Here is a 133354-nt window from a genome sequence, read left to right as displayed (position 1 = left end):
CTTCAGATGTAAATTCTTTACTTCTTGTGTCTTTGATTGCATCCGGTAAGTTCTCAGCAGTAGCTGCCTTAATGGGTTCAGGCACATACGGGAGCGACTCTGCAATATTTTGAGATGCCTGATCACTAGTTACAGTGGACACCGAGTTGGTAACATGTTCTTGGTTTTCAGTATTGCCTAAACTGTTGACAGGTTTTTCCTCTGTTGTTGTGCCAGCTGCTTTAGAAGCATCTACTAATGTAGGGTCTCCCATCTCTGCTTCACCTTCTTCTCCTTCCAAGACTAAAGTAAAATTACTCTGAGATAGAAAAAGCTCTCCATCTCCCTCAGCTGCATCACATTCACCATCTCTGTTATCAGGCAAATGACATGCAAACTGTTGCTCTGTACTATCATAGCTGTACTGAAGATTGCCTGAGGGATGTAGTTCACTACATGGTGATGTTTCAGGTGCTTCTTCTGAGGTTTGTGCCTTAACCGCACCATCTTCAAGAACCTAAAGTTAAAAAAGGTCTCTTAATGCAGTATCAGTTACCAAACAGACTAACTTCAGGCTGAGCTAGATGAAGCTGAGGACACTGAAATGCTGCTTTTCCTTTCCGATCACCACCAAATGTAAAGTTAGAAACATACCATGTACTCTCTACTACAGGTAAAAGTTTATGCGTTTAAGGGACAGAGAACAGAGTATCCCGTGTATGCAATCACATGCTCCATTTCTGATACTTCTGTTCATGACTAACGATTTGCCACCACCCGTGAACAAAGTGAGCAGTTTTACAATACAAGCTGTACACCCAGCTGGCAGTAATCATCACATTGCAGTACTTTCCGCACTGACTACAAATCCACACAGAGTGACCGACTCTGCATCTAACGGGGCAAAGTACAACGATGTCCCCCAAGCTTAAAGTTTCGCTCATCATAGGTGTCACCGCAACACTTAGTCAAACTGGCCAGGTATCACATCGCACAACTCAACACCGCACTTTAAGGAATCACTTGGATTGCAGGAGACAACACATAGATTCTAAATACCTCCATCGCAGCCTTTGTAGCTCCCCATACTGAGCAATTATTCTCTCCTGCTAGAGCCACATGAGACACTCAAGCTTTTATGCTGAGAGCAAAAGTAGTCTCTGTTATGTATTTCAAGTGACTCAGGTGGCCAAGGTAATTTAATCAACGCGTGAAGACCTTTGCCCAACCCTCTAAGTTATAGGGCTAGCCAAAGAGGGCAGAAGGAGGAAGCCACTCAGCGGGAGTCTCCATAAAATCTGCTTATTTTCTTGCCTCCTGCCTTGCCAAAAGTTGCTAAAGCATCATCTTTGATCGTATTCTTAAACAGTTGTTCAACCCTAAACAAGACCTGAACGACATGCAGGAGACCTCGCATAGGACCATGCTGGTTTCAGCAGCCCAAGGATATGCAAATTTTCAAAGTCCTCAAACACTATTGGAATTAGCCTGGCAGAGAAGGGGAAGATGCGGGAAGATTTCTCCTCCCTAGGCTGGCTCCCCAAGGAGAAAAGGTAAAAAGTGGAATCATTAACAGTCTCCAGGCGATGGCACCCGAAGGACGGAGATGCCCCCCATAGGCGGGCTCGCCGAGGAAAAAAGCTAAAAGCTGTAATTACTGATAGTTTCCGATGGATGGCTCCCGAAGTACGAAGGTGACGGCAATACCGAGTACAAATACCAGACTAGTTTCACGACCACCAGCAATTCTACCCTGTCATAAGCCGGCGTTACAAAGTGCAACGACAGGGTAACTCCAGCCCGGTTCCCACCGGCCATTAACAGCACGGCAGGGAGCACAGACTGCAAGCGAGGTATTAGCGCAAATTTGAGAACAAGTGCATGTAGTTGCGCAACACGCATCTAGCAACATGCCACGCTTCAAAGCTAAATTCGAGAAATACTAGTCATAGAATCATAGAATCGTAGAATCATTTAGGTTGGAAAAGACCTTCAAGATCATCGAGTCCAACCATTAACCATGCCCACTAAACCATGTCCTGAAGTACCCTGTCCACTCACTTTTTGAATATCTCCAGGGATGGTGACTCAACCACTTCCCTGGGCAGCACATGCCAATGTTTGACAACCCTCTCAGTCTGCATAAACTTTCCTTTTATGCTTACAAATCTACGACCGAGAAAGTAGTAAGCAGCTTGTCCTAAATTCAGTGAAGGTAGACAAGCCAAAAAGACACGTTTACGTATAACTCAGTAAGAACCAGTCATAATGAAAGCAGGAAAACCTTCACTCTACTGCTACAGGAATGACTGCAGCAGCTTTGTGACCGTCTCACGTACCGGCTCCCTTCTTCCCATCGCAAATTCTCCATTTACTCCCATAAGTGAGTGATTTATGTATTCCCAAGTCTATAATCATCTTCTCTAGAGCGTTGTCCTAAACCCCAAAGCCGAGACGAGCGACGTAAGCGACTGCCTATTCAACTTCATCTGAAATCTGCGATACCGAAAAGCATCTTCTGTTGCTTGAGACCAATCTATTTGTGCTACGCCTACCTTTCAGTTTGTATTTCACTCTAACTATTACTAATTCCCGTGAGTACAACCCTACAGGAAATCGACAGCATACTCTATGTGGTACTTAGAGGACATCCACAATGAATCCAAATCACTCATCGGCCCCAGCAGAAGTGAGAACAATGGGGAAAACCTGCCACAACTGAGGAATCTCTGGCTCTGATTTTCAGCCCTTGTGAACAACCTTTTAAAATTCATACTTTACAAAGTTGAGATGTTAAAACCCCCGCATTTTCACACGCACACAAAAAGAGTTTTAGGCAGCTGGAAATATCTTGACACTGAAATTAACTCATTACTGGGAATTCTCTTTATGTTAATAAGGAACAAATAGCAAAGGATCTAAGCACCCAAATCATTCTGAAAATGAGTTTGGTTCCCACGCCATTTTGTCATTTGGTAAACGGCCTCCGGTATTGAAAAGCTGCACTCCCCAGCTTTTCTTATTGTCTTTAACATTAAAACTATTTCTTTTTTTAAGTCAAATAAGAAACATTTACAGTCTAGCAAACCAAATGAAGGCATGGTGATTTTAAAAAATATTTAGGCGGGTTTTGGCACTCCTACAGCTCTCAAAGGCCCAAGTCTTGACAGGTTCTATTCTGTGTTATCGGTACAGCAAATGCGTAGGAGAAAAACCTATCTGCCCTTACCCAACGAGGTTTGGACTTGTGTTACCCAGCTAAAGAAACTGAGACGGTTTTGCGTGCCTTCTAATCGTCAGTTAGACAGGACTGTCCTCAATTTGCAAGGTGTTTTCTCTTTAGTAGAAAATGGGAAAATAGTTTACTTACATTAATTTCCTCAGTTTTAGGAAGATTGTTAGAAACAGTTACTTCTTCCTGTGGAAAAGGAACGTTTCCTTCATCTCCAGCTGCTTCTGGGTTACGTTCTTCAGGTAAATCCACACACTTCCCCTCAAGGCAATTTTCTGAATGAGTACTGACCACTTCCTCGCTGTCAAGGATACGTATCACAGCTGGAAGAGATTTATATCATTTTAACTTAACTGCTCTATAAATGAGATGCGTTTAAGCAACAGGAAGTAACAGAGGGAGCAGGAGCCAAGAATACAGTTCTCCATCCTGCCACATACATCGGGCTTTCCCCAAACGCTAGAAACCAGAACCATCTACCCGGCAGCTAGTTATTCTTCACAGCCTGAGTACTGAGGGATGCATCATCTTTCAAAATAGTAACTCAAGCAGCAGATCCCATAGCACACAAATTAGTAGTGGTGTACAACACCGAAATACATAATGATCTCTCCTTCTAATATTTGACATTCTACCCGTTTTCTCAGTACCTTTATCCAGAACAGGAACATTGGCTATGCATTTTCTACAAGGACTTTCTCTGAGGAAGGTATTCTTCTCTCTACAGTTTAATGAAAGGTAGCAGTAACATGCTAGTACTACTTCAGTCTGAGACACCTGTAGCGCTATGGCAAACTGCATGTTTTACCTGAGGCCTTCAGCTACCTTAACTCACATAACATCTCCCACATACTGTACGTACATTCACCCTCTGCCTGCAGGGATTCAGAAAGCTGTGGGTTTGTTGCAACTGGTATGGCTTTTTCTTCTGATGAAGAGGACATTTTGGACTCCTGCTGGTTTGCTTCACTGCATGAGCAGAAAGAGAGAAATCCATCACAAAGCTTCAAAACAAACCTTGAAGAGCTTTACAAATTACTTTCTCACTGTAAAGCCTTCCAGTTTCCAAACAGAAAAAAACTAAGGAAAATGAGAAATTCCTTTACCAACACATCGACATTCAATTCCCGACTCATCTTGTGCAACGAATCAAGTACTTAACATTCTTCCCAGCTATCTCACACTGGATAATAACATAACAACAGAGTTGTATTAAAGAATAATATATTCTTTGTCTTCTGTAGAAAGAGTGCAACTGCCATACTCGAGGTCTAGAACCAACTGAACAAAAGTTTGTGCCACTGTAAGTTACCACTTGAAATTAAGGGTTATTTCATCGCTAACGTCTCTCACTAAGCAGTTGCAGCTTTTAAAGTACCTGCTGAGAAAACTGCTTCCCTTTCCAGAAACAAACAGGTGCTAATTGACCACACACAGAAAATAGAAACTAAGTGTATAAATTACTGCCAGAAAGTATTCTGGCCCCACAATAAACCCACTAAAGTTACAGGAATCTCAGGTGTAATTTGCACCGACATAACATTCAGACAAAAGCAGGGCTTCTCTTCACAGTATCTGCTTAGTAACCCCCTCAAACTGTAAAAAGGTGCATATAGCCTGCTGAACAAAATCCTTATCCCGCTACTTTGGGGTCTGCAATGATTTGAGAAAAAAAGGCTCAAACTGACAGCTCGTCAATTTGACTTCTCTTCATGCCACATTAGTTCTGTCCACAGACAGAAAGGAACAGGAAACCTGTTGTATTTAAGAACACAGGAGAGAACCAATACCAGCTCAAAAATCATAGTTTTCAAACACAGGAAAGCCAGCAGTCACATGTTGTGTGAACCTAAAGGTGTATCTATATTTCATAAACTTACCCTTCACTTGCAGTCCCAGAAGTAGCAGCCTCAGCAGCTTTAAACAACCATTTACCATCCTCAGGAAGGGTAAGACGGTCAGCATTTGATTCTTCCACAAATCCTACAAAAACAGACAGATGGGTGACTTCCCTGTTGCACTTAACATCATTTCTTTCAAAATGCTCATATGATTTTCAAGAGAGCCGTAACGCATTTCACCTAGGATGGTGATCTAACAAAATAACGCTACCAAGACTTCAACTGCACAGAAGGTCTGAGTTCTTCTGTCCAGTAAAACCAGAAGTCTGATGCATAGTTTCCGTCAAGAAAACAACATGGCCATTGACATTCTGTTTACAAACTCAACTTGATATGTTACTGACCTAATACATAAAAACCTCAGGAAACATCCCTCCTTCTTAAAATTGGGTCAGAAGTTTTTCTTATTTCTCTTTGGATATTTAACTCATCCCAGCAATGCTTCTTTCCTTTCCTGATTTCGTTTCCCCTCTTCTACAAGAATGCATCTAAGGTCGTCTCCTGTTCTTTTCTCTAGCGGTTGACTGGTGGTGTTGAAACCCAACTGCTTGCTAGCCTGTTTTTCTCTCAACAGGCCAAATTCTAGAAACACCCTCCTCCTTTTCTTCTTTGTTTCTGCCATCTGCTTCCTCCAGATCCAACAATTACCTTTGCAGACAGTACGCAGGACTGGGATAATTTTGCTAGCTCAGCCCAAACAAGAGCTATACTGACTGCCCCCTAACGCTTCCAGAGGACCGAAATTGTACAGAACTGTTTGTACCATAGTCCGGCAATGACAAACTTTCTTCATAAGGTTATTCTTTAATGATTAGGACCTTATCATTGTTTTTAAGGAAAAGCACCCTTGATTTCTTGTCCAAACACAGGGCAGCTAAAAGCAGACAGGCAAATGTTTTGACCTATCTTACTAGAAACACTCAGACCTGGAGAACCCCTTTTACCCATGTACACGGAGTCCCTGTCTGGGCACTGCTCTTATTGAAAAAGAAAAGGAGCTGAGGAGCTTCAGGAGCAGCAGTCACTCTCCAGGATCCTCCGGAATCATCTCAGGCTTAGGACTGAATCAGGCTGCATATGATGCACTGATACCGGAGTACACGCTCCCCGCTACAAACTGTTTCGAGACCTCGGACGCAGAACTCCGACACTTGCATACCTCTCCCAGGAATAGCAAACTTTTGTTCTAAGGAGCTGAGCGGACTGAGCTCTGTTTGTCCAATCCTGACTGTAGCTGTGTTTACACATCTTCTCCCTGTTCCTGCACCACTGTCATTCCCAGCTCTTCATCACTGCTCACCAGCTAGTGAGCTACATCTCTTCTAATCTGCCAGCAGACCTGCTCATATGAACACATCCTCAGCAGCTGCACTGGCTTGAATGAGTTGAATTGAGCTGAATTACCAAAGACCAGCTGAAATAGGTTTGGAAAAGGCTGCAGAAGCTGTTGAGCCAGCAAAAGGAGCAAACATGGCTGTAATGAGAAGCAGATACACAAGCAGACTCACTTCCCAAAGAAAACTACTTAACTGAGCACTAACGAGGGGGGTAAAAAAACAAAACAACAAAAAATTACCTATCTAGTCAAAGCACGCCATAGGCTAAACGTGCTGTAAAAAAACCTGCAGCCTACAGAAGTCCCCCTAAAACAGAACCAGAAGCCTAAGTTTTCAGCTTGTACCCCTCTCAAAACTCCCACAAGTCGCTGCTGCCTCTCCGCTGCAATTACACACAAGAAATGCCAGCCAAAAGCAGTATACATGCAGAATGTCCACGAGACCTAAAAAAGGGCTCAAAACACAGTGGCAATTTTAAAAGCCTAGGACAAGGAAGTGCCTCGGACATTTGTGAATGCTCATCATGGACTGTTGCACCCGTCAGTAATTTAGCCTTTTGAAGACATTTGAAAAATGCAGAAGCTTAGGTTATCATAGCAGGAAACACACCAGCTGCTTTTCTCAGTTCTGATGAATCTGGTTGTCCCATCGGGAAGGGTTTCTCTTCAACTATTTCACTGTCTTCCTCCTTCTCCAGTTCTTCAAAATCGGCAGTTTCTTCAGCGGAAGAATTAGCTGGATTAGCAGCTATAAAGATGACTTCATCTTCAAAATCGCCAGGTGATTTTGCATCATGATACTCCAAAGCAGCTTGGTCTGACCTGGCAGAGAAGTTACTGTTTTCTTTGCTGACATCCGTTTTCTCCAAACCGTCTCCAGACTCTTCCACTTCAGCACCACCTTCCTCGGGATTGCTCAGAGGAAACAGAGCTGGTTTATCTCTACTTTCCGACCAAGCATCCTCCACCACTCCGTGATGATGCTCAGATGAAACTCCAGATGGTGCTTTGTTATCTTCCGTTACCTTTATTTTTTAAAAAGAAAGTTCACAATCAAGATCACACATATGCTTTTTGTCAAAGCAAGACAAAAAAAAAGAACATATATATATTGATATTTGTCAGTTTTGCAAGTGTCGCCTTAAGCAAGGCGCTACAAAATTAGTTCTCATGCTAGCACTATCTTAGCTTTTAAAGCAGAGTGTAAAAACCAATCCCACTGTTGACTGCTTATTGAGTTTCCACAACCTTGGAGAATTAAGATGAAGTGGGCCTTGTAAGTGCTTGCTTACCCTGTCATCTCAAGGCTGTTCATTGGGTTCACTACTGTGTTTTCAAGAAGAAGGAGCTTTGCATACCTAAAATCATAACTCCAAGATTTCTCTTTTTTTATGCTTGCCTTTTCAGCTTGTATGCACTACTAACATATTTTAGCGTTCACTATGCCTGTGGCGTGGAACAAGTAAATTAATCCGGCCACACTGCACTATTACTAAGAACTTCCTACAGGAGAGAGAGCCTCTTCTTACAGTTGAGTAGCTCTTTATAACAGGCAATAACAGGTACGATAAAAACAGGTTAAGACAATTTGTTAGTACAGGTACGGAAAGCTCCTCCAGGTAGATACTAGCTTTGGAACATTACTTTGGCAACTGCATGACGAGCTGAATCAGGGAAGCCACCTGACAGAACAAAAGGAGGAGCAGAAGGGGGCAACTTCCAGGTGGACAGACTTCATTTGACAACTACACGAATGCTATCGCTGGTGCAAGGCAAGAAGCAAAACCAAGAACTTTAGGGCTAGAGAAGAGACAGCCATACAGCTCTCTTCATCGGCAGTCTATTTTTACCATAACTTAAGGAAACCCAGGCCTTGCAAAAAGAGAGACTGAGAGTAAATGCAGCTCATGACTTTTGTTGCTTTCAGAGGTGTTTCATTCACAAAGCTTAACGAACCCAAACAACTGACTCAATCTGTATTCCTTACCCTCCTGCCATACCACCATTTCAAAAGGTATAGCGGGAAGCTGCACACATGCAATTTGGAACAATCACAGCGCCTAGTGATGCTGGAGTAAAAACCACCAAGGTGGCTGGTATTTGTTAAGAATATGTTCCTGCAGGCAGGTGATGTTACAGAAGGTCTAACATAACCTTTTTGGACCAAATTCAAGTCTGCCGTTCTGATTTGCTATTCCAGTTCTCAATATAAGGAGTATTGGAAAACTTGAAAAAAACTAAATCAAATCACAGTCTGTAAAGCCTTTAACTATAAAGATCACTAACTACAGGCCAGCTTACCCCAACAGTCCATTTTGCATTCAAGTTCTCTTCCCTGAAAGATACTCTACGCTCCTTTGCTCGTAGAGGAGGAGGTAGAGATCGTCCTGGAGATGCAGAAGGAGTTGCTAGGGGTGTAGTGCGAAGGCTGGATCTGAGAATAGACCAAGGAGTAAACACAGGAAAACCAGAAGCAGCTGTGGCCAAAACTTTTGTTACTGTTGATAACGGCTTTGGTCTTGCGCCTGTAAAGCAAGAGGGGAAAACATATCAGCCTTGTGTGATCAAAGTCGTGGTCAGTTGTCCATTGTATTTCCCTCCTCTAAAGAATTACCTTCTCTTGAGACTGATGAAGGCAAGTGGTAAGGCTTGGCTCTCTCTCTGGCCAGCTTCCTTTGAACTCTAGGAAGGATCTTGCCACATTGGTGCAATGTAGAATTCCTGGCAACTGCTCTCTCTCTCAAGCCAGGCTCACGATCATTCTGATGAACAAAAAGCATAAAGCAAGAAGGTAACTGATTACAAGAAGTTCACTGCACACAACTAAAGTATTAGTTCAAATTAAACTGAGTTTGTACCAGCAGAGAGGACAAAGTTTAGCCTCTGCACTGCTGTTTTTTCCAAAGGGACAAAAAACTTAATGGTATAAAAACCATGCATTTTATGTTTCTTATGAATCTACTGGCTTCTTTCTTCTTTTTTTTTTTTTATAATTAATGCAACATAAAATGTTAGCGTTCAAACTAACTTCCTGAAGAAACAAGGATATGGCATCTTCTTGTCACAAGCATCAATACGTAGAATCCCTGCAAAAAGCCATCACTGAATTTGACAGAGACTGACATCGCTTAACTGGCATCACTTACGTTGTCATTCCCTTAAGTGGATTAAGAAACTGAAGCATATACATTCTTGCTTGTCGGCATGCAAGTCAAACTCCACAGAGCTATCGAGCACTTAGACAATGAGATGGTTAAGCTACAAATTGCATCTCTAAGGATCTATGTGTACTCAGAAGTCCAATTTTTAACTTACACTCGTTTTTATTGCATGGAACAAAGTATTTCACAAAGCTATGGGACAATGTGCGTACGGCAGTTAACTTAGAACTAAACTTTCCCTCTTCAAGACTGTTCCCAACGTCCTGCTTCCAAAAGGATTCTACGTCCAATAACCACACGCATGCGGGAAATATTCCACAGCCTGAATCGAACAGGGTTTGTGTTAAATACTTCGGTGGTTTCATGTTAAACAAAGTTTACAGGCTTTTGCTTCGGTTGGTTGATCCTGTTTTGTAAAACACAAACCTTAACCACAAGAGGTGTCTCCAGTAAATTCAGCTCCGATGCTCTTGAAAAATTCTTTTGTGAGATGGAACCAAGCATATTTGATTTCAGTGGGCTGGATGCCATGAATGAAGTAGAAGCGCTGCATGGTGACTGCCAGCTACCACCCTGTGCTGCAGAACTTGAAGGAACAGGACGAACCACCAAATCCGGCAATCTGTGAAGATACACAATTGAAAATATGAACATAAATAAATACATGAAATAAAATCTTGAGCTGCACTCAAGACATCTGAGATGATACATAACAAAAACATTCAATGAACAAGAAATACAGGTGAACCCGCACTGCTGGGCTGATGGATCAGGCCCATGAACAAGTTACAGGCCTTCTCTTGTTTTTTCATGATTTCGTGACATGTCACACTTAATTTCCTAAATCCCTGCCATCTGAGGCAAGAGTAATGCAATTTTACGTTGCACCAGTGATGTAATTCTCATGTCAGAAGAAAATTCCTCTGCATTTCAATGCTGGGGCCACTTCAAATTCTCCACTTAGTTGTGTCCCCAAGCCGACCTTTTCTTTAACAGGTACAAAGCTAAATTTTGTTAACGGGTGTCCCAACAAATGCGTCGGGCAACTCTGCATCAGGGAGAGGACGTGTTATGACTGGTGGTTCTGTAGCTCTAGGCCTAGAATTAAAAGGAAAATGTAACTGACTTGCACTCCCCTCAAGTCCAAACGTACCAGAATTCAAGTTTCACCTTGAATATACTACCTCTAGGAAAATCATCTGACAACTGCTAGCTTCTTTTTTGCTCTTTATAATTCTGCCTGGTTTTGAGTGAAAAAAAAAAGAAAAAGGCAGAAACGAAGCAGAAGCTGGGCACAAAGTGGTAAAAGATTGCTATTTGATCACACAATCAAGTCTACCAAAACCTGTACACCAATAGCTTGTTGGCAATCATGGGTTTCGTTTCAGCTACCTTAAATTCTGTAAACACTTTTACTGTAATGTAAATAGATGTATTCGCATAAATGAGACTATCATAGCAGAAGAACTCTCGCTCCAAGTATTACTTAAGATGAATTGATTCTTAAATGCTATATCTTGTAGGTGCAAAAAAAGCCAAAGAAAGCTTTATTCAGGTGCCCCTTCCCTGAAGGGGCATTTTCCTGCAAGCAAAGAGAGTAGAAGCAAACTTTAGTGAGCTCACAGTCTCTCTGATACGTAAATGCCCAGTCCCAAAGCAATATCACGCTGACGAACAAACTTGCCTCCAGGTTAGCCTCTGTTTTCAAAGGCGTTTTTTACTAAAAGCATGGAGCTCTGAAAATTGAATCTGGGAAAGGTGTAGGAGGAAGAGGAGGAAAGATCCACGGTCTAACACATCTTGAATTTCTTTTAGGGTGCAGAGATGCTGGCCTGCCACAGCAGTAGGGGGAGGACAAACCAAACTCTCTGAAGGATTGAGATACAGGGACTCTGCACATTATCAGAGGTGTTTGCTGGTTACTTTCTCCCTCCGTTTCTCTCTTTCTCTCTCCGGAGAGAATGCCTTTGCTTCACTTGTTTTTTCATTCCCTTTCTTCCTGGTAATATCTGTGCTCCCTCACCCCTAACAATTTAGCAAGCTGGGGCTTTGCTGCAGAGACCATGACAGTGGTAACTGCTCCTATTTGCATAATATCCATCACCCCAGGGCATTTGAGAGCTTTGCAAAGCTTCCAAGCATCATTTGCATTTTTCCGTTGGAGATACTGACCTGTAAGAAGCAAAAGTTGACTTGTTAAAAAATCTGCGGCCTGCAGAGGTCACGCTTATACGCTCCTAACTTTTTTCTGGCCTTAAGATTTGTATTTCTGGCCTTGAGATTTATATTTCTATTTCTTTGCAGGCCAGGCAATGAATCAGCAGTAGAGCTAGCCTGCTTCTGCAGTCTTCCACTTTCCATGCTCTTCTTCGGCTGTGTTCACTTTTGGATGTTGGAAGTGATGGCAGTTTGGAAACGTGGTATTTTCTGTCAGGTCAGTGAGCCAAACCATTGCAAGGTTTCATCAGACAGCAGTACTGTGTTGCGTGTTCATATCTGGCAGCTCTTGTTTGTCCCCTTGCCTGTAAAGCATTGCTGTTTGCTGCAGAGACAGCCTATTACTCCTTTACCTCTCCAGCTCACCCAATGCTGCCAGCTGGTAGATGTTGAAAAATAGTAATTTGTCCACCTTGACTGAAGATCCTGCACTGGGGCCTCTGGGCACCATGGTGTGGGGCTCTAAGCAGCAGGTCAGATGCAAGACACCTCCTGTGTTTAGCAGTCGTGAGCCCATGGACACTTGGGCGCTCTAGGGATTTAAATCCCTTGGAGTTAGGTGATACCTTGTAGGTTAGGTGAATGGAGGTGGTGTGCTTTAACCCCAGCTGGCAACTAAGCACCACACAGCCGCTCACTCACCTCCCTCACAGTGGGATGGGGGAGAGAATCAGAAGGGTTAAAGTGAGAAAAACTTGTGAGCTGAGATAAAGACATTTTAATAGGTAAAGCAAAAGCTATGCACACAAGCAAAGCAAAACAAGGAATCCATACAACACTTCCCATCAGCAGGCAGGTATTCAGCCATCTCTAGGAAAGCAGGGCTCCATCACGTGTAACGGTTACTTGAGAAGACAAATGCCAGTACTCCAAACACCCCCCCCCCCCCTTCCTTCTTTATCGCCCAGCTTTATAGGGTGAGCACGACGTCATATGGTCTGGGATATCCCTCGGGTCAGCTGGGGTCAGCTGTCCCGGCTGTGTCCTCTCCCAACTCCTTGTGCCCCCCCAGCTCCTCGCTGGTGGGGTGGGCTGAGAAGCAGAAAAGGCCTTGGCTCTGGGTAAGCACTGCTCAGTGATAATGAAAACATCCCTGTGTTATCAACACCGTTTTCAGCACAAATCCAAAACATAGCCCCATACTAGCTACTGTGAAGAAAATTGACTCTATCCCAGCCAAAACCAGCACAGGAGGCTTTAAATATTTCAGTGATGCTTGAAGAGCAGACTTAGGCCCTGAACAAAACAGAGGTGCTTAGATACTGTAAAGACCAGGGAATAAATTCTAAGCGGTGGGAACTGTTGTATTTCAAGGTTCATACAGCACTAACAACAGTACTGGGACTTTAGTGGAATAGACATAAGAGTAGTAAAATGGACAATTAAGCTGGTCTCGTTAAAGGATATGCTCCTGTTTTTGCATGTCAGCCCTGCACCTCATGCTCCCAATGCTTGTTACTCATAATGAAAAATTTCAATACAGAACTCGGATCCCAGGTTGCAACTGAATGAAATTGCTTCATATCATTGAGAATTTCCCTGCCTGGTGATTACACAGGAACAGGACAGAGCCCTTAGGATGCTCACTTGGAGTTATCTTGGATTTATGCAGCTGTTTGTGGAAACCTGCTCTAGTCAGACTGCTTGGAGTTGGTTTGTGCCTTTACGAAAGATGTGTGGAACAGTATGCAGGGCCCTATCAGGAGAAAACTACTGGCCAGGGAACATATTTTAGTAGCCCTCTGGGATGGCTTCACACAGGAGTATGGGGTGGGAGACCGCTCTCCCTGAGGCAGCTGAGAGGAAGGCACTGAGGCAGACAAGCCTGGTATTTCTAAGGAAAATGCTTTTACAAGAAACCAGTGTGAACCAACAAACAGCTGGCCTAGCATTTCAAGACATGGGCCACTGGTTGGACTTAATTTGAGGATATATTAGTTCAAGGTGCTGATTGTGACTGCTTCTGTAGCCAAGCCTTGAGTGTTGGGCATTTAGAGCCTTTCCAAGAGTCCTTCATGGCAGAAATCCCACGTGCTGTGAAGACCTGCTCTCAGAAGAGATGGCAGCAGCTGATCAGTGCCTGCTTTTTCTAGCGCTAGGCCCCGCAGCTTTACTGCTGTCAGCTAATTTATGTTCATACGGCATTAGCAGCTGGAGGCCCCTCAGGGTGAGGACCTCTCTGCATGAGGTGCTCTGCAAACCCCTGCATGGCCTCAGCATCTCGCAGTTTCAGGGTCTTCTTCAAAGTGCCTCGATAAGGAGGGGAAATCTTTCAATGCTTTTGGTCCAGGCTGGGTTATGCTCAAGGCAAAGGTGTGTCAGTGTACTTGGCTTCTCCTCATCTCATTGTGTCTGGCAGTCACAGGAGCCCAGAGAGCAATCAATCACCCACCTTTGGGGAACAACCGCTCTGGGCCACAGCTCTAACAGAGACCGTCGCAGTGCTCAGTGGGAGCAAACTTGTGTACAGTACTCAAATAACCATGGTGTCCAGCACAACACCTCATTAGAGCTGGAATGAGGGCTTGTTCAAGTGCTTTTTGAAGGAGCTAATGAGGTTTGGCATTCAGATCAGCTTATTCTCAACTCTTCATTTGCTGCCCTGCGTAAGCTGCTGCTTGTGGTAACTCTTGTTTCATGGTTGAGCAGCCCTGCTCTGCTGAGAAGCAGCCATTGTAGGAGCTTTCGATAGGGACATTGAACTTTTAAGATCTTCCAAATGAATGCTGAGGGCACAACTTGTAAAAAGAGCATCACGTGGGCGATGCTTTTCACGTTACATCTTTTGTCTGTGCTTCTTGCCATGCACAGTAAATATATGAGGAAGCAAGTTTGCTGGTTCAGAAATTCCTCAAAATGGTAAGAGAAAACAGATTTTGGCTGTGTTATCTTGCTTGGATCATTGTGCAGAAAGATACAGGAGCACTTCTTGTGACCTGTGTGTCTAACCTAAGTGGCTTTGACACCAAGAACTTAGAAAAGTGGGGAGAGATGCAATTAGTAGCACAGGGACCTGCCTTGTGATTCTCCTGCAGGCCTGGGGAAACTGCCCAGGTCCACTGGGCGATGGCTTTTTACTCTACATAAAAACTTCATCCTACAGACGCGTTATGGCCCTGCAAGCTGAAATCCTCTGGCCAAAAACCCCCCAAACAACTGTCATCACTCCAATTCCATTTTATCCTCACAACTAGCCTCTGGCTGGTGAGATACTGGGTTCAACCTCCACAGTGGCTCCAGTCCTGACGGGCTCTGTAGGGTTGTTGGAATCAGCATGTTTCACATAACAATACTGTATGTTTGCTGTGCTGGGAAGCCACCAGAGAAATAGCTTGTTAATTGGGAAAGAAAGTAATGATAGCATTAAATAATCTCTGTTTTCATTTACTGGGTGCTAATGATCCAAAGAAGCTGAAAATCCCAAAGGATGCGTTTCCTTTTGATTAACCCAGCAGAAGGATGACAAGGAGTACAGTTACTGTCTATTGAAACATCACCAGGGCCTGGAGCTGTTCACATGCAGCTGCGTTCCATTTTTTCTTCTTCAGAAAGCCATTTTCTAACGCTTTTTTTCACTCAGCAGTGAACCACTGCTACTGTTCTCCTCTGTACAGAGAATGGCACCAGCTTGTTTTCCATGCTCCTGTCAACAGTGGCAAAAGATGAATCCTGCACACCCAGTGCTTCCCCCAGGCTGCAGGCAAACTGCTCTGCTATTATCATTTGGGTTACAGTGGTTTCAGTGCAAGGGAGAAAGGGGTGGCCCTATATAGCTGTACATTTGGGGCTTTCCATATCATGTAGCTGGCCTGAATTAGGTACTATGCCCTGAATTTAGGCAATCAAGTCTTTGGGGGCCATGGAGGTGCCATAAGTAATGCCCTTCCTAATTATGCTTTATAGCATGCTAGCATTTAGGTAGGACAGACTGGCAGAGGAACAAAACTGAGGCATGGAGAGCCTGACTTTGTGCAACAGGGTTAAGTCAGTGGTAGAGGCAGCCTCTGTTTTAGCTACAGGATAGATTAATTTCTGGTACTTACTGCTTTCTTTTGGGCATTTTTAATACCTTAAGCAATGGGACATGCTCAGCTTCATTTAGGAGGTGATCTTAACCAGGCAAAATTGCTGCTGGCATATTTCTTAGATATTCATCCTATGCAATGAGACCAAAGAAAATATACCTTAATCCCTGCTTTATGTCCTAGTCCCACTTGCAATGATACCTCTATGCCTTGTTTTAAAGTACAGTCCAAATAGACCTATATTTGTATTTTTAAGGGTGTTTAGTGCCTGCCTTTTGTTGAAAGTAATGGGAATTAGGCTCTAAAAGCTCTCCAAGCACCTTCATTCATTGACCTTAAGCTGTCTCTGTGAATTTATCTAGACTAACAAAAAGAGTGAAAGCCAGAAGTGGGTTAACTGTCTCCGCTAACTCCAGCCTTTCTGAAATCACTTGTTTTACTCCAGATGAATGCTTTGATAGCTTTTGAGCAGAGTTAAATCTTTTGGGCAGGGGGTGGAGCAGCACAGGGCCTTGCTGCAATACGAACAATTTCTACTAAAATTTGCTTGAGGATGCCATTTTATCTGATTGTAAGTTTGATTGATGGTAGGGTACCTCAAGTCCTTGTACAGCATTCCTTGTTATTTGTTTTAAGCTTACAGAACAAATGAATAGGGACCTGCCTTTGCTTCCACCGAGTACAGAGGCATTTTTCCTTCTGTAATACTTTAACTGAACTGTGTCTGTGATTGATCCTTCTGGCTGCACTGAGCTACCATGTGATAGTCGCTCTGTTTGCAGAGCTTTGGAGGCACCCATGAGTGGATTTTCAAAAGCGGTTCACACTGGCATCCTTCTGTACTTACTGACGTTTATAGGAATTTTACTGCTGGCTTACCATTCTGACCTCTGATCCTAAGGCACGCTCTGCAAAATCCCCTCTTACCTCTCACTTAGGCCATAAGAAATGGGCTGATATGTTTAAGGAAGCCCAAGTCCTGTATAGTGACTAAAGTCTGTCGGAAGGTGAAAAGAAATCTCTATAGAGAGTTTTGAAGTGAAAGAAATCAAACTGGTAAGGAAACAGACTGCAGGGACTGAAGCTGATGAGTGTCACGTTTTGCTATAGCACTAACCTGAAGGGCTAAGCCTAAACTTCCTTTACTCTCATATACCTGTGCCCTGTAACACCGTCTACAACTCCACTGGCCCTGTGGGATGTGCATTTGTTGATGTGAGCGTGGCATATAGTTTCTGGATAGCTGGCATCCCTAAATATGCGTTATGCCATAGCCTCAGGCTTTCTGAGGTGCTGCAAGTGCTATAGGTAACTCGGCAACACTATAAATGCAGGCAATTTAGCTACAAGGGCAGTTGTTTCAACCGCTTTTCTCCTTCCTTTCCCACTTGGTGGCAGATCTGGCAGTATTTGGCTTGTGTTTTAAATTGTGGCTCAGAATTACCCATGGATGTGTGATAAAATCTTACCTATCCCTTTCTATGGAAAAAATCTTGCAGATGGGTGGAAAGTGCTAGAGAATAGGGGTTACACACCAGTCTCCAGTATTGTTAGCCCAGTGCCGCCCCCCCCCCCCCCCCCCCTTAAATCCAGGTACATTTGTATTAAAAAGGAGCAAATGATTCTAACCCCCATTTTTTTGGTTGCTCTTGGGGCAAGTCCAATGTGGCCTTCAAACTCTTTGTTATCAAATGTGTGAAATGATGCTCCTGCTGCAGCGGCAGTGCCGACTTCAGTGGGAACAACTCCAGCATGCTGCACTGGGGCCAGCAGCAGTGGGTGCGGTGAGAGCCTTGCCTCGGCTGCCATGCTCATACAGCCATGGGGAGAACAGCTGCTGGGGCGGAGTTATGTCTCCCCCGTTATGCCGACAGCAGTCTTCCTCCAGCATTTGGAGTTTGTGGCCATGATTTTGACAGAATTTGGAAAATGCATAGCTTGAATATATTTCTATGCTGTTTTAACACCACCTGACTTGAGCAGTTTCATATGCAGGAACCCCTGTATGCGGGGCAATGCCAGGGATCGGTGGCTGTCACTTGCACTAGCAGTGTTATTTTTCCATATAGGCTCCTGATGCTGCTGGGAAACCCACCAGCAGTTGTATCAGGCCCAGCGACCAGCGGCACATCGAGTAGACTCTCATCTGCAAAGAGCCCCTTGCCTCCCCTGCCATGGAAACACAAGATGATTTCGCAGCAGGTGAAGGGCTGCAGCAGACCGGAGACTTCTTCATCCAGGGCTTGTTGCAATCCCGTTCCTGCAGCCTTTGCCTGGAAGATGTTCGCCTACAGCGGCCGTGCCACTGCCCAGGAATGCTGCTCGGCTCAGGGAGGCAGAGCGTGTACAAAACCTGCATTCAAAGCGCTGATCACGAGACCCTGGAGATGCTGGCAAGTGCAGCAGCTATTCTTCATGCTGTACAAGTGCATCTTCATGCTGAGAGCCCAGCCTCAGAGGCTGCGTAGTGGGGAGGATATTGGTCAGGACAAGGGGTAGGGAAACATGCTGTGTATAATTTTGAATTTTCAGGAACAGCCAAGATGAGAAATTCTTTTTTGAGGCAGGCCATGTTTATGTTGGTTTTGAGTGTCTCTGCAGTAAAGAAAGTAGGGAATAAACCTGTGTAATAATGAAGCAGAAAAAAGGAGTGTAGGGTTCAATTATATGGAACTTAGTTATCGGGCCTGAAGGTGGCTCATGGTCACAAGAGTGTTCCAGACGCCTTTAGAAGGCTTTGAACAGACTAAACAAGAAGATAGAAAAAGAAAGATCCCAGTTAGAAAAACACAGGTGCACATTCCACGATAAAGGGAACTTGGCACAACCAACCTCAGTTCAGGGGCTTATCTTGACCAATTGGACTAAGACAAGTCTTGCATGCTCTAATTAATACGGCCAATTATGTCCTATGTTTATGCGCGTGTACAGAGCGGGTATAACTAACTTTATCTTACGTTTGTGCGCGTGGACAGTACCGATGTAACCAATCACCGTTTATGCTTGTGCGCGTGGACACCAAATGCTTGCATGCAGCAACCAATCAGAGTTTCTAAACAACTTAGAGAAGTGTATAAGAATGATCAGCTAGGCTCAATAAAGGGGCGACTTTAATCATCATATTGGTGTTCTATCGTCCGGACCCCGCGGAAATAAACCCTAAACCCTGCATTTGGTGACCCCGACATGATCCGAAGAGGAACAAGAGGCAACGCTACTGAAAAGGCGGGGAATTGCTGCGGACCACGGTGGCTTGAAAGACAGCGCCGGACACTGCTCGAGAGAGGCAGGACAACACTGCTCGGGAGAAGCAGGACAACACTGCTCGGGAGAAGCAGGTAAATCGTAAGCTTACGTTGGTAAAAAGGGCGGCATGGGTATCGCAGCATCTGCGAAAGAAAAGGCAGCCGGAAAGATATTTACGAGGCTGGTTGAAAAAACAGAGACAGATATTAAAAAGGACAGAAACCTTTTAATTAGTGTTGGTACGGCTTTTGAACTTAGTACCTGGAAAGCTATCGGAACCTCCCTATGGGATGAAATTAGTGACGGGTCTAAAGAAGTTAAAGGTCTTGCAACTTTATGGAAATTGATTAAGACAACTCTGCAAGAAATGAAAGCAGATCGTAAAGCATCTGCGTCTGCTTTTGCTGCTCTCTCTCTCCAACCGCAAGCGAAAGGGAAAAGCGGGGAGAAAAACATAATGCAGCGAGAGAGACTTTTTGGAGCTTGTCCGCGTGCTCCTGTGCCCTTGACTTCTGCTCCACTCCCTGGGACTGCCGATATTAATCAGCAATCTGACAGTTTCCAAGCCTCCCTAACCGTACAATTAAAGGAAACCCTACAGAATCAGGGACTGAGTAAAAATCCACCTACAAGAAAACAGCCCCCAGGTACCACCGTTCAACATGAACAAATTATACCGAGCATATACCCTGATTCAAATAATGCAAACAAGGACTTGGCTACTCTAATAATAGAGCAAAAAGAGAAAATGTTAGAATTGCTGGAGGAAATGCGGAAAAGAGACGGGGGTAAAGGTGGGCAGCCGTTGACGAGAAAGAAATATGAGAAAGCAGTAACTGCGATCGTGGAAAGTATGGATTCTTTTGCTAAAATGGTGGGCAATGGGGAAGAAAAATCCCTCAAGGATAAAACGCAAGAACTGATTAACCTGTGTGTACAAAAAGGGGAATTAATGCCTGATGAGGGAAAAGGGTCTGAAGAGAGATACGAGGATAGATACAAAGGAATGTGACGGCTAACAGACCCGCCCTTACAAAACACGGAACCAGCCCGGGCAGGACCCCCACCACCACCACCCAGCGATCCGTCTTTTTCGCCGGGACAACGTTGGCGCGGAATTATTGAACAAGCCACTATAGAAGGAATAACACTGCCACCTACTATCGGATCATTTCCCGTGTTCACTGAACCAGGAGGAAAGCAACAATGAGCGCCTCTGGACTGGAAAACAGTTCGAGAACTGCAAAAAGCCATCATGCAATATGGAATAGACAATAAGTATGTACAACAAATGATACAACAATTTTTTAAGGCACAAACCTTAGTGCCAGCGGATATAAAGATTTTGGTGGAAATGTTCTTTGAACCAACTCAGAGGTTGCTGTTTCATGATCGGTGGAGACAGAAAGCAGAAGCAGCCCAGGTGAGAAATTTAGATGCTGGGGCACAAAATCCACTTGCATTTGTCAGTGTTGATATGTTACTTGGCATGGGACAGTTTGCTACTGGTCCCGTTCAGGCTGCATTAAGACCAGAGATTTTACAATTGGCACAACAACTAGCTCTGGAAGCTATTTCAGAGGTGCCCCAAGTGGGTAAACCAGTCCCACCATATTCTCAAATCATACAAGGGGAAGAGGAGCCGTACATGAAATTCCTTGACCGTTTAAAAACTGCTGTCGATGCGTCGCCCACCTTAACCCCCAAAGCGAAAGCTGCGGTCGGAAAGGACTTAGCTATTCAAAACGCGAATGCAAAATGCAGACAAATCATTGCATCGCTTCCATGTACAGCTACATTAGTGGATGTCATAGAGGCTTGTAATCGCTTACCTCTGATACAGGAACAAGAGAAAGCTAAAATACATGCTGAAGCTCACGCTGCAGCGCTTGCGGTAGCATTACGACCGATAGTGCAACAGGGAAAAGGAGACCGCGGCCCACACAAAGACCCCTTAGCGTGTTATCGGTGTGGTCAACCGGGGCATTTGAGACGTGCGTGCCCCCAACGCATAGCAACGCAGCCTCGATCTATGCCAGCACTAACTAACAGCAGTCAGTCAAACTCTCCTGGGGTCTGTAACAAGTGCGACAAGTTCGGACACAAAGCCAGTGACTGTCGATCAAGGTTTAAAAAAGATGGAACACCGTTAACACTATATTAGGGTTTGCAAGTTGCGGAAGCCTCTGTTTGTCCACAAAAGCTGTCGCTACACAAAGACATATGAAATATACATGATGTACAAAAACTTGTCGGAGACCTACAGTGGATTTGGCCTTATTGTGGTATCACAAATACAGACTTACAACCACTGCTGGACTTATTGCGGGGCAGCAATAGCTTAACTTCTGTACTACAACTAAATGCATCGGGACAGCAAGCCTTGACAGCAATTGAGCAAAAAATTACATCATCTATGTCTGGCAGATATATCCCTGATTTACCCATGAATTTATATGTATATAACTCAGATAAGGAAGTTGTGGGAATTTTGGGTCAGTGGGATGAGCGACAGAAACAAAACCCATTGGTAATACTAGAATGGATATTCTTGCCTGCTAGCATGTCAAAAACGGTAGTCACTAGAATTGAAGCTCTGGGAATGTGCATTCAAAAAGCAGGGGTGAGGGCAATACAAATTTCAGGGAGGCAAATGGACAAAATTATTTTACCTATGTCACTTGATATTGTGAATAATGCCATGATGAAAAATGACTGTCTTGCAGTAGCTCTGCTGGACTTCAAGGGGGAAGTGGATAATCACTACCCCCCTCACCCATTCTTTAAAACAATGTTAACAATGGAACCACGCTCTATTTGCAGCGAAAAGCCGCTGGAGGCCATTACCGTTTTTTACTGATGCTAGCAGCAGAACGGGTAAAGCGGGATTTGTGTATCTTCAGGACGGATCCTGGAAGTCCGAAGTCATTTTGCCAGAGGGGTCAGTACAGGTGCTTGAGCTATTAGCTGTATGCGCTGTTTTCAAAAGGTGGGATAAAACACCTGTCAACATTATTTTGGATTCTCAGTATGTCGTTGGGGTAGTCAAACATATGCATAGGTCCTTGCTAAAAACTGTAAATAATAAGCAGCTGTTTATGACATTTTTTGAAATTATGGATGCTATTAGAAAAACGGACAGACTTATTTTTTATCGATCATATTCGTAGTCATACAACGTTGCCAGGATTCATTGTGGAAGGTAATGCGTGCGCAGATCGACTGGTAGTAGCCAATGCAAACGTTCGTTCTAATACACCCAAGCCTGATTTGTTTGGGCAAGCGCTGCTATCCCATAAATTTTACCATCAGTTGGCAAAAGCGCTGAGTAGACAATTTAATCTTCCCTTACAACAAACCAGAGCTATTCTTGCTGCCTGCCCAAACTGTGTGAATATTCCAAGCTTACAACCACAAGGGGTGAACCCCCGGGGATTATCACCATTGCAAATTTGGCAAACAGATGTTACGGAGTATCCCAGTTTTGGGAGATAAAATTTCATTCATGTATCTATTGACACATATTCAAACCTTATGTGGGCTACTGTTCATGTATCAACCAATGCCAAGGCCGTAATTAAGCACCTATTGGCAGCATTTGCGGCCATGGGAGTACCAACAGAAATTAAAACAGACAATGGCCCGGGATATCACGCACAGTCATTAGAAACATTTTTACAGCTGTGGGGGGTAGCTCATAATTTTGGCATACCCCATAATTCTACTGGCCAAGCTATCGTTGAACGAGCACATCGGACATTAAAGACTCGTTTAAACATTTTAAAAACAGGGGAAGACATGCGGCATTGTACCCCTCAAGAATTAATAAGTAAAGCACTGTATGTTTTGAATTGGCTACAGCCACGTGGCACTGAGGATCAGATCCCAATTAATAGGCATATGTGTGAGAACAAAAATGTTGATAAATATCAGCCGCAGGTTTCAGTATTTGATCCAGTTTTAAAGCAATGGCAGGGACCTTGCAAATTATTTACTTGGGGAAGAGGGTATGCTTGTGTTTCCACAGGTAACGAACAGCCCCATTGGGTACCGGCAAAATGGGTCAAGCCGTGGATTGAGTGACCAGATGACACAAACAACTCAGAAGATCGAGAGCAAGAGGCAGCGGAGACATCAGCAGGTCCCGAAGCCCTAGACAGACCGACTAGACAAATCACGACGGAGACCGGCAGTCAATGTGGAAATTAAGAATGCGTGTGAAAAACGCGGAGTATGATACCGGCTTTAGATATGTATCTTAGTGCGAGTGGGTAGAAAGGAAAGTCAAAAAAAAAAAAAAAAAAATTTTTTTTTTGTGTGTGTAACCATTATAATAGACATTTAACTAACCAACTAACCTACTAACCTATACCTAATCGTATAGAGAATAAGCAGTTTAGAGTTCTTATAGCAGATATATATATATATGATTTAATATTGGCCAGCACTCGGTGAAACATTACTCTTAAGAACCGAGTGTGGAACTAGTTTTAAGATACCCTGATATGTAGTCATTTTAAAAAAAAAAAAAAAAAAAGTGAGTTAGTTAAAACTAAAATTAGAGGTAAGGTCATTGACTTAGTTAAGAATCTAGAAACAGAGCAATGGGGAAGTCCACTTTTTCATTAATAACCTGGGGCGAGATTATGCTTGTGTTTTCACAGGTGCAAGCCCACAATGGACTTCTGTTCAATTTACATGATCATCATCATCCGGAGCATCATAGATGGTGTGGCAATACGAATACCACCTCAGCCAAAAACTAATGCGTAGGTCATCTTGGCTAACATAACAGATCAAAATTCTCAGTGCATTGCAACCGCATCACAAAGCCCATGAACAAATAGACAAGATGGCTATGACTCATGCAGCGCGCCTGGCCAGCGAGCGCATGCGTCATAGGTTTCCAGATGAGGCGGATTTTGGCACCCGCTGGCCACGTGTGCTAAAATCCGTTCCTCTACAAATATATAAATACCGGGATTTTCCAAAGCGCATCAGGCTGGTGTACAGCAAGACCATAGCTGCCTCCGTGGGGACGCCTACATAAAGCTGACACCTACTGATTGCTGGGCTGAGTTTGCGGAGCAAGACGGCACAAGAATGTACAAGATGGTCCATCCTTGTATGTTGCAACGTGTTTAAAAATTAATTGATAGATCAAGTAAGGCTGTGTTAATTGAAACAAAAAAAAAAACAAAAAAAAAAAGGGGGGGGAGATGTAGGGTTCAATTATATGGAACTTAGTTATCGGGCCTGAAGGTGGCTCATGGTCACAAGAGTGTTCCAGACGCCTTTAGAAGGCTTTGAACAGACTAAACAAGAAGATAGAAAAAGAAAGATCCCAGTTAGAAAAACACAGGTGCACATTCCACGATAAAGGGAACTTGGCACAACCAACCTCAGTTCAGGGGCTTATCTTGACCAATTGGACTAAGACAAGTCTTGCATGCTCTAATTAATACGGCCAATTATGTCCTATGTTTATGCGCGTGTACAGAGCGGGTATAACTAACTTTATCTTACGTTTGTGCGCATGGACAGTACCGATGTAACCAATCACCGTTTATGCTTGTGCGCGTGGACACCAAATGCTTGCATGCAGCAACCAATCAGAGTTTCTAAACAACTTAGAGAAGTGTACAAGAATGATCAGCTAGGCTCAATAAAGGGGTGACTTTAATCATCATATTGGTGTTCTATCGTCCGGACCCCGCGGAAATAAACCCTAAACCCTACAAGGAGACTGTTTGGATGGACAATTTGCATCATACAAATACAGTAATCAAATAAGCCCACTGAATATTGGGGACATCTAATGCAGAGTGCAAACCTTCTTTTAGTGTAACACCTGGTGAGTCATTGTTTGTGTCTTCCTACTTTCTTTATTGTGATGAGAAATAAACAAACCAAGAAACCCCAACCCCAAATTGACTGGGAATTACAGAAACAAAGGACTTTCAAACTAGTTTTGGAAAGCTTCTACTTCCTAGACATTGCCAAATCCTAACGACTGTTGTGGGTTGCCTGCCCTTTGAAAGGAAAGGAAAGAGCTCTGTAAGTCCTGGCTGGGCCACCAACAGAAACGTATGCAAATTAGTAGAACGTTCCGTTGCCGTAGCGCTGGAACGGCCGTTCCACCCCAGGCAGACTAGGCTGCAGTCAAACAGACAGTTGTAGCGGTCAGGAGTGCGGGTCAGTGCTGGTATGTATCCTGGTTTGACTCCAGCTGGCAAATAAGAACCACACAGCCGCTTGCTTCCTCGCCCCTGGTGAGATGGGGGAGGGAATTGGAAGGGTAAAAGTGAGAGAATTCATGGGTTGAGCTATAGTTCAATAGGTAAAGCAAAAGCTGCATGTGCAAGCAAAGCAAAATAAGGAATTAATTCACCACTTCCCATCAGCAGGCAGGTGTTCAGCCATCTCCAGGAAAGCAGGGCTCTATCATACCTAGTGGTTACTTGGGAAGACAAAATACTATCACTCCAAACACCACTCCCCCCGCCCCCCCCCCCGCCCCCCTTCCTTCTTTATCGCCCAGCTTTATAGGGTGAGCATGACTTCATATGGTCTGGGATATCCCTCGGGTCAGTTGGGGTCAGCTGTCCCAGCTGTGTCCTCTCCCAACTCCTTGTGCCCCCCCAGCTCCTCGCTGGTGGGGTGGGCTGAGAAGCAGAAAAGGCCTTGGCTCTGGGTAAGCACTGCTCAGCAGTAACTAAAACATCCCTGTATTACTGAGGCTGTTTTCAGCACAAATCCAAAACATAGCCCCATACTAGCTACTATGAAGAAAATTAACTCTATCCCAGCCAAAACCAGCACAGTGTGTTAGTCTTCTATGGAGAAAGGGTGTCTGTTTTTACCTCTCTATATCAAATGCTGCAAATTTGAGTATTTGTACTGTCCTTATTTTAAGGCTAAGTACCACGCCTCTGTTGCTCTGTACTACGGGACCTTTCCCAGATTCAAACCCAGATACACAGCTCTGCGAGGTGGAAGCATTGATTCGAACTTGCAGTTTTGTGGCAGTAGTTGGATCACTGAAGAAGGTGAGAATGGAAAGGGGTTGAATATGCAATGGTGGCCTCAGCCAAATGGAATCCCCCCCCCCGATTTCAGGGAGAAATGGTCCTTGGAGGTCAGTCCTCATGTGCTGGCTCCGTGTCAGAATAGGTGGCTGGCAGAGCTCTGCAGATGATCCTGCCCTCCTCCAGTGGTATGCATGGCATCACATCTCTCTGTCACTAGTTCATTGTGCTTTCTCCTTTATCAACAGTAGCCAAATCACTACTACTGCCAGCCAGGACAGGGCCTGTGGCCCAACTGGCTATAAATTTGGCATGGGAATGAGATGTGAGTTCTGTTCCTAGCGTTGCTATCAATATGTGGTCTTGCAATAGGTAAATTCCCAGTTCTTCCTCTGCTTGCCCATCAGATCAGACCTTGGGGATGGGATGGTGCTGTAGAAACACTGGCAAGGTCTGCCTACTTGCTGACATGTCTTTATGCTTTCCAGAAATAACCAGTAGCACCGTGTGGGTCTATTGGTAGCTTTCACAGAAGCCAAGTCCTGAAATGGGAATCTTTTTTTCCCTCTTACCAGTGGGGCCTTCAACCTCTCTCTCCTGGCTTGCTAGCTCAATGCTGTTCAGAAGAATTAAACTGATGCTAGTTTATGAAAATTAAAACCAAACTGATCTTCTGAATGATTAAAAAAAAGTTGAATGCCTCACTCATTAGATGGGCTGATTGTAAATATGCGAGGTCAGCTAGCTCACTTGTTCCCTTTTACCTGATCTACAGCTTCTTTTCAGTCCATATTAACAACGCAGATGAAGAAGCAGCCCAGTTCACGGTATGGGGATGGAGTTAGGAAATTTGTGCACCCGAGGGCGATCTCTCCTGTGCCTGGCTGGTTCAGCAAGGCTAGCATGCTTGACCTCAGCACTGGGGCTGGAGGATGTCTCCCCCGCCTTTCTCACGAAGCCTTGACCCAGGACCCCCGAGAGAGGGATGTGAGCAGTGCTGCCCTGGAAAGCATTCAGATCAAGGACAAGCTGAAGACAAGGATGATGTCTGAGGACCTGTTAGCCTCACAGAGAGGTAAGGTGGGAGCCTGCATGCTCTCTTGTGGAAAGAAGGGTCTTTCCCCAGCCTACAGAGGTAGCGCACATTCCCAGTGAACATTTCTCCCCTGCACGTGCCCCCCTGCGATAACCTGCCCAGCTCTCGGTCCCCTGTGTAGCCCTCCTGTTGCTGTAAGGGTGTACAACTGTGGGGCAGGGAGAGGAGCAGAAGGGTGTACGTGCAGGAGAGGTATTCTGTGTAAGTACAGGTCCGTGGGCTCCCTGTTGCCTGACAAGAGCCTGGAGGACCAGGGTGTTCCTCTGGTGGCTCTGTGGAAGTGGGAAAGTATTGTCCACTGGCCTGCTTCAAGTGGCTGCCAGCATGAGCATGTTTCCCTGTGCAGTTATTTAGAAGTTTCCAAGAAATCTGTCCGATGAAATATCTAGCTTCAGGTGCTTTAAGTTTGTATTGCTGCTTCTATTACGCTTTGTGTCTCCACTTTGCAGGCCTGACTGACTGCAGTGACTGTGAGGGGGTTACCCTGAAGGCAGTAGTTTCTAGGTCACCTTCCCAGAGGCTCCTGGTAACCTCCAAGTCCACGTCTCCCATCCCAAACAGCCTTCCTTTCTCAGAGCCCAGCAGGATGAGCAACGGAGAGCAGGAGCATGGGGAAAACGACACAGGCTGTGATGACAGTGATGGGAATAACAAGGAGTTGATGTCAGAGGGAAAAGGACATAAAGTAAGGAAACCAAGCCATATCACATGTGATGGATCTTCAGTTTATTTCCTGTAGGCAGAGCTCTGAGATCTTCTTCTCCTGTGGTGTGAGCCCAGGGAAGCAGCTGAGCCAAGGAAGAGCTCAGCTGGACATCACGCTTCAGGCTGTCTTTGCAACACGTGTACTGCAGACTTCATGTCCTCAACATCTATCAGTGGGAGAAGAGGGCTTTAAATAGTTTCTATGCTCTTTAATGGCTCCCGCTGTGTTTTATGATTGAAAAAACACCAGCAACCAGTCGGAGCAGCTAAATGTGTCTAATCTGGTCAAGCATATCCTTCTACAGTTAGTGAAATACATGTACCTGTGAACCATCTGTACATTGCAGTTACTGTTGCAGACCCACCAGTGTCTTGGTGGCTTTTCATATCAGCTCTGTCTGCTTTAGATGGAAAAAGATGTTTGCTGGAGCAGGCAGTCCTCCAAACTAAAGTTTAGGTTGCCTCAGCTTTTGAGTTGTACAGCTATGTCCTTCTGCACAGTTATCTTGAATAATATTTCTGGAGTTCAGCAGCTTCTGTGTAGCTTCATCCTCTCCCATGGGTCTGCCCAGGGGTAAGTTATGGGAACTGGCAATTCTGGCCATGGGGAATGGAGTCCAGACCCCATCTACTCAATTGCCTTTGCAGGAGGGGCAGAAGCTGCAGTTGTTTTTGTTTTGCCATGGTGGGGAGGAGAAGGCAGATGAATAACGGCTTTTGTAAACAGGATACCTAATATAAGGCTAGCGTACTTTATTTCAGCCCTGCAGATAGAGGGCCAAATGTATCCCTCACGTTAACTCTGTTGGTTTCACTGGAGTTTGAACAGGTCCTGATTTGGCTCTTTAGCTGTAACAAGAATGATGGGATACTAAGGAAGGGTATGCGTTTGCCCCTGCTCCCTCCACCCCCCTTCCTAGCCATGGCATGGGGAGCCTGAAGTAATTTCAGCAGGCAGGGAGACCCTACACAGAGCAGCAGGGTAGGGAGCTCTGCTGAACTTCATAAATGACAGTGAGCTTGAGATGATGGATTGCGTGGAAGCTGGAGAGAACCACGCAACCTGAGAGCACATTAGCATCTGGGCCGAAAGGCTGGTTGGGGACTGTAGGAAGGGCAGGAGCAGAAAAAATTACGGGCTTGAAAAAAGCAAGTTTTGACAGCGTGTAAAATGACTTTGTGGGGACTTGGCTGGAGTTCAGCAATGGCTGGTAGGCGCTTTAGGGACAGCGAGAGGATAGTGATCTAAACCCATTCCCATACCATCAGAAAGGCTAATAGAGGCAATGGCACCCCAGAACATCCTTATGCCAAGCAGACGGATGTCAGGTGGGAATGCAGCCACTGCCAGAGAGGTGAGCGAAGGGAGAGACCTGGCAACAGTGTGGGACATGGTCTCTCCCTCACCACTTTTCTTCCCATTGCCCATCCTAGGCCAAGCTGCTCCACCAGCTTTACTTTTCTTCTCCTGCCAAGTCCTAGCTAAAAGCGTGGCTAAACTTTTTGAGACATCAAAGGGGGAAGGTTGGATGCTCAAGCTGAGTGCTGTGTTCTACTATTTCCAGGCTTCCCCGCTGCCCTTCCCTTGCAGTGGTGGAGATGGGAAGAAGTCAATGAGAGTGGCTTTGATTCCCCCTGTCTCCAAGCCAGCAAGACCATCTGATGGGGCTCCTGGCAGTGCTGCAGTGCCTCTTCCAAGCTCTCAGCACCTGGTTTTCCAAGAGGGTCTGGAGATGAGGTAAGCCAAGGTGACCGCCTCTCTAATATGCCATTCACCTCACACTTCTTGTCTCTTGAGGTTGTTTTTCACAGTCAGCTTTCCAATATGTTTATGCAAACTTCTGTGCATTCACAATTTTTTCTTATATATGATGATCCAGCACAATGTCAAAACCAACATCATACACTCTAAGGGCAGGGGTGGGGGGGGTGTGGAGGAAGCAGGACTTAAGAGGACCTTAAAAGCAGGTCCTCTGCCGGACTCTGATACTGATTCATTCTGTAATCTTTGTGGTGCCATTTGGGAACTGTATTCCATGGATCTGAATACAGCATCTGGTTTTGTGTGTGATCTTTGACTGCCAATTTCTGTACCTGCAAGAATATGTTAAGGCAAATATTGGCTATTGTATAGCTGCCTGCAAATTCAGATGCTGCTTCTGTAAATGTCAGTCGTAACTTCTCTGTGTCGTGTCTGGGCCTTCACTGTGAAATGAGAGCCCAGGTAAATCTCAGTTTATAGATGTATAATCCTATAGACGTTTAATATTTACATATGGTTTTAAGATCAAAGGGGGCAAGGTGCTAGAGAACAGTTACAGGGCTGTAACTGATGGAAAGATATTTGCTTGGATATGCACGGGGAAATCTAGCTGTCAACCTTATCCTAGTTATAACAATAAATAAGGAGTCATAGAAATATAGTTCCAATTTAAAAGCTTCAGCATGGCTTTTAAAGCGCAATCTGAATATCCTTACCTACCAGTTGAGTTGGAAAAACCCCTTTTTCTTCTTGAAAGAGCAGGGAGGTGTAATATTCTTCTCAGGAGACAGCAGTGGTATTACCATGTGTAACCAAGATACTCTCATCAGTTGAAGTCATGACCAGGCAAAGTTAGGCTTCTGCAGCAGTATAAAGGTAGCTGCCCACAATACAGACTTATGACTGGCTTAACATCTCTTGCTGATTCAGGAAGGATGTATGTAACAGTGAGCCACTTATCTCCAAAAGGAGAGACAGCAAAATTGGATATTTAAGGCCCAAATTGAAGAATGACTCCTGTGTTTCAGCTGGAGCTTGATGAGCTCTGTGTGACTCCAGCAACTGAAAGTTTAATGGCAATTAATCAACTTTGCATATTGTTGGTTTTATGGGTTGCATTTGCTCCTTCATTGGAACGACCATGCTAAGAAAGTTTGCCTCCTTTAATGCTATCCCCCCTTTCTTTTTCTATCTCTTCATATATTCTTTTATCCTCAATTCTCTTAAGGCCAAGATCAGGCAGAAGCAATGAAGAGAAGACCCTTGAATCTCTAGGTAGGTACAAGGCATGGCTGTCCTAAAATGACAATAGGAATCCTGACCCATGGGTGGCATTGTGAAAGTTTGGTTGAAAACCATCCTGTAACTTTTTTTAATTCCTTGGTGTGCTCAGACGGCTCCCCCAGAACCCAGTCACTGGGAAATGTGCTCTGGTGATCCAGTGAAAATGACTCCAGCATGGAGTTATGAATGACAGGAGCTGGAGGGGTACCTTGGGGCCCTGGAAATGCACAGTAGGAAAAGAAAACATTCCTCTACCTCATGCTCATACCTTTTGTCCCCCTGCACACTCTCTAATGTCATGAAGATTAGAGAAAGATGAGGCATTTCACATGAAATGAGAAATGTTCCCACTCCTTCCTCCTACACTTGAAGGAGAAAACCTTCCATTGGTGCAGTTTCTGAACCAAACCCTTTGAGATCTGAAGTAGATTCATCAATATTGCTTATTTTTTGCACTGGGAGAAATAGTGAAACCTTGTGTGATAGGAAGTCCTTGTGAATTTTCCATTTCCAGAGAAAGAGACTCAAAAAAGGATCCAGCCTATGCAGGATCTGAGCTTTCCATCCTCTTAAAGCACAAGCCTAAACTCAATCCTGAGTAATGAACTGAAGTTTCCTCTGTGCAACTCATTTACTTCAAACCACATATGCTAGCTTTATGATTACAAATCTTTTCCCCTACTCTATCTGCATATGTCAGTATTGCAAACGGAGGCTGGGGTAGGAGATGCCTACTGGCTTCTCCCCCTCCCCACCTTGCATTATTACTAGTAATAAGACTTCTGCGAGACAAAATGTGGTGTCTGGTGCATCTGTGTTAGCCAATACTTTTAAGTTGAAAACCTCACTGACACCATTGCTGTCCCTTTGCCATCTGTGGGTTTGTAGTGATAGGAGAGATAAGAATTTAACAAATAATTTTGCTGGTGCAGAAGAAGGCAGAAGATCCACTGGTCCCTTAGCTCAGTGTTAGTTCCGCCAAATAATCATTCCCAACGGGCTTATGGGAATGATTCCTTTATTACTGGTATGCAGCTAGTATGCTGAATGCAACTAGGGAGAAGTACTGCTGAGTTAAGTAAGGTGACAGTTTTGCTGGATACATTCTGGACTAGAAATGAGCTATATTGTTAAACCATCTCTCTCTTTTATTATTGATCTGACCATTCTGCAGGGAAAAAAATCCTGATGTAAGAAAGTTATTCCTTTTTTCCTGCTTGGCTATCACATGATTTTATCATCTGTGAAGCCATGTTAGGAATGATTAGTTCTCTGAGTTTTAACAGCTCTGTTTGGAGAGTATTTCAGAAGGAGCTGCACTGTGCTGTTCCCATTAAGAAAATCAGCCTTTAGTCAGGCTGCCCAGAAAGTGGGCTGATCTGCTGCAATTTGGAATGAAACTCCTTGGGGAGAATGAATTCTCTAACCTCAAGAACACAGTTCTGGTTTTGGTAACACTCTAGCAATCCTAAGCTTTTCTCTAAATGCCCTCTAAAATATTCCAGCGAAGAGGAGGAAATGTTGATTCTTACCTCTACAAAGGCATATAGCCATTAAAAAGCAGGAGTTCTTTTAGTAACTAGGAAGAAGAGGATGTTTACTAAAATCAGAATGGATAGGAACAGATAAGAACCTTTTTGGCAAGAGCAATCTCCATCTCTCTGCTCTTCTCTATCAAACACAGCTAGCTGTTCACCAGAAGCCAAGGGCTGAGGCCTTTATCATGCAGTAGGTTTGAGTCTGATGGCCAACAGAGTAATGTCATTTCTGCTGCCAGTGCAGTATGGTAGTACTCCATCTGTTTGGAGAGGTCATATGTACCTCGCTTTTCTCATACACAAGCTATATCCATGTCTTATTAGAGCTCCAGACTCTGGCACCCGTCTTGCCTGTTCTCAAGCATCAACCTGTTGGTGGCATGAAGTCTCCCAGACGTTTATGTGAACCCGTGCCCCAGTTAACTGGCCTCCCACCCAGCCAGGCCGAGAAGATGGATCATCTCATGAGCGCTCCCCTTCTGAGTGACGACGACTTGAAGGACAGCAATGGAAGGGTAAGGGCTAAGGACAGGGGTGAGCAGGCTTCCTTTTCAGTGAGTGTTCAGTGCTTAGCACAAAATGTCACTGAAAATCATAGTCTTCCTCTCTTGGGGAGTGGATTCTCTTGGGAATACATTTGAAAGCTGCAGAGCAACTGCTTGAGCATTTTCACTGGTACAGAAGTCACTGGTTGGGAGATGGCGCTAAGGTTATGCCAGAAGCATTCTTTATGTACGAAGGCCAATTTAGAGCACATCTGAATGGCAGAGCAAGTTACACATCAGCGAACATGTGCAAAGTGCATGCTTGGAAGCACAGAAGCAAAGATTATAATATTGAGTGTAAGCAAGGCTGCAAAATAAAATGGGAGAGCTTAATTTTCCTTGGTTACCTTTCTTGCTGTATCTCCCAGCCCTCTCATTCTCAATTTTTCTATTCATTAAGACCAATGTTTCTCCAACTTGTTTTCACATGACTCCTTTTTTGGACTCATGTGTTTTCAGAGAGCAGCTGAATCCTTCAGAAGCAAGGAAGTGAGAAGCAGCTGCAATTACTGGCCGTGAGTGTTAGGAAGCAGCAAATTACCTCTCATTGCTAGTTATTGCAGATAGTTTTTGTTCCCCCACCCTGGCCTGAGGGAACTGAACTGCCTGTTCGCTGGTCATGTGAGCTCTTCTTACATCTCGGAGCATTCCTGACTCTCTTAGATCGAGCAGGGCTTCCTGACATAGATTGAGAAACAGTGTCTTGGACCAGTGGAAAGTTACAGTAGTAAAGTGTTATACATAACTTGGTGTAATTGTATGCCACAGTGAGGAAAGGAGGAGTTCTTCTGAAACTATTGGGATGTATATGGAGCTGCATTAAAGACTATGACGCTATACCACTGTGTTCCTGAAGAGGTGTTGTGTATGCTTTGTGTATCTCTCTTTATGCCCCATGATGTATTTCCTTTGCGGCTAGATCCGTGTTACCTTGTCTAAGTCAGCTCAGAAGAAAATAGACCAGAAGCGAATGAAACAGCTGGAGCTATTGCGTAGAGAAAAGGAGAAAGAGAGAGAGAAGGAGAAAGAGAGAGAAAAGGAAAAGTCCCTGCAACTCCCTACACAGAGCGTTGACCCTGGGGATGCAGCTGAAGAAAGTAAGTGGTTGCTATAGTTGTAGGCCTTTTTGTTCACTTGCTTGCTATTTGCATAGTGGTGCAAGTGTCTATGAAATCAGACTGGAAGGCTGTTACACTTGCATCTAAGTGGAAATTAGAAGAGAATTTATTTCCATTTTCCAAAGGAAAATACAGAGGTATGAAGTGTCTTGCCTGTGGCCCACCCTGAGTCAGTCACGGATTATCACCTTCCCCCCTTCTACAAAGTCTTTCAGGCTAGATAATTCTGTCTTGCAAACTACATTGGGGCTGCAGACTCTCTAACTGAGAGTAGCCTCCAGGAAAAGGGAATGGATGAGTCCAAAAGAATGCTTTTCAACCAAGGTGCAACTTGGAAGAAACAAAATGAAACCATTTCTAATTAAAACACAAAAGATCCTGCTCACGTGATAGGACAGATTATCCTGGTCACAGCACTCCTTGCTGAGGAGCTTGCATTGCAGAGCCATGCTGGCGCCCTTAGCCAGTGCTTATGTTTTACCCACATGAGCAAGCAGTGTTACTGACTTAATTGCAGCTGACGGGCTCTGATTGTACTGCTGCATGCGCTACCACGAGTGCAGTGGCAGGGAACTTAAAAGTCAGCACTCAGCCCAAGGGCAATGACAAGGTTATCTGCTCTTTTTCTTGCTATTATTTTGTGAAGTGCTGATGAGGAGTGCTGAGGTGGGAGCCCCAGAAATGTAACTTCTCTATCCAGCCTCTGAAACAGGAAAGCGAAAGAAAAGCAGTACTGAGTTTTCCTCATTCTTAGGGAAAGCATCACTGCATTCAGTTTTAAACTAAAAGAGGGTAGATTTAGGTCAGATATAAGGAAGATGTTTTTTACAATCAGGATGGTGAAACACCGCAACAGGTTGCCCAGAGAAGTTGTCAATGCCCCATCATTGGAGGTGTTCAAGGTCAGGCTGGACGGGGCTCTGAGCAACCTGCTCTAGTTGAAGATGTCCCTGCTCATTGCAGGGGGGTTGGACTAGATGACCTTTAAAGGTCCCTTCCAACCCAAACTGTTTTATGATTCTGTGATCACTGTCCCACATTAGAAGGCAACTGTTATTTATGCTTGGAGTTGTCTGGGACAACAAAGGGATGTTACCCAGCTCCAGCAAGTTTTCTAGCCCTTTCCAAGCCTGTAGCCACCCTGTCCAGCACTCTTCACTTACAAGGTCCTTTTCAGCCTCTGCAGGTTTTGGGCCACCGCCTGTCAATGGGACAGAGTTCACTTCCCCCAGCATGAGCAATGCACGTAGAGAGCGCGTTGGTAGTGCCTTGAGGAAGCGGGTCAACAGGCCCTCACTGCCCAGCGTGCCTGTCATCAGAGAGCGTGGCAGCTTCCCACGCAAGTCCTCAGGTGAGCCCCCTCTGCTGAAGCCCCCACATCAGCTCTTTCCTTGCACAATGAGCACAAACTGCCTCATTCCTCAACCACAGGTAGGATCTTGGGTCCAAAGCCTGTCCTGAGGACTGAAAGCAGACTTGCTTTGGTTCCACTCCAGCTTGGCGATACTGGAACAATTAGTGCTGACAGATCCATTGGAAAGCTTAGCTGAATAAAGTAGTGGTAAAGCCTTAAGCTCTAGCTTTTGCCCATACCCATAGTCCAAAATATAACACTGGTGCTGGGAGGCAGCTGTAAGTGCAGGGCTGAGCGCCGGTGAATTCTGGCAGGGTGTGCTAACTGTACGCATATGCGTACCACCATCATCAATTAGCCACTCACCATCTTGGCCCTCTGCCTGTGCTGCTGCCTGGCTCTCCAGCCAGCTTTTCTGCTATCACAGCAAGGGTTGTCTCTGCATGCAAATTAGTGACTTGGTACAATCACGCTATTGCACCTAAAAGTGCTTAATGGTTTCTAGCCTCTCTCATTCCACCGCCTGCAATGCAAGCTGGGAACAAGCAGTGCCTCTTCTGTCACCCCACCCAAACACAGTGGCTGTGTGTAGCAGATGACATACAGGAGAGGCTGCCTGGTGCTCCCAGGCTGCTTGCTACCTGCAATAAATCTACAGCAGATAGCAAGTCCATAGTGATTCTCATCTCTCCTTTGTGGGTAGCCTACCTCGTGTTATGATCCTGAGTAGTGTGAGTTAAGAAAAAGGGAGCTAGGAATGATACTTTGAATGCTCTTTTCTAGTGATGCTACTCTGATTTTCAAAATTGACCAGAACTAGCCTGACATGGCTCTCCATTCATATTGAATGTAGATGTGTATATCTACATACTCATGCAGCGACATCACTGATGTCAGTGACAGTGATATTGGTGACATCCAAATTAGTCCCCATCTGAATAGTTTTTGATTTTACAGTTCCTCCATCCTCCATACTTTGTAGAACACGTGAGGTAGCATAAAACCCCTACAGAGTCCATAGCAGTTCATCTAGTTTCTGTGCAATATTTATACTCAGTACTTTTAGACAGCTCAGATGTTTTCATCTACACTTTAGAAAATGAGCTTTTGAGTGCAAGACATGAAATTTTTGACCTACAGTGCTTTTGATGACAAATAGGTTTCATAACAAATGCATTTGTCATCTGATTTTTTTTATACCTTGTATATTTATCATCAAGAGAGTGCGTTTGCCAACAATTTGCATCTATATTTACATATTTTTATTCTCGGTTCACATTTGGAAGGCTTTTTTGTCACAACTATCTGCACTAGAAATTGCTTTTTTCCACAAGAGAAAGCTTAGGCTTTGCACAGTTTGCAAACAAGTACATTTGATGACAAATAAATTTCACCTCAGCATCTTCAAAATACAGCCAGTGAGTACCTCTGAAATAGTAAATATTCATAACGCTTGGAAAATAGCAAAATCCATAAACTACTACTTTCCCAATAGTATGCTAAAATGTGTGTGCACTCAGCTGCCTGCTGTCTAGAATACTTGAAGTAAATGGAAACAGAGGCACTGTCAGATTTAGAGGGTCAGGTATCACTGTTCCCTGGTGGTTGCTCCTTGGGGATTCACCCGAGCCCAGTGGGACTCAGGCTTGGTGCTCACTGGGGGCAGCTGGAGGTGTTTCCTCAAAGTTACAGGGTGCCTCTGTCCCCAGTGCTCCAGGTAACAGGGAGGTGATACAGGGAGTTATGTGCATATTTCAGGAGCTCATTCCTGGGGTAGCAAGTCTCGCTGGGTGGCACTGGCTCCCAGTGTGTGAGCTCGGTGGCACTAGGAAACTGCAAGCTGGCTGTGGTACCTATAGGGACTCGGGAGCTGGCTCTGTGTGGGCAATTTTCAGGTTTACACAAGAAGCTGGTGCCCAGCTGGGGGTGACTCGGAGGTGTCTGGGTGCTGGGGAAAGCAATGAGCCAGATAGCAGGGAAGTCTGAACCAATGCCGGTTTGCACCCGTATGTAACCTTGGCTGGGAGATTAAGTTGCAATCTGCTTGGTGGCCGGGTGCCTTGCCCGGGGATATGCGAAGCTGGTGCCTGACCCTCTCCTTACAGCGATCTCGCTGCCAGCCATTGCTCTGGACGTCCTGGAGGAGGAAGATGAGCCAGAGGGTGGGATCGCGGAGGAAGCCAGACCCTTCCCTCACCCACAGCAGGGGCTGCTTGATGCGCTCACGTGGCTCAGCAGTGATGACTGGTAAGAAAGCCCCCTGTTCGGTCTTTCTCCCTCTAAATGTCAAGCTCAGTTAGAAGCAATTACTTCCAGTGCCTCTGGGCCCAGACAGCCCAGATGTCCAAAGGGAACTAGTGAAACCACTCCAAAGCAGTCACAATATAAAGATGTGAGAGCAGCCTTTTATTTGCCTTGGTCTGTAGCAGTGCTACAGCCGCAGCAGGTCCATGCTGTTTCCTAGCTTTGTCTTCTGGTCCATGTAGCTGCAAACAAAAATCTTCAGGGAAGAGAGAAAGTTGTGGCACAAGATTTGCTGGCTGAAGCCAGAAGCATGATGGAAGCTGTCTTGAGTTTAGAGATTGGGGGCCTCAGGTCACTGGCCCAGGTGGGACTGATTAAGGATTTATCTCTGCTCCCGCTGCTGGCAGCAGGAGACAGGGCGTCCCTGTGACCTGCTGCACCTACGTCCCAGGAGTGCCTACGGGGAGTTCCTATTTCTGAGAAACAGACTGAGACATGGTGCAGAGTTCCTCGGCCTGTCATTTCTCCTGAAGGGCTCGTGGCAAAAGATAAGGAAAAAAAAAAAAAAATCCTTCAGGAATCTTGCACTTTTAGAATTAAACTTTTTCCTCCTTGCTGCTTAATATGGGCCTAAGATGTTTTGTTGATAATCACAGTGTGTCCTGAAATTAGACGCAGACAGGAGGACACTACAAATTTCAGGTGATACTGGTTGTCTTTTTGATTTCTGGGTCAGCATACACTCACTAGGGCTCTGTTCATACTGGGATAACCATGAAAAATCTCCCATGATGCATCTCCTTGTGCGATTGCTTTGTTTTGCACCTCTCCCCTTTCTCTTCCCTGCTCCTGTCTGGTGCCCTGTGAGGTGCGGAAAGCTGCTGCAGGTGCGTGGGGTCCGGGTTACATTCAGGGACCCCAGTGGGGATGGGTCCCTAGTCATGCCCTGCAGCCCTGGTGAACCCATGATGCGTCATGTGCCTTCATGTAGCTCAGGTCCTTCACAAAGAAAGTGCTGAAAGAGACGTGGTTTTACTACTTTTAAATAACATGTTGCTGTTGTGGGTGTTATTTTAAGTAGTCTTTTTCTGGAAAATCCAGCGTTTTGGCTGTTCTTGCCCAGGTGTGGAATCTCTTAGGACATACTGCTTTTTTTGGCAGCAGGGGTGGAGTGGGGTGGTGGTGGACATGGCGACTAGACTGCAGAGTGCAAACTCAGCTATGGAGTGGCAGTGCAGACTCTCACTCCTGAACTGCCCTCTGGGGATGGCAAAGAGGGAAAATGCCCAGTGACAGCCAGGCAGGACTGTGTCTCAGAGACAGGGTACAGAGAGGGTGCAAGAAACGGAAACATGGCACAATGTCCCAGCTTCTAGGAAGCAGTGACATAGGGCCTTTGTGTGCCAGGGATTTCAGAAAGGCTGTCTTGTTGAATGGCCACAAATTAACCCATCCCCTCTGAAACCATCTATTTGCCTTTTGGATTTATGTATGCTTTTGGCTGCCACAGCATCCTGTGGCAACGAGTTCCGTGATTTAAGTAAGTCCTGTATGAGAAGCACCTGCCTTTGTTTGTTTGAGCTGACTCCCTGGTAATTTCAGAGGGTGCTGCCTAGTTCTTGGGTGGTGAGAAAAATCAATCTTTTTGGTAATTGCCTTTCAGGGAGCAGAAGATGAAGGGACTCTTCAGCGTCAGACGCCTGGCTATCTGCCACTCAGAAGTCCTTCTCTGTAGACTTCATGATGTTTCCTTGGCAGTTACCAAGGAGGTAAGAACATTATGTTTAATTGTGTCCCATGTACCTTGTACATGGGGTGTAAAGTAGATATGTGCTTATTCATTTACATGTGTGCTCAGTGTCTGCCTTCATTACTATTTTTAGACCTCATTTTTCTAATAGCTACGTCACCTATCTATACGATCTGTCTGTACATATAGCTATATTTACTGGTATGTAGGACATCTCTTCTCTTTGAGCTAGGTGTCATTATAATGCAATATACAAATGCAGAAGCTGAGACGCTAATCAGGTGATTTGCCACAGCCCAACTCTCTGCCCAAGCTGTAATTAAACACTGCAGCTTTTGCCTCCCAGCTTCCTCCCACTTCCTCCTCCTCCCCAGCATCCTGGGGGATTGACTGCAGGTTTTTATTTTCCAGTGTTTCCTGATGATGGCTTCTCCTTCTTCCTTTCTGTGTGCGTTTTGGTAATTTGCCCATTGGTCTGTTGCCTCCGTGCACCGATGGAATTTTGCACTGCAGCCACTGGGTGCTTGGAGTGGCCTGGCTGTGGGGTTTGCAGGGCAGTCGCACACAGCTTCACTATCTCATCTCTCAGTTAACAGAGAGGTCTCAACCTCAGCTCCTTAACATCTGTGGCTATATTTCTGACTTGGCACTTGTCTCTGGCCTGAACCAGCTGCCTTGTACTCTTATTACATGATTGCCAAATACATTGAATTTTCCTTTGCTGGCAGAAGACAGTAAGACTTAGTTAATTTCCATGAAAATCAGTCCCCCTATCTAATATTTAATGACGCTGGAGGCTTGAATGCCCCTTGGGTTGTTGGACTCTTCAAACCTTTCTGTTTAGATATGCAGGACTCGGATTCTCCCACTCTGATATCTGGGTTAGGAGAAGCCCCTTCAGCTTAGCTCATCTGATTCTTATATCACTTTTGTATTTCTGAGGAAATTTCCTCCTCTCTGTCATGTGCAGAGACATCTTTCAGCTTTCATTTCATTCCAGTCCCAGATTTTGCTTTCACAAGCACTTCTAGCATTTACATGGTTCGTTTTTATTAACAGGCACAACTAAGTCCAGCAGAAAGAATCACTGGTCTGTCCTTCAAAGTATCTTTCAAATGAAGCACATGACTCTGAGATGCTTCTTCCTTACCCTTGTGGGGAGAACGTTTTGGAAGCAGGGATCACTCCAGAGCAGCACTGAATGCTGTAAAACCCCACCGATTGCAGCTGTAATTACATGTGATTTCCAGGATCCTGAAGTGCCTTAAGTCCAACTGCTAGGGTTCTCCTGAGTAGATGGAGCTGCAGAAGGACTCAAGTTCCTGCTGTGAATTAGTCTGTAGACTTGAGCCCATATCTTCTGTTTCCTGGTTGAGTGCTCAAACTGCCAGTGCTGCAATTTTTGATAGGAGGAAACTACTACTTTTCCTCTATCTTGTCTTTATGAATTGCACCTTTATAGTTTAAGAACAGCCCTTGCTTTAATTTTGTTGTTTGTTTGTTTGTTTTCAGTAAAAGGGCCTAAAATCAAAGCAGTGTACGTTATGGCTGAGTAGCACAATTTGTTCTAGGTGAAACAATATTTTTAAGCCTGCAGCCTCATTAAAATTGTATTGTATAAGTGGGCCTGAGGCCAGAGAAGAAGTTGGTATCAGAGTAAGTGTGGTTTTGTTCTTGTAGTCTTCTGCTCTTACCATGTTCTTATGTTCCACCTGGACACAGCAAGAAGTCTTGTTGTTTCCTAGGACTTTTGTCTAGGGGAACTGATTTTCTTTACAAGGTGATTCTTACGTTTCCCCTCATGAATTCCCCAGGTGAACAACCTCCGCTCAAAGGTGTGTCGCTTTGCAATCAGCACTCTTGGAGAGCTCTTCAGGACCGTGACGAAACACATGGACCACGAAGTGGATGAGGTTGCTCGGGTCTTGCTCCAGAGGATGGGGGATTCCAACGAGTTCATTCAGAAAGCCGCCGATCGATCCCTGGGGATCATGGTGGGGACCGTGACTCCTGCACGAGCAATGACTGCTTTCATGGCTATTGGAGTCCAGTACGTTCTTCTCTTAGTGATAGCCTTCACCTTAAATTGTGTGGTAGGGGGAAGGGATGGGAGGCAGAAGGGGAATGATGGGAGGGAAGGGTCATTTCTCCTGCATCCTCTGTGAACTCGGTGATTAGATTCTCTGATCAACCTCACTCCCTTTCTCTTGTTGTCTGGTTCTGCCCTACTGCAGCCTATTTGTTCTCACAGTCTGTCAACATTGCCTAGATATGGTAAATGATGGGGAAGTGAAAGTCCCTGTAGAGGGTGGTGATACAGCCTTCTGGCTTTGTGGGAAGAGGGACAATGGCAATTCCAGCAGTGAGCGCCCTTTGATATTTCATGCTAACCACAGAGGCCCTGGGAAAAAACATGCATCATCATTATGCCATTAACTTGAGAAATAAAGACGCTAATTGCTGGGACATGGAGCACGTGGGGGAGAACCCGCTGCGTGTGGCACAGCCTGCTCAGCAGGTACAGCTCCTGCTGAGAGGAGTCTGTCTGACTCTCATGTCCTTAGAGTTCCACTTTCTATTCACATTGAAGCTGCATGTTAGCATTGAGATGGTGAGTCACTTTACAGGCGCCTTCACAGGCTGGCTCCCATGGGATAGCTGAAGCAAATGCTGCCTTAAAATAGCAGTGCTGTGCCTGATAGTTTCAAACAGGCACCTTCTAGAAAGGACAACCTGGCTAAAATGACTGCTACCTTTTCCTCAGCTTTTGAAAAGGGTAAAACATTCAAATGCACCTCTTGCCCCAAAGAACAAACTGGCTGCATTGCTGGATATTCTGCGGCTTCGTGCCCCACAGGGCTTTTCCCCCCATTTGTTTTTTTTCAAGGGTCTGCTGATTTGGAGATAAACGGGTGAAATAAGCCTAAATCCTGCTGCAGCTCTGCCTGTGTAGGGGAAGCCCTCGGCCAAGTCAGCATGAATTGTCTTTCATTTCGCTCTTTCTCAGAGTTAATTTTGGGAAAGAAATGGAGTATCAGATAGTCCAGGGAGATTAAATTCCTCCCTCTTCCTTGCGGGTAGTCTCTTTGTACAATGCCAACTTTGTGTTTATCTGAGGACAGAATCTTCTACAGGTGGCTACAATTGCAGCAAGAACACATGCCTCCTTCCCCCAGCCATTATGGGGAGCATGCTGTGACCAAGGACTGTGCTTCTGGCCCTCCTTTTCCCTCTGCCCCAGTGTTTGTTCTCTTGTTTCAGGCACCGCAACGTCCTGGTGCGGAGGTGTGCGGCCAAACACCTAGTGACTGTGATGGAGCGAATCGGAGCTGAGAAGCTCCTGTCGGGCGCGCGTGCCAGTACTGAGGTACTGGTGAGCACGCTGGTGAAGCTTGCTCAGGACTGTCATCCGGACACAAGGTGATGATCTTCATTTCACCTCCTAAAATATGAAAACTGTTTGATGTCTGGCTATTAATGATAAAACCACAAAAGAATGGAAGGTGAAGTAAATATTAAGAAAGTTACTTCACAGTGTGGATAATGTTGTCTTGGGAAATGGCAGTACTGGGTAACATGAGGTTGTCCAGCAAGAATGACCATTGCCAAATGCCTGTGACTTGAATGATTCTTTGCTCAGATCAGCTGAGCTCAGATTAGTCAGTCAAACAATTTTGTTTGGTCTCATGTGCTTAATGCCAAGCTGAAGCGTTGGCCACTGTTCATCACTGAAAGATCCCAAGCATATATTTCTGATAAGGCTAAGACTGTCCTAGAAAAATTCCAGCTGTCTTTAACCAATGTAATCAGTCTTTCTAAACCTCTTCTTCAGATATAGCTAAGATAGTCACAAATTTTTCCTCCCAGTCATTGTATAATGTTGTTGTCTGTGGCTGAACGACCTCCAGATTTTCTCTTGAAGATAGCTGTAGTTCCATAGTAGCAAAACCAAACCAACCAACCAACCAAAAAACCCCCTTACTTTGATTATTAATTTAAATTCCCATTAACAGATGCCAAGAACACATGAGCAGCTAGCTGCCCGTGTGCATACATGTAGTATAGAAAACAAATAGTAAGCATGAGGCGATTTGTCCTAGCTTCTCTGCCAGTTAAAGAAAGGTAAATTATTGTCAACAGCAGAAAGGCACTGCAAATAAGCCATGACAGCAAAGCAGGAGATACGCTCTGCTCGTCCCATGGGATCCTTCGATCCCACAGAAGCATACGCACAATTTCAGAGTGAAATTGTATTTTCCTGTTGCCCTGTGTTCTCTTCTTGCCTCTCGTGTTCAGCTGGCAGTGTTGTGCAGTGACAACAAGTGGAGGTAAATATCTCTCTTTGCTGAATGGGTAATACCTTCTCATGAATGTATTGCACATTATAAGTTTAAAATATCAGCTTATTCTATTAACACTTCCTTTGTTTATTCACAAGGGAGAAAAAACAGTAGTAGTCTGTATTCATTTCTCTCCTTCCTGCGTTAGGTGTTATGGACGGAAGATGATGAATATATTGATGAATCATCGAAAATTTGATAGGTATTTGAAACAGTCTGTCCCCTCACGTGACTTGGAAGATGTTATGGCAACAGTTAAGCAGCAAGTAAGTGCTTGGCAGGAGAAATGTCTCCTATATGCAAGTACTGAGATTGCTAGTATGAGATTAAACATACCTATTCTTTCTTTATCTCATTCTTCTTCCACTGAATCATTTTGCTCCTGGGAATGAACTGTTGATCCTCAGCCTGTTTATCTGCAGGCAGTGAACGAACTAGTTTGGTTAGAAATAAAGTGGCTGTATTTTGAATATCAGCCACAAACAGGAAGGGGAAGTAGGAGAAAATGGTTTTACCTTTAAGCATAAGAAACCTCAACACTCCCCCCACCCCCCCCCAATTAAGCAATGAAGTGAGAATAGTGCTTCTGAAGATAATAGAGTCTTTGCAACAGATGAAGGAAGTAGTAGTGCCAAGAAAACTTCCAAATACACAAAAGATGCGCAAGGCAACCATAATTAGTACATATATTGTCTGTATTCTGGGAATACTGCCCTGCTGTCATGCACTGTGGAGCTGGAAGAAGCTTCGTGAATTCAGCATCCAGTGGAAACTCATCCCTGGTTTGTTTTATTTGGGTTTTGGTCCGTCCGTGTGTCCCCCCCTTAATTTACATTCTAGAAAGGAATGTGCCTTTGTGCAGGAATAGGGAGAGTTAAGTGTGAACCAAATCAACTCCCAACACAGTGGGACCTCCAGAAAGTCCAAAAGTTTTCTGCTATTCCCTTTAAGAAAGCTTGTTCCCTACCAGTTTGTATTATTCCCATTTGTGCTCAAGAATAATGAATTCAGGATTTTTTACTGCTGCCCAGTATAGTAGCACCTATAACTTGCTTCGGGTTATTGAAAACAAATAGTAGACATCACTGAATCTCTGGCCTGTCTCCCTCTTTAAGTTATGAAATGTTTTCCTAAGCCTTTCTTGGTAGCAGTGATTCTGGTTATAACTTGTGTTTTAAACAAGTAATTTCCTATTTTATCTTCTATAGATTCATGTTTTTTTTATATATATCTAGGGAACAGAAGATCATAAATGTGAATATCCACCTGTCAAGGACACCAGGAAGTCTAGGAGCCACGGCTTGAAGATGTCCCAGGACAACTTGCCTTCTGATGGAGGGTACTGAGCACTTCTGTTATATCTGACAAAGCGCATGACAAGCTTTACATGTCTCTTCCTCAGTAAAATCTTTCTGGTGGAGATGAGCTGTGCCAGAGATTGTTTCCTTGCCCCACAAATCTTCTACGATAAAAAATGTCTATTTCTGCATTATGCTGAACACAAGTTCTCTGGAGGGTTTTCTAGAAAAATTGAGAGAGAGGAAGAGACAGCGAGCAGTTGCAGCTCAGAAGATCCAGTGCAGTGGCAAGGACAGTGTTGTGGAGGCTGTGAGAGGGTCGTGTCTCTGCTGTTTGACTTTGGACCAGTAATTTCGATCAGGGTATTCTTATCTGAGTGGAGTCTTTTTTAGATGGGTGGTTTGATGAGAAGTCCCAGTCTAGAACCATGATGCCATTCCCCAAAATAGCACTTTTGATACATGTGGTTTGGCCTCACTGAATCATGGCTTTCTGTCCCTCAAACAGTACCAGCAAGACAATTCCTGAGCAGTTCTGGTCAACAGATGTCTCAACGTGGACTTTTTCTGTAGCTGTTCATGTCATTCAGACCCATTACTGCTTGGCTGATGGACAGCATGTTCTTTTCCCCTGTGCTGCAGTCAGCATTCAAGATAGGAATTTGGTCCTTGCTGTCTCCCCATGCCGGTGGGAGAGCTACTTGTACCTGTTCTCTGATAACAGAGTGGATTTATTTAGCTCTGTTGTGCTCAGTAGTGGCAGGAAGGTGACCACACTTCTTATTAGCATAGTTAGGATCTCCCCATGCTCATGGCAGAGAGAGGTTGGTTCAAGAGAATTTTTCCCATCAGGTTTGTTAAGCTGTGGATCTAGTCCCTAGGGAAGCAATAATGTGAGTGTAGTGGTGGGATGTCTGCCTTCTGTTTTTATCTCTGTTACTGAGCCTCTGGATTCTTTCAGATATGCCCCTTAATTTCTCTGGGTAGGATTCATCTGTTCAGATGCATCTGAGCTATTTATCCAGATCCCCGTACCTGTTGTAGATACACTTCTCCAGAGTAAGAAATTTCCTTATAATACAGACACCTCCCATTCAAATGCCCAAAGACATTTAAACTTTGAAGTAGTGCCTATTTTTCCCCACAAAGGGATGCTAGATGAGTACCTGGGAAGACATCTGAAGATAAGTGAGATGAATCCCATCCTTGGTGCCTTGGTTTTTCTGAGTAAGCACTAGCAATAATGTTACTTGCAAATTGTCTCTGGTAACGATTGTCCTGAGATCCAAGTTGTTTTTCAGATAGGATCTAGCTGAAATCACGTCATTAGGAAGTCTCCTCAAGATGTTTTCCTCACAATTAACTGAAGACATTATCACTAAAAGGTCTTGCCTTGTTTTTATTTTCCAGCTTGAGGTCTGGCTCTGATGTACACGTCTTACCCCGTCAGACAGTCCGTCGCACATCACTTCGGACCGCGGAAGAAATTGAACAGCTCAGGGAGCTTTCCAGGCTCCTGACAGCCACGGAGTTCCAGACACGAATGGAGGGAGTGGACCTCCTCCTAGATCACTGCAGAAGCAGCCCCCAGTTCGTCTCCACTAACATTGTCCAGGTATACAGGGCATCTCTATTGCTCCTTTCCCATTAGCTCCCTTCCCAAACCTGTACCAGTAAAGTTAACTCAGTGTGTCTTGGCACTACATACTAGTTGTTTGGGACAGGCTGGCCGCTTCTTACCCAGAATAATTTAATTCAATTCCAGGCTTCACGGCAAGTAGTTTCAGTCCAGATGTATTTCTCTGGCAGGTGCCTATCGGTGCTGTTCATGAGATCACGACAGTTTACTGCTGCTGTAGCTTCTGCTGTCTCCTGCTACCAGTTAGGTTGAAATAAAGGAAATCTAGCCACTGAAAGCTTGGCAATTATTCTTTAGAAGAAGAATGTGTTGGAATGGGGAAGAGAAGTATCAGGCTGGGCTGATTAAAAAAAAAATAAAATATTATTTTTTCAAGGATGCTCCTGTAAACTTTATCTTGCCTTGCACGGACACAGCTCTGCCTATTCACTTTCATCCTCATCCCCTTCCTGCTTAGGAAAGACTGTTCTCACACTTCCCAGGGGTCCTTTTTTCTCTTTGGAAAGAGGAGGAAAGTGGCTAGAGACAGATCTTCTCTTCCTTCTCTTCCCAGCAGCTGCTTTTTTCCTCTTTTCCCAAAAATGGCACCTGATAATGTGGCTGTCAAGGGACTGAACCTGCTCTCATGAGAACTGCACAGCACATTAAACTTCAGAAGTCTACCTGTTAGCTAGACAAATGGCCTGGATCCTGAAGAGTTTATCAGAGCCCTGCACTCCTCCAGACGCAGGTTCTGAGACAGATAAAACAAAACCTGGATCTCATCCAGTCACAGTTTTGGCAAAATGAAAACTACTCTCAGTACTTGAGACAGCTTTATGGAAAAATGGCCATCTTAAATACCTGTTTTCATACCTCTATACCAAAGATACTATTTTGCATTAATAATGTGGGATTGATTTAACTATTTGTGGGTAAAGAGAACAGCATATGAACTATCCTGTCCCCACCCAAACCTCTTAATAAAATATGAAAATCTTTTCCACCAGCATGAGGTTGTGCAACCACTACAGTGAGGAGCCCACAGGAAAACAGTGAAATTGTGCTAGCAAGTGCTGACCTGACAGAAAGAATTACATTCATCTTTTACATTGCTGGGTACTTGTTTCTACATCCCCTCTTGAAACAAAGACGTTTTAATCCAGCTTTCATGTCGTTTGTTTTCTTAACAGATTTTTGATATTTTTGTCCTGAGACTTCAGGATTGCAACAAGAAAGTGAACCAGCAGGCGCTGGAGGTGCTGGCTTTGATGACGCCCATACTCAAATATGCCTTACACCCAGTGCTGGTCCCTCTGGTAGCAGCAGTCACTGACAACCTGAACTCAAAACGCTCAGGGATTTATGCTGCAGCTGTGAAAGTGCTGGAAGCATCCATTGCTCACCTAGGTAAGGCTGACCTCTAACACTGACTTTCCTCAACTGTGGCTTCTATGTCTCAGAGTCAAGTGAACACCAAGTCTATTGATAGCTGGTGTCGTCTGTGGAAATATCCAGCTGCTGCAAGATATTTATGAAGTCCTGCCTGCATTCTTTCTATCCCAGTCTGTTGTATCATGTTGTGATCTGCAGCTGAATGGATGCTGCTTATCACCTGGCTCTTATGTCTGATTATTAACTCAGTAGAGAAGACATTATAGGGATTATTTTAAGTTCCTGCCAGAAGAGCATGAGGGAAGTGACTAGCATCTGGCATGACTGTTTTTCCCTCTTCCTCCTGGGAAACTGCATGCATTTTGTTTTTATTGAATTGGATTTCTAAGATGTGCGTTCTGTTAAGTTTATACCCACTAAAACAAGATGAAAGGAATGTGCCTTTCCCTCGAAACACATGGTGGGAAGGATGGTGGAGGCTCTTTGCTCTCGCTGGGCTTTGTTCCACGCTCTGGCAGTGGCAGCTCTCCTGAGCAGATGTGTCTGTCCCTTGCTGACTACCATATGAAAACCTTTGAACTCAGTTACTCATTTTGTAGTTTTAGGTAGTAGTTTAGCCATGTAAAGCCCAGTGAAAATGTCCTTATGAATCTAAAGATTGAGACCTTAAATTTAATAAGATACTGTGTTACGAAAGATCACAGTGGAGATCAGATGAAGGATGAAATGCTTGTTCTATAGTCAGTCTGGAGGTCTCACGTGTGGGGGGTTAGAATTGCCTTGGCTTCCTTCTTCCAGAAGGGAAAGGAGCCCATTATTGTCCCCTTTTCTAGGTGCTTGAGCATGGGGCTGCAAGTATGTCTGTTGATGTAAAATATGCACCTGCAGTAGGGAGAGGGTGAGGTCCCGATCTGCCCTGTGTCCTGAACCATATGGCCTGCTGCAGGTTGTGCAGCATGTGTTCTGCTGCCTACCAGGGTCATGCTGAAGCTCTCAGGGATCCTCAGGCTCATTTCGGCTGGAGGCACCTGCCCCACAGAGCGCAGCTCCAGCCCATCCCTTATCGCAGTCCAAAAACTGTGTTTGCATGCTGTGCCTTGGCAAATATAGTGGCATGGTCCTTCATGGCTAGTACTACAGAAGTCTGCATCAGTGTCTTTACAGTTCATCAAAACTTCTTTTAACAGCTACTTTTTGGTCAGCGTATTCAGAATAATTTCCTTGTGATCTGCTCTAGAAACTGATTGTATGCATGTGGGTAGTATGTATTTCTTAAAAGCATATGGAGATACTGTCCTGAAGTTAGCTCCCTGTTTCCCCTCACCTGCCACAGGTTTAAATTTGCCTTAATTTGGAGGCAGTAACCTAAAAATAAGGGAGTCAGAAAAGCAGAAGTAAAAGGATGGGAGTAAAATAGAATGGGATTATACTAAGTTGTTGTTTTTTTTTTGTCTCACCTTAGTTTTACGGTTGATATTAATGATTCACAACAATGAGTACAAGGACAGACAACTGGGTGGCTCTTTAAGTGAAGAAGGGGCTGGTAGGGTTGGTTGCAGCCAGGGGACACAGTTGAAAACCAGACCCAAGTCTATGGAAAGTGTTGTTCTCTGTGACTCGTAGGTTATTCTTATGCACTTTGTTTTAGGCAGCTGGATCCCCTGGAGGATCCAGCGGCAAGGATCTAGTGGAGAGGTGTTGATGTTGCCTGGTTTTCTTTTTGCACACATTTCCATCAGGCAGAGAGACTCAGGCTGCTCTGTGTAGCTTGCTGTAGGTGTTTACATCTACCCACTGAAACCTCAGTGAAGTGTTTAAAGTTTGGCGAGATGAATCCAGTCCTGAATTTCCCTCTTGATCTTCTGCTGTAGATTCAGCAGCGCACTGGCAATACTTGTGTTACTGCTGTCATCGCTGCAGCTGTGACCAGAAGTTTCTGGTCCCTGGGGCTCTTCATCTGCTGTTTACTCCAGCTCTGATTTCTGTTGAAATGTGAGATGAGAGCTGGTGTGTGTGCACTTAGAGATGCAAGGAGTTTGGTTTTGGAAAGATGAATGCCATCAATAAAAGTGTTCACCAGGACTTTCTTACACTGGTTAAAATGTACAGAAAAGCGGGTTCCACATAAAGTGTTTGGATTCTGTGTTTGATTCCAGGTTTGCAGATCGTTCATGTCATTTATGCTATATATCAAAGAACCTGAATTCCTGCCAACTGTCACTGGTGAGCTGGGTAACCAGAAGCCGTGGTGGTGCAGTCTTTATGCACCAGTTCCCAGGCAGGCTTGAATATGTACCAGCATTTCCCCAAAGCCCCAGGAGCCTTTGGCTCTGTGCTCCTTGTCTGCTTTGGTGCAGAAGGAGCTGAACAATAAATCCTGGAGTACAACTTTGCTAGAATTCAGGGACAAAGGGGTTTTTGGAGGTTGTTTGGGCCTGATTTTACTTCCCAAATGAATTGCTTTGCTATTGGTGTGAAGGGACACTGGCCCATCAGAGCTGCTGCAGTACGGCTTCCTGGAAGGCTCTACATTATAGGCATTAGCCAGTCCTGTCTATTTTCCACCTTTCTTCTTTGTCTTCTTTTTTAAAAAGGGAATTTATGATTTGCCAAGTTCATTTCTTTAGAACAAACAGGTATAAATCCAGCTGTAAATGATGGCTTGTTCCACATGTTGCTCTGCATAGGGCAAGATTGCTATAGCAAATAACTACATAGCCAAGGTCTGCTGTAAATGCCCTTGCCACACAGATTTATGTCAGCTGTGAAAATGCAGCACTGGGTGAATATGCCTGAAAAATTTAGTGTTGAAGAGGCAGGTCTTAGAGGGAAATTAACAACTTTCTCCACATCAGCTGCTTTGCAAACTCAGTGAATTTGCTGACCTGTTGCCTTTCTGTGTCCCAAGTATAGGGTTATTCCTGATCATGAAATGGGGAGAAGGGTGTGAGACCTGTAGTGCTCTTGGCCCTTATGCATTTTTTGTGGTGCCTGGGAGAAGGTTGGGGAAAAGTTGCGGAATCCTGCTAATAGAGGATGGGGCAAACAGATCCCTTCAGGGGTTTGTATGTAGCTTTCTGTCATTCCCCTCTCACCAATTCTGAAAGATCCCTGTAAATTTTCCATGCTCGCAGATGTCAGAACAGGAGTGAGGTACATCTGTCTCTCATCACACTGACTTTACCCAGAGACAGGTTCAAGCAAACAGGGTGGGATGTATTTTTTTGGTTCTGCTCATTTTTATGGACATTTGCAAAAATTCAAACAGGCAACTGAGTCACAAAGATTTCAAAATTCAACACCTAGGGCTTTAGTGGGGGAAGGAAGGGTCTACTGGAAAAATGCATGAGCGAAACCTTCCCACATGCTTTAAAATTGTCTGCCTTTTCAATTTAAAATCAAGTGGCAAATGACAACCCCCCCCAAGAACTCTAAAGGATTGTGCAACGCTCCTAGCTTAGAGTAAGTGAGCACAATGTCTTGCCCCATTGCTCCACTGAGTTTCATAGCTAAGAGCCCAGGTATTGCTCCAAGACTCTGTGTTGACATGCCTCAGATTCTGAGTTTTAGGTGAGACTTCCTCATCTGTCACCTTTAATGATCCATGCAAAAATGTAAGCTGGTGAGGAAATTGCTTTATCACTCGATGTAAAAACAAAACAAAAAAACCCCAAGCCCAAAACAAATCCCCCCCATCCTCAAGACAAAAATTCTACCCACCAACAAACTAATTTGCTTCCAAATAATGCCTGAATCATTTATTTAGCTTAACCCTGACATTGGCTTGGACGTCCTCAGCTGAAGGCCCCACACATTCATTAGCTGTGACCTGGGACCCTAATCCCACTCGAGGGAGCCACCTTGTAGATGGCGGCAAATCAGCAAATCAAGCCCGACTGCAATGGGACCAAGGCATAGATCTTGCTCTCCTCTGACATCTGTCCTACCCTGTCCTCTGTCTTGAAAGAAATGCCATTCAGATGGCCGCTGCCTGACACTAGGGTGTGGAGTGAGGCCAGCAGCCCGAGTAGCTCCCAGAGGAACCAGCCCTCTGCAAGAGGGGAAGGGAAATTTCCCCTGTAGGTGTTTACATAGCAAAGAGGTGACCACAGTGCAAACGAGAGCGCAGAGAAGCAGATTCTTCTTTTGCTTGTATTGCAAATGCTGGGGTGTGTGTCCTGTGGCCAACAGGTTCAGCTAATATGTAGTGCAAAGAATTAAAGCTGAATTAATAAGAATTGAACTGCCTGCTGCCTTGTTTTCTCTAACAGCCATTAAAAGCTCCTCTGCCTTTAGGTCTCTCAAGGCAGCTAAAGTAATGGTTGGGTAAACTTGTTATCGACTCCAGCTTTACTGTTTCAAAATGCACAGGGCATTTGAAACCCTTAACTTGAAAGGTGAATAGTGCCTATACACTTAGATTCCTAAAAACCAAGCAAACAACCAGTTCTCCCTCACCCACCCAAACCCCAAGTGTTCCCCTGAAAATCTGTGTAGATACTGATCTTAATGATTAATTAACATTTTGTGCTCCTTCAACATCTCCAGATCTCAGGGTGTTTTTTTCAAAGCAGCAGCTGTAAGTTAACTCTCTGGGGAGGAACAGCACGTATGAAACAGGGTCTGCCAATACTGCAAGAGTGTGAGGCAAAAAGTGAAGTGTCTGTTTAAAAAGGTGGATGAGAAGAGTGTAATTACCAAAGCAGAAGCTTAATTAGGATAGCGGGATCAGTTCTTTACTGCACACTTCCAAGAAGATCATTAGGGACTTCCTTTTTGTATCTCATGTGAAAAGGAGCACTTAATAGCACAGTGCTACTTAAAACCACTTCAGGATTTAGCTCTGTCGTGGTTCACAAAGAAGTACGTTGCCTGCTTTATCGGTGCCACTCCTGGTGACATCATGAGGTATCGTATCGCATCCCACGTGCATTCTGCCTCTGAGAAAAGCTTTGCTGGACTTATCAAAGTGGTAAGACTGGAGGCTTGCAGAACAAGCCAGGCAACAGTTTATAAGTTAAAACAAGACCCTAAATCAACAACAGACAGCATAGGAAAAACTAAAATACATATGACTGTCAAGTATTGGGAAATCAGTTCGTTTTCCAGTCTGTCTGCCAAGATCTGATTTCAGAGATGTTACAAGAGCCCCCAAGAGTGGATGGTGTTGGCAATGAGCAGTAATTCTCTCTTGTAAGAGTAACTTGGAATCTTGTCTGTAGATTCCAACAGGTAACTTAAAGATTTAACAGTAGTTTATCCTTAAAATGTGAACGGATGTGTGGACTTTTGAGCCTTCTCACCCTTTTCCTTAGACGAGGGAGGACGTCACTTCTGCAAAGCTCCAGCACGCACAACCTTTTCACTGCTTACATGTGATTTAAATTTTGAGGGCCCTGATGTGACATGTTTAACACAGTTCCTTGTGCAGCAGTCAACTTTGTATTTACAAATGTGAAATTAGAGCTTTTCTTTTTGAATTTTAAATCCTCCCAAGTAGGCCTGAAGGAAAGAAGAAGAAAAGCACTGAGAAAATGGCAGAATTTTATTTAAAAAATGCAGTTACCTCTGCCGCCCCTACCCCCCCCCCCCTTTTTCTTTATAACCTCAGAAGAGTGAGTAGAAAGAAATGTTTCTCTTTCAGATAACGCATTGCTGCTGCAAGCCTTGGCCCAGCCAGTGCGTTTCCTCAGTGGCCAAGCTCTGCTGGATGTCACAGAATATCTCTCAGGTATCACTTGCTTCAGCTAATTTCCACTGCTAAGTCAAGAAGCCTTCAGAGGCAATACTTAGAAGAAATGCCTCTGAATAGACAGTGCAGTAGCTCATCAAACACTAGAAGGTCCCGAGCTTGTCCGTCCTGCAAAATACACATAGTAGGTGTATTTGGCAGGGGTTTGCCTGGCTGCTGCAGAGGCATGCAGTGTGTGAGATGAGGATGGTGCTTGGGCTCCAGCGCTGAGATCTCACTGGGGCATATTGGGACCCACCTCCAGGAAAGAGAGGGGCTAAAAATACCCTGGCTGGCTCCTCTCTTTGAAGGACAGTACAGTAAAGGCCATGGAGGTCTGTAAGAGGTCCCTTTTCTAAAGCGAACAACCATCCTTTAGAAAAAATTGTGGCAACAGGTGTTTCTGAGGATCAGTTTGTTTTGTCATCATGGGATTCTTGTTTTCCTGTTGGAAACTTTTGAGGCTGAATTCTGCAGAGCCTGGGGCTCATAGCGTAGATGAAAACTCAACACACATATTACAGGCAAGGATTTTGTGCAAGGCAGGATTTGGGGGCAGAGAGGCAGAAGCGGGCAGTTCAGCCCAACCTACTGAGGCTCCCTGCCTGTATTGCAGATATGACGTTGGACTCTGAGCGTTTCAGGATGTGCAAACAAGTCTATTTCTGTATCAGCAGTGTCCGACACACCGCAAATGAAGCTGATAATTGATTTATAATAGTAGCTTGCTATGTCCAGCAATAGCCAAGGAATGGAAAAAATTATAATCTCAATATATACTAGAAAAGACCATTTATAGCCTTGCTTCAATTAGGGCTAAATCCACTGCTAATTATGCCAGCATCTTGTAATCCAAGGCTTAATACACTTTGCTTCTTCCTTATGAATCTCAAAAGGGCATGTTTAGCCACAGCGAATGTAAAAGGGCCTTTAAAGATAATTTGAATCGAGTAAATCTCCATAAACATAGAATATAATCTTAGAGTTATTTTAATCTCCTGAAAAAATAAAGCATTTGAAAATAAATTGGGACTACTTTGGAGAGAGCAGATGTTCTCTCTGGGATTTAGAGGGAACAGACAGCGCTTTCTCTTCTGAAGCTCCACGGTGACCACGGTGTTTAATAGCATTTAAACTCACATTAACTCCCATTTTCAAATAGGTACCATAACCCTTTTCTTGCTTACCAGAATTGGTTTTAGGTGCTTTCAGGAGCTGTTTAAATGTTGATGACTGATGCTAGATTAACGGTGTAGAGAAAATGAAGGTCCTTCCACTACAGAATAATAAATGGTTACTGCATAACTTTTCCACTGAACAGAAAATAAGAACTCTGTCTCCAGACCATTTCAGATTTTGATCTCTCAGCAAAATCTGCCATGCGAGGAGCCTATTGGGAGTAAATTTTTGTTTGTATTTAATATAGTTCAGAAAATGAGCTGAGAGCAGACTTCAGAGAGAATGAGAGGGAATGCTTGTTTTTTGGTTAAATGTCAGCCCCCTGCGTAAGATTTTTCTCTCTCTATTCCCCTATTTCAGAAAACATTATGAGGGTAAATCCCATTAAAATCATGAGATGCTCAAATGCCATGGCAATGGGGTCTGGGTAATTATCTAAGGCGTCCTGAAGTTTGAAACAGCTGTTCATTAGAAGCCACCAAGTATGAGGGGAAAAAAGCTCAAACTAGACCATTCTGCCAAAGACATCAGTTAGTCACTGATGTTTCTAATAAAACTGTCAAGCAGCACACATCTTTTGTGGGCTGGAATTTTGAAGTGTAGTATAATACTGCTGTTCGCTGTGTGCCACTGAGCAAAGGGAACTGCCAAATTAGACTTCCGGCATTTTTCATCAAAGGTCACAAAAAAGTAATCATCCTTTTTATTAGAAATCTTTCAATTACCTCTCTAAGCTGCATTTCAAAATCTTCAGCAGATGGTTTAGACAACTTCTTAATGGAAATAAACAGTGATTTGACATTTTTGTCATTTGTAATGCAGAAGCGGATAGTGAAATGATTTGCAAAATGTGTATGATTCACTTTGCTAAGTCTATCACAGATGTAAAGCCTCTAATTTGGAGAAATTAAGGTCCTCAGAGGTTGATTGTTCTGTTCAGTGGATGGTCAGAGACTGTTGCCTGTTTCTGGATCGTCGGGCAATTTGTGCTTGCTGATATTAGCCAGAAAAGGCTTCCAAGAACCAAAAATAAAGGTAGGTACTTGTTTGCACTAACGTTTTTAAGAAGCTTGTCTCTCTTGTCCGGCAGTGCTTGTGGAATCTGTTTATCCTCGGAAACCCCAAGTCATCAAGCGCTACGCCCTGCCCGCGCTCTGGTCCTTCCTGGAAAACAGGGTCCTGCCTACCCGAAGCAGCAAAGTCAAGGCTGTGGTCACCAAGTTTGCAGCTACCCTCTACCAAGTGATGGGCTCCAGGCTGAAGGAGCATGCCGCCAAGCAGTCTCTGTGTGTGGCGAAAAACCTCTACGACATTTTGGACCTGAATGTTAATTGAAGGCTTGGTGTGCTCCAGGAAGCTGATGGGAAAGGTGGAGGCAAAGGTGGATGTGGCGGTGGCATTGGTTTCATTCTTTGTGTTTGAAGAAAAGGATTTACCCTACAGAGTTTCCTGTTACGGACATACATTATATATTTTGATGTAGGGTTTTAAAAACTAATAAAAAATAAAAGGAATTCTCAAAAATTTTATATCTTGAGCTCATGTTCCTTAAGATGCTTGCACAGATACCAAAAAAAAAAACAACCTGTGTGTAAATGCAATTTGTAACTGTAAAAAGGAAAAGAATATATTTCTATACATACTTACAAAGTAAGAGATGTGCATGTATATATACATATATTTACTTACAAAGTAAGAGATGGGCTTTGGAAGCATTGGGGTTACAGGATTAGATGGCTTGATTTGGGAAGCAGACGATGAGAGACCAGGACCTGCTAGCCCAGAGGATACGCCATGGGGTTATCGGAGGATGTGCATCTCACTGTATGTGCCAGTGTATGTCATACGTGCCAAGCTACTGGGTGGCCCCTTTACAAGTCTCTGGTAGCTGCTGGTGCAGTGGCAGATACCTGAGATGTCCAGGTCAAGCTCAGACTCCCTGTCCCATGACAGCAGAAATCTCCCCAGCTGCACTGAAATTTTCTTCCCATTTCAGGGGATGCATCTTGTCTGTAGTCCCCCGTGCAACGGACTGATGTGGCGAGGTGACCGGTGCCATCCGACTGCCTCCCAGCACCTTGGGGCACACCTGAGGAGGTGCAGGAGAGGGGCTTGGGGCAGGGGGCTGTGCCACCTTGCAGGGGGTGCTGGGTGGAACATGGAGTGCTGGGCAGTGAGTGGGCTAAGGGTGTCCTACAGAAGCTGGGGAGACCTAAGCTGTGGGACAAGGTATAGTTTTTTAAAGGATATACATTTTTTAAATGTCTTTTTTTCTGTCTTTTGAGAAGTGAAGGGTTTGCCTTATATGTGGAGCAATAAAGCACTTCTGAACCTGAGCTTCAGGAAACAGAGTGAGGAAGGGATGTGCCAGACCTTCACCATAGAAAGGTTTGGAAGCACAAGGGGAGAACTGATGAGAGAAGAGAGGAAGGGCTGAAAGCAGCAGATGTTGGTGCATCTGTATAGTCAGATATGAAAACAGAGCAGCCTGATCTATGTTCATATAGTCTGCAATATACTGGCAGAGTTCTGAAAGAAAGGAAAATGGAAGTTTTGGGGAGGAAAAAAAATAGGACAATAATGGCATGAAACACACTGGGCCCATGGAAGGTTAAAAGAGCCTTGACAGGTTCTTGACACGTACAAGGACCTTGTACGAAGCGGGGTGGCCAAAGAGTAGTCCAGGGAGATCTGCCCATCCCAGGGGTCTTGGGGTCTTGCATTTATTTGCTGCATTGTTTGGTATGTCTATATCTGTACAGGATTCCAACTTGCCAGATGCTATTGTTGCCTTGGGTCACCTCTTAAGGAATCTCTTTTTCTTCTTAGTACAGTACTAAAGCGGCAAAGTTATTTAGTAGACTCTTCTAAAATGTTTGGGGGTTTTTTTTGCTACTGCTTTTTGTTTTTAACTCCCAACTTTTAGTAGCAGGGAGCACTCAGGAACTCATCTCTGAAGTCTTGGCATGTGAGCTAGCCCAGGGACCTGGCTCTGAAACACTGGTGTCTCTGGGGATCCTGCAGAGCCTGCTGGAAGCCATAGTCCTTGCAGATCCGCTAGAACATTTTGGAGTTTAGCATCTCAAGAAATTTTTCTAATAGCTTACCAGAAACAGGAACAGCCTGGTAGCATGCACTTGTTTTGCAGGCGTGACAGGGCTCCGCAGATTATATGTGTGCACCCAATGCTAAGGGTGAAACACTGGAGAGTGTTAAAGGATGGATGAGTTTAAATAGCAGACCTCGAACTATGTCATGTAATTAAGCACCTGCAGTTTGCTACCTCCCGAGATCTATTTTAACAGGCAATTTTTATTTTTTTTTTAAGCGGTTGGCATCTCTAGAGGGCCTCCTGGTTTTGCTTCCTCTACCTCAATAGTTGTTCTTGCTGTTTCCTTCCTCTCCAGATCTCTCACTCAGGAGCTCCGTAAATGCTGCTCTGCCCAGGCTGCTTTTGCTGGGCTGAGTAAAAGCTCTTTGGTTTTACTTGCTTTTCGGCTGTGCTTGGGCTCTTGAGAATGTGGGGGGAAGTTTCTGCACTTGGGAGAAAAAAAGCTTTTGTGCATGTCACATGATGCCTCCCAGAGCCTGTTTTTTATGCATTTAGTTATAGCACTTGAAAAAGTAGGTTTGAAAAGTTACCCATGTAACTGGTTTCTTAACTCTGTTGGCCTCAAGTGGTGCTTTCACGCATACTGTTCCCCACAGTCAATGAGAATAAAGCATTGCCTGCCAGTACCTATTTTCTGTCTAGGTGTTTTATTTTTCTAACTCTCCAGCGGAGACAGTTTCCCCATGAGAGGGGCACTCCTACCACAGCGAGATCAAATTTAGCTGCGAGTGTGACTCTCTGCAGTGACAAGCAGAGGGGTTAATGGGCAGGGGTTGATTCAGCTCAGGTGAGCTCTCCTGCCACATGTTTGCACAGGTGCACATCTCAGAAGTTATTAAGGAGCTACTAAGGTTTGTGGATGATACAAACAGAAGGCAGAGCAGTGTTGGATCTTCTTCTGGCACTGGTAAGAATTTAAATACTTAATTTTTCTAACTTATTTTTATTATAACTTGATTACAGAAGTCTCACCAGAGAGGGGACTGCAAACTGCACTTGCAGGGCCAGCTTAATTAATTTAATTATTGCATTTAATGTGGAGTGCAGCTGCTAACCCGCAGAAGTTAGTATAGCAAAAGAAATTTATGGCAATCTTGAACGTTGGCTTACTCTTACCCTACATCCTGCCAGAGCCCCAAGACAGACCCTGGCTGTCACAGATGGTTCCTCCTGCTTGCTGAAGGTAAGAGTTGTTGTCATCAAGCAAAGGTGGAGGGTAAAAGGTGAGATGGCTTCTACCATAAAGGAGCGAATAAAGCTTACCTTCCCCTACAGAGTAGGAAGGTAGCGAGTTTGTGCCGTCTCCCTGTGCAAGGGGGCATTAGACCTCTGAAGTTGTGTGAATAGAGAGACTGGTGCTACGCACTCTGAATGCAGTCTGCAAAATTCATCATTTCCTCAAATGGGCACTTTCTTCTCAGCAAGAGTCAAAGCAAGTACCTGGTGGCATGGCTCGCCTGCTCTTCTGAGTGCTTGTGCCATGCAAATGTGTTAGCTGGACCCTAATCTCCCTGTGGAAATGCAACCACAAAGCCCTGCAGCAATGTGAACGTATGAACTTGGCAGTGCCAAGAAGACTTTGGGGATGGTATGGAAAAAGGAATGGCAAATAGGGAGGGTGGCCGGGGAGGGAGAACAAGGAAGGAAGGAAGGATGGCCCCAAAGTGTGGCGTGGAGGCTGAAGGCTGCTGTTGTAAGTAATGTTGGTGCTGTCTCATGGTGCTGCTGTGAGAGGTGGAGGAGAGAATTGAAGAATGCACCTGAAGGGAGCTGCTTTTGCAGAGGTGCAGCTGGGTCATGGAGTGTAATAAGGTGATTCTGGTAGAATTTGCTTTTGCAGAGGTGCAGCTGGGTCATGGAGTGTAATAAGGTGATTCTGGTAGAATTTGCTTTTGCCAAGGTTAAAGGTGGGATTGGGAACCAGCTGCTGAAGTCTCTCTCTCAAGCAGAGGGAGGGGGGCTGCACTGAGGTGGCTATTTTCATCCTTATTAAATAGTGACAATGGGAATAAAAGTGGTTGCATTGCTACCGAATCTCTGACAGCTGACACTGAATCCTGATGCTGTGATACTGCCTTTGATACAGGCAGAGGTGAGAAAACCACTCTAGTTAAAATTAGAGTTGACCTGAACCTTTAAGCCTCTACTGTGCCTTGGTATCTTGAGCTGAAAAAACCAGTAACTTTGTTTGGCCAACAAACTGCCCTGTGTATCCTTAAAAGCCCCCCAGTACTTTCTTAATGCAGCTGGCAATGGTAAAGGAGCTTGTAAAGCCTCTCTCTATGTTAAAAGCTGTGCCCCAAATAAATGAAGGCTGTGCTACTTTCACAGCCGTTTAGCATGTTCTGCCGCATTTGAGAGCGGAAAGGAAAAACTGTCCCCTTTGGAGACCGCAGTGAAGGCTGCAGGATGCGCAGGTCTGTCACTACCCGCTGCTGGGTCCTGCAAAGGACGTACGTGCCCAGCGGCCAGCACTGCAGTTAAGCCCAGGCTCTCAGGCAGAGCCTGAAATTTCATGTCCCTTGTGATTCGACTGCTGCTGCTCCAGCTTTCTCTACGGACACATGCACATCTATACGCACTCGTCTATGCATGGAGACACTTCCTCTGCACAATAGTCCTCCTCTGTGTATACTGCCAGTGTATGTAATGTATTAGGCTGTAAAACTCCTCAGCGTTGACACATTTCTGTCACTGCAAATATTCGAATAGTAGTACGTGTTATTTCAAGAAGGGAAATTGGCTATACTAATAAAACGACTTTCATATGGATATAATTGTGCCAGTACTAGGATCCCTATTGCTTTGACTGCTGTATTATTCTGGCAGGTTTTTATTTTCAGTATCACCCAGTGCGAACAAAACATGCTCCTGTTTCCCCAAGGAACAGCTGCCCTCCAGCTAAATCAGCCCGCTGGCTCTGGGAGGTGCCCTTGCAGGCTGGACCTCTGCAGCTGTGGGACGTCACTGCGCCGTCTGGCAGCTGCTGGCAGGTACTGCTCATTCATTCCCCAGGGATTCTGCAATTAATACTCCATTTGAAGGTAATGGTAACACCATACCTCTCTTCTGGGCCTGCCCAGGGCTGATAGTAGTTCACATTTCACACCTGTAGAAAGCTATTATTTTTTTTTTTTTTTCAAACTTACAGACTGCTCTTGTCCCAGTAAGTGATGGCCTAAAATCTTCCTCTGTGCAATTGCAATAAGGAATAAATCTGTCTCACCATATCCTTTCCTCACTGGGCCTCTCCTCTTCCTCTTTTGCCATGGCTTCTTTGTGTCATCTCCAGCTGCTGTTGATCATTTGGCATTACAATGGTGCCATTTATTTACATGTTTGGGGGACAACATACCCAAAAGGTCCTGTATAGAATGAAGTTTTCTAACTAAATGTATTCTGTGCTCACAATAGACCTGAACAAAGAAAACTTGGTCCAAATCCCGAAGCTTTGCACATTTGCAATCTGAGTCATTTCTGGCTCGTAGCTATCTTCAATCACAATTGTCTGTGTACGAGGAGGAACCATATTTCATTGGGAAAACATGCACTGCTTTTGAAAAAGCATATATATGTGTATTTACCCAGGACAGCACATAAGTGGTGTTGTTTGTAACTTGTTTGCAGAAGGACGAGTTGACCGTGAAGCCAATAACAGGCGAGAAGGGTTTCTCAAAACTATTTCTACTCCAGCCGGCGTGCCATTCAGCCCAGAGGCTGATTAGGGGACAGTGTCTAATGAATAAGGAACAGGCAGAGAGGTCTTGATGCTCCCCAGGGCTGGGCAAAACAGAGGCAGATGGAGAGCGGCAGATACAGCAGTATCTGTGTTTTTCCTGTTGTCTGTCCATCTTTCTTCTCTCTTTTCCTATCACTGTGAATTCAGGATTGATAAAAATGAACATTTTAAAAAGGTCTGTATAAGCTCACCAGCTCCAGACCTGTCTGCTGGGCTCTAATTAACATTTGCTTTGTGCACTTGGGCCGTTTCCCTCACAGGCTCGAATGCCACGCAATATTGATCGCCCTTGCCCAATGCACAAATGAGGTTGCCATGGGGAAAGCCCAAGGGCTCCCAATGCTGCGAACAAAAAAGAAACTGCCTGCGTGCCAGGAGGCTGCTGCGAAGGGCTGTGCTGCTCAGCAAGTGTACTATGTGAAAGAAAATGTGCTGAGAGGAATAGCTGAGCAGGTTTCTGGGTACAGGCACGTAAGGTGGCATGATTTCCGTCCCTGCTGCAGATGGCGGGGGGAAGCCCTGCTCAGCCCTGTGCTCCTGCCTACGGTGCCCCAAGGCTTCAAAGCAGAGTGTGGAGGTTTAGCCAAATAAGTCCAAGATGTGTTTATTGAAATAGAGAGGCCATGCTTCATGTCTAGAGAAAGGGGATTTCAAGGGAATTTTTGTTAACTTGTGAGGAATGATTGGACTGCTCTGTCAGGGAGGACTGGCGGAGGTGCTTGGGGTGCTATGGATGGATGCGAGAGAGGGTTTGATCTCGTAGCAAGGTTTATCCCATGGCTGTCTCAAGGAATGATGTGATAGCCATCACCAGGTTCGTTTCCAGGATGCACGTGAACACACGGACACTGCCCCTTCCTTGTGTAACGTAATGCATCATTACAGGGTGTGCAGGTGACATAAGAGCATGGCCACGTGGATGATGCTGCTGGAGGTGAAGTGGGTCTGACACAAGTTAGGTTCAGGAGGGAAGGTACTCTGTTCCCTGATTATGGCTGCAATTTTTTTCTTCCTTTTAGAAAGGATGAAATAAAACTTTGGCTTGCTGTTTTTAAGGCTAAGCATGTAGGCTTTCAAGTTTCTCTTTGGTTGCATCTGTCCCATCAGCTTCAGTATTACTGAGCCAAAAGAAAAGAGAGTGTAAGCAGGTGTTTGGGGAGAGAGACTGGACATTAGATGCTCCTGGGTGGTCCTTAGTCTGACCAGCTGACTACCTTTGCTCTACTTTTGTCACTTTTGCGTGATTTAACAGTGGTCACGCTTTTCAGTGCTGCTAATGCTGTTTCCCTGTAGAAGTGCTCATTTTGAGACACCCAGGAGCTTAACTTTTTCACTAGAGCTGAGCTTGTAGCTCATTGCTGGCCCCTTCAATTAAAGGGAACAACCAAACACTGTTTTGGGGAAAGTCCTTTGAAGAGCTACTGCCACCAATATTTTATGGTAACATCCCTAGCTGATGGCTGTGCCAGTTCTGTTAGATGATGCACACACATGTAGGAAGAGACAATTCCCTACCTTAAAGGGTTTGCCTTAAAAGAAAATACGGGGAAAGGTGAGCAAGCAGCATTTCTGCTATGCTTGCTTTGCAGGCAGGAGCTGGAGTAGATTAAGTCTTGCCTGAAGCCTCCAACACAGCTGAGACAGAATTTTCCTTGTGTCTCTTAAGGTCTAAAGCAGCGCTGGAGTCTGAGGGTAGTCCTCTGCCTCTTGTTTGTAGCAAAAGGGAGAAGCCTTTTGGGAGAATACTCCTGTTTCATGCAGGAGATGTCACATTTGGGGACCCATTTGCTGCAGTCAGCTCGTTTTCTGCCGTTCTGTGATATATAGAGTTGTCATTTTCTCACATGTCTGATTACTCAGCCTTGAAGAAGCTGAGAGAGTTGTGTGGTTTAAGATGACTCATTGTAAGGCTGAATCCTTTACTCCTACAGCACCAGTACCAACGGGGTGGCTCAGCAGTAACAGGAAGATGCTTCCCTTTGGCTTTGCTGCTGCTTTTACCAAGTGAGGTGACAGTCATCTCCCCAAATCGCAACAGGGTGTGTGTGCTGCCTTTGCTTGTTGGAGAAGGATTGCTAACTCCTGCAGATGGTTTTCTGTGGTTTTTTTTTTTTTTCCCCTGTAGGAGCTGAATTATTGTACATTTTTACAGCTAAAACCCCCTTCCCACTTATCTGTTGGCTTGCAGGTTGGATACAGTGGCTCGGGACTTGCTGCTTGGTGTCTGAATTCCTTTTCTCATAATACTTGTGTGGACACTCTCCATCCAAATAATTGTAAAGACAGGTTGAGCTGCCATTCCCCATGGTTAACAGAGAACCTCATGCGAACCCTTGCACCTCTGCACAAAATTTCTCTCTCTTTTTGTGTGCTGGGTGTTTATAAAACCAGCCAGCAGTGACCTTGTTATGGAAAATTTCCAAACAAAATATTATTTTCACATTTGGAAGTAGCTTTTGAGTGAGCATAACAACAACAAAACACACACAGTAGCAAAACTAAATTTCTGCTCTGTGTTGCGTATTGCATAATTAGCAGCAGCACAGGGGAGCGGTATAAAAAATTTGTAATGGGGCTGGTGGAGAATTCCAGTTTGGCAGCATTTAGTGGAGAGTGCAGCGACTGTGGACATGCCACATTGGAGAGGGCCAGGCTGAAGCAATTAGCTCTTCTCTTTTCCTAACCTTGCCTGAATGTGGTGCTTTCTGTAGGGCTGATATGGATTTACAGCAATCTAACTGAGAGGGGCTCCAGGCTCACGCTGCCTAGCTAAGCAATTTACCATGCAGAGATGTCATCAAATCCTGCAGTGAAGGGGGTGGAAACTTTCCCCTCCCTTTTACCAGTTTCCAGCAGATGCATACTTTGCTGTTTGCTTGGGCGTTGCGCACAGCTTTAGGCATGATTCTCACGCAGTGGTGGCAAGCAGGCAGGGAGGGACCGGGAACATGTTGCAGGTCAGAGTGTGTCCCTGCCTGAAGGTCTGGGTGCTGCGGAGGTCCCTCAGGTGTTTGCAGCTGCGGCACCCAGGGATCTGCCTGCCAGGCCTGCAGGCAAAAGATATTCCTTGCATCTCACGCCTCAAGATTTCTTCAGAGAAGTGGTTGCTATGCAGCCTTGTTTTTTCCTCGTGTCTGGCACTGTTTGCCTGCTGAGCTCGTGCACCTGGAAAGGGGAGCCTGCTGTACTCCTGGAGAAGGGGTCCAGCTTCACAAATGGCTGTCCCTGCTTCCAGTCGTGGAAACACAGGGTCTGGAACAGAAGAAATCCTTGTTTCCTTGTGGGAGGCAACCCACAGCAGGGTTTTACAGCTCCCGGGGGGAATACAAGCTTAACAACGTGGAGCTAGATTTCCGCAGTGAAGGACACGCATGTTTGTGAAGGAGGTTGGTGGACAGCCCTGTCTCATGCGCTGTTGCTTTCTCAGCAAGGTGGTGCTCCGGCGGGGGCTGGCAGGAGCCAGGCAGAGGGGTTGCTTTTACTATGCTCTGGTGGAGGTTGCTGGGTGCAAGCGTCTCTCCCAGAAGGCAATAAAATCTGGGAGAAAGATTTGATGATTTTTCCTTTTCTTTTTCTCTTTTCAAAAGTTGTTTTGAAGTCTTAAAGCCACATGAGGGAAGCTTCTGCTGGGTGACTCCAGCCGTGTGCTGGAGAGTTTGGGTGTCATTTAAAAAAGACACAGTCCTGGGACGTGTGGAAGAGCAGCAGCGCTTCGGTGGCGGATGGAAGGAGGGGAGAGGAGGACAGGTGGGAGCTGCAGAGCAGATGGAGTGGTTTGTTGACAGGGAAATGGGAAGCTCCTCTTCATAAGAAGAGCAACAGCCTGGTCTCTGCCTCACCACAGGAGGCAGAGTGAGAGCTCCCACCTTGGCTCAGGTGCTGCCCTCAGGCTCCCAGGGCTTGTTTTGCTGCTGTGTGTGGGCAAATGGGCAAGTGCCCCACTCAGCTCCTGCTCAAACTCCCCTTGCTCTGACTGAGGCCAAAAAGCAAACACTGCACCTTTGGTCCTTCCTGGGCTCACACTGTTATTTTCCAGGTAGAATCAAGGAAGGTCGAACTCAAATCAACTTTCTGAAGCGGGCCCTGCTGAGGTTTAGGTCAGTGTTATATGGCTCCCGGGGGTGAGGGTTCACCCCTGCAGGATGGTAATCAAGTCTGCTCTTGCCAATGGTTTAAATTGCTGCGTTTCACTGAGTTTAAGCATGGCACCTCACTCCAAAGGATGTGGGGGAAAAGTGCATTTTCCTGCAAGCAAAGAGAGTAGAAGCAAACTTTAGTGAGCTCACAGTCTCTCTGATACGTAAATGCCCAGTCCCAAAGCGATATCACGCTGACGAACAAACTTGCCTCCAGGTTAGCCTCTGTTTTCAAAGGTGTTTTTTACTAAAAGCATGGAGCTCTGAAAATTGAATCTGGGAAAGGCGTAGGAGGAAGAGGAGGAAAGAGCCATGGTCTAACACATCTTGAATTTCTTTTAGGGTGCAGAGATGCTGGCCTGCCACAGCAGTAGGGGGAGGACAAACCAAACTCTCTGAAGGTTTGAGATACAGGGACTCTGCACATTATCAGAGGTGTTTGCTGGTTACTTTCTCCCTCCGTTTCTCTCTTTCTCTCTCCGGAGATAATGCCTTTGCTTCACTTGTTTTTTCATTCCCTTTCTTCCTGGTAATATCTGTGCTCCCTCACCCCTAACAATTTAGCAAGCTGGGGCTTTGCTGCAGAGACTGCTGCTGTAATGACAGTGGTAACTGCTCCTATTTGCATAATATCCATCACCCCAGGGCATTTGAGAGCTTTGCAAAGCTTCCAAGCATCATTTGCATTTTTCCGTTGGAGATACTGACCTGTAAGAAGCAAAAGTTGACTTGTTAAAAAATCTGCGGCCTGCAGAGGTCACGCTTATACGCTCCTAACTTTTTTCTGGCCTTAAGATTTGTATTTCTGGCCTTGAGATTTATATTTCTATTTCTTTGCAGGCCAGGCAATGAATCAGCAGTAGAGCTAGCCTGCTTCTGCAGTCTTCCACTTTCCATGCTCTTCTTCGGCTGTGTTCACTTTTGGATGTTGGAAGTGATGGCAGTTTGGAAACGTGGTATTTTCTGTCAGGTCAGTGAGCCAAACCATTGCAAGGTTTCATCAGACAGCAGTACTGTGTTGCGTGTTCATATCTGGCAGCTCTTGTTTGTCCCCTTGCCTGTAAAGCATTGCTGTTTGCTGCAGAGACAGCCTATTACTCCTTTACCTCTCCAGCTCACCCAATGCTGCCAGCTGGTAGATGTTGAAAAATAGTAATTTGTCCACCTTGACTGAAGATCCTGCATTGGGGCCTCTGGGCACCATGGTGTGGGGCTCTAAGCAGCAGGTCAGATGCAAGACACCTCCTGTGTTTAGCAGGCGTGAGCCCATGGACACTTGGGCGCTCTAGGGATTTAAATCCCTTGGAGTTAGGTGATACCTTGTAGGTTAGGTGAATGGAGGTGGTGTGCTTTAACCCCAGCTGGCAACTAAGCACCACACAGCCGCTCACTCACCTCCCTCACAGTGGGATGGGGGAGAGAATCAGAAGGGTTAAAGTGAGAAAAACTTGTGAGCTGAGATAAAGACATTTTAATAGGTAAAGCAAAAGCTATGCACACAAGCAAAGCAAAACAAGGAATCCATACAACACTTCCCATCAGCAGGCAGGTATTCAGCCATCTCTAGGAAAGCAGGGCTCCATCACGTGTAACGGTTACTTGAGAAGACAAATGCCAGTACTCCAAACACCCCCCCCCCCCTTCCTTCTTTATCCCCCAGCTTTATAGGGTGAGCACGACGTCATATGGTCTGGGATATCCCTCGGGTCAGCTGGGGTCAGCTGTCCCGGCTGTGTCCTCTCCCAACTCCTTGTGCCCCCCCAGCTCCTCGCTGGTGGGGTGGGCTGAGAAGCAGAAAAGGCCTTGGCTCTGGGTAAGCACTGCTCAGTGATAATGAAAACATCCCTGTGTTATCAACACCGTTTTCAGCACAAATCCAAAACATAGCCCCATACTAGCTACTGTGAAGAAAATTGACTCTATCCCAGCCAAAACCAGCACAGGAGGCTTTAAATATTTCAGTGATGCTTGAAGAGCAGACTTAGGCCCTGAACAAAACAGAGGTGCTTAGATACTGTAAAGACCAGGGAATAAATTCTAAGCGGTGGGAACTGTTGTATTTCAAGGTTCATACAGCACTAACAACAGTACTGGGACTTTAGTGGAATAGACATAAGAGTAGTAAAATGGACAATTAAGCTGGTCTCGTTAAAGGATATGCTCCTGTTTTTGCATGTCAGCCCTGCACCTCATGCTCCCAATGCTTGTTACTCATAATGAAAAATTTCAATACAGAACTCGGATCCCAGGTTGCAACTGAATGAAATTGCTTCATATCATTGAGAATTTCCCTGCCTGGTGATTACACAGGAACAGGACAGAGCCCTTAGGATGCTCACTTGGAGTTATCTTGGATTTATGCAGCTGTTTGTGGAAACCTGCTCTAGTCAGACTGCTTGGAGTTGGTTTGTGCCTTTACGAAAGATGTGTGGAACAGTATGCAGGGCCCTATCAGGAGAAAACTACTGGCCAGGGAACATATTTTAGTAGCCCTCTGGGATGGCTTCACACAGGAGTATGGGGTGGGAGACCGCTCTCCCTGAGGCAGCTGAGAGGAAGGCACTGAGGCAGACAAGCCTGGTATTTCTAAGGAAAATGCTTTTACAAGAAACCAGTGTGAACCAACAAACAGCTGGCCTAGCATTTCAAGACATGGGCCACTGGTTGGACTTAATTTGAGGATATATTAGTTCAAGGTGCTGATTGTGACTGCTTCTGTAGCCAAGCCTTGAGTGTTGGGCATTTAGAGCCTTTCCAAGAGTCCTTCATGGCAGAAATCCCACGTGCTGTGAAGACCTGCTCTCAGAAGAGATGGCAGCAGCTGATCGGTGCCTGCTTTTTCTAGCGCTAGGCCCCGCAGCTTTACTGCTGTCAGCTAATTTATGTTCATACGGCATTAGCAGCTGGAGGCCCCTCAGGGCGAGGACCTCTCTGCATGAGGTGCTCTGCAAACCCCTGCATGGCCTCAGCATCTCGCAGTTTCAGGGTCTTCTTCAAAGTGCCTCGATAAGGAGGGGAAATCTTTCAATGCTTTTGGTCCAGGCTGGGTTATGCTCAAGGCAAAGGTGTGTCAGTGTACTTGGCTTCTCCTCATCTCATTGTGTCTGGCAGTCACAGGAGCCCAGAGAGCAATCAATCACCCACCTTTGGGGAACAACCGCTCTGGGCCACAGCTCTAACAGAGACCGTCGCAGTGCTCAGTGGGAGCAAACTTGTGTACAGTACTCAAATAACCGTGGTGTCCAGCACAACACCTCATTAGAGCTGGAATGAGGGCTTGTTCAAGTGCTTTTTGAAGGAGCTAATGAGGTTTGGCATTCAGATCAGCTTATTCTCAACTCTTCATTTGCTGCCCTGCGTAAGCTGCTGCTTGTGGTAACTCTTGTTTTGATATAGAGAGCAAACTGCTAATTGCTTAATGATTGTTTCTCTCTGTAACTTTACATACCAAAGACTGGTGTTCCTCAAGGATTAAGCCTGTCAGAGACTGGTACTTGGGAGTGATGAGCAAGAAGGAACCATGAACAATCACAAAACTTAATTAAATGTTTGATGTATTTACGATCTTGTTAAGAAGGCACAAGTAGAGACCTTGCTTGAATAGATAGGGCCAGAAAAGACAAGAACTCCTGCTTTTGTTCTCATCCTTGTAGATAATTTAACTTAAACTAACCATATGATTTTACACCACTGAGAACTTAGATAATAAAAGCACTAACGAGCACTGATGTATCAAAATATGTAAAAGACCATACTGCGCAGTGTGGGATGATTAAAAGAATAGATACATAGCGAACGAGAGACACAATGGGGCTGTTCAATCTGAGCCAGAGGCACCCACAAGCAGCAGGCCTCACGGACGCAGCGAAGGCTAACTGTTTCTACAAAGTTTGATGAAACAGGCACAAAAAGCCAAGCAAGATGGGCCTTCGTGACCGAAAGCAGAATCATCTGAGGAGGGTCAAATAGCGGACAAGTGAGGAAGACTATGGAAGACCACCAGAGGACTTCCGAAGACCACCAGAGACCTTCAATGCGCCTGCGTAAAAGACATTTGCATATGCTAATAGTTTCCTGGAAAACTAAGGAATATGTATAACATTTCTCGGAAATCTAATGAATGTGTATGTAGAACATGTACTTAACCTGCACAATTAGGCCCGACGGCGCGCACGACTTTGGTGGGACGACCCCCCCCCACCCCGTGCTGCCCAGCGCTGAATAAACATACCTACTTTACAATCTCACCGATTGTGGAGTCTGTTTTCCGCACGTCAGTTTCATGGTTGAGCAGCCCTGCTCTGCTGAGAAGCAGCCATTGTAGGAGCTTTCGATAGGGACATTGAACTTTTAAGATCTTCCAAATGAATGCTGAGGGCACAACTTGTAAAAAGAGCATCACGTGGGCGATGCTTTTCACGTTACATCTTTTGTCTGTGCTTCTTGCCATGCACAGTAAATATATGAGGAAGCAAGTTTGCTGGTTCAGAAATTCCTCAAAATGGTAAGAGAAAACAGATTTTGGCTGTGTTATCTTGCTTGGATCATTGTGCAGAAAGATACAGGAGCACTTCTTGTGACCTGTGTGTCTAACCTAAGTGGCTTTGACACCAAGAACTTAGAAAAGTGGGGAGAGATGCAATTAGTAGCACAGGGACCTGCCTTGTGATTCTCCTGCAGGCCTGGGGAAACTGCCCAGGTCCACTGGGCGATGGCTTTTTACTCTACATAAAAACTTCATCCTACAGACGCGTTATGGCCCTGCAAGCTGAAATCCTCTGGCCAAAAAAAACCCCAAACAACTGTCATCACTCCAATTCCATTTTATCCTCACAACTAGCCTCTGGCTGGTGAGATACTGGGTTCAACCTCCACAGTGGCTCCAGTCCTGACGGGCTCTGTAGGGTTGTTGGAATCAGCATGTTTCACATAACAATACTGTATGTTTGCTGTGCTGGGAAGCCACCAGAGAAATAGCTTGTTAATTGGGAAAGAAAGTAATGATAGCATTAAATAATCTCTGTTTTCATTTACTGGGTGCTAATGATCCAAAGAAGCTGAAAATCCCAAAGGATGCGTTTCCTTTTGATTAACCCAGCAGAAGGATGACAAGGAGTACAGTTACTGTCTATTGAAACATCACCAGGGCCTGGAGCTGTTCACATGCAGCTGTGTTCCATTTTTTCTTCTTCAGAAAGCCATTTTCTAACGCTTTTTTTCACTCAGCAGTGAACCACTGCTACTGTTCTCCTCTGTACAGAGAATGGCACCAGCTTGTTTTCCATGCTCCTGTCAACAGTGGCAAAAGATGAATCCTGCACACCCAGTGCTTCCCCCAGGCTGCAGGCAAACTGCTCTGCTATTATCATTTGGGTTACAGTGGTTTCAGTGCAAGGGAGAAAGGGGTGGCCCTATATAGCTGTACATTTGGGGCTTTCCATATCATGTAGCTGGCCTGAATTAGGTACTATGCCCTGAATTTAGGCAATCAAGTCTTTGGGGGCCATGGAGGTGCCATAAGTAATGCCCTTCCTAATTATGCTTTATAGCATGCTAGCATTTAGGTAGGACAGACTGGCAGAGGAACAAAACTGAGGCATGGAGAGCCTGACTTTGTGCAACAGGGTTAAGTCAGTGGTAGAGGCAGCCTCTGTTTTAGCTACAGGATAGATTAATTTCTGGTACTTACTGCTTTCTTTTGGGCATTTTTAATACCTTAAGCAATGGGACATGCTCAGCTTCATTTAGGAGGTGATCTTAACCAGGCAAAATTGCTGCTGGCATATTTCTTAGATATTCATCCTATGCAATGAGACCAAAGAAAATATACCTTAATCCCTGCTTTATGTCCTAGTCCCACTTGCAATGATACCTCTATGCCTTGTTTTAAAGTACAGTCCAAATAGACCTATATTTGTATTTTTAAGGGTGTTTAGTGCCTGCCTTTTGTTGAAAGTAATGGGAATTAGGCTCTAAAAGCTCTCCAAGCACCTTCATTCATTGACCTTAAGCTGTCTCTGTGAATTTATCTAGACTAACAAAAAGAGTGAAAGCCAGAAGTGGGTTAACTGTCTCCGCTAACTCCAGCCTTTCTGAAATCACTTGTTTTACTCCAGATGAATGCTTTGATAGCTTTTGAGCAGAGTTAAATCTTTTGGGCAGGGGGTGGAGCAGCACAGGGCCTTGCTGCAATACGAACAATTTCTACTAAAATTTGCTTGAGGATGCCATTTTATCTGATTGTAAGTTTGATTGATGGTAGGGTACCTCAAGTCCTTGTACAGCATTCCTTGTTATTTGTTTTAAGCTTACAGAACAAATGAATAGGGACCTGCCTTTGCTTCCACCGAGTACAGAGGCATTTTTCCTTCTGTAATACTTTAACTGAACTGTGTCTGTGATTGATCCTTCTGGCTGCACTGAGCTACCATGTGATAGTCGCTCTGTTTGCAGAGCTTTGGAGGCACCCATGAGTGGATTTTCAAAAGCGGTTCACACTGGCATCCTTCTGTACTTACTGACGTTTATAGGAATTTTACTGCTGGCTTACCATTCTGACCTCTGATCCTAAGGCACGCTCTGCAAAATCCCCTCTTACCTCTCACTTAGGCCATAAGAAATGGGCTGATATGTTTAAGGAAGCCCAAGTCCTGTATAGTGACTAAAGTCTGTCGGAAGGTGAAAAGAAATCTCTATAGAGAGTTTTGAAGTGAAAGAAATCAAACTGGTAAGGAAACAGACTGCAGGGACTGAAGCTGATGAGTGTCACGTTTTGCTATAGCACTAACCTGAAGGGCTAAGCCTAAACTTCCTTTACTCTCATATACCTGTGCCCTGTAACACCGTCTACAACTCCACTGGCCCTGTGGGATGTGCATTTGTTGATGTGAGCGTGGCATATAGTTTCTGGATAGCTGGCATCCCTAAATATGCGTTATGCCATAGCCTCAGGCTTTCTGAGGTGCTGCAAGTGCTATAGGTAACTCGGCAACACTATAAATGCAGGCAATTTAGCTACAAGGGCAGTTGTTTCAACCGCTTTTCTCCTTCCTTTCCCACTTGGTGGCAGATCTGGCAGTATTTGGCTTGTGTTTTAAATTGTGGCTCAGAATTACCCATGGATGTGTGATAAAATCTTACCTATCCCTTTCTATGGAAAAAATCTTGCAGATGGGTGGAAAGTGCTAGAGAATAGGGGTTACACACCAGTCTCCAGTATTGTTAGCCCAGTGCCGCCCCCCCCCCCCCCCCCCCTTAAATCCAGGTACATTTGTATTAAAAAGGAGCAAATGATTCTAACCCCCATTTTTTTGGTTGCTCTTGGGGCAAGTCCAATGTGGCCTTCAAACTCTTTGTTATCAAATGTGTGAAATGATGCTCCTGCTGCAGCGGCAGTGCCGAGTTCAGTGGGAACAACTCCAGCATGCTGCACTGGGGCCAGCAGCAGTGGGTGCGGTGAGAGCCTTGCCTCGGCTGCCATGCTCATACAGCCATGGGGAGAACAGCTGCTGGGGCGGAGTTATGTCTCCCCCGTTATGCCGACAGCAGTCTTCCTCCAGCATTTGGAGTTTGTGGCCATGATTTTGACAGAATTTGGAAAATGCATAGCTTGAATATATTTCTATGCTGTTTTAACACCACCTGACTTGAGCAGTTTCATATGCAGGAACCCCTGTATGCGGGGCAATGCCAGGGATCGGTGGCTGTCACTTGCACTAGCAGTGTTATTTTTCCATATAGGCTCCTGATGCTGCTGGGAAACCCACCAGCAGTTGTATCAGGCCCAGCGACCAGCGGCACATCGAGTAGACTCTCATCTGCAAAGAGCCCCTTGCCTCCCCTGCCATGGAAACACAAGATGATTTCGCAGCAGGTGAAGGGCTGCAGCAGACCGGAGACTTCTTCATCCAGGGCTTGTTGCAATCCCGTTCCTGCAGCCTTTGCCTGGAAGATGTTCGCCTACAGCGGCCGTGCCACTGCCCAGGAATGCTGCTCGGCTCAGGGAGGCAGAGCGTGTACAAAACCTGCATTCAAAGCGCTGATCACGAGACCCTGGAGATGCTGGCAAGTGCAGCAGCTATTCTTCATGCTGTACAAGTGCATCTTCATGCTGAGAGCCCAGCCTCAGAGGCTGCGTAGTGGGGAGGATATTGGTCAGGACAAGGGGTAGGGAAACATGCTGTGTATAATTTTGAATTTTCAGGAACAGCCAAGATGAGAAATTCTTTTTTGAGGCAGGCCATGTTTATGTTGGTTTTGAGTGTCTCTGCAGTAAAGAAAGTAGGGAATAAACCTGTGTAATAATGAAGCAGAAAAAAGGAGTGTAGGGTTCAATTATATGGAACTTAGTTATCGGGCCTGAAGGTGGCTCATGGTCACAAGAGTGTTCCAGACGCCTTTAGAAGGCTTTGAACAGACTAAACAAGAAGATAGAAAAAGAAAGATCCCAGTTAGAAAAACACAGGTGCACATTCCACGATAAAGGGAACTTGGCACAACCAACCTCAGTTCAGGGGCTTATCTTGACCAATTGGACTAAGACAAGTCTTGCATGCTCTAATTAATACGGCCAATTATGTCCTATGTTTATGCGCGTGTACAGAGCGGGTATAACTAACTTTATCTTACGTTTGTGCGCGTGGACAGTACCGATGTAACCAATCACCGTTTATGCTTGTGCGCGTGGACACCAAATGCTTGCATGCAGCAACCAATCAGAGTTTCTAAACAACTTAGAGAAGTGTATAAGAATGATCAGCTAGGCTCAATAAAGGGGCGACTTTAATCATCATATTGGTGTTCTATCGTCCGGACCCCGCGGAAATAAACCCTAAACCCTGCATTTGGTGACCCCGACGTGATCCGAAGAGGAACAAGAGGCAATGCTACTGAAAAGGCGGGGAATTGCTGCGGACCACGGTGGCTTGAAAGACAGCGCCGGACACTGCTCGAGAGAGGCAGGACAACACTGCTCGGGAGAAGCAGGACAACACTGCTCGGGAGAAGCAGGTAAATCGTAAGCTTACGTTGGTAAAAAGGGCGGCATGGGTATCGCAGCATCTGCGAAAGAAAAGGCAGCCGGAAAGATATTTATGAGGCTGGTTGAAAAAACAGAGACAGATATTAAAAAGGACAGAAACCTTTTAATTAGTGTTGGTACGGCTTTTGAACTTAGTACCTGGAAAGCTATCGGAACCTCCCTATGGGATGAAATTAGTGACGGGTCTAAAGAAGTTAAAGGTCTTGCAACTTTATGGAAATTGATTAAGACAACTCTGCAAGAAATGAAAGCAGATCGTAAAGCATCTGCGTCTGCTTTTGCTGCTCTCTCTCTCCAACCGCAAGCGAAAGGGAAAAGCGGGGAGAAAAACATAATGCAGCGAGAGAGACTTTTTGGAGCTTGTCCGCGTGCTCCTGTGCCCTTGACTTCTGCTCCACTCCCTGGGACTGCCGATATTAATCAGCAATCTGACAGTTTCCAAGCCTCCCTAACCGTACAATTAAAGGAAACCCTACAGAATCAGGGACTGAGTAAAAATCCACCTACAAGAAAACAGCCCCCAGGTACCACCGTTCAACATGAACAAATTATACCGAGCATATACCCTGATTCAAATAATGCAAACAAGGACTTGGCTACTCTAATAATAGAGCAAAAAGAGAAAATGTTAGAATTGCTGGAGGAAATGCGGAAAAGAGACGGGGGTAAAGGTGGGCAGCCGTTGACGAGAAAGAAATATGAGAAAGCAGTAACTGCGATCGTGGAAAGTATGGATTCTTTTGCTAAAATGGTGGGCAATGGGGAAGAAAAATCCCTCAAGGATAAAACGCAAGAACTGATTAACCTGTGTGTACAAAAAGGGGAATTAATGCCTGATGAGGGAAAAGGGTCTGAAGAGAGATACGAGGATAGATACAAAGGAATGTGACGGCTAACAGACCCGCCCTTACAAAACACGGAACCAGCCCGGGCAGGACCCCCACCACCACCACCCAGCGATCCGTCTTTTTCGCCGGGACAACGTTGGCGCGGAATTATTGAACAAGCCACTATAGAAGGAATAACACTGCCACCTACTATCGGATCATTTCCCGTGTTCACTGAACCAGGAGGAAAGCAACAATGAGCGCCTCTGGACTGGAAAACAGTTCGAGAACTGCAAAAAGCCATCATGCAATATGGAATAGACAATAAGTATGTACAACAAATGATACAACAATTTTTTAAGGCACAAACCTTAGTGCCAGCGGATATAAAGATTTTGGTGGAAATGTTCTTTGAACCAACTCAGAGGTTGCTGTTTCATGATCGGTGGAGACAGAAAGCAGAAGAAGCCCAGGTGAGAAATTTAGATGCTGGGGCACAAAATCCACTTGCATTTGTCAGTGTTGATATGTTACTTGGCATGGGACAGTTTGCTACTGGTCCCGTTCAGGCTGCATTAAGACCAGAGATTTTACAATTGGCACAACAACTAGCTCTGGAAGCTATTTCAGAGGTGCCCCAAGTGGGTAAACCAGTCCCACCATATTCTCAAATCATACAAGGGGAAGAGGAGCCGTACATGAAATTCCTTGACCGTTTAAAAACTGCTGTCGATGCGTCGCCCACCTTAACCCCCAAAGCGAAAGCTGCGGTCGGAAAGGACTTAGCTATTCAAAACGCGAATGCAAAATGCAGACAAATCATTGCGTCGCTTCCATGTACAGCTACATTAGTGGATGTCATAGAGGCTTGTAATCGCTTACCTCTGATACAGGAACAAGAGAAAGCTAAAATACATGCTGAAGCTCACGCTGCAGCGCTTGCGGTAGCATTACGACCGATAGTGCAACAGGGAAAAGGAGACCGCGGCCCACACAAAGACCCCTTAGCGTGTTATCGGTGTGGTCAACCGGGGCATTTGAGACGTGCGTGCCCCCAACGCATAGCAACGCAGCCTCGATCTATGCCAGCACTAACTAACAGCAGTCAGTCAAACTCTCCTGGGGTCTGTAACAAGTGCGACAAGTTCGGACACAAAGCCAGTGACTGTCGATCAAGGTTTAAAAAAGATGGAACACCGTTAACACTATATTAGGGTTTGCAAGTTGCGGAAGCCTCTGTTTGTCCACAAAAGCTGTCGCTACACAAAGACATATGAAATATACATGATGTACAAAAACTTGTCGGAGACCTACAGTGGATTTGGCCTTATTGTGGTATCACAAATACAGACTTACAACCACTGCTGGACTTATTGCGGGGCAGCAATAGCTTAACTTCTGTACTACAACTAAATGCATCGGGACAGCAAGCCTTGACAGCAATTGAGCAAAAAATTACATCATCTATGTCTGGCAGATATATCCCTGATTTACCCATGAATTTATATGTATATAACTCAGATAAGGAAGTTGTGGGAATTTTGGGTCAGTGGGATGAGCGACAGAAACAAAACCCATTGGTAATACTAGAATGGATATTCTTGCCTGCTAGCATGTCAAAAACGGTAGTCACTAGAATTGAAGCTCTGGGAATGTGCATTCAAAAAGCAGGGGTGAGGGCAATACAAATTTCAGGGAGGCAAATGGACAAAATTATTTTACCTATGTCACTTGATATTGTGAATAATGCCATGATGAAAAATGACTGTCTTGCAGTAGCTCTGCTGGACTTCAAGGGGGAAGTGGATAATCACTACCCCCCTCACCCATTCTTTAAAACAATGTTAACAATGGAACCACGCTCTATTTGCAGCGAAAAGCCGCTGGAGGCCATTACCGTTTTTTACTGATGCTAGCAGCAGAACGGGTAAAGCGGGATTTGTGTATCTTCAGGACGGATCCTGGAAGTCCGAAGTCATTTTGCCAGAGGGGTCAGTACAGGTGCTTGAGCTATTAGCTGTATGCGCTGTTTTCAAAAGGTGGGATAAAACACCTGTCAACATTATTTTGGATTCTCAGTATGTCGTTGGGGTAGTCAAACGTATGCATAGGTCCTTGCTAAAAACTGTAAATAATAAGCAGCTGTTTATGACATTTTTTGAAATTATGGATGCTATTAGAAAAACGGACAGACTTATTTTTTATCGATCATATTCGTAGTCATACAACGTTGCCAGGATTCATTGTGGAAGGTAATGCGTGCGCAGATCGACTGGTAGTAGCCAATGCAAACGTTCGTTCTAATACACCCAAGCCTGATTTGTTTGGGCAAGCGCTGCTATCCCATAAATTTTACCATCAGTTGGCAAAAGCGCTGAGTAGACAATTTAATCTTCCCTTACAACAAACCAGAGCTATTCTTGCTGCCTGCCCAAACTGTGCGAATATTCCAAGCTTACAACCACAAGGGGTGAACCCCCGGGGATTATCACCATTGCAAATTTGGCAAACAGATGTTACGGAGTATCCCAGTTTTGGGAGATAAAATTTCATTCATGTATCTATTGACACATATTCGAACCTTATGTGGGCTACTGTTCATGTATCAACCAATGCCAAGGCCGTAATTAAGCACCTATTGGCAGCATTTGCGGCCATGGGAGTACCAACAGAAATTAAAACAGACAATGGCCCGGGATATCGCGCACAGTCATTAGAAACATTTTTACAGCTGTGGGGGGTAGCTCATAATTTTGGCATACCCCATAATTCTACTGGCCAAGCTATCGTTGAACGAGCACATCGGACATTAAAGACTCGTTTAAACATTTTAAAAACAGGGGAAGACATGCGGCATTGTACCCCTCAAGAATTAATAAGTAAAGCACTGTATGTTTTGAATTGGCTACAGCCACGTGGCACTGAGGATCAGATCCCAATTAATAGGCATATGTGTGAGAACAACAATGTTGATAAATATCAGCCGCAGGTTTCAGTATTTGATCCAGTTTTAAAGCAATGGCAGGGACCTTGCAAATTATTTACTTGGGGAAGAGGGTATGCTTGTGTTTCCACAGGTAACGAACAGCCCCATTGGGTACCGGCAAAATGGGTCAAGCCGTGGATTGAGTGACCAGATGACACAAACAACTCAGAAGATCGAGAGCAAGAGGCAGCGGAGACATCAGCAGGTCCCGAAGCCCTAGACAGACCGACTAGACAAATCACGACGGAGACCGGCAGTCAATGTGGAAATTAAGAATGCGTGTGAAAAACGCGGAGTATGATACCGGCTTTAGATATGTATCTTAGTGCGAGTGGGTAGAAAGGAAAGTCAAAAAAAAAAAAAAAAAAATTTTTTTTTTGTGTGTGTAACCATTATAATAGACATTTAACTAACCAACTAACCTACTAACCTATACCTAATCGTATAGAGAATAAGCAGTTTAGAGTTCTTATAGCAGATATATATATATATATATGATTTAATATTGGCCAGCACTCGGTGAAACATTACTCTTAAGAACCGAGTGTGGAACTAGTTTTAAGATACCCTGATATGTAGTCATTTTAAAAAAAAAAAAAAAAAAAAAAAAAAAAAAAAAGAGTGAGTTAGTTAAAACTAAAATTAGAGGTAAGGTCATTGACTTAGTTAAGAATCTAGAAACAGAGCAATGGGGAAGTCCACTTTTTCATTAATAACCTGGGGCGAGATTATGCTTGTGTTTTCACAGGTGCAAGCCCACAATGGACTTCTGTTCAATTTACATGATCATCATCATCCGGAGCATCATAGATGGTGTGGCAATACGAATACCACCTCAGCCAAAAACTAATGCGTAGGTCATCTTGGCTAACATAACAGATCAAAATTCTCAGTGCATTGCAACCGCATCACAAAGCCCATGAACAAATAGACAAGATGGCTATGACTCGTGCAGCGCGCCTGGCCAGCGAGCGCATGCGTCATAGGTTTCCAGATGAGGCGGATTTTGGCACCCGCTGGCCACGTGTGCTAAAATCCGTTCCTCTACAAATATATAAATACCGGGATTTTCCAAAGCGCATCAGGCTGGTGTACAGCAAGACCATAGCTGCCTCCGTGGGGACGCCTACATAAAGCTGACACCTACTGATTGCTGGGCTGAGTTTGCGGAGCAAGACGGCACAAGAATGTACAAGATGGTCCATCCTTGTATGTTGCAACGTGTTTAAAAATTAATTGATAGATCAAGTAAGGCTGTGTTAATTGAAACAAAAAAAAAAACCAAAAAAAAAAAGGGGGGGGGGAGATGTAGGGTTCAATTATATGGAACTTAGTTATCGGGCCTGAAGGTGGCTCATGGTCACAAGAGTGTTCCAGACGCCTTTAGAAGGCTTTGAACAGACTAAACAAGAAGATAGAAAAAGAAAGATCCCAGTTAGAAAAACACAGGTGCACATTCCACGATAAAGGGAACTTGGCACAACCAACCTCAGTTCAGGGGCTTATCTTGACCAATTGGACTAAGACAAGTCTTGCATGCTCTAATTAATACGGCCAATTATGTCCTATGTTTATGCGCGTGTACAGAGCGGGTATAACTAACTTTATCTTACGTTTGTGCGCGTGGACAGTACCGATGTAACCAATCACCGTTTATGCTTGTGCGCGTGGACACCAAATGCTTGCATGCAGCAACCAATCAGAGTTTCTAAACAACTTAGAGAAGTGTACAAGAATGATCAGCTAGGCTCAATAAAGGGGTGACTTTAATCATCATATTGGTGTTCTATCGTCCGGACCCCGCGGAAATAAACCCTAAACCCTACAAGGAGACTGTTTGGATGGACAATTTGCATCATACAAATACAGTAATCAAATAAGCCCACTGAATATTGGGGACATCTAATGCAAAGTGCAAACCTTCTTTTAGTGTAACACCTGGTGAGTCATTGTTTGTGTCTTCATACTTTCTTTATTGTGATGAGAAATAAACAAACCAAGAAACCCCAACCCCAAATTGACTGGGAATTACAGAAACAAAGGACTTTCAAACTAGTTTTGGAAAGCTTCTACTTCCTAGACATTGCCAAATCCTAACGACTGTTGTGGGTTGCCTGCCCTTTGAAAGGAAAGGAAAGAGCTCTGTAAGTCCTGGCTGGGCCACCAACAGAAACGTATGCAAATTAGTAGAACGTTCCGTTGCCGTAGCGCTGGAATGGCCGTTCCACCCCAGGCAGACTAGGCTGCAGTCAAACAGACAGTTGTAGCGGTCAGGAGTGCGGGTCAGTGCTGGTATGTATCCTGGTTTGACTCCAGCTGGCAAATAAGAACCACACAGCCGCTTGCTTCCTCGCCCCTGGTGAGATGGGGGAGGGAATTGGAAGGGTAAAAGTGAGAGAATTCATGGGTTGAGCTATAGTTCAATAGGTAAAGCAAAAGCTGCATGTGCAAGCAAAGCAAAATAAGGAATTAATTCACCACTTCCCATCAGCAGGCAGGTGTTCAGCCATCTCCAGGAAAGCAGGGCTCTATCATACCTAGTGGTTACTTGGGAAGACAAAATACTATCACTCCAAACACCACTCCCCCCGCCCCCCCCCCCCGCCCCCCTTCCTTCTTTATCGCCCAGCTTTATAGGGTGAGCATGACTTCATATGGTCTGGGATATCCCTCGGGTCAGTTGGGGTCAGCTGTCCCAGCTGTGTCCTCTCCCAACTCCTTGTGCCCCCCCAGCTCCTCGCTGGTGGGGTGGGCTGAGAAGCAGAAAAGGCCTTGGCTCTGGGTAAGCACTGCTCAGCAGTAACTAAAACATCCCTGTATTACTGAGGCTGTTTTCAGCACAAATCCAAAACATAGCCCCATACTAGCTACTATGAAGAAAATTAACTCTATCCCAGCCAAAACCAGCACAGTGTGTTAGTCTTCTATGGAGAAAGGGTGTCTGTTTTTACCTCTCTATATCAAATGCTGCAAATTTGAGTATTTGTACTGTCCTTATTTTAAGGCTAAGTACCACGCCTCTGTTGCTCTGTACTACGGGACCTTTCCCAGATTCAAACCCAGATACACAGCTCTGCGAGGTGGAAGCATTCGAACTTGCAGTTTTGTGGCAGTAGTTGGATCACTGAAGAAGGTGAGAATGGAAAGGGGTTGAATATGCAATGGTGGCCTCAGCCAAATGGAATCCCCCCCCCCGATTTCAGGGAGAAATGGTCCTTGGAGGTCAGTCCTCATGTGCTGGCTCCGTGTCAGAATAGGTGGCTGGCAGAGCTCTGCAGATGATCCTGCCCTCCTCCAGTGGTATGCATGGCATCACATCTCTCTGTCACTAGTTCATTGTGCTTTCTCCTTTATCAACAGTAGCCAAATCACTACTACTGCCAGCCAGGACAGGGCCTGTGGCCCAACTGGCTATAAATTTGGCATGGGAATGAGATGTGAGTTCTGTTCCTAGCGTTGCTATCAATATGTGGTCTTGCAATAGGTAAATTCCCAGTTCTTCCTCTGCTTGCCCATCAGATCAGACCTTGGGGATGGGATGGTGCTGTAGAAACACTGGCAAGGTCTGCCTACTTGCTGACATGTCTTTATGCTTTCCAGAAATAACCAGTAGCACCGTGTGGGTCTATTGGTAGCTTTCACAGAAGCCAAGTCCTGAAATGGGAATCTTTTTTTCCCTCGTACCAGTGGGGCCTTCAACCTCTCTCTCCTGGCTTGCTAGCTCAATGCTGTTCAGAAGAATTAAACTGATGCTAGTTTATGAAAATTAAAACCAAACTGATCTTCTGAATGATTAAAAAAAAGTTGAATGCCTCACTCATTAGATGGGCTGATTGTAAATATGCGAGGTCAGCTAGCTCACTTGTTCCCTTTTACCTGATCTACAGCTTCTTTTCAGTCCATATTAACAACGCAGATGAAGAAGCAGCCCAGTTCACGGTATGGGGATGGAGTTAGGAAATTTGTGCACCCGAGGGCGATCTCTCCTGTGCCTGGCTGGTTCAGCAAGGCTAGCATGCTTGACCTCAGCACTGGGGCTGGAGGATGTCTCCCCCGCCTTTCTCACGAAGCCTTGACCCAGGACCCCCGAGAGAGGGATGTGAGCAGTGCTGCCCTGGAAAGCATTCAGATCAAGGACAAGCTGAAGACAAGGATGATGTCTGAGGACCTGTTAGCCTCACAGAGAGGTAAGGTGGGAGCCTGCATGCTCTCTTGTGGAAAGAAAGGTCTTTCCCAATGATTAAAAAAAAGTTGAATGCCTCACTCATTAGATGGGCTGATTGTAAATATGCGAGGTCAGCTAACTCACTTGTTCCCTTTTACCTGATCTACAGCTTCTTTTCAGTCCATATTAACAACGCAGATGAAGAAGCAGCCCAGTTCACGGTATGGGGATGGAGTTAGGAAATTTGTGCACCCGAGGGCGATCTCTCCTGTGCCTGGCTGGTTCAGCAAGGCTAGCATGCTTGACCTCAGCACTGGGGCTGGAGGATGTCTCCCCCGCCTTTCTCACGAAGCCTTGACCCAGGACCCCCGAGAGAGGGATGTGAGCAGTGCTGCCCTGGAAAGCATTCAGATCAAGGACAAGCTGAAGACAAGGATGATGTCTGAGGACCTGTTAGCCTCACAGAGAGGTAAGGTGGGAGCCTGCATGCTCTCTTGTGGAAAGAAGGGTCTTTCCCCAGCCTACAGAGGTAGCGCACATTCCCAGTGAACATTTCTCCCCTGCACGTGCCCCCCTGCGATAACCTGCCCAGCTCTCGGTCCCCTGTGTAGCCCTCCTGTTGCTGTAAGGGTGTACAACTGTGGGGCAGGGAGAGGAGCAGAAGGGTGTACGTGCAGGAGAGGTATTCTGTGTAAGTACAGGTCCGTGGGCTCCCTGTTGCCTGACAAGAGCCTGGAGGACCAGGGTGTTCCTCTGGTGGCTCTGTGGAAGTGGGAAAGTATTGTCCACTGGCCTGCTTCAAGTGGCTGCCAGCATGAGCATGTTTCCCTGTGCAGTTATTTAGAAGTTTCCAAGAAATCTGTCCGATGAAATATCTAGCTTCAGGTGCTTTAAGTTTGTATTGCTGCTTCTATTACGCTTTGTGTCTCCACTTTGCAGGCCTGACTGACTGCAGTGACTGTGAGGGGGTTACCCTGAAGGCAGTAGTTTCTAGGTCACCTTCCCAGAGGCTCCTGGTAACCTCCAAGTCCACGTCTCCCATCCCAAACAGCCTTCCTTTCTCAGAGCCCAGCAGGATGAGCAACGGAGAGCAGGAGCATGGGGAAAACGACACAGGCTGTGATGACAGTGATGGGAATAACAAGGAGTTGATGTCAGAGGGAAAAGGACATAAAGTAAGGAAACCAAGCCATATCACATGTGATGGATCTTCAGTTTATTTCCTGTAGGCAGAGCTCTGAGATCTTCTTCCCCTGTGGTGTGAGCCCAGGGAAGCAGCTGAGCCAAGGAAGAGCTCAGCTGGACATCACGCTTCAGGCTGTCTTTGCAACACGTGTACTGCAGACTTCATGTCCTCAACATCTATCAGTGGGAGAAGAGGGCTTTAAATAGTTTCTATGCTCTTTAATGGCTCCCGCTGTGTTTTATGATTGAAAAAACACCAGCAACCAGTCGGAGCAGCTAAATGTGTCTAATCTGGTCAAGCATATCCTTCTACAGTTAGTGAAATACATGTACCTGTGAACCATCTGTACATTGCAGTTACTGTTGCAGACCCACCAGTGTCTTGGTGGCTTTTCATATCAGCTCTGTCTGCTTTAGATGGAAAAAGATGTTTGCTGGAGCAGGCAGTCCTCCAAACTAAAGTTTAGGTTGCCTCAGCTTTTGAGTTGTACAGCTATGTCCTTCTGCACAGTTATCTTGAATAATATTTCTGGAGTTCAGCAGCTTCTGTGTAGCTTCATCCTCTCCCATGGGTCTGCCCAGGGGTAAGTTATGGGAACTGGCAATTCTGGCCATGGGGAATGGAGTCCAGACCCCATCTACTCAATTGCCTTTGCAGGAGGGGCAGAAGCTGCAGTTGTTTTTGTTTTGCCATGGTGGGGAGGAGAAGGCAGATGAATAACGGCTTTTGTAAACAGGATACCTAATATAAGGCTAGCGTACTTTATTTCAGCCCTGCAGATAGAGGGCCAAATGTATCCCTCACGTTAACTCTGTTGGTTTCACTGGAGTTTGAACAGGTCCTGATTTGGCTCTTTAGCTGTAACAAGAATGATGGGATACTAAGGAAGGGTATGCGTTTGCCCCTGCTCCCTCCACCCCCCTTCCTAGCCATGGCATGGGGAGCCTGAAGTAATTTCAGCAGGCAGGGAGACCCTACACAGAGCAGCAGGGTAGGGAGCTCTGCTGAACTTCATAAATGACAGTGAGCTTGAGATGATGGATTGCGTGGAAGCTGGAGAGAACCAAGCAACCTGAGAGCACATTAGCATCTGGGCCGAAAGGCTGGTTGGGGACTGTAGGAAGGGCAGGAGCAGAAAAAATTACGGGCTTGAAAAAAGCAAGTTTTGACAGCGTGTAAAATGACTTTGTGGGGACTTGGCTGGAGTTCAGCAATGGCTGGTAGGCGCTTTAGGGACAGCGAGAGGATAGTGATCTAAACCCATTCCCATACCATCAGAAAGGCTAATAGAGGCAATGGCACCCCAGAACATCCTTATGCCAAGCAGACGGATGTCAGGTGGGAATGCAGCCACTGCCAGAGAGGTGAGCGAAGGGAGAGACCTGGCAACAGTGTGGGACATGGTCTCTCCCTCACCACTTTTCTTCCCATTGCCCATCCTAGGCCAAGCTGCTCCACCAGCTTTACTTTTCTTCTCCTGCCAAGTCCTAGCTAAAAGCGTGGCTAAACTTTTTGAGACATCAAAGGGGGAAGGTTGGATGCTCAAGCTGAGTGCTGTGTTCTACTATTTCCAGGCTTCCCCGCTGCCCTTCCCTTGCAGTGGTGGAGATGGGAAGAAGTCAATGAGAGTGGCTTTGATTCCCCCTGTCTCCAAGCCAGCAAGACCATCTGATGGGGCTCCTGGCAGTGCTGCAGTGCCTCTTCCAAGCTCTCAGCACCTGGTTTTCCAAGAGGGTCTGGAGATGAGGTAAGCCAAGGTGACCGCCTCTCTAATATGCCATTCACCTCACACTTCTTGTCTCTTGAGGTTGTTTTTCACAGTCAGCTTTCCAATATGTTTACGCAAACTTCTGTGCATTCACAATTTTTTCTTATATATGATGATCCAGCACAATGTCAAAACCAACATCATACACTCTAAGGGCAGGGGTGGGGGGGGTGTGGAGGAAGCAGGACTTAAGAGGACCTTAAAAGCAGGTCCTCTGCCGGACTCTGATACTGATTCATTCTGTAATCTTTGTGGTGCCATTTGGGAACTGTATTCCATGGATCTGAATACAGCATCTGGTTTTGTGTGTGATCTTTGACTGCCAATTTCTGTACCTGCAAGAATATGTTAAGGCAAATATTGGCTATTGTATAGCTGCCTGCAAATTCAGATGCTGCTTCTGTAAATGTCAGTCGTAACTTCTCTGTGTCGTGTCTGGGCCTTCACTGTGAAATGAGAGCCCAGGTAAATCTCAGTTTATAGATGTATAATCCTATAGACGTTTAATATTTACATATGGTTTTAAGATCAAAGGGGGCAAGGTGCTAGAGAACAGTTACAGGGCTGTAACTGATGGAAAGATATTTGCTTGGATATGCACGGGGAAATCTAGCTGTCAACCTTATCCTAGTTATAACAATAAATAAGGAGTCATAGAAATATAGTTCCAATTTAAAAGCTTCAGCATGGCTTTTAAAGCGCAATCTGAATATCCTTACCTACCAGTTGAGTTGGAAAAACCCCTTTTTCTTCTTGAAAGAGCAGGGAGGTGTAATATTCTTCTCAGGAGACAGCAGTGGTATTACCATGTGTAACCAAGATACTCTCATCAGTTGAAGTCATGACCAGGCAAAGTTAGGCTTCTGCAGCAGTATAAAGGTAGCTGCCCACAATACAGACTTATGACTGGCTTAACATCTCTTGCTGATTCAGGAAGGATGTATGTAACAGTGAGCCACTTATCTCCAAAAGGAGAGACAGCAAAATTGGATATTTAAGGCCCAAATTGAAGAATGACTCCTGTGTTTCAGCTGGAGCTTGATGAGCTCTGTGTGACTCCAGCAACTGAAAGTTTAATGGCAATTAATCAACTTTGCATATTGTTGGTTTTATGGGTTGCATTTGCTCCTTCATTGGAACGACCATGCTAAGAAAGTTTGCCTCCTTTAATGCTATCCCCCCTTTCTTTTTCTATCTCTTCATATATTCTTTTATCCTCAATTCTCTTAAGGCCAAGATCAGGCAGAAGCAATGAAGAGAAGACCCTTGAATCTCTAGGTAGGTACAAGGCATGGCTGTCCTAAAATGACAATAGGAATCCTGACCCATGGGTGGCATTGTGAAAGTTTGGTTGAAAACCATCCTGTAACTTTTTTTAATTCCTTGGTGTGCTCAGACGGCTCCCCCAGAACCCAGTCACTGGGAAATGTGCTCTGGTGATCCAGTGAAAATGACTCCAGCATGGAGTTATGAATGACAGGAGCTGGAGGGGTACCTTGGGGCCCTGGAAATGCACAGTAGGAAAAGAAAACATTCCTCTACCTCATGCTCATACCTTTTGTCCCCCTGCACACTCTCTAATGTCATGAAGATTAGAGAAAGATGAGGCATTTCACATGAAATGAGAAATGTTCCCACTCCTTCCTCCTACACTTGAAGGAGAAAACCTTCCATTGGTGCAGTTTCTGAACCAAACCCTTTGAGATCTGAAGTAGATTCATCAATATTGCTTATTTTTTGCACTGGGAGAAATAGTGAAACCTTGTGTGATAGGAAGTCCTTGTGAATTTTCCATTTCCAGAGAAAGAGACTCAAAAAAGGATCCAGCCTATGCAGGATCTGAGCTTTCCATCCTCTTAAAGCACAAGCCTAAACTCAATCCTGAGTAATGAACTGAAGTTTCCTCTGTGCAACTCATTTACTTCAAACCACATATGCTAGCTTTATGATTACAAATCTTTTCCCCTACTCTATCTGCATATGTCAGTATTGCAAACGGAGGCTGGGGTAGGAGATGCCTACTGGCTTCTCCCCCTCCCCACCTTGCATTATTACTAGTAATAAGACTTCTGCGAGACAAAATGTGGTGTCTGGTGCATCTGTGTTAGCCAATACTTTTAAGTTGAAAACCTCACTGACACCATTGCTGTCCCTTTGCCATCTGTGGGTTTGTAGTGATAGGAGAGATAAGAATTTAACAAATAATTTTGCTGGTGCAGAAGAAGGCAGAAGATCCACTGGTCCCTTAGCTCAGTGTTAGTTCCGCCAAATAATCATTCCCAACGGGCTTATGGGAATGATTCCTTTATTACTGGTATGCAGCTAGTATGCTGAATGCAACTAGGGAGAAGTACTGCTGAGTTAAGTAAGGTGACAGTTTTGCTGGATACATTCTGGACTAGAAATGAGCTATATTGTTAAACCATCTCTCTCTTTTATTATTGATCTGACCATTCTGCAGGGAAAAAAATCCTGATGTAAGAAAGTTATTCCTTTTTTCCTGCTTGGCTATCACATGATTTTATCATCTGTGAAGCCATGTTAGGAATGATTAGTTCTCTGAGTTTTAACAGCTCTGTTTGGAGAGTATTTCAGAAGGAGCTGCACTGTGCTGTTCCCATTAAGAAAATCAGCCTTTAGTCAGGCTGCCCAGAAAGTGGGCTGATCTGCTGCAATTTGGAATGAAACTCCTTGGGGAGAATGAATTCTCTAACCTCAAGAACACAGTTCTGGTTTTGGTAACACTCTAGCAATCCTAAGCTTTTCTCTAAATGCCCTCTAAAATATTCCAGCGAAGAGGAGGAAATGTTGATTCTTACCTCTACAAAGGCATATAGCCATTAAAAAGCAGGAGTTCTTTTAGTAACTAGGAAGAAGAGGATGTTTACTAAAATCAGAATGGATAGGAACAGATAAGAACCTTTTTGGCAAGAGCAATCTCCATCTCTCTGCTCTTCTCTATCAAACACAGCTAGCTGTTCACCAGAAGCCAAGGGCTGAGGCCTTTATCATGCAGTAGGTTTGAGTCTGATGGCCAACAGAGTAATGTCATTTCTGCTGCCAGTGCAGTATGGTAGTACTCCATCTGTTTGGAGAGGTCATATGTACCTCGCTTTTCTCATACACAAGCTATATCCATGTCTTATTAGAGCTCCAGACTCTGGCACCCGTCTTGCCTGTTCTCAAGCATCAACCTGTTGGTGGCATGAAGTCTCCCAGACGTTTATGTGAACCCGTGCCCCAGTTAACTGGCCTCCCACCCAGCCAGGCCGAGAAGATGGATCATCTCATGAGCGCTCCCCTTCTGAGTGACGACGACTTGAAGGACAGCAATGGAAGGGTAAGGGCTAAGGACAGGGGTGAGCAGGCTTCCTTTTCAGTGAGTGTTCAGTGCTTAGCACAAAATGTCACTGAAAATCATAGTCTTCCTCTCTTGGGGAGTGGATTCTCTTGGGAATACATTTGAAAGCTGCAGAGCAACTGCTTGAGCATTTTCACTGGTACAGAAGTCACTGGTTGGGAGATGGCGCTAAGGTTATGCCAGAAGCATTCTTTATGTACGAAGGCCAATTTAGAGCACATCTGAATGGCAGAGCAAGTTACACATCAGCGAACATGTGCAAAGTGCATGCTTGGAAGCACAGAAGCAAAGATTATAATATTGAGTGTAAGCAAGGCTGCAAAATAAAATGGGAGAGCTTAATTTTCCTTGGTTACCTTTCTTGCTGTATCTCCCAGCCCTCTCATTCTCAATTTTTCTATTCATTAAGACCAATGTTTCTCCAACTTGTTTTCACATGACTCCTTTTTTGGACTCATGTGTTTTCAGAGAGCAGCTGAATCCTTCAGAAGCAAGGAAGTGAGAAGCAGCTGCAATTACTGGCCGTGAGTGTTAGGAAGCAGCAAATTACCTCTCATTGCTAGTTATTGCAGATAGTTTTTGTTCCCCCACCCTGGCCTGAGGGAACTGAACTGCCTGTTCGCTGGTCATGTGAGCTCTTCTTACATCTCGGAGCATTCCTGACTCTCTTAGATCGAGCAGGGCTTCCTGACATAGATTGAGAAACAGTGTCTTGGACCAGTGGAAAGTTACAGTAGTAAAGTGTTATACATAACTTGGTGTAATTGTATGCCACAGTGAGGAAAGGAGGAGTTCTTCTGAAACTATTGGGATGTATATGGAGCTGCATTAAAGACTATGACGCTATACCACTGTGTTCCTGAAGAGGTGTTGTGTATGCTTTGTGTATCTCTCTTTATGCCCCATGATGTATTTCCTTTGCGGCTAGATCCGTGTTACCTTGTCTAAGTCAGCTCAGAAGAAAATAGACCAGAAGCGAATGAAACAGCTGGAGCTATTGCGTAGAGAAAAGGAGAAAGAGAGAGAGAAGGAGAAAGAGAGAGAAAAGGAAAAGTCCCTGCAACTCCCTACACAGAGCGTTGACCCTGGGGATGCAGCTGAAGAAAGTAAGTGGTTGCTATAGTTGTAGGCCTTTTTGTTCACTTGCTTGCTATTTGCATAGTGGTGCAAGTGTCTATGAAATCAGACTGGAAGGCTGTTACACTTGCATCTAAGTGGAAATTAGAAGAGAATTTATTTCCATTTTCCAAAGGAAAATACAGAGGTATGAAGTGTCTTGCCTGTGGCCCACCCTGAGTCAGTCACGGATTATCACCTTCCCCCCTTCTACAAAGTCTTTCAGGCTAGATAATTCTGTCTTGCAAACTACATTGGGGCTGCAGACTCTCTAACTGAGAGTAGCCTCCAGGAAAAGGGAATGGATGAGTCCAAAAGAATGCTTTTCAACCAAGGTGCAACTTGGAAGAAACAAAATGAAACCATTTCTAATTAAAACACAAAAGATCCTGCTCACGTGATAGGACAGATTATCCTGGTCACAGCACTCCTTGCTGAGGAGCTTGCATTGCAGAGCCATGCTGGCGCCCTTAGCCAGTGCTTATGTTTTACCCACATGAGCAAGCAGTGTTACTGACTTAATTGCAGCTGACGGGCTCTGATTGTACTGCTGCATGCGCTACCACGAGTGCAGTGGCAGGGAACTTAAAAGTCAGCACTCAGCCCAAGGGCAATGACAAGGTTATCTGCTCTTTTTCTTGCTATTATTTTGTGAAGTGCTGATGAGGAGTGCTGAGGTGGGAGCCCCAGAAATGTAACTTCTCTATCCAGCCTCTGAAACAGGAAAGCGAAAGAAAAGCAGTACTGAGTTTTCCTCATTCTTAGGGAAAGCATCACTGCATTCAGTTTTAAACTAAAAGAGGGTAGATTTAGGTCAGATATAAGGAAGATGTTTTTTACAATCAGGATGGTGAAACACCGCAACAGGTTGCCCAGAGAAGTTGTCAATGCCCCATCATTGGAGGTGTTCAAGGTCAGGCTGGACGGGGCTCTGAGCAACCTGCTCTAGTTGAAGATGTCCCTGCTCATTGCAGGGGGGTTGGACTAGATGACCTTTAAAGGTCCCTTCCAACCCAAACTGTTTTATGATTCTGTGATCACTGTCCCACATTAGAAGGCAACTGTTATTTATGCTTGGAGTTGTCTGGGACAACAAAGGGATGTTACCCAGCTCCAGCAAGTTTTCTAGCCCTTTCCAAGCCTGTAGCCACCCTGTCCAGCACTCTTCACTTACAAGGTCCTTTTCAGCCTCTGCAGGTTTTGGGCCACCGCCTGTCAATGGGACAGAGTTCACTTCCCCCAGCATGAGCAATGCACGTAGAGAGCGCGTTGGTAGTGCCTTGAGGAAGCGGGTCAACAGGCCCTCACTGCCCAGCGTGCCTGTCATCAGAGAGCGTGGCAGCTTCCCACGCAAGTCCTCAGGTGAGCCCCCTCTGCTGAAGCCCCCACATCAGCTCTTTCCTTGCACAATGAGCACAAACTGCCTCATTCCTCAACCACAGGTAGGATCTTGGGTCCAAAGCCTGTCCTGAGGACTGAAAGCAGACTTGCTTTGGTTCCACTCCAGCTTGGCGATACTGGAACAATTAGTGCTGACAGATCCATTGGAAAGCTTAGCTGAATAAAGTAGTGGTAAAGCCTTAAGCTCTAGCTTTTGCCCATACCCATAGTCCAAAATATAACACTGGTGCTGGGAGGCAGCTGTAAGTGCAGGGCTGAGCGCCGGTGAATTCTGGCAGGGTGTGCTAACTGTACGCATATGCGTACCACCATCATCAATTAGCCACTCACCATCTTGGCCCTCTGCCTGTGCTGCTGCCTGGCTCTCCAGCCAGCTTTTCTGCTATCACAGCAAGGGTTGTCTCTGCATGCAAATTAGTGACTTGGTACAATCACGCTATTGCACCTAAAAGTGCTTAATGGTTTCTAGCCTCTCTCATTCCACCGCCTGCAATGCAAGCTGGGAACAAGCAGTGCCTCTTCTGTCACCCCACCCAAACACAGTGGCTGTGTGTAGCAGATGACATACAGGAGAGGCTGCCTGGTGCTCCCAGGCTGCTTGCTACCTGCAATAAATCTACAGCAGATAGCAAGTCCATAGTGATTCTCATCTCTCCTTTGTGGGTAGCCTACCTCGTGTTATGATCCTGAGTAGTGTGAGTTAAGAAAAAGGGAGCTAGGAATGATACTTTGAATGCTCTTTTCTAGTGATGCTACTCTGATTTTCAAAATTGACCAGAACTAGCCTGACATGGCTCTCCATTCATATTGAATGTAGATGTGTATATCTACATACTCATGCAGCGACATCACTGATGTCAGTGACAGTGATATTGGTGACATCCAAATTAGTCCCCATCTGAATAGTTTTTGATTTTACAGTTCCTCCATCCTCCATACTTTGTAGAACACGTGAGGTAGCATAAAACCCCTACAGAGTCCATAGCAGTTCATCTAGTTTCTGTGCAATATTTATACTCAGTACTTTTAGACAGCTCAGATGTTTTCATCTACACTTTAGAAAATGAGCTTTTGAGTGCAAGACATGAAATTTTTGACCTACAGTGCTTTTGATGACAAATAGGTTTCATAACAAATGCATTTGTCATCTGATTTTTTTTATACCTTGTATATTTATCATCAAGAGAGTGCGTTTGCCAACAATTTGCATCTATATTTACATATTTTTATTCTCGGTTCACATTTGGAAGGCTTTTTTGTCACAACTATCTGCACTAGAAATTGCTTTTTTCCACAAGAGAAAGCTTAGGCTTTGCACAGTTTGCAAACAAGTACATTTGATGACAAATAAATTTCACCTCAGCATCTTCAAAATACAGCCAGTGAGTACCTCTGAAATAGTAAATATTCATAACGCTTGGAAAATAGCAAAATCCATAAACTACTACTTTCCCAATAGTATGCTAAAATGTGTGTGCACTCAGCTGCCTGCTGTCTAGAATACTTGAAGTAAATGGAAACAGAGGCACTGTCAGATTTAGAGGGTCAGGTATCACTGTTCCCTGGTGGTTGCTCCTTGGGGATTCACCCGAGCCCAGTGGGACTCAGGCTTGGTGCTCACTGGGGGCAGCTGGAGGTGTTTCCTCAAAGTTACAGGGTGCCTCTGTCCCCAGTGCTCCAGGTAACAGGGAGGTGATACAGGGAGTTATGTGCATATTTCAGGAGCTCATTCCTGGGGTAGCAAGTCTCGCTGGGTGGCACTGGCTCCCAGTGTGTGAGCTCGGTGGCACTAGGAAACTGCAAGCTGGCTGTGGTACCTATAGGGACTCGGGAGCTGGCTCTGTGTGGGCAATTTTCAGGTTTACACAAGAAGCTGGTGCCCAGCTGGGGGTGACTCGGAGGTGTCTGGGTGCTGGGGAAAGCAATGAGCCAGATAGCAGGGAAGTCTGAACCAATGCCGGTTTGCACCCGTATGTAACCTTGGCTGGGAGATTAAGTTGCAATCTGCTTGGTGGCCGGGTGCCTTGCCCGGGGATATGCGAAGCTGGTGCCTGACCCTCTCCTTACAGCGATCTCGCTGCCAGCCATTGCTCTGGACGTCCTGGAGGAGGAAGATGAGCCAGAGGGTGGGATCGCGGAGGAAGCCAGACCCTTCCCTCACCCACAGCAGGGGCTGCTTGATGCGCTCACGTGGCTCAGCAGTGATGACTGGTAAGAAAGCCCCCTGTTCGGTCTTTCTCCCTCTAAATGTCAAGCTCAGTTAGAAGCAATTACTTCCAGTGCCTCTGGGCCCAGACAGCCCAGATGTCCAAAGGGAACTAGTGAAACCACTCCAAAGCAGTCACAATATAAAGATGTGAGAGCAGCCTTTTATTTGCCTTGGTCTGTAGCAGTGCTACAGCCGCAGCAGGTCCATGCTGTTTCCTAGCTTTGTCTTCTGGTCCATGTAGCTGCAAACAAAAATCTTCAGGGAAGAGAGAAAGTTGTGGCACAAGATTTGCTGGCTGAAGCCAGAAGCATGATGGAAGCTGTCTTGAGTTTAGAGATTGGGGGCCTCAGGTCACTGGCCCAGGTGGGACTGATTAAGGATTTATCTCTGCTCCCGCTGCTGGCAGCAGGAGACAGGGCGTCCCTGTGACCTGCTGCACCTACGTCCCAGGAGTGCCTACGGGGAGTTCCTATTTCTGAGAAACAGACTGAGACATGGTGCAGAGTTCCTCGGCCTGTCATTTCTCCTGAAGGGCTCGTGGCAAAAGATAAGGAAAAAAAAAAAAAAATCCTTCAGGAATCTTGCACTTTTAGAATTAAACTTTTTCCTCCTTGCTGCTTAATATGGGCCTAAGATGTTTTGTTGATAATCACAGTGTGTCCTGAAATTAGACGCAGACAGGAGGACACTACAAATTTCAGGTGATACTGGTTGTCTTTTTGATTTCTGGGTCAGCATACACTCACTAGGGCTCTGTTCATACTGGGATAACCATGAAAAATCTCCCATGATGCATCTCCTTGTGCGATTGCTTTGTTTTGCACCTCTCCCCTTTCTCTTCCCTGCTCCTGTCTGGTGCCCTGTGAGGTGCGGAAAGCTGCTGCAGGTGCGTGGGGTCCGGGTTACATTCAGGGACCCCAGTGGGGATGGGTCCCTAGTCATGCCCTGCAGCCCTGGTGAACCCATGATGCGTCATGTGCCTTCATGTAGCTCAGGTCCTTCACAAAGAAAGTGCTGAAAGAGACGTGGTTTTACTACTTTTAAATAACATGTTGCTGTTGTGGGTGTTATTTTAAGTAGTCTTTTTCTGGAAAATCCAGCGTTTTGGCTGTTCTTGCCCAGGTGTGGAATCTCTTAGGACATACTGCTTTTTTTGGCAGCAGGGGTGGAGTGGGGTGGTGGTGGACATGGCGACTAGACTGCAGAGTGCAAACTCAGCTATGGAGTGGCAGTGCAGACTCTCACTCCTGAACTGCCCTCTGGGGATGGCAAAGAGGGAAAATGCCCAGTGACAGCCAGGCAGGACTGTGTCTCAGAGACAGGGTACAGAGAGGGTGCAAGAAACGGAAACATGGCACAATGTCCCAGCTTCTAGGAAGCAGTGACATAGGGCCTTTGTGTGCCAGGGATTTCAGAAAGGCTGTCTTGTTGAATGGCCACAAATTAACCCATCCCCTCTGAAACCATCTATTTGCCTTTTGGATTTATGTATGCTTTTGGCTGCCACAGCATCCTGTGGCAACGAGTTCCGTGATTTAAGTAAGTCCTGTATGAGAAGCACCTGCCTTTGTTTGTTTGAGCTGACTCCCTGGTAATTTCAGAGGGTGCTGCCTAGTTCTTGGGTGGTGAGAAAAATCAATCTTTTTGGTAATTGCCTTTCAGGGAGCAGAAGATGAAGGGACTCTTCAGCGTCAGACGCCTGGCTATCTGCCACTCAGAAGTCCTTCTCTGTAGACTTCATGATGTTTCCTTGGCAGTTACCAAGGAGGTAAGAACATTATGTTTAATTGTGTCCCATGTACCTTGTACATGGGGTGTAAAGTAGATATGTGCTTATTCATTTACATGTGTGCTCAGTGTCTGCCTTCATTACTATTTTTAGACCTCATTTTTCTAATAGCTACGTCACCTATCTATACGATCTGTCTGTACATATAGCTATATTTACTGGTATGTAGGACATCTCTTCTCTTTGAGCTAGGTGTCATTATAATGCAATATACAAATGCAGAAGCTGAGACGCTAATCAGGTGATTTGCCACAGCCCAACTCTCTGCCCAAGCTGTAATTAAACACTGCAGCTTTTGCCTCCCAGCTTCCTCCCACTTCCTCCTCCTCCCCAGCATCCTGGGGGATTGACTGCAGGTTTTTATTTTCCAGTGTTTCCTGATGATGGCTTCTCCTTCTTCCTTTCTGTGTGCGTTTTGGTAATTTGCCCATTGGTCTGTTGCCTCCGTGCACCGATGGAATTTTGCACTGCAGCCACTGGGTGCTTGGAGTGGCCTGGCTGTGGGGTTTGCAGGGCAGTCGCACACAGCTTCACTATCTCATCTCTCAGTTAACAGAGAGGTCTCAACCTCAGCTCCTTAACATCTGTGGCTATATTTCTGACTTGGCACTTGTCTCTGGCCTGAACCAGCTGCCTTGTACTCTTATTACATGATTGCCAAATACATTGAATTTTCCTTTGCTGGCAGAAGACAGTAAGACTTAGTTAATTTCCATGAAAATCAGTCCCCCTATCTAATATTTAATGACGCTGGAGGCTTGAATGCCCCTTGGGTTGTTGGACTCTTCAAACCTTTCTGTTTAGATATGCAGGACTCGGATTCTCCCACTCTGATATCTGGGTTAGAAGAAGCCCCTTCAGCTTAGCTCATCTGATTCTTATATCACTTTTGTATTTCTGAGGAAATTTCCTCCTCTCTGTCATGTGCAGAGACATCTTTCAGCTTTCATTTCATTCCAGTCCCAGATTTTGCTTTCACAAGCACTTCTAGCATTTACATGGTTCGTTTTTATTAACAGGCACAACTAAGTCCAGCAGAAAGAATCACTGGTCTGTCCTTCAAAGTATCTTTCAAATGAAGCACATGACTCTGAGATGCTTCTTCCTTACCCTTGTGGGGAGAACCTTTTGGAAGCAGGGATCACTCCAGAGCAGCACTGAATGCTGTAAAACCCCACCGATTGCAGCTGTAATTACATGTGATTTCCAGGATCCTGAAGTGCCTTAAGTCCAACTGCTAGGGTTCTCCTGAGTAGATGGAGCTGCAGAAGGACTCAAGTTCCTGCTGTGAATTAGTCTGTAGACTTGAGCCCATATCTTCTGTTTCCTGGTTGAGTGCTCAAACTGCCAGTGCTGCAATTTTTGATAGGAGGAAACTACTACTTTTCCTCTATCTTGTCTTTATGAATTGCACCTTTATAGTTTAAGAACAGCCCTTGCTTTAATTTTGTTGTTTGTTTGTTTGTTTTCAGTAAAAGGGCCTAAAATCAAAGCAGTGTACGTTATGGCTGAGTAGCACAATTTGTTCTAGGTGAAACAATATTTTTAAGCCTGCAGCCTCATTAAAATTGTATTGTATAAGTGGGCCTGAGGCCAGAGAAGAAGTTGGTATCAGAGTAAGTGTGGTTTTGTTCTTGTAGTCTTCTGCTCTTACCATGTTCTTATGTTCCACCTGGACACAGCAAGAAGTCTTGTTGTTTCCTAGGACTTTTGTCTAGGGGAACTGATTTTCTTTACAAGGTGATTCTTACGTTTCCCCTCATGAATTCCCCAGGTGAACAACCTCCGCTCAAAGGTGTGTCGCTTTGCAATCAGCACTCTTGGAGAGCTCTTCAGGACCGTGACGAAACACATGGACCACGAAGTGGATGAGGTTGCTCGGGTCTTGCTCCAGAGGATGGGGGATTCCAACGAGTTCATTCAGAAAGCCGCCGATCGATCCCTGGGGATCATGGTGGGGACCGTGACTCCTGCACGAGCAATGACTGCTTTCATGGCTATTGGAGTCCAGTACGTTCTTCTCTTAGTGATAGCCTTCACCTTAAATTGTGTGGTAGGGGGAAGGGATGGGAGGCAGAAGGGGAATGATGGGAGGGAAGGGTCATTTCTCCTGCATCCTCTGTGAACTCGGTGATTAGATTCTCTGATCAACCTCACTCCCTTTCTCTTGTTGTCTGGTTCTGCCCTACTGCAGCCTATTTGTTCTCACAGTCTGTCAACATTGCCTAGATATGGTAAATGATGGGGAAGTGAAAGTCCCTGTAGAGGGTGGTGATACAGCCTTCTGGCTTTGTGGGAAGAGGGACAATGGCAATTCCAGCAGTGAGCGCCCTTTGATATTTCATGCTAACCACAGAGGCCCTGGGAAAAAACATGCATCATCATTATGCCATTAACTTGAGAAATAAAGACGCTAATTGCTGGGACATGGAGCACGTGGGGGAGAACCCGCTGCGTGTGGCACAGCCTGCTCAGCAGGTACAGCTCCTGCTGAGAGGAGTCTGTCTGACTCTCATGTCCTTAGAGTTCCACTTTCTATTCACATTGAAGCTGCATGTTAGCATTGAGATGGTGAGTCACTTTACAGGCGCCTTCACAGGCTGGCTCCCATGGGATAGCTGAAGCAAATGCTGCCTTAAAATAGCAGTGCTGTGCCTGATAGTTTCAAACAGGCACCTTCTAGAAAGGACAACCTGGCTAAAATGACTGCTACCTTTTCCTCAGCTTTTGAAAAGGGTAAAACATTCAAATGCACCTCTTGCCCCAAAGAACAAACTGGCTGCATTGCTGGATATTCTGCGGCTTCGTGCCCCACAGGGCTTTTCCCCCCATTTGTTTTTTTTCAAGGGTCTGCTGATTTGGAGATAAACGGGTGAAATAAGCCTAAATCCTGCTGCAGCTCTGCCTGTGTAGGGGAAGCCCTCGGCCAAGTCAGCATGAATTGTCTTTCATTTCGCTCTTTCTCAGAGTTAATTTTGGGAAAGAAATGGAGTATCAGATAGTCCAGGGAGATTAAATTCCTCCCTCTTCCTTGCGGGTAGTCTCTTTGTACAATGCCAACTTTGTGTTTATCTGAGGACAGAATCTTCTACAGGTGGCTACAATTGCAGCAAGAACACATGCCTCCTTCCCCCAGCCATTATGGGGAGCATGCTGTGACCAAGGACTGTGCTTCTGGCCCTCCTTTTCCCTCTGCCCCAGTGTTTGTTCTCTTGTTTCAGGCACCGCAACGTCCTGGTGCGGAGGTGTGCGGCCAAACACCTAGTGACTGTGATGGAGCGAATCGGAGCTGAGAAGCTCCTGTCGGGCGCGCGTGCCAGTACTGAGGTACTGGTGAGCACGCTGGTGAAGCTTGCTCAGGACTGTCATCCGGACACAAGGTGATGATCTTCATTTCACCTCCTAAAATATGAAAACTGTTTGATGTCTGGCTATTAATGATAAAACCACAAAAGAATGGAAGGTGAAGTAAATATTAAGAAAGTTACTTCACAGTGTGGATAATGTTGTCTTGGGAAATGGCAGTACTGGGTAACATGAGGTTGTCCAGCAAGAATGACCATTGCCAAATGCCTGTGACTTGAATGATTCTTTGCTCAGATCAGCTGAGCTCAGATTAGTCAGTCAAACAATTTTGTTTGGTCTCATGTGCTTAATGCCAAGCTGAAGCGTTGGCCACTGTTCATCACTGAAAGATCCCAAGCATATATTTCTGATAAGGCTAAGACTGTCCTAGAAAAATTCCAGCTGTCTTTAACCAATGTAATCAGTCTTTCTAAACCTCTTCTTCAGATATAGCTAAGATAGTCACAAATTTTTCCTCCCAGTCATTGTATAATGTTGTTGTCTGTGGCTGAACGACCTCCAGATTTTCTCTTGAAGATAGCTGTAGTTCCATAGTAGCAAAACCAAACCAACCAACCAACCAAAAAACCCCCTTACTTTGATTATTAATTTAAATTCCCATTAACAGATGCCAAGAACACATGAGCAGCTAGCTGCCCGTGTGCATACATGTAGTATAGAAAACAAATAGTAAGCATGAGGCGATTTGTCCTAGCTTCTCTGCCAGTTAAAGAAAGGTAAATTATTGTCAACAGCAGAAAGGCACTGCAAATAAGCCATGACAGCAAAGCAGGAGATACGCTCTGCTCGTCCCATGGGATCCTTCGATCCCACAGAAGCATACGCACAATTTCAGAGTGAAATTGTATTTTCCTGTTGCCCTGTGTTCTCTTCTTGCCTCTCGTGTTCAGCTGGCAGTGTTGTGCAGTGACAACAAGTGGAGGTAAATATCTCTCTTTGCTGAATGGGTAATACCTTCTCATGAATGTATTGCACATTATAAGTTTAAAATATCAGCTTATTCTATTAACACTTCCTTTGTTTATTCACAAGGGAGAAAAAACAGTAGTAGTCTGTATTCATTTCTCTCCTTCCTGCGTTAGGTGTTATGGACGGAAGATGATGAATATATTGATGAATCATCGAAAATTTGATAGGTATTTGAAACAGTCTGTCCCCTCACGTGACTTGGAAGATGTTATGGCAACAGTTAAGCAGCAAGTAAGTGCTTGGCAGGAGAAATGTCTCCTATATGCAAGTACTGAGATTGCTAGTATGAGATTAAACATACCTATTCTTTCTTTATCTCATTCTTCTTCCACTGAATCATTTTGCTCCTGGGAATGAACTGTTGATCCTCAGCCTGTTTATCTGCAGGCAGTGAACGAACTAGTTTGGTTAGAAATAAAGTGGCTGTATTTTGAATATCAGCCACAAACAGGAAGGGGAAGTAGGAGAAAATGGTTTTACCTTTAAGCATAAGAAACCTCAACACTCCCCCCACCCCCCCCCAATTAAGCAATGAAGTGAGAATAGTGCTTCTGAAGATAATAGAGTCTTTGCAACAGATGAAGGAAGTAGTAGTGCCAAGAAAACTTCCAAATACACAAAAGATGCGCAAGGCAACCATAATTAGTACATATATTGTCTGTATTCTGGGAATACTGCCCTGCTGTCATGCACTGTGGAGCTGGAAGAAGCTTCGTGAATTCAGCATCCAGTGGAAACTCATCCCTGGTTTGTTTTATTTGGGTTTTGGTCCGTCCGTGTGTCCCCCCCTTAATTTACATTCTAGAAAGGAATGTGCCTTTGTGCAGGAATAGGGAGAGTTAAGTGTGAACCAAATCAACTCCCAACACAGTGGGACCTCCAGAAAGTCCAAAAGTTTTCTGCTATTCCCTTTAAGAAAGCTTGTTCCCTACCAGTTTGTATTATTCCCATTTGTGCTCAAGAATAATGAATTCAGGATTTTTTACTGCTGCCCAGTATAGTAGCACCTATAACTTGCTTCGGGTTATTGAAAACAAATAGTAGACATCACTGAATCTCTGGCCTGTCTCCCTCTTTAAGTTATGAAATGTTTTCCTAAGCCTTTCTTGGTAGCAGTGATTCTGGTTATAACTTGTGTTTTAAACAAGTAATTTCCTATTTTATCTTCTATAGATTCATGTTTTTTTTATATATATCTAGGGAACAGAAGATCATAAATGTGAATATCCACCTGTCAAGGACACCAGGAAGTCTAGGAGCCACGGCTTGAAGATGTCCCAGGACAACTTGCCTTCTGATGGAGGGTACTGAGCACTTCTGTTATATCTGACAAAGCGCATGACAAGCTTTACATGTCTCTTCCTCAGTAAAATCTTTCTGGTGGAGATGAGCTGTGCCAGAGATTGTTTCCTTGCCCCACAAATCTTCTACGATAAAAAATGTCTATTTCTGCATTATGCTGAACACAAGTTCTCTGGAGGGTTTTCTAGAAAAATTGAGAGAGAGGAAGAGACAGCGAGCAGTTGCAGCTCAGAAGATCCAGTGCAGTGGCAAGGACAGTGTTGTGGAGGCTGTGAGAGGGTCGTGTCTCTGCTGTTTGACTTTGGACCAGTAATTTCGATCAGGGTATTCTTATCTGAGTGGAGTCTTTTTTAGATGGGTGGTTTGATGAGAAGTCCCAGTCTAGAACCATGATGCCATTCCCCAAAATAGCACTTTTGATACATGTGGTTTGGCCTCACTGAATCATGGCTTTCTGTCCCTCAAACAGTACCAGCAAGACAATTCCTGAGCAGTTCTGGTCAACAGATGTCTCAACGTGGACTTTTTCTGTAGCTGTTCATGTCATTCAGACCCATTACTGCTTGGCTGATGGACAGCATGTTCTTTTCCCCTGTGCTGCAGTCAGCATTCAAGATAGGAATTTGGTCCTTGCTGTCTCCCCATGCCGGTGGGAGAGCTACTTGTACCTGTTCTCTGATAACAGAGTGGATTTATTTAGCTCTGTTGTGCTCAGTAGTGGCAGGAAGGTGACCACACTTCTTATTAGCATAGTTAGGATCTCCCCATGCTCATGGCAGAGAGAGGTTGGTTCAAGAGAATTTTTCCCATCAGGTTTGTTAAGCTGTGGATCTAGTCCCTAGGGAAGCAATAATGTGAGTGTAGTGGTGGGATGTCTGCCTTCTGTTTTTATCTCTGTTACTGAGCCTCTGGATTCTTTCAGATATGCCCCTTAATTTCTCTGGGTAGGATTCATCTGTTCAGATGCATCTGAGCTATTTATCCAGATCCCCGTACCTGTTGTAGATACACTTCTCCAGAGTAAGAAATTTCCTTATAATACAGACACCTCCCATTCAAATGCCCAAAGACATTTAAACTTTGAAGTAGTGCCTATTTTTCCCCACAAAGGGATGCTAGATGAGTACCTGGGAAGACATCTGAAGATAAGTGAGATGAATCCCATCCTTGGTGCCTTGGTTTTTCTGAGTAAGCACTAGCAATAATGTTACTTGCAAATTGTCTCTGGTAACGATTGTCCTGAGATCCAAGTTGTTTTTCAGATAGGATCTAGCTGAAATCACGTCATTAGGAAGTCTCCTCAAGATGTTTTCCTCACAATTAACTGAAGACATTATCACTAAAAGGTCTTGCCTTGTTTTTATTTTCCAGCTTGAGGTCTGGCTCTGATGTACACGTCTTACCCCGTCAGACAGTCCGTCGCACATCACTTCGGACCGCGGAAGAAATTGAACAGCTCAGGGAGCTTTCCAGGCTCCTGACAGCCACGGAGTTCCAGACACGAATGGAGGGAGTGGACCTCCTCCTAGATCACTGCAGAAGCAGCCCCCAGTTCGTCTCCACTAACATTGTCCAGGTATACAGGGCATCTCTATTGCTCCTTTCCCATTAGCTCCCTTCCCAAACCTGTACCAGTAAAGTTAACTCAGTGTGTCTTGGCACTACATACTAGTTGTTTGGGACAGGCTGGCCGCTTCTTACCCAGAATAATTTAATTCAATTCCAGGCTTCACGGCAAGTAGTTTCAGTCCAGATGTATTTCTCTGGCAGGTGCCTATCGGTGCTGTTCATGAGATCACGACAGTTTACTGCTGCTGTAGCTTCTGCTGTCTCCTGCTACCAGTTAGGTTGAAATAAAGGAAATCTAGCCACTGAAAGCTTGGCAATTATTCTTTAGAAGAAGAATGTGTTGGAATGGGGAAGAGAAGTATCAGGCTGGGCTGATTAAAAAAAAAATAAAATATTATTTTTTCAAGGATGCTCCTGTAAACTTTATCTTGCCTTGCACGGACACAGCTCTGCCTATTCACTTTCATCCTCATCCCCTTCCTGCTTAGGAAAGACTGTTCTCACACTTCCCAGGGGTCCTTTTTTCTCTTTGGAAAGAGGAGGAAAGTGGCTAGAGACAGATCTTCTCTTCCTTCTCTTCCCAGCAGCTGCTTTTTTCCTCTTTTCCCAAAAATGGCACCTGATAATGTGGCTGTCAAGGGACTGAACCTGCTCTCATGAGAACTGCACAGCACATTAAACTTCAGAAGTCTACCTGTTAGCTAGACAAATGGCCTGGATCCTGAAGAGTTTATCAGAGCCCTGCACTCCTCCAGACGCAGGTTCTGAGACAGATAAAACAAAACCTGGATCTCATCCAGTCACAGTTTTGGCAAAATGAAAACTACTCTCAGTACTTGAGACAGCTTTATGGAAAAATGGCCATCTTAAATACCTGTTTTCATACCTCTATACCAAAGATACTATTTTGCATTAATAATGTGGGATTGATTTAACTATTTGTGGGTAAAGAGAACAGCATATGAACTATCCTGTCCCCACCCAAACCTCTTAATAAAATATGAAAATCTTTTCCACCAGCATGAGGTTGTGCAACCACTACAGTGAGGAGCCCACAGGAAAACAGTGAAATTGTGCTAGCAAGTGCTGACCTGACAGAAAGAATTACATTCATCTTTTACATTGCTGGGTACTTGTTTCTACATCCCCTCTTGAAACAAAGACGTTTTAATCCAGCTTTCATGTCGTTTGTTTTCTTAACAGATTTTTGATATTTTTGTCCTGAGACTTCAGGATTGCAACAAGAAAGTGAACCAGCAGGCGCTGGAGGTGCTGGCTTTGATGACGCCCATACTCAAATATGCCTTACACCCAGTGCTGGTCCCTCTGGTAGCAGCAGTCACTGACAACCTGAACTCAAAACGCTCAGGGATTTATGCTGCAGCTGTGAAAGTGCTGGAAGCATCCATTGCTCACCTAGGTAAGGCTGACCTCTAACACTGACTTTCCTCAACTGTGGCTTCTATGTCTCAGAGTCAAGTGAACACCAAGTCTATTGATAGCTGGTGTCGTCTGTGGAAATATCCAGCTGCTGCAAGATATTTATGAAGTCCTGCCTGCATTCTTTCTATCCCAGTCTGTTGTATCATGTTGTGATCTGCAGCTGAATGGATGCTGCTTATCACCTGGCTCTTATGTCTGATTATTAACTCAGTAGAGAAGACATTATAGGGATTATTTTAAGTTCCTGCCAGAAGAGCATGAGGGAAGTGACTAGCATCTGGCATGACTGTTTTTCCCTCTTCCTCCTGGGAAACTGCATGCATTTTGTTTTTATTGAATTGGATTTCTAAGATGTGCGTTCTGTTAAGTTTATACCCACTAAAACAAGATGAAAGGAATGTGCCTTTCCCTCGAAACACATGGTGGGAAGGATGGTGGAGGCTCTTTGCTCTCGCTGGGCTTTGTTCCACGCTCTGGCAGTGGCAGCTCTCCTGAGCAGATGTGTCTGTCCCTTGCTGACTACCATATGAAAACCTTTGAACTCAGTTACTCATTTTGTAGTTTTAGGTAGTAGTTTAGCCATGTAAAGCCCAGTGAAAATGTCCTTATGAATCTAAAGATTGAGACCTTAAATTTAATAAGATACTGTGTTACGAAAGATCACAGTGGAGATCAGATGAAGGATGAAATGCTTGTTCTATAGTCAGTCTGGAGGTCTCACGTGTGGGGGGTTAGAATTGCCTTGGCTTCCTTCTTCCAGAAGGGAAAGGAGCCCATTATTGTCCCCTTTTCTAGGTGCTTGAGCATGGGGCTGCAAGTATGTCTGTTGATGTAAAATATGCACCTGCAGTAGGGAGAGGGTGAGGTCCCGATCTGCCCTGTGTCCTGAACCATATGGCCTGCTGCAGGTTGTGCAGCATGTGTTCTGCTGCCTACCAGGGTCATGCTGAAGCTCTCAGGGATCCTCAGGCTCATTTCGGCTGGAGGCACCTGCCCCACAGAGCGCAGCTCCAGCCCATCCCTTATCGCAGTCCAAAAACTGTGTTTGCATGCTGTGCCTTGGCAAATATAGTGGCATGGTCCTTCATGGCTAGTACTACAGAAGTCTGCATCAGTGTCTTTACAGTTCATCAAAACTTCTTTTAACAGCTACTTTTTGGTCAGCGTATTCAGAATAATTTCCTTGTGATCTGCTCTAGAAACTGATTGTATGCATGTGGGTAGTATGTATTTCTTAAAAGCATATGGAGATACTGTCCTGAAGTTAGCTCCCTGTTTCCCCTCACCTGCCACAGGTTTAAATTTGCCTTAATTTGGAGGCAGTAACCTAAAAATAAGGGAGTCAGAAAAGCAGAAGTAAAAGGATGGGAGTAAAATAGAATGGGATTATACTAAGTTGTTGTTTTTTTTTTGTCTCACCTTAGTTTTACGGTTGATATTAATGATTCACAACAATGAGTACAAGGACAGACAACTGGGTGGCTCTTTAAGTGAAGAAGGGGCTGGTAGGGTTGGTTGCAGCCAGGGGACACAGTTGAAAACCAGACCCAAGTCTATGGAAAGTGTTGTTCTCTGTGACTCGTAGGTTATTCTTATGCACTTTGTTTTAGGCAGCTGGATCCCCTGGAGGATCCAGCGGCAAGGATCTAGTGGAGAGGTGTTGATGTTGCCTGGTTTTCTTTTTGCACACATTTCCATCAGGCAGAGAGACTCAGGCTGCTCTGTGTAGCTTGCTGTAGGTGTTTACATCTACCCACTGAAACCTCAGTGAAGTGTTTAAAGTTTGGCGAGATGAATCCAGTCCTGAATTTCCCTCTTGATCTTCTGCTGTAGATTCAGCAGCGCACTGGCAATACTTGTGTTACTGCTGTCATCGCTGCAGCTGTGACCAGAAGTTTCTGGTCCCTGGGGCTCTTCATCTGCTGTTTACTCCAGCTCTGATTTCTGTTGAAATGTGAGATGAGAGCTGGTGTGTGTGCACTTAGAGATGCAAGGAGTTTGGTTTTGGAAAGATGAATGCCATCAATAAAAGTGTTCACCAGGACTTTCTTACACTGGTTAAAATGTACAGAAAAGCGGGTTCCACATAAAGTGTTTGGATTCTGTGTTTGATTCCAGGTTTGCAGATCGTTCATGTCATTTATGCTATATATCAAAGAACCTGAATTCCTGCCAACTGTCACTGGTGAGCTGGGTAACCAGAAGCCGTGGTGGTGCAGTCTTTATGCACCAGTTCCCAGGCAGGCTTGAATATGTACCAGCATTTCCCCAAAGCCCCAGGAGCCTTTGGCTCTGTGCTCCTTGTCTGCTTTGGTGCAGAAGGAGCTGAACAATAAATCCTGGAGTACAACTTTGCTAGAATTCAGGGACAAAGGGGTTTTTGGAGGTTGTTTGGGCCTGATTTTACTTCCCAAATGAATTGCTTTGCTATTGGTGTGAAGGGACACTGGCCCATCAGAGCTGCTGCAGTACGGCTTCCTGGAAGGCTCTACATTATAGGCATTAGCCAGTCCTGTCTATTTTCCACCTTTCTTCTTTGTCTTCTTTTTTAAAAAGGGAATTTATGATTTGCCAAGTTCATTTCTTTAGAACAAACAGGTATAAATCCAGCTGTAAATGATGGCTTGTTCCACATGTTGCTCTGCATAGGGCAAGATTGCTATAGCAAATAACTACATAGCCAAGGTCTGCTGTAAATGCCCTTGCCACACAGATTTATGTCAGCTGTGAAAATGCAGCACTGGGTGAATATGCCTGAAAAATTTAGTGTTGAAGAGGCAGGTCTTAGAGGGAAATTAACAACTTTCTCCACATCAGCTGCTTTGCAAACTCAGTGAATTTGCTGACCTGTTGCCTTTCTGTGTCCCAAGTATAGGGTTATTCCTGATCATGAAATGGGGAGAAGGGTGTGAGACCTGTAGTGCTCTTGGCCCTTATGCATTTTTTGTGGTGCCTGGGAGAAGGTTGGGGAAAAGTTGCGGAATCCTGCTAATAGAGGATGGGGCAAACAGATCCCTTCAGGGGTTTGTATGTAGCTTTCTGTCATTCCCCTCTCACCAATTCTGAAAGATCCCTGTAAATTTTCCATGCTCGCAGATGTCAGAACAGGAGTGAGGTACATCTGTCTCTCATCACACTGACTTTACCCAGAGACAGGTTCAAGCAAACAGGGTGGGATGTATTTTTTTGGTTCTGCTCATTTTTATGGACATTTGCAAAAATTCAAACAGGCAACTGAGTCACAAAGATTTCAAAATTCAACACCTAGGGCTTTAGTGGGGGAAGGAAGGGTCTACTGGAAAAATGCATGAGCGAAACCTTCCCACATGCTTTAAAATTGTCTGCCTTTTCAATTTAAAATCAAGTGGCAAATGACAACCCCCCCCAAGAACTCTAAAGGATTGTGCAACGCTCCTAGCTTAGAGTAAGTGAGCACAATGTCTTGCCCCATTGCTCCACTGAGTTTCATAGCTAAGAGCCCAGGTATTGCTCCAAGACTCTGTGTTGACATGCCTCAGATTCTGAGTTTTAGGTGAGACTTCCTCATCTGTCACCTTTAATGATCCATGCAAAAATGTAAGCTGGTGAGGAAATTGCTTTATCACTCGATGTAAAAACAAAACAAAAAAACCCCAAGCCCAAAACAAATCCCCCCCATCCTCAAGACAAAAATTCTACCCACCAACAAACTAATTTGCTTCCAAATAATGCCTGAATCATTTATTTAGCTTAACCCTGACATTGGCTTGGACGTCCTCAGCTGAAGGCCCCACACATTCATTAGCTGTGACCTGGGACCCTAATCCCACTCGAGGGAGCCACCTTGTAGATGGCGGCAAATCAGCAAATCAAGCCCGACTGCAATGGGACCAAGGCATAGATCTTGCTCTCCTCTGACATCTGTCCTACCCTGTCCTCTGTCTTGAAAGAAATGCCATTCAGATGGCCGCTGCCTGACACTAGGGTGTGGAGTGAGGCCAGCAGCCCGAGTAGCTCCCAGAGGAACCAGCCCTCTGCAAGAGGGGAAGGGAAATTTCCCCTGTAGGTGTTTACATAGCAAAGAGGTGACCACAGTGCAAACGAGAGCGCAGAGAAGCAGATTCTTCTTTTGCTTGTATTGCAAATGCTGGGGTGTGTGTCCTGTGGCCAACAGGTTCAGCTAATATGTAGTGCAAAGAATTAAAGCTGAATTAATAAGAATTGAACTGCCTGCTGCCTTGTTTTCTCTAACAGCCATTAAAAGCTCCTCTGCCTTTAGGTCTCTCAAGGCAGCTAAAGTAATGGTTGGGTAAACTTGTTATCGACTCCAGCTTTACTGTTTCAAAATGCACAGGGCATTTGAAACCCTTAACTTGAAAGGTGAATAGTGCCTATACACTTAGATTCCTAAAAACCAAGCAAACAACCAGTTCTCCCTCACCCACCCAAACCCCAAGTGTTCCCCTGAAAATCTGTGTAGATACTGATCTTAATGATTAATTAACATTTTGTGCTCCTTCAACATCTCCAGATCTCAGGGTGTTTTTTTCAAAGCAGCAGCTGTAAGTTAACTCTCTGGGGAGGAACAGCACGTATGAAACAGGGTCTGCCAATACTGCAAGAGTGTGAGGCAAAAAGTGAAGTGTCTGTTTAAAAAGGTGGATGAGAAGAGTGTAATTACCAAAGCAGAAGCTTAATTAGGATAGCGGGATCAGTTCTTTACTGCACACTTCCAAGAAGATCATTAGGGACTTCCTTTTTGTATCTCATGTGAAAAGGAGCACTTAATAGCACAGTGCTACTTAAAACCACTTCAGGATTTAGCTCTGTCGTGGTTCACAAAGAAGTACGTTGCCTGCTTTATCGGTGCCACTCCTGGTGACATCATGAGGTATCGTATCGCATCCCACGTGCATTCTGCCTCTGAGAAAAGCTTTGCTGGACTTATCAAAGTGGTAAGACTGGAGGCTTGCAGAACAAGCCAGGCAACAGTTTATAAGTTAAAACAAGACCCTAAATCAACAACAGACAGCATAGGAAAAACTAAAATACATATGACTGTCAAGTATTGGGAAATCAGTTCGTTTTCCAGTCTGTCTGCCAAGATCTGATTTCAGAGATGTTACAAGAGCCCCCAAGAGTGGATGGTGTTGGCAATGAGCAGTAATTCTCTCTTGTAAGAGTAACTTGGAATCTTGTCTGTAGATTCCAACAGGTAACTTAAAGATTTAACAGTAGTTTATCCTTAAAATGTGAACGGATGTGTGGACTTTTGAGCCTTCTCACCCTTTTCCTTAGACGAGGGAGGACGTCACTTCTGCAAAGCTCCAGCACGCACAACCTTTTCACTGCTTACATGTGATTTAAATTTTGAGGGCCCTGATGTGACATGTTTAACACAGTTCCTTGTGCAGCAGTCAACTTTGTATTTACAAATGTGAAATTAGAGCTTTTCTTTTTGAATTTTAAATCCTCCCAAGTAGGCCTGAAGGAAAGAAGAAGAAAAGCACTGAGAAAATGGCAGAATTTTATTTAAAAAATGCAGTTACCTCTGCCGCCCCTACCCCCCCCCCCCCCTTTTTCTTTATAACCTCAGAAGAGTGAGTAGAAAGAAATGTTTCTCTTTCAGATAACGCATTGCTGCTGCAAGCCTTGGCCCAGCCAGTGCGTTTCCTCAGTGGCCAAGCTCTGCTGGATGTCACAGAATATCTCTCAGGTATCACTTGCTTCAGCTAATTTCCACTGCTAAGTCAAGAAGCCTTCAGAGGCAATACTTAGAAGAAATGCCTCTGAATAGACAGTGCAGTAGCTCATCAAACACTAGAAGGTCCCAAGCTTGTCCGTCCTGCAAAATACACATAGTAGGTGTATTTGGCAGGGGTTTGCCTGGCTGCTGCAGAGGCATGCAGTGTGTGAGATGAGGATGGTGCTTGGGCTCCAGCGCTGAGATCTCACTGGGGCATATTGGGACCCACCTCCAGGAAAGAGAGGGGCTAAAAATACCCTGGCTGGCTCCTCTCTTTGAAGGACAGTACAGTAAAGGCCATGGAGGTCTGTAAGAGGTCCCTTTTCTAAAGCGAACAACCATCCTTTAGAAAAAATTGTGGCAACAGGTGTTTCTGAGGATCAGTTTGTTTTGTCATCATGGGATTCTTGTTTTCCTGTTGGAAACTTTTGAGGCTGAATTCTGCAGAGCCTGGGGCTCATAGCGTAGATGAAAACTCAACACACATATTACAGGCAAGGATTTTGTGCAAGGCAGGATTTGGGGGCAGAGAGGCAGAAGCGGGCAGTTCAGCCCAACCTACTGAGGCTCCCTGCCTGTATTGCAGATATGACGTTGGACTCTGAGCGTTTCAGGATGTGCAAACAAGTCTATTTCTGTATCAGCAGTGTCCGACACACCGCAAATGAAGCTGATAATTGATTTATAATAGTAGCTTGCTATGTCCAGCAATAGCCAAGGAATGGAAAAAATTATAATCTCAATATATACTAGAAAAGACCATTTATAGCCTTGCTTCAATTAGGGCTAAATCCACTGCTAATTATGCCAGCATCTTGTAATCCAAGGCTTAATACACTTTGCTTCTTCCTTATGAATCTCAAAAGGGCATGTTTAGCCACAGCGAATGTAAAAGGGCCTTTAAAGATAATTTGAATCGAGTAAATCTCCATAAACATAGAATATAATCTTAGAGTTATTTTAATCTCCTGAAAAAATAAAGCATTTGAAAATAAATTGGGACTACTTTGGAGAGAGCAGATGTTCTCTCTGGGATTTAGAGGGAACAGACAGCGCTTTCTCTTCTGAAGCTCCACGGTGACCACGGTGTTTAATAGCATTTAAACTCACATTAACTCCCATTTTCAAATAGGTACCATAACCCTTTTCTTGTGTCGCCTGGCATGCAGGCGTGGCGACCTGGTTCAGGAACGGCGACCCCCGTCCATCAGCTTGCGGACACCAATGTGGTGGACAGCAAATGGCGTTTATTAGTGGTCGACACGGTGTTATATACCTTTGGTTTACGACGCCACTTCCGTCTGCTTACATCGTAAATTAAACACTATTGGTCATTAGGAGAGGGGCTCTAACTTTCCGTACAACGCGAGATCTTCCGACCGCCAGGCCCTAATTACCTACATTTCCCCCCTCCCTATGCATTGTTAAATTAGTTAAATTAATTAAATTAGTTATAAAAATTATATTAATACAATTAGCAAAAAATTTTTAGTTTTATAAAAAGTCTTAAAAAATATATGTAATATATTATAAATCTAAGTAGAAAACTATATTAAAAACTATAAACACCGTAAATTAGTTAGTTAAGATAGGTAAGTAAGGAAGTCAAGGAGTAAGTCAGGAAATTGTTAGGGACAATGTTAAATATTCTTAAAGCATTTGTTGGTGCTCTACAAACATGATGTTAACGCTTTGTAGTCGTTTTTTGACAAACGACACGAGCCTGTTCAGTATACAGGGTCCGAAAATCAGTGTCAGCAGGATTATTGTGATCGGCCCGATCAAGGAGGATATCAGGGTGGTTAACCACAGTGACTGGTTTTGTTGCGTCTCCCGTTCTCTTTTTCGCTTTTCCAGTCCTTCTCGCAGTTTAGCCATGGTGTCTCTCACTATTCCGGTGTGGTCTGCATATATACAACATTCTTGTGTCATCTTGTTCCGCAAACTCAGCCCAGCAATCGGTAGGTGCCAGCTTTGCGTGGGCGTCCCCACGGAGGCAACGATGGCCTTGCTGCACACCAGCCCGATGCTCTTCGGAAAATCCCGGTATTTATACATTTGCAGAGGAACAGGTTTTAGCACACGTGGCCAGCGGGTGCCAAAAGTCTGCCTCGATTGCAGTCTATGACACATGCGCCTGCTGGCCAGGCACGCTGCACGAGTCATAGCCATCTTGTCTCTTGGTTCATGGGCTTTATGATGAGGTTGCGGTGCACAGAGATCTTGACCTGTTAAGACCTATGCATTAGTTTTTGATTGAGGTGGTATTCATATTGCCACATCATCTATGATGCTTCAGATGATGATGATCGTACAAATTCAACAGGAGTCCGTCGTGGGCCTGTATCTGTGGAAACACAATCAACCTTGTTCCCAGGTTATTAATGGAAATAAACTTTACCTTTAACTTTGGCTTTAACTAACTTTTACGTATACCCCACACTGTCTTCTCATAGTCACACTATGTTTAACCAAATTATGCTTACTGCTGGTCCGCATCATTTCCCGGACTCTGGGTCCTTATACATTACCATGATTCCTGTGCTTTGACGCGTCCTTTCCGCCTGTAAAAGAGCATGATGCACTACCATTGGTGGGTCTTTGTGATCACTTGTCAATCTAAGATAATTTAGCACAAATAAGGCTTTGGCCAATCGTTCCTCTGGGAGTAAGCCCTGGGTTCCCCTCTTTTTGTTTTGCAGCATGCTCTTTAGGGTTTGGTTGGCCTGTTTGACAATAGCTTGTCCTGTGGGAAGATGTGGAATACCCGTACCATGGTGAATTTTCCACAAATTATAAAATTGAGCAAATTGTGTAGAACCATAGACCAGGCCGTTGTCTGTCTTAATTTCTTTAGGCACACCCAGTACTGCAAACGAAGTGTGAAGATGTCATTCAATATGTAAGGCCTATTCTCTAGTTTGTACCGTGGTCCACATGGCAGCAGGATAGGTATCAATATACACGTGGACTCGAACTCAAGAGTTTTACCAGAAGGGCCCTATTGTTATTAGTGATACCGCAAAGATTTCGTACTCACTGGATGTCTCCCACAAGCTTCTGGACATCATGTACCATTGAAATTTCTAACATTGCTAACATCTATGTGCCACCCCAAATACTTCCAAGGTGTTGCCTTTTGTACCTTTTCAGGAGTAATTGTTACTCCACAATGGCTTGAGATGTCCTGCAATTGAGTTAAAATTCCATCTTGTGGCAAGTTCTTTCCTGCTATCAAAATGTAACCAAGGAAACTGCTTTCTTACAGGCTCTAATGCCCAGGCTGCATATACCTGACACATAGTTGGGGGAATTGCACATTCCTTGCGGTAACACGACCCAATGGTATCTCTTATAGGGCTCTGTCTTGTCAATCAATGGTACCGAAAAGGCGAACCATTCGATGTCATCTGGGTGCAAGGGAATGGTGAAAAAACAATCCTTTAGATCTATAATTAACAAATCCCATTATTCTGGAAGCATAACTGGAGATGGCAAACCTGGCTGCAGGGCTCCCATACTGTGCATCACTGCATTCACAGTTCTGAGATCATGTAACAGTCTCCATTTCCTAGTTTTCTTGGGAATGGTAAACATTGGTATGTTCCATGGACTAGTAGAAGGAACAACATGTCCCACTCTCAATTGGTCCTTAACTAACTCTTGTATTTTTAGCAGCTTTTCAAAATTTAGCGGCTATTGATCAATCCAAACAGGCTCATCTGTTTTTTAGTTAATTTTCAGGATTGGCTGCCCCTCAGTGACTGCTTCTAAAAAGGATGGGTCACTAACATTGCCTTCATTTGGCTCAATACATCGCGGCTTATGAGGCTAAACAATTCAGTTGGGGTAGTCATGACATATGGACGTGTCGTAACGTTGTCACCGTAGGGGAACACAAATGTAATCGGTAGCTGATTTACTAAGGTGGCTTGTGTGCCCCCTATCCCTGCAATGCCAAAATTTGGATTGACCAATGGCCATGATGGAGGCCAAATATATATTGTGAAATAATTGTAACATCAGCTCCTGTATCGATTGTCGTCAGTTTCTTGACAATAACTCCGTCAGTCCCTTCCGATTGCATTACCTTTTCTGGTTTACCTTTTGATATGTCCATGGCAAGGTATACCTGTGATTCCCCTGTGGAGCCGAATCCACCATCTCCATGTTGTACTTCACCCGGGTTTGGAACACACAACCTGAATGGAACTAATTGTGTTATTCTGGTACCTTTAAGAACAGAAACAGGAGGGATTAAAACATGAATCATAATTTTCACAGCCCCACAAAAATCTGCATCAATAAACTCTGGGACTACCAAAATTCCTTTTAGAGCTGTTGAAGATCACCCTATCACAAATGCACTAAGCCCAAACCCCAATAGTCCCTTTATGTTGAATGTGTACTGCGGTTTCCACGTCCACTCCTGAGCTCCCTGCAGTGGCGGATCTGGTGGTTGTGAGGCTGCCTGAGGGCTGGCAGCCCAAGCTCCTTGTGTTTGTGTTATCGCGCAAGGGGTCTTCGTGCTCGGTGTAAAGTTTTCCCTTCTTCCTGTATTCTTGGTGGTATTGTCATCTTTCTCAGCAGAAGCTGTGCATTTGCTCCTAATGTGTCCACGTTTGCCACAGTTAAAACACTTGACCAAGGGTGTCTTACTGGCCTTGTGCTTCTTTGTAGCTCCTTGTGGAGCTGCATGTTTTCTTTCATGCCCTGTTCATGTCATGGTGGTCGTAGATTGTCCTATGCAGTCTATAAAGAAACTGTGCGAAAGGTTCATTATGCTCCTGTTTCACCTGAGTAAAAGTATGGCTTTGCATATTGTCTGGTATGGAAAGAAAAGCTTAATATGCCAAGATCTGTGATAGGTGATGAACCTTAGTGATACATTGTAACTGAGCGTTCCCTGATGTGAAGGGTCTAGTGCTCATCAGCATCTGTGTGGTTACTCTCCATAAGGGATCTGTTTGTTGTGGTATTGCTTGTTCCAGATCACAGAGCGTCTCCCACTGCCGGAAAAACACTAACTTCGGAGGGCTCTAAAACTAACCGTGCTATCTGTTTAATATCTTGAGGTATCAGGGTATCAGCAGAAAAAGTGAATTGCAGTATTTGTTGAGCTAACGCAGATTTGATTCTGTACTGACTTACCACATTCTTTAATTTCTCAATGACATTCCAGTCAAATGCTTCCCATTTTTTTCTGCCCATTTAATGCAATAACTGGGAATGCTTGGAGCATAGTCCCTTCTATAATGGCATCTTTTATTACTCCTCTCCAATGTCTCTGTTTCTCGTCCGCAGCGGCTACTGCAAGCGACTCCGCGTCTATCGCGGGCGCAGTTGGTTTCACCGTCTCCGGTTCGGCAAGGCGGGATGGATGAACGGGCGCGGATGGTTCTGCCCGGGGGCCAGCCGCGACAGCGCCAGGCGGCGGCCGCTCCATGGCCGGCGGACACGGGCCGCTGCAAGGCGGCGGAGGGGGGGGGGGGGCGGAAAAGAAAGGGAGGAGGAAGCGCCGGAGGGGGTGCGGGTGACGGCTCAGCAGGCATAGGCTCAGGCAAAGATTCAGGAGGCTCAGTTCGCTCTCCCGGCAAGGGCACCTGATTTCCCCAGCGGGGAGGTGTTTCATCCTCTGAAGTTGGATCGGCTGCGAGCGACCGGAGTCGGAACTCGACTGACTGGTCACTTCCGGGCTCCAGTACCTTTCTGTTGGGCTCCGGCCCCGCCCCCTGTGGGTGGGCCGTTCCCTCCCTCTAGGCTCGCCCCGCCTTCTGTTCGGGGGGGTGGTCGGCCGTTTTTTCAAATGGCCGCTACGATTGGCTCTCCGCCCCTCACCCGCACTCCCCCCTCTGTGTCGGTCACTCCCATCGCCTGCCTCCTTCTCGTTCCCCTCCCCTTCTCTTTTGTGTGCGCTTGTTAGTTCTAGCGCTTTGTCTTTGTTCTCGCCGGGGGCATTCTCGCCCCGCCTTTCCCCTAGGGGCTCCGCGCCATCTTGGGGCGCATAGGGCGGTGGTTTAGCCCGGATATTTTCTGACTGTGATCTCTCCGCGGCGGTCCTAGCTTCCTCGGCTAACCCTCCCCAGAAAGATTTCGCTTGATCTTTTGCCTCCGCGAGCGGACCGGGGCTTGGGGATTTTTGGGACGCGCCGCCCTCCCGCGGGTGTTCCAACTCGGCAGAATTGCCGTCGCCTGGGGGGCACTGAGTCTGTGTGGCTGCCCCGACTCCCAATTTCGGGGTGACCAGCAGGCAGTCTCTTGCAGCCCTCCAGGTTTCCTGCTCTTGTATGGCTTTTTGTAAAGCCTGTTCAACTTTTCCCCACGCTTTAAGGTTTTTTCCGCTGCCCGAGGACTTCGTCTCCTCGGCTAACGCTTTAGTGCACTTATCCCACACCTCAGGGTGGAGTATATCTACCGGCTGATCAATGGCTCCAAACTGCAAAAGCCTCGCAATCGCAAGGATAAAATCTTTGGGCCTACACTCAATCCCCCACTGTTTACACAATTGGGATACGACCTTCACAAGGGCTTCCATCCTCCTTGTTGGTCCTGGTCCGGGAGCGTCCCCCCTCGACCTCTTCCCGTCGAGCTGGTCCAGCAGCCCGTCTGACCGTTCACCCGTCCAGGCGATCTTCCCGGGTTTCGGCACCACTTGTCGCCTGGCATGCAGGCGTGGCGACCTGGTTCAGGAACGGCGACCCCCGTCCATCAGCTTGCGGACACCAATGTGGTGGACAGCAAATGGCATTTATTAGTGGTCGACACGGTGTTATATACCTTTGGTTTACGACGCCACTTCCGTCTGCTTACATCGTAAATTAAACACTATTGGTCATTAGGAGAGGGGCTCTAACTTTCCGTACAACGCGAGATCTTCCGACCGCCAGGCCCTAATTACCTACATTCTTGCTTACCAGAATTGGTTTTAGGTGCTTTCAGGAGCTGTTTAAATGTTGATGACTGATGCTAGATTAACGGTGTAGAGAAAATGAAGGTCCTTCCACTACAGAATAATAAATGGTTACTGCATAACTTTTCCACTGAACAGAAAATAAGAACTCTGTCTCCAGACCATTTCAGATTTTGATCTCTCAGCAAAATCTGCCATGCGAGGAGCCTATTGGGAGTAAATTTTTGTTTGTATTTAATATAGTTCAGAAAATGAGCTGAGAGCAGACTTCAGAGAGAATGAGAGGGAATGCTTGTTTTTTGGTTAAATGTCAGCCCCCTGCGTAAGATTTTTCTCTCTCTATTCCCCTATTTCAGAAAACATTATGAGGGTAAATCCCATTAAAATCATGAGATGCTCAAATGCCATGGCAATGGGGTCTGGGTAATTATCTAAGGCGTCCTGAAGTTTGAAACAGCTGTTCATTAGAAGCCACCAAGTATGAGGGGAAAAAAGCTCAAACTAGACCATTCTGCCAAAGACATCAGTTAGTCACTGATGTTTCTAATAAAACTGTCAAGCAGCACACATCTTTTGTGGGCTGGAATTTTGAAGTGTAGTATAATACTGCTGTTCGCTGTGTGCCACTGAGCAAAGGGAACTGCCAAATTAGACTTCCGGCATTTTTCATCAAAGGTCACAAAAAAGTAATCATCCTTTTTATTAGAAATCTTTCAATTACCTCTCTAAGCTGCATTTCAAAATCTTCAGCAGATGGTTTAGACAACTTCTTAATGGAAATAAACAGTGATTTGACATTTTTGTCATTTGTAATGCAGAAGCGGATAGTGAAATGATTTGCAAAATGTGTATGATTCACTTTGCTAAGTCTATCACAGATGTAAAGCCTCTAATTTGGAGAAATTAAGGTCCTCAGAGGTTGATTGTTCTGTTCAGTGGATGGTCAGAGACTGTTGCCTGTTTCTGGATCGTCGGGCAATTTGTGCTTGCTGATATTAGCCAGAAAAGGCTTCCAAGAACCAAAAATAAAGGTAGGTACTTGTTTGCACTAACGTTTTTAAGAAGCTTGTCTCTCTTGTCCGGCAGTGCTTGTGGAATCTGTTTATCCTCGGAAACCCCAAGTCATCAAGCGCTACGCCCTGCCCGCGCTCTGGTCCTTCCTGGAAAACAGGGTCCTGCCTACCCGAAGCAGCAAAGTCAAGGCTGTGGTCACCAAGTTTGCAGCTACCCTCTACCAAGTGATGGGCTCCAGGCTGAAGGAGCATGCCGCCAAGCAGTCTCTGTGTGTGGCGAAAAACCTCTACGACATTTTGGACCTGAATGTTAATTGAAGGCTTGGTGTGCTCCAGGAAGCTGATGGGAAAGGTGGAGGCAAAGGTGGATGTGGCGGTGGCATTGGTTTCATTCTTTGTGTTTGAAGAAAAGGATTTACCCTACAGAGTTTCCTGTTACGGACATACATTATATATTTTGATGTAGGGTTTTAAAAACTAATAAAAAATAAAAGGAATTCTCAAAAATTTTATATCTTGAGCTCATGTTCCTTAAGATGCTTGCACAGATACCAAAAAAAAAACCAACCTGTGTGTAAATGCAATTTGTAACTGTAAAAAGGAAAAGAATATATTTCTATACATACTTACAAAGTAAGAGATGTGCATGTATATATACATATATTTACTTACAAAGTAAGAGATGGGCTTTGGAAGCATTGGGGTTACAGGATTAGATGGCTTGATTTGGGAAGCAGACGATGAGAGACCAGGACCTGCTAGCCCAGAGGATACGCCATGGGGTTATCGGAGGATGTGCATCTCACTGTATGTGCCAGTGTATGTCATACGTGCCAAGCTACTGGGTGGCCCCTTTACAAGTCTCTGGTAGCTGCTGGTGCAGTGGCAGATACCTGAGATGTCCAGGTCAAGCTCAGACTCCCTGTCCCATGACAGCAGAAATCTCCCCAGCTGCACTGAAATTTTCTTCCCATTTCAGGGGATGCATCTTGTCTGTAGTCCCCCGTGCAACGGACTGATGTGGCGAGGTGACCGGTGCCATCCGACTGCCTCCCAGCACCTTGGGGCACACCTGAGGAGGTGCAGGAGAGGGGCTTGGGGCAGGGGGCTGTGCCACCTTGCAGGGGGTGCTGGGTGGAACATGGAGTGCTGGGCAGTGAGTGGGCTAAGGGTGTCCTACAGAAGCTGGGGAGACCTAAGCTGTGGGACAAGGTATAGTTTTTTAAAGGATATACATTTTTTAAATGTCTTTTTTTCTGTCTTTTGAGAAGTGAAGGGTTTGCCTTATATGTGGAGCAATAAAGCACTTCTGAACCTGAGCTTCAGGAAACAGAGTGAGGAAGGGATGTGCCAGACCTTCACCATAGAAAGGTTTGGAAGCACAAGGGGAGAACTGATGAGAGAAGAGAGGAAGGGCTGAAAGCAGCAGATGTTGGTGCATCTGTATAGTCAGATATGAAAACAGAGCAGCCTGATCTATGTTCATATAGTCTGCAATATACTGGCAGAGTTCTGAAAGAAAGGAAAATGGAAGTTTTGGGGAGGAAAAAAAATAGGACAATAATGGCATGAAACACACTGGGCCCATGGAAGGTTAAAAGAGCCTTGACAGGTTCTTGACACGTACAAGGACCTTGTACGAAGCGGGGTGGCCAAAGAGTAGTCCAGGGAGATCTGCCCATCCCAGGGGTCTTGGGGTCTTGCATTTATTTGCTGCATTGTTTGGTATGTCTATATCTGTACAGGATTCCAACTTGCCAGATGCTATTGTTGCCTTGGGTCACCTCTTAAGGAATCTCTTTTTCTTCTTAGTACAGTACTAAAGCGGCAAAGTTATTTAGTAGACTCTTCTAAAATGTTTGGGGGTTTTTTTTGCTACTGCTTTTTGTTTTTAACTCCCAACTTTTAGTAGCAGGGAGCACTCAGGAACTCATCTCTGAAGTCTTGGCATGTGAGCTAGCCCAGGGACCTGGCTCTGAAACACTGGTGTCTCTGGGGATCCTGCAGAGCCTGCTGGAAGCCATAGTCCTTGCAGATCCGCTAGAACATTTTGGAGTTTAGCATCTCAAGAAATTTTTCTAATAGCTTACCAGAAACAGGAACAGCCTGGTAGCATGCACTTGTTTTGCAGGCGTGACAGGGCTCCGCAGATTATATGTGTGCACCCAATGCTAAGGGTGAAACACTGGAGAGTGTTAAAGGATGGATGAGTTTAAATAGCAGACCTCGAACTATGTCATGTAATTAAGCACCTGCAGTTTGCTACCTCCCGAGATCTATTTTAACAGGCAATTTTTATTTTTTTTTTAAGCGGTTGGCATCTCTAGAGGGCCTCCTGGTTTTGCTTCCTCTACCTCAATAGTTGTTCTTGCTGTTTCCTTCCTCTCCAGATCTCTCACTCAGGAGCTCCGTAAATGCTGCTCTGCCCAGGCTGCTTTTGCTGGGCTGAGTAAAAGCTCTTTGGTTTTACTTGCTTTTCGGCTGTGCTTGGGCTCTTGAGAATGTGGGGGGAAGTTTCTGCACTTGGGAGAAAAAAAGCTTTTGTGCATGTCACATGATGCCTCCCAGAGCCTGTTTTTTATGCATTTAGTTATAGCACTTGAAAAAGTAGGTTTGAAAAGTTACCCATGTAACTGGTTTCTTAACTCTGTTGGCCTCAAGTGGTGCTTTCACGCATACTGTTCCCCACAGTCAATGAGAATAAAGCATTGCCTGCCAGTACCTATTTTCTGTCTAGGTGTTTTATTTTTCTAACTCTCCAGCGGAGACAGTTTCCCCATGAGAGGGGCACTCCTACCACAGCGAGATCAAATTTAGCTGCGAGTGTGACTCTCTGCAGTGACAAGCAGAGGGGTTAATGGGCAGGGGTTGATTCAGCTCAGGTGAGCTCTCCTGCCACATGTTTGCACAGGTGCACATCTCAGAAGTTATTAAGGAGCTACTAAGGTTTGTGGATGATACAAACAGAAGGCAGAGCAGTGTTGGATCTTCTTCTGGCACTGGTAAGAATTTAAATACTTAATTTTTCTAACTTATTTTTATTATAACTTGATTACAGAAGTCTCACCAGAGAGGGGACTGCAAACTGCACTTGCAGGGCCAGCTTAATTAATTTAATTATTGCATTTAATGTGGAGTGCAGCTGCTAACCCGCAGAAGTTAGTATAGCAAAAGAAATTTATGGCAATCTTGAACGTTGGCTTACTCTTACCCTACATCCTGCCAGAGCCCCAAGACAGACCCTGGCTGTCACAGATGGTTCCTCCTGCTTGCTGAAGGTAAGAGTTGTTGTCATCAAGCAAAGGTGGAGGGTAAAAGGTGAGATGGCTTCTACCATAAAGGAGCGAATAAAGCTTACCTTCCCCTACAGAGTAGGAAGGTAGCGAGTTTGTGCCGTCTCCCTGTGCAAGGGGGCATTAGACCTCTGAAGTTGTGTGAATAGAGAGACTGGTGCTACGCACTCTGAATGCAGTCTGCAAAATTCATCATTTCCTCAAATGGGCACTTTCTTCTCAGCAAGAGTCAAAGCAAGTACCTGGTGGCATGGCTCGCCTGCTCTTCTGAGTGCTTGTGCCATGCAAATGTGTTAGCTGGACCCTAATCTCCCTGTGGAAATGCAACCACAAAGCCCTGCAGCAATGTGAACGTATGAACTTGGCAGTGCCAAGAAGACTTTGGGGATGGTATGGAAAAAGGAATGGCAAATAGGGAGGGTGGCCGGGGAGGGAGAACAAGGAAGGAAGGAAGGATGGCCCCAAAGTGTGGCGTGGAGGCTGAAGGCTGCTGTTGTAAGTAATGTTGGTGCTGTCTCATGGTGCTGCTGTGAGAGGTGGAGGAGAGAATTGAAGAATGCACCTGAAGGGAGCTGCTTTTGCAGAGGTGCAGCTGGGTCATGGAGTGTAATAAGGTGATTCTGGTAGAATTTGCTTTTGCAGAGGTGCAGCTGGGTCATGGAGTGTAATAAGGTGATTCTGGTAGAATTTGCTTTTGCCAAGGTTAAAGGTGGGATTGGGAACCAGCTGCTGAAGTCTCTCTCTCAAGCAGAGGGAGGGGGGCTGCACTGAGGTGGCTATTTTCATCCTTATTAAATAGTGACAATGGGAATAAAAGTGGTTGCATTGCTACCGAATCTCTGACAGCTGACACTGAATCCTGATGCTGTGATACTGCCTTTGATACAGGCAGAGGTGAGAAAACCACTCTAGTTAAAATTAGAGTTGACCTGAACCTTTAAGCCTCTACTGTGCCTTGGTATCTTGAGCTGAAAAAACCAGTAACTTTGTTTGGCCAACAAACTGCCCTGTGTATCCTTAAAAGCCCCCCAGTACTTTCTTAATGCAGCTGGCAATGGTAAAGGAGCTTGTAAAGCCTCTCTCTATGTTAAAAGCTGTGCCCCAAATAAATGAAGGCTGTGCTACTTTCACAGCCGTTTAGCATGTTCTGCCGCATTTGAGAGCGGAAAGGAAAAACTGTCCCCTTTGGAGACCGCAGTGAAGGCTGCAGGATGCGCAGGTCTGTCACTACCCGCTGCTGGGTCCTGCAAAGGACGTACGTGCCCAGCGGCCAGCACTGCAGTTAAGCCCAGGCTCTCAGGCAGAGCCTGAAATTTCATGTCCCTTGTGATTCGACTGCTGCTGCTCCAGCTTTCTCTACGGACACATGCACATCTATACGCACTCGTCTATGCATGGAGACACTTCCTCTGCACAATAGTCCTCCTCTGTGTATACTGCCAGTGTATGTAATGTATTAGGCTGTAAAACTCCTCAGCGTTGACACATTTCTGTCACTGCAAATATTCGAATAGTAGTACGTGTTATTTCAAGAAGGGAAATTGGCTATACTAATAAAACGACTTTCATATGGATATAATTGTGCCAGTACTAGGATCCCTATTGCTTTGACTGCTGTATTATTCTGGCAGGTTTTTATTTTCAGTATCACCCAGTGCGAACAAAACATGCTCCTGTTTCCCCAAGGAACAGCTGCCCTCCAGCTAAATCAGCCCGCTGGCTCTGGGAGGTGCCCTTGCAGGCTGGACCTCTGCAGCTGTGGGACGTCACTGCGCCGTCTGGCAGCTGCTGGCAGGTACTGCTCATTCATTCCCCAGGGATTCTGCAATTAATACTCCATTTGAAGGTAATGGTAACACCATACCTCTCTTCTGGGCCTGCCCAGGGCTGATAGTAGTTCACATTTCACACCTGTAGAAAGCTATTATTTTTTTTTTTTTTTCAAACTTACAGACTGCTCTTGTCCCAGTAAGTGATGGCCTAAAATCTTCCTCTGTGCAATTGCAATAAGGAATAAATCTGTCTCACCATATCCTTTCCTCACTGGGCCTCTCCTCTTCCTCTTTTGCCATGGCTTCTTTGTGTCATCTCCAGCTGCTGTTGATCATTTGGCATTACAATGGTGCCATTTATTTACATGTTTGGGGGACAACATACCCAAAAGGTCCTGTATAGAATGAAGTTTTCTAACTAAATGTATTCTGTGCTCACAATAGACCTGAACAAAGAAAACTTGGTCCAAATCCCGAAGCTTTGCACATTTGCAATCTGAGTCATTTCTGGCTCGTAGCTATCTTCAATCACAATTGTCTGTGTACGAGGAGGAACCATATTTCATTGGGAAAACATGCACTGCTTTTGAAAAAGCATATATATGTGTATTTACCCAGGACAGCACATAAGTGGTGTTGTTTGTAACTTGTTTGCAGAAGGACGAGTTGACCGTGAAGCCAATAACAGGCGAGAAGGGTTTCTCAAAACTATTTCTACTCCAGCCGGCGTGCCATTCAGCCCAGAGGCTGATTAGGGGACAGTGTCTAATGAATAAGGAACAGGCAGAGAGGTCTTGATGCTCCCCAGGGCTGGGCAAAACAGAGGCAGATGGAGAGCGGCAGATACAGCAGTATCTGTGTTTTTCCTGTTGTCTGTCCATCTTTCTTCTCTCTTTTCCTATCACTGTGAATTCAGGATTGATAAAAATGAACATTTTAAAAAGGTCTGTATAAGCTCACCAGCTCCAGACCTGTCTGCTGGGCTCTAATTAACATTTGCTTTGTGCACTTGGGCCGTTTCCCTCACAGGCTCGAATGCCACGCAATATTGATCGCCCTTGCCCAATGCACAAATGAGGTTGCCATGGGGAAAGCCCAAGGGCTCCCAATGCTGCGAACAAAAAAGAAACTGCCTGCGTGCCAGGAGGCTGCTGCGAAGGGCTGTGCTGCTCAGCAAGTGTACTATGTGAAAGAAAATGTGCTGAGAGGAATAGCTGAGCAGGTTTCTGGGTACAGGCACGTAAGGTGGCATGATTTCCGTCCCTGCTGCAGATGGCGGGGGGAAGCCCTGCTCAGCCCTGTGCTCCTGCCTACGGTGCCCCAAGGCTTCAAAGCAGAGTGTGGAGGTTTAGCCAAATAAGTCCAAGATGTGTTTATTGAAATAGAGAGGCCATGCTTCATGTCTAGAGAAAGGGGATTTCAAGGGAATTTTTGTTAACTTGTGAGGAATGATTGGACTGCTCTGTCAGGGAGGACTGGCGGAGGTGCTTGGGGTGCTATGGATGGATGCGAGAGAGGGTTTGATCTCGTAGCAAGGTTTATCCCATGGCTGTCTCAAGGAATGATGTGATAGCCATCACCAGGTTCGTTTCCAGGATGCACGTGAACACACGGACACTGCCCCTTCCTTGTGTAACGTAATGCATCATTACAGGGTGTGCAGGTGACATAAGAGCATGGCCACGTGGATGATGCTGCTGGAGGTGAAGTGGGTCTGACACAAGTTAGGTTCAGGAGGGAAGGTACTCTGTTCCCTGATTATGGCTGCAATTTTTTTCTTCCTTTTAGAAAGGATGAAATAAAACTTTGGCTTGCTGTTTTTAAGGCTAAGCATGTAGGCTTTCAAGTTTCTCTTTGGTTGCATCTGTCCCATCAGCTTCAGTATTACTGAGCCAAAAGAAAAGAGAGTGTAAGCAGGTGTTTGGGGAGAGAGACTGGACATTAGATGCTCCTGGGTGGTCCTTAGTCTGACCAGCTGACTACCTTTGCTCTACTTTTGTCACTTTTGCGTGATTTAACAGTGGTCACGCTTTTCAGTGCTGCTAATGCTGTTTCCCTGTAGAAGTGCTCATTTTGAGACACCCAGGAGCTTAACTTTTTCACTAGAGCTGAGCTTGTAGCTCATTGCTGGCCCCTTCAATTAAAGGGAACAACCAAACACTGTTTTGGGGAAAGTCCTTTGAAGAGCTACTGCCACCAATATTTTATGGTAACATCCCTAGCTGATGGCTGTGCCAGTTCTGTTAGATGATGCACACACATGTAGGAAGAGACAATTCCCTACCTTAAAGGGTTTGCCTTAAAAGAAAATACGGGGAAAGGTGAGCAAGCAGCATTTCTGCTATGCTTGCTTTGCAGGCAGGAGCTGGAGTAGATTAAGTCTTGCCTGAAGCCTCCAACACAGCTGAGACAGAATTTTCCTTGTGTCTCTTAAGGTCTAAAGCAGCGCTGGAGTCTGAGGGTAGTCCTCTGCCTCTTGTTTGTAGCAAAAGGGAGAAGCCTTTTGGGAGAATACTCCTGTTTCATGCAGGAGATGTCACATTTGGGGACCCATTTGCTGCAGTCAGCTCGTTTTCTGCCGTTCTGTGATATATAGAGTTGTCATTTTCTCACATGTCTGATTACTCAGCCTTGAAGAAGCTGAGAGAGTTGTGTGGTTTAAGATGACTCATTGTAAGGCTGAATCCTTTACTCCTACAGCACCAGTACCAACGGGGTGGCTCAGCAGTAACAGGAAGATGCTTCCCTTTGGCTTTGCTGCTGCTTTTACCAAGTGAGGTGACAGTCATCTCCCCAAATCGCAACAGGGTGTGTGTGCTGCCTTTGCTTGTTGGAGAAGGATTGCTAACTCCTGCAGATGGTTTTCTGTGGTTTTTTTTTTTTTTCCCCTGTAGGAGCTGAATTATTGTACATTTTTACAGCTAAAACCCCCTTCCCACTTATCTGTTGGCTTGCAGGTTGGATACAGTGGCTCGGGACTTGCTGCTTGGTGTCTGAATTCCTTTTCTCATAATACTTGTGTGGACACTCTCCATCCAAATAATTGTAAAGACAGGTTGAGCTGCCATTCCCCATGGTTAACAGAGAACCTCATGCGAACCCTTGCACCTCTGCACAAAATTTCTCTCTCTTTTTGTGTGCTGGGTGTTTATAAAACCAGCCAGCAGTGACCTTGTTATGGAAAATTTCCAAACAAAATATTATTTTCACATTTGGAAGTAGCTTTTGAGTGAGCATAACAACAACAAAACACACACAGTAGCAAAACTAAATTTCTGCTCTGTGTTGCGTATTGCATAATTAGCAGCAGCACAGGGGAGCGGTATAAAAAATTTGTAATGGGGCTGGTGGAGAATTCCAGTTTGGCAGCATTTAGTGGAGAGTGCAGCGACTGTGGACATGCCACATTGGAGAGGGCCAGGCTGAAGCAATTAGCTCTTCTCTTTTCCTAACCTTGCCTGAATGTGGTGCTTTCTGTAGGGCTGATATGGATTTACAGCAATCTAACTGAGAGGGGCTCCAGGCTCACGCTGCCTAGCTAAGCAATTTACCATGCAGAGATGTCATCAAATCCTGCAGTGAAGGGGGTGGAAACTTTCCCCTCCCTTTTACCAGTTTCCAGCAGATGCATACTTTGCTGTTTGCTTGGGCGTTGCGCACAGCTTTAGGCATGATTCTCACGCAGTGGTGGCAAGCAGGCAGGGAGGGACCGGGAACATGTTGCAGGTCAGAGTGTGTCCCTGCCTGAAGGTCTGGGTGCTGCGGAGGTCCCTCAGGTGTTTGCAGCTGCGGCACCCAGGGATCTGCCTGCCAGGCCTGCAGGCAAAAGATATTCCTTGCATCTCACGCCTCAAGATTTCTTCAGAGAAGTGGTTGCTATGCAGCCTTGTTTTTTCCTCGTGTCTGGCACTGTTTGCCTGCTGAGCTCGTGCACCTGGAAAGGGGAGCCTGCTGTACTCCTGGAGAAGGGGTCCAGCTTCACAAATGGCTGTCCCTGCTTCCAGTCGTGGAAACACAGGGTCTGGAACAGAAGAAATCCTTGTTTCCTTGTGGGAGGCAACCCACAGCAGGGTTTTACAGCTCCCGGGGGGAATACAAGCTTAACAACGTGGAGCTAGATTTCCGCAGTGAAGGACACGCATGTTTGTGAAGGAGGTTGGTGGACAGCCCTGTCTCATGCGCTGTTGCTTTCTCAGCAAGGTGGTGCTCCGGCGGGGGCTGGCAGGAGCCAGGCAGAGGGGTTGCTTTTACTATGCTCTGGTGGAGGTTGCTGGGTGCAAGCGTCTCTCCCAGAAGGCAATAAAATCTGGGAGAAAGATTTGATGATTTTTCCTTTTCTTTTTCTCTTTTCAAAAGTTGTTTTGAAGTCTTAAAGCCACATGAGGGAAGCTTCTGCTGGGTGACTCCAGCCGTGTGCTGGAGAGTTTGGGTGTCATTTAAAAAAGACACAGTCCTGGGACGTGTGGAAGAGCAGCAGCGCTTCGGTGGCGGATGGAAGGAGGGGAGAGGAGGACAGGTGGGAGCTGCAGAGCAGATGGAGTGGTTTGTTGACAGGGAAATGGGAAGCTCCTCTTCATAAGAAGAGCAACAGCCTGGTCTCTGCCTCACCACAGGAGGCAGAGTGAGAGCTCCCACCTTGGCTCAGGTGCTGCCCTCAGGCTCCCAGGGCTTGTTTTGCTGCTGTGTGTGGGCAAATGGGCAAGTGCCCCACTCAGCTCCTGCTCAAACTCCCCTTGCTCTGACTGAGGCCAAAAAGCAAACACTGCACCTTTGGTCCTTCCTGGGCTCACACTGTTATTTTCCAGGTAGAATCAAGGAAGGTCGAACTCAAATCAACTTTCTGAAGCGGGCCCTGCTGAGGTTTAGGTCAGTGTTATATGGCTCCCGGGGGTGAGGGTTCACCCCTGCAGGATGGTAATCAAGTCTGCTCTTGCCAATGGTTTAAATTGCTGCGTTTCACTGAGTTTAAGCATGGCACCTCACTCCAAAGGATGTGGGGGAAAAGTGCATTTTCCTGCAAGCAAAGAGAGTAGAAGCAAACTTTAGTGAGCTCACAGTCTCTCTGATACGTAAATGCCCAGTCCCAAAGCGATATCACGCTGACGAACAAACTTGCCTCCAGGTTAGCCTCTGTTTTCAAAGGTGTTTTTTACTAAAAGCATGGAGCTCTGAAAATTGAATCTGGGAAAGGCGTAGGAGGAAGAGGAGGAAAGAGCCATGGTCTAACACATCTTGAATTTCTTTTAGGGTGCAGAGATGCTGGCCTGCCACAGCAGTAGGGGGAGGACAAACCAAACTCTCTGAAGGTTTGAGATACAGGGACTCTGCACATTATCAGAGGTGTTTGCTGGTTACTTTCTCCCTCCGTTTCTCTCTTTCTCTCTCCGGAGATAATGCCTTTGCTTCACTTGTTTTTTCATTCCCTTTCTTCCTGGTAATATCTGTGCTCCCTCACCCCTAACAATTTAGCAAGCTGGGGCTTTGCTGCAGAGACTGCTGCTGTAATGACAGTGGTAACTGCTCCTATTTGCATAATATCCATCACCCCAGGGCATTTGAGAGCTTTGCAAAGCTTCCAAGCATCATTTGCATTTTTCCGTTGGAGATACTGACCTGTAAGAAGCAAAAGTTGACTTGTTAAAAAATCTGCGGCCTGCAGAGGTCACGCTTATACGCTCCTAACTTTTTTCTGGCCTTAAGATTTGTATTTCTGGCCTTGAGATTTATATTTCTATTTCTTTGCAGGCCAGGCAATGAATCAGCAGTAGAGCTAGCCTGCTTCTGCAGTCTTCCACTTTCCATGCTCTTCTTCGGCTGTGTTCACTTTTGGATGTTGGAAGTGATGGCAGTTTGGAAACGTGGTATTTTCTGTCAGGTCAGTGAGCCAAACCATTGCAAGGTTTCATCAGACAGCAGTACTGTGTTGCGTGTTCATATCTGGCAGCTCTTGTTTGTCCCCTTGCCTGTAAAGCATTGCTGTTTGCTGCAGAGACAGCCTATTACTCCTTTACCTCTCCAGCTCACCCAATGCTGCCAGCTGGTAGATGTTGAAAAATAGTAATTTGTCCACCTTGACTGAAGATCCTGCATTGGGGCCTCTGGGCACCATGGTGTGGGGCTCTAAGCAGCAGGTCAGATGCAAGACACCTCCTGTGTTTAGCAGGCGTGAGCCCATGGACACTTGGGCGCTCTAGGGATTTAAATCCCTTGGAGTTAGGTGATACCTTGTAGGTTAGGTGAATGGAGGTGGTGTGCTTTAACCCCAGCTGGCAACTAAGCACCACACAGCCGCTCACTCACCTCCCTCACAGTGGGATGGGGGAGAGAATCAGAAGGGTTAAAGTGAGAAAAACTTGTGAGCTGAGATAAAGACATTTTAATAGGTAAAGCAAAAGCTATGCACACAAGCAAAGCAAAACAAGGAATCCATACAACACTTCCCATCAGCAGGCAGGTATTCAGCCATCTCTAGGAAAGCAGGGCTCCATCACGTGTAACGGTTACTTGAGAAGACAAATGCCAGTACTCCAAACACCCCCCCCCCCCTTCCTTCTTTATCCCCCAGCTTTATAGGGTGAGCACGACGTCATATGGTCTGGGATATCCCTTGGGTCAGCTGGGGTCAGCTGTCCCGGCTGTGTCCTCTCCCAACTCCTTGTGCCCCCCCAGCTCCTCGCTGGTGGGGTGGGCTGAGAAGCAGAAAAGGCCTTGGCTCTGGGTAAGCACTGCTCAGTGATAATGAAAACATCCCTGTGTTATCAACACCGTTTTCAGCACAAATCCAAAACATAGCCCCATACTAGCTACTGTGAAGAAAATTGACTCTATCCCAGCCAAAACCAGCACAGGAGGCTTTAAATATTTCAGTGATGCTTGAAGAGCAGACTTAGGCCCTGAACAAAACAGAGGTGCTTAGATACTGTAAAGACCAGGGAATAAATTCTAAGCGGTGGGAACTGTTGTATTTCAAGGTTCATACAGCACTAACAACAGTACTGGGACTTTAGTGGAATAGACATAAGAGTAGTAAAATGGACAATTAAGCTGGTCTCGTTAAAGGATATGCTCCTGTTTTTGCATGTCAGCCCTGCACCTCATGCTCCCAATGCTTGTTACTCATAATGAAAAATTTCAATACAGAACTCGGATCCCAGGTTGCAACTGAATGAAATTGCTTCATATCATTGAGAATTTCCCTGCCTGGTGATTACACAGGAACAGGACAGAGCCCTTAGGATGCTCACTTGGAGTTATCTTGGATTTATGCAGCTGTTTGTGGAAACCTGCTCTAGTCAGACTGCTTGGAGTTGGTTTGTGCCTTTACGAAAGATGTGTGGAACAGTATGCAGGGCCCTATCAGGAGAAAACTACTGGCCAGGGAACATATTTTAGTAGCCCTCTGGGATGGCTTCACACAGGAGTATGGGGTGGGAGACCGCTCTCCCTGAGGCAGCTGAGAGGAAGGCACTGAGGCAGACAAGCCTGGTATTTCTAAGGAAAATGCTTTTACAAGAAACCAGTGTGAACCAACAAACAGCTGGCCTAGCATTTCAAGACATGGGCCACTGGTTGGACTTAATTTGAGGATATATTAGTTCAAGGTGCTGATTGTGACTGCTTCTGTAGCCAAGCCTTGAGTGTTGGGCATTTAGAGCCTTTCCAAGAGTCCTTCATGGCAGAAATCCCACGTGCTGTGAAGACCTGCTCTCAGAAGAGATGGCAGCAGCTGATCGGTGCCTGCTTTTTCTAGCGCTAGGCCCCGCAGCTTTACTGCTGTCAGCTAATTTATGTTCATACGGCATTAGCAGCTGGAGGCCCCTCAGGGCGAGGACCTCTCTGCATGAGGTGCTCTGCAAACCCCTGCATGGCCTCAGCATCTCGCAGTTTCAGGGTCTTCTTCAAAGTGCCTCGATAAGGAGGGGAAATCTTTCAATGCTTTTGGTCCAGGCTGGGTTATGCTCAAGGCAAAGGTGTGTCAGTGTACTTGGCTTCTCCTCATCTCATTGTGTCTGGCAGTCACAGGAGCCCAGAGAGCAATCAATCACCCACCTTTGGGGAACAACCGCTCTGGGCCACAGCTCTAACAGAGACCGTCGCAGTGCTCAGTGGGAGCAAACTTGTGTACAGTACTCAAATAACCGTGGTGTCCAGCACAACACCTCATTAGAGCTGGAATGAGGGCTTGTTCAAGTGCTTTTTGAAGGAGCTAATGAGGTTTGGCATTCAGATCAGCTTATTCTCAACTCTTCATTTGCTGCCCTGCGTAAGCTGCTGCTTGTGGTAACTCTTGTTTTGATATAGAGAGCAAACTGCTAATTGCTTAATGATTGTTTCTCTCTGTAACTTTACATACCAAAGACTGGTGTTCCTCAAGGATTAAGCCTGTCAGAGACTGGTACTTGGGAGTGATGAGCAAGAAGGAACCATGAACAATCACAAAACTTAATTAAATGTTTGATGTATTTACGATCTTGTTAAGAAGGCACAAGTAGAGACCTTGCTTGAATAGATAGGGCCAGAAAAGACAAGAACTCCTGCTTTTGTTCTCATCCTTGTAGATAATTTAACTTAAACTAACCATATGATTTTACACCACTGAGAACTTAGATAATAAAAGCACTAACGAGCACTGATGTATCAAAATATGTAAAAGACCATACTGCGCAGTGTGGGATGATTAAAAGAATAGATACATAGCGAACGAGAGACACAATGGGGCTGTTCAATCTGAGCCAGAGGCACCCACAAGCAGCAGGCCTCACGGACGCAGCGAAGGCTAACTGTTTCTACAAAGTTTGATGAAACAGGCACAAAAAGCCAAGCAAGATGGGCCTTCGTGACCGAAAGCAGAATCATCTGAGGAGGGTCAAATAGCGGACAAGTGAGGAAGACTATGGAAGACCACCAGAGGACTTCCGAAGACCACCAGAGACCTTCAATGCGCCTGCGTAAAAGACATTTGCATATGCTAATAGTTTCCTGGAAAACTAAGGAATATGTATAACATTTCTCGGAAATCTAATGAATGTGTATGTAGAACATGTACTTAACCTGCACAATTAGGCCCGACGGCGCGCACGACTTTGGTGGGACGACCCCCCCCCACCCCGTGCTGCCCAGCGCTGAATAAACATACCTACTTTACAATCTCACCGATTGTGGAGTCTGTTTTCCGCACGTCAGTTTCATGGTTGAGCAGCCCTGCTCTGCTGAGAAGCAGCCATTGTAGGAGCTTTCGATAGGGACATTGAACTTTTAAGATCTTCCAAATGAATGCTGAGGGCACAACTTGTAAAAAGAGCATCACGTGGGCGATGCTTTTCACGTTACATCTTTTGTCTGTGCTTCTTGCCATGCACAGTAAATATATGAGGAAGCAAGTTTGCTGGTTCAGAAATTCCTCAAAATGGTAAGAGAAAACAGATTTTGGCTGTGTTATCTTGCTTGGATCATTGTGCAGAAAGATACAGGAGCACTTCTTGTGACCTGTGTGTCTAACCTAAGTGGCTTTGACACCAAGAACTTAGAAAAGTGGGGAGAGATGCAATTAGTAGCACAGGGACCTGCCTTGTGATTCTCCTGCAGGCCTGGGGAAACTGCCCAGGTCCACTGGGCGATGGCTTTTTACTCTACATAAAAACTTCATCCTACAGACGCGTTATGGCCCTGCAAGCTGAAATCCTCTGGCCAAAAAAAACCCCAAACAACTGTCATCACTCCAATTCCATTTTATCCTCACAACTAGCCTCTGGCTGGTGAGATACTGGGTTCAACCTCCACAGTGGCTCCAGTCCTGACGGGCTCTGTAGGGTTGTTGGAATCAGCATGTTTCACATAACAATACTGTATGTTTGCTGTGCTGGGAAGCCACCAGAGAAATAGCTTGTTAATTGGGAAAGAAAGTAATGATAGCATTAAATAATCTCTGTTTTCATTTACTGGGTGCTAATGATCCAAAGAAGCTGAAAATCCCAAAGGATGCGTTTCCTTTTGATTAACCCAGCAGAAGGATGACAAGGAGTACAGTTACTGTCTATTGAAACATCACCAGGGCCTGGAGCTGTTCACATGCAGC

At 45.2% G+C, this 133354-nt stretch overlaps 1 protein-coding gene and 1 pseudogene across 1 annotated transcript; both read left to right on the top strand.

The window, feature by feature from the left end:
- The first annotated feature begins 18025 nt into the window (after nt 1-18025).
- LOC142037597 (TOG array regulator of axonemal microtubules protein 2-like) lies at nt 18026-56591 on the top strand. Its single transcript, XM_075042042.1, has 19 exons — nt 18026-18051; nt 26013-26162; nt 26989-27200; nt 27671-27906; nt 29492-29664; nt 30917-30963; nt 32835-33025; nt 33975-34152; nt 35360-35524; nt 37633-37774; nt 39435-39540; nt 41336-41571; nt 42783-42941; nt 44010-44127; nt 45097-45200; nt 46576-46774; nt 47971-48187; nt 53817-53903; nt 56173-56591. The coding sequence occupies exons 1-19, from the start codon at nt 18026-18028 to the stop codon at nt 56415-56417; spliced, it is 2991 nt and encodes a 996-aa protein (XP_074898143.1). The 3' UTR covers nt 56418-56591.
- Nucleotides 56592-73914: 17323 nt separating this feature from the next.
- LOC142038099 (TOG array regulator of axonemal microtubules protein 2-like) lies at nt 73915-118690 on the top strand (annotated as a pseudogene).
- The last annotated feature ends 14664 nt before the right edge of the window (nt 118691-133354 follow it).

Source organism: Buteo buteo, chromosome 12 (genome assembly GCF_964188355.1).
Source record: "Buteo buteo chromosome 12, bButBut1.hap1.1, whole genome shotgun sequence".
Taxonomy (NCBI): Eukaryota; Metazoa; Chordata; class Aves; order Accipitriformes; family Accipitridae; genus Buteo; species Buteo buteo.
Note: the sequence above shows the minus strand (reverse complement) of the source record. Positions and strands in the feature narration are given on the sequence as shown.

Bases quoted from the DNA above. Each gene is read 5' to 3' on its own strand.
- LOC142037597 (XM_075042042.1), top strand. From the start codon at position 18,026: ATGGAAACACAAGATGATTTCGCAGC. The intron at 30,964-32,834 runs GTAGGTACAAGG...ATGTCTTATTAG, and splicing joins GAAGACCCTTGAATCTCTAG to AGCTCCAGACTCTGGCACCC. The intron at 41,572-42,782 runs GTACGTTCTTCT...CTCTTGTTTCAG, and splicing joins TTCATGGCTATTGGAGTCCA to GCACCGCAACGTCCTGGTGC.